Genomic DNA, 142,222 nt, shown 5'->3' with positions numbered 1-142,222 from the left:
ACTGCCTCTATGTCTCCAACACCCCTACTTGGGCTCCACCACCCCTATTTGGGCTCTAATACCCAAGGTTCTGAAATCCTTACACTGCTCAGGTTGATGCCCCCATGCTGGTCCATTCCACCACTTGGAATGCCCTCTAGGAGGCTTCCGCCCTGCACCAAGCCACCCCCTGCATAAACATCCACCTCATCCTGCTCAGGCTCCAAAACCCTGCTCTGAGCCAATTTAAGGCTTTGGGACTAAACTGTTCAGAAAGAGAAGAGGAAGAGCAATATGTGTTACAATTTGAAATAAAGCAAGTCATTCTCTGATGGACTATGCATGGTCTTCTTAAAATATATATATATTTTTTTATTGATTTTAGAGAGGAAGTGAGAGGGAGGGAGTGATAGAAACATCAATGATGAGAGAGTCATTGATTGGCTGCCTCCTGCACACCCCCTACTGGGGATCAAGCCTGCAACCCTGGCATGTGCCCTGACCGGAATCGAACCCATGACCTCTTAGTTCACAGATTGATGCTCAACCACTGAGCCACGCCGGCTGGGCTATGCATGGTCTTAAACAAGTTCTTTGCCTTTATGAGCCAAGGTTTTCTCTGCAAAAAGTAGGACTAATGAAGTCTGACCCACAATCCAGAATAACTGACCAATTGTAAGCTCACTGTTCTTTGGCACACTGCCTTTCCGAGCATAAAGTCGTTTCCTCAGTCCAAGACTTTCACATTTACCTGACAAAGACTCCTAATGGCACCGAAAGATTAATTTCATATTTTTAAAAAGATTATGGTTTGCATTTTTCTTTATGAAAAAAATTCAGTTGACTCTATATTTAAAAATTATTTGGCAGGTAAATTGCAAATCTTTGGTCCCAATCTTCAAATAAAGCTGATGCTGCAAGAAGATGCAACATATTCTTTATTCCACAGAACAGGCGTGGCATAAGATCATAAACATAGTCACGATTCCACTGGTACCCATCATGTCCCACATCTGCAGATACTCAGATTCACATATACCCATCTTCATACAGCCTGGCTTGCACCCAGACACCCCACAATCCCAGTCACACTCTGACCCACACATCCACACCATCCAACGCGTATTACGACAGGCACAGGCAGTCACAATCCCCCACCGAACCTGTCACCAAGCTGCTTACAGTCACCAATCAGGCTCCCAAGCGTTCTGTGACCAACAGCAGAGGGGCGAGGTTGGTCCCGCAACCCGCACGGTGACACACGTGCGCACGTTCACAAGGCCAGATACAAAGAGCCACACACACACATTCTTTAAAAATACACATATAGAGCTCATGCTGTGTACCAGAAGCTGGGACTACCTCTGGGGAAAAAACTGACAAACCCGCCTCCCAGCTCCCGCACGCATCGGCCTCAGAGCTGCACCCACAGACGCATTGGCGGCCCAGCACTGTGGCAGCCGGCGAATCTGCACAGCCCAGACAGCACCGGGTGCGACTGCCCCTCGGCTTACCCAGCGGCTCGCGGGACCCGCCCGCGGTAGCCTTCCAGTCCGCGCGCGTCTGGGCCTGCGCCAGCGCATTCAGCGCCCGAGCCCACCGGCTCCCGGCTGTGGACTACATTTCCCAGAATCCCCAAGGGCGGCGTTAGCTGCCACTGTGAGGGCCCTCTGTGGTGCGTTCTAGGTGATTCAGGCAGTACGGGTGAAATCTATCGCAGTCGGAGCGGGTGGACGGAGCGGGGGGAGGGTAGTGGGCCTAAGTGAGAGGGAGAGGGCCTCCTCGGAGTAGGAGTGGGGTTGGGGCTGCAGCTCAAAGGAGCCTGGGGTGCGGGCGGGGCGCCTCAGGCCTGCGCGTGAGGAGCACAGGAGGGGAACTGTACGATTGAGTGTGACAGGCGGTGTGTGCGCGTGCGCGCGCGGGGCCTGCGGTCAGGACCAGGCGGGGCTTCCGTGACAGCGACGGTGCGTGCGATTGTGAGGCTGCGGCGGGTGCTTACCCCTCCCTCTCCTCACAGCCCACAGAACAGTGTCCCCGAAGAGGAAAGTCAATACCGTGTTGAGCCCCAAGACGAGGGTTCCCAGCTACAAGGCCCACTCCTGGACTTGGGATGGGACTTTCGAAGCTAGAAGTGTCCCTACGACTGACTTCTGGGAAGAATGAGGGAGGGTCCCTACTTGGAGGCAACGTGATGCTACATTTTTCAGAACCACAGCGTTTCCATACCCCAACCTAGGATTCTCCTGTAACTTCAGACAGATTCCAGCCTCCCTCTCCACTCCTTACATGTGTGCGGTTAGAGCAGATGTGGCCGGAGGACAGTTTCTCGGTCTGTCTGTGTTCTCATGAGCCCCTTCTTCCCCGGTCCTGCCATTCTCCCAAACACGGCTCCTGCGGAAGAGGGAGCTGTTGCACATCTGAAAGTCCAGATCAGGTGAGTTGGCATTTCCTCTTGGTTCCTACCTGCATTTTTGTTTTTAGAAAATGGAAACATTGTGCCAGGCTGGTGTGGCTCAATGGTTGCTCATCAACCTATGAACCAGGAGGTCAGGGTTCAATTCCCAGATCCCTAGTGGGGGGCGTGCAGGAGGCAGCTGACCTATGGTTCTCTCTCATCATCGATGTCTGTCCCTCTCCCTCTCCCTTCATCTCTGAAATCAATAAAAACATATTTTAAAAAAGAAAATGGAAACATTGCTTTTATTTTCTTGAAATGTCCAGTGGCCTATCCTAAGCCTTTTCCCCCAGTGGCTGATGGCCATGTAGATCCTCTCCTCATTGGCCTTCACATGCTGCCTCCTCATTTTTCAACTCCTTCCTCTGCACTCACTTTTGTTGTTGTTGATATTGTTGTTGTGTTAATTTTCACCCTAGGATATTTTTCCATTGATTTTTAGAGAGAGGGGGAGAGACAGAGAGAAGCATTGATGTTCGAGAGACACATCAATTTGTTGCTTCCAGCATATGCCCCGACCAGGGCCAGGGAACCAGCCTGCAACCGAGGTACGTGCCCTTGACCAGATGCACTCACTTTTCATAACAGTAAGAAATGCTTATTCTGAAGTCTAAAGGTAAAGATTTGTTTTATTGAGATTAGTGTGGAATCACATCATTGACCCCCAAAAACTCAGTTTAAAAGTAAGGCAAGATCAGTCCTACTCGGTTTGGCTCAGTGGATAGAGCGTTGGCCTGCAGACCAAAGGGTCCCAGATTTGATTCCGGTCAAGGGCACATACCTTGGTTGCAGGCTCCTCCCTGACCCAAGTCCAAGGTCGTGCAGGAGGCAACTTATCGATGTGTTTCTCTCATGTCGATATTTCCCTTTCCCTCTCTCTTCCACTCTCTCTAAAAATCAATGGAAAAATGTCCTCGGGTGAGGACTAAAAAAAAAAAAAAGTAAGCAAGATCAGAGGTGGTTTAACTAGTGTCAGTAAGTGCTTTTTAAGGCTTTGGGGAGCAGGAATGCGATTGGAAGTCTGAGCATGGAAATCTGTGTCATCATGGGCAGGGGTTTTTTCTAAGGAATCAATGGGTTGAGATTTATTTCTCTTTATAAAGAGTTTGTCATTAAAAAAGTACACGTGCTCCAGAGACAGAGAAGCATCAATCAGATGCTCAAACCTCAGAGGGAAGGTAGGGGAGGGTGAGGGTAAGGGGGAGAGATCAACCAAAGGACTGGTAGGCATGCATATAAGCAATGGACACAGACACCAGGGGGGTGAGGGCATGAATGGGAGTGGGGGGGAGCGAGTAATGAGGGGATAAGGACACATATGTAATATCTTAATCAATAAAGAAAAAAAAAGTACACGTGCCCTGGCCACTGGCTCAGTTGATTGGAGCATGGTCCCATACACCAAAAAGTTTGTGGGTTCGATTTTTTTATATGTTTTTATTGATTTCAGAGAGAGAAAGAGGGAGAGAGAAATAGAAATATGAATGATGAGAGAAAATCATTAATGGGCTGCCTCCTGCATGCCCCCTACTGGGCATGGAGCCCAAAACACAGGCATGTGCCCTGACTGGGAATTGAACCCTGGTTCATAGGTTGACGCTCAACCACTGAGTCACACCGGCCAGGCATGGGCTCGATCCCTGGTCCAGGCATCTTTGGGAGGCAACCGATCAATGTTTCTTTCTCACATCGATATTTCTTTCTCTCAAATCAGTAAACATATCCTCGGTGAGAATATTTTTTTTTAATTAAATCTTTACTGTTCAGATTATTATAGTTGTTCCTCTTTTTTCCCCCCATAGCTCCCCTCCACCCAGTTCCTCCCCCACCCTCCGCCCTCACCCCCCCCCCCTACTGTCCTCATCCATAGGTGCACGATTTTTGTCCAGTCTCTTCCCGCATCCCCCACACCCCTTTCCTCCCCAAGAATAGTCAGTCCACTCCCTTTCTATGCCCCTGATTCTATTATAATCACCAGTTTATTCTGTTCATCAGATTATTTATTCACTTGATTTTAGATTCACTTGTTGATAGATGTGTATTTGTTGTTCATAATTTGTATCTTTACCTTTTTCTTCTTCTTCCTCTTCTTAAAGGATACCTTTCAGCATTTCATATAATACTGGTTTGGTGGTGATGAACTCCTTTAGCTTTTCCTTATCTGTGAAGCTCTTTATCTGACCTTCAATTCTGAATGATAGCTTTGCTGGATAAAGTAATCTTGGTTGTAGGTTCTTGCTATTCATCACTTTGAATATTTCTTGCCACTCCCTTCTGGCCTGCAAAGTTTCTGTTGAGAAATCAGCTGACAGTCATATAGGTACTCCCTTGTAGGTAACTGACTGTCTTTCTCTTGCTGCTTTTAAGATTCTCTCTTTGTCTTTTGCCCTTGGCATTTTAATTATGATGTGTCTTGGTGTGGTCCTCTTTGGATTCCTTTTGTTTGGGGTTCTCTGTGCTTCCTGGACTTGTAAGTCTATTTCTTTCACCAGGTAGGGGAAGTTTTCTGCCATTATTTCTTCAAATAGGTTTTCAATATCTTGCTCTCTCTCTTCTTCTGGCACCCCTATAATATGGATGTTGGTACGCTTGAAGCTGTCCCAGAGGCTCCTTACACTATCTTCGTATTTTTGGATTCTTTTTTCATTTTGCTTTTCCAGTTGGGTGTTTTTTGCTTCTTCGTATTTCAAATCTTTGACTTGATTCTTGCGATCCTCTAGTCTGCTGTTGGAACTCTGCATAATATCCTTTATTTCAGTCAGTGTATGCTTAATTTCTAGTTGGTCCTTTTTCATAACTTTGAGGGTCTCACTAGATTTCTTGAGGGTCTCACTATATTTATCAGCGGTCTCACCAGACTTTTTGAGGGTCTTACTAAATTTATCGGTGGTTTCTAGAAAGTTCTTTAAAAACCTTAAAAATGTGGTTTTGAACTCTATATCCAGTAGTTTGCTTTCCTCCATTTCTGTCATTTGTGTCCTGTTTCTTTGTCCCTGCATTTTTTATGCTTCCCTGTGTTGATAGAGTGGCTTTCTGTGCTAGGTGTCCTATAGGGCCCAGTGGCTCAGCCTCCCTAATTACCTGAGGTGGACACTCTTGGTGCACCCCCTTGTGGGCTGTGTGCACAGTCTTGTTGTAGTTAAGCCTTGATTGTTGTAGGTATCATTGGGAGAAATTGACCTCCAGGCCAATTGGCTGTGAGAATCAGCTGTGTCTGCAGTGGGAGAACTTCTGTGCTGGAGACACCCCTCCGGGGCAAGACTTGCTTCAGTGGGGCTTTGGTGCTCACTGAGTCTGCCCCCTGAGTGTGTCCTTTATGGATCCGAGGAGCTGCAATCTGGATGGTCCCACTCTGACCACCGGGCACACTGGCTCCTGGATCTCTAAGGAGATGCTAATCTAGCCTCTGCCTGAGGCTACCCAGCAGGAGCTCAGCTGTGAAGCAATGCAAGTTGTCCTGGGGCCTTGGGCCAGCTGCAGTTTGTGAGGTAATTTTCAGATTGCAAAGGGCCAGGCCTTTCATATGTAAAAGCAGGCACACAGCTTGGGCAGGGCAGGGGTCCCAGGGGATCAACAGGGCGGAGCAAGTAGCTATGGCTGCCCTCAGAGGCCCTGCTTCTCAGTGTCCCGGCTATCGCTGCGAGCACCTCCGAGAGAAAGCTGCCCTCGAGTTCCGACCAATGCCAGACAGTCCAGTTTCTCACGTATGAGTCTGGGTCCCCATAGACTCGCCGGGAACTGGAGCTCGGAGCTTGAGACTCCGTACCGATTGAAAAAGACAACCATGTCCTCAGCCGCCAGCCCTCTCCGCGTGCGCCACCGTACCTCTGTACTTTACTTCCACACCACACCTCCTCTGAGTCTCGGTATGCTTTTCTCTTTCCTTTTAGTTGTAGAATTTCCACTCAGCCCGCCTTCCTGTGGTTCTGGTGATGTCCGTTCCGTCTTTTAGTTGTATTCTTGAAGTGGTTGTGCTAAGCAGCAATCTCCGGTGTTTACCTATGCCGCCATCTTGGTTTTCCTCCAGGAAGTTTTTTATTTCTCTTAATCTCATTGGTAACTTGCTCATTGTTTAATAACATGCTATTTAGCCTCCATGATTTTTTTTTTTTTTGGTGTTTTTACTATAGTTGATTTCTAATTTCATTCCACTGTGATCTGAGAAGATGTTTGATATGATTTCAATCTACTTGAACTTGTAGAGACTTATTTTGTGTCCTAACATGTGGTCTATCTTTGTGAATGATCCATGTGCACTTGAGAAGAATTTATATTCGGTAGCTTTCTGGTGAAATGTTCTATAAATGTCAATTAAATCCATCTGATCCAGTGTGTCTTTTAGAGTCACTGTTTCCTTGTTAACATTTTATCTGGAAGATCTACCCAGTGACATCAGTGGGGTGTTAAAGTCCTCTACAATGACTGTATTTTTGTCAATCTCTCCCTTAAAGTCCTCTAGAAGTTTTGTTATATATTTAGGTGCTCCTATATTGGGTGCATATATGTTTAACAGAGTTATATCTTCTTGTTGGATTGATCCCTCTAATATTATGTTGTAACCTTTGTTGTCTCCTGTGATGACCTTCATTTTGAAGTCTATTTTGTCAGATATGAGTATTGCTACTCCAGCTTCTTTTTCTTTTCCCTTTGCATGAAAATTTTTTTCCATCCCTTCACTTTCATCCTGTGTGAGTCTTTTGTTCTGAGGTGGGTCTCTTGTAGACAGCATATAGTTGGGTCATGTTTTTGTATCCATTCAGCTACCCTATGTCTCTGGATTGGAGCATTTAATCTATTTACATTTAAGGTATTAATAGGTACTTATTTATTTCCATTTTAATTCTGTATGCCTAGTTTTCTCTTTCTATTTCTTCTTTTCATTACAGCAATCCCTTTAGCATTTCTTGTAATGCTGGTTTGGTGGTGATACACTCATTTAGCATTTTTTTTTTTTTTTGATCTGGGAAGCTCTTTATTTCACTATCTATTTTGAATGATAGCCTTACTTGATATAGTAATCTTGGTTTCAGATTCTTGCTTTCCATTACCTTAAGTACTTCATGCCATTCCCTTCTGCCCTGTAGAGTTTCTGATGAAAAATCAGGCGGCAGCCTTATGGGAGCTCCTTTGTAGGTAACAGTTTGCTTTTCTCTTGCTGCCTTTAAGATTTCCTCTTTGTCTTAGCCTGTTTGGCTCAGTGGATAGAGCAGTGATGGCGAACCTATGACACGCGTGTCAGAGGTGACACGCGAACTCATTTTTTGGTTGATTTTTCTTTGTTAAATGGCATTTAAATATATAAAATAAATATAAAAAATATAAGTCTTTGTTTTACTATGGTTGCAAATATAAAAAAATTTCTATATGTGACACGGCACCAGAGTTAAGTTAGGGTTTTTCAAAATGCTGACACGCCAAGCTCAAAAGGTTCGCCATCACTGGGATAGAGTGTTGGCCTGTGAACCAAAGGGATCCAGGTTTGATTCTGCTCAAGGGCTCATACCTTGGTTGCAGACTTCTCACTAGTCCAGGCCCTGGTCAGGACTCATGGAGGAGGCAATCAATCGATGTGTTTTTCTCACATCAATGTTTCTCTCTGTCTTTCTCCCTTTCTTCCACTCTCCCTAAAAATCAATGGAAAAATATCCTTGGGTGAGGATTAACAAAAAAACAAACAAAAAATTTCTCTCTTTGTCTTTATTTATTTTTGGCATTTTAAATATGATGTGTCTGTATGTGGGCCTGTTGGGGTTCTTCTTGCTTGGGATCCTCTGTTCCTCCTGAATTGTGTGACTTTTTCCTTTACCAGGTTAGGAAAGTTCACTGCCATTATTTCTTCAAGCACATTCTCTATCTCTTTCTCCCTTTCTGCCTCTTCTGGCACACCTACTATTTGAATATTGTTATGTTTCATGCTGTCCCACAGTTCCCTTAAGCTGTCCTCCTTTTTAAAATTATTTTTTCTTTTTGGTTCTCTCATTGAGTGATTTTTTTCAACCCTGTCTTCTATTTCACTGATTTGATTCGATCCTCGCCTTCCCCTAATATGCTGTGTATTCCTTCCAATGTGTTCTTTATTTGTGCTATGTCATTCTTTATTTCTGTTTTCATAGTTACTATATCTTTTCTCATGCTGTTGAGCATCTTTACCATCATTATTCTGAACTCTATATTAGATAAATTTCTTTTTAAAAAAATATATTTTATTGATTTTTTTACAGAGAGGAAGGGAGAGAGATAGAGAGTTAGAAACATCGATGAGAGAGAAATATCGATCAGCTGCCTCCTGCACATCTCCTACTGGGGATGTGCCCGCAACCCAGGTACATGCCCTTGACCGGAATCGAACCCGGGACCTTTCAGTCCGCAGGCCGACGCTCTGTCCACTGAGCCAAACCAGTTTCGGCTCAGATAAATTTCTTATCTCCATTTCATTTATCTCTGCTTATGGAGAATTCTCTTGTTCTTTCATTTGGGGTTGTTTCTTTGTCTCCTCATTTTGGCTGCTGTTGGGGCTGTTGACTATGTATTGGGTAGATCTGTTATGCCTCTCAATCTGTAGTGCAGGACAGTGTCAAATGCTGTTTCTGACTAATTAGATCAGGCAAAGACTCAAAGCCTCCAGAGACTACCTCTGCCTACAGAGTGTTAGGATTCCATCTTGAATAGCCCTCAGGCAATCATCCACAGGTGTGGCAAGAGTTTTTTTCAACAGGGTGGGGCAATTGCTTCTGCCTGGAGGCTAATCGTTATCCTCAATCTCTTAATGGGCCTCAGAAACTGCACTGTGGGGCAAGGTATTTTCCAATAGGATGGGTCAACTGTCTTCCCCCCTGGCAAAGCCCCCTCCATAGCAAATGTCTGTCTCTATGTGGTCTCCACACTCCATCCTCGGTTATCAGGATTCTCTCCAGCGAGTCTTCAGTTGGTTATTCAGGAAGTTTTTCTGTATTTTAATTGTAACTCCAGTTTGGTCCTGGGAGTGTGTCTGTTCAGCATCCACTTACACCACCGCCATTTGTAATCTCCTTGCCAATGTCTTCATTGTGGGGGCTTCCAACCAGAACCATCCAGAGAAGCCAACTCCCCCCCCCTCCCCCCCCCGCCAAAACCAGACTCACACAAAATATATGATAAATGTTTCTTGCTTTAAATTGCCCTTTTTAGAGAAAATATTGCTGTTGTGCATAGTGGCCACCAGATGGCGCCTGGATTTCAAGGATGGAAATGTAAAGGATGCCATTATGAGAGGTAAATTCAACAAATCATAGTCCTGAAGACAGCCGATCAATGATTCTCCTTCACCATTGAAGTTTCTATCTGTCTCTCCCTCCCCTTTCCTCTCTGAAATCAATAAAAATGTTTTTAAAAAATAAAATGTATCACAGTCCTAATAAAAATGTCATCAGACAACTTGATTTTTAGATTAATTTGGAAGGATAATGGGCCAAAAAGGAGGAGGGGGAGAAGTGAAGAGTTTTTAATACCAGATATTAAAAACAATACAATATTATTGGTGCAGGAATAAGCATAAAGATCAAGTGAAGGATTAGAAAACCCAGAAATAGAAACAATTGCTTATGGAAGTGTATTATCTGATTGTATAATAGTTTTTAATTTAGCAATGGACTTTTTAAAAATATATTTTTTATTTCAGAGATGAAGGGAGAGGGAGAGAGAGAGATATAAACATCAATGATGAGAGAGAATCATTTATTGGCTGCCTCCTGCACACAGCCCCTACTGGGGATCAAGTTCGCAACCCAGGCATGTGCCCTTGACTAGAATTGAACCCAGACCCTTCAGTTCACAGGTCAATGCTCTATCCACTGAGCCAAACCAGCTAGGGTGTGATGGACTTTAGAGAAGTTTTTAATATAGTAGGGTTGGAGCAACTAGATAACCAAAAGAATAGCTTGAATCCATTCCTCATACTGGTACCAGATTAAATCCCAAGTGTATCAAAGATCTAAGTGAAAAAATACAACCTCACAAACAATAAAAGAAAATTCTGGTGAGTCCTCTAATGACCTGGCAATAGGGTAGATTTTCCAACTATTCATCAAAATCCAGAAGCAATAAAAGAGAATTTTGTTAAATGGCCAAACAAAAATGAAAACTTTGTGCTGTTCCAAAACACAAACCCTCCAGACACAAGCTGAAAACTTCAGATAACAAAATAAGAAAAATATGTTCAACTTATATCACAAAGGACTAGTATTCCTAAAATGTGAAAAGCTTCTAAAAACTGAGTGGGAAAAGACCAAGAAATCTCTTAAAAATGGGAAAGATACGTGAACAGAGAGTTAACTTAAAAAGAAATGCAAATATTTCCATATATGATATACTTAACTTCATTCATAATAAAAAATTAAAACTGTACTGAAATCCTTTTTCTCACTTATCAACTAGCAAAAGTCCAAACGTTTGACAACACTCCATTGGCAATGCTGTGGGGAAAAAGGGATTCTCACACCTTGCTGGTGAAATGCAAAAAAGTAAAAAAATAAAAACAAAACAAAAACCCTCATCTAGGATTCTATTGCAAAGACCTGCAGATGGAAAAATAAAATGCCACATAAGTGTGCCTCTTCATTGCAGCACTATTTATGATAGCAAAAAACTGGTAACTATTAATGTGTCCATCTATATATATAAAAGGCTAATATGCAAAGTGTCCCCTCAGGAGTTTGACTGGGAGACTGAGTTCAATTGTGTGCTTACCACCAGGGGGCAACGCAGAACGAAGGAAGGCCCCGTGGACAGCTGGCAGCCAGAAGGCCCCCATCAGCCCTGATCGCCTGCCAAACCTAGGGACCCTACCCATGCATGAATTTCGTGCACTGGGCCTCTAGTGAATAATAAAGTACTGGTTAAATCAACTATGTACATCCACAGAAATAGAATACAATAGAGCTGTAAAAAGAAATATATTAGGATTATATATACACTAGAGGCCCAGTGCACGAATTTGTGCATGGGTGGGGTCCCTCGGCCTGGCCGGCAATCAGGGCCAATTGGGGCCAGCCAAGGGGAGGGACCGCTGCTGGCCAGGGGAGGGGCTGTGGGAGGTTGGCCGGCCATGGGATGTTGGCTGTGGAAGTGCACTGACCACCAGGGGGCAGCTCCTGCGTTGAGCATCTGCCTCCTGGTGGTCAGTGTGCATCATAGCTACCAACTGGTCATCTGGTCATAACGCTCGCTTAGGCTTTTATGTATATAGATGGGGGGGGGGTAGTGACCTCTAAGATTTAGTAATTCCTCACTTAATATTATCAATAGGTTCTGTGACTAAGCAAAACAACTTATAATAAAACCATTTTACCATGAGTTAATTGATATAAACAAGAGTTAAGTTCTGAACATTATATAAAAAACAACATTGATTGAAACGCTGTTATTCAAGGACCTGCTGTATAGTTAAGTGGGAAAAAAAGCAAGGTGCAGGAAGCAGCACCGGGGCTCCTGAGCTGGGGGAACAGACTGTGCGCCACCGCCTGGTGCTGACATTGCTGATGGAACTGGTTTTGCAAGTGTTAGAAAATGACAAACTGGATTCAGCTGTTGCTACAGGAAGGCGCTGCCAAGGCTGCTGCCAGTGAAGTGAAATGTCACTCACAGTAACAGATGGTAAGTCCCTTCTGGGGAAGGTGTGCAACCGCACAGGGAAGGGGTTCCCGGGAGGCAGGACTTTCAATGATAAAATTGGGAGAGTCCTGGGCAAACCGGGAGGAGTTGGTCACGCTGCTGCTGAAGTCTCCTGGCAAACGCTGTTTCCCGAGTACGACAGAGAGCCGCCCGGTTTCCCAGCTCAGCGTTGGAAAGTGGGGAGCAGGAGGGTGGGCTTGGAGCTCAGAGACAGAAACTTCATAACTGACACTGAGTCCAAACAATCTCCTGCTTCTCTGCTATCCACCCTGGGGCTGCCATCAGAGGCGCTTTCTACGTTGGTAAAACTGATCATTTCAGACTCTTGACAAAATAATTTCAATACTGCCTATGATTTTGTGATTTGTAATAAATATTTAGTCTCTATTCTCTTTCTCGGCACAAAGCTCTTAAAACCCTTGGAGTTTCCTTTCCTACGTGAGAAGAGGGTAAAGGTGAAAGGAGTGTCTTTGGTTAACAAGCCCCTTTCAACCACCCCTGACTTTTGGAAAGCCTGCAGGTAACCTAGGGACCGACTGGGGCTGGTTGCTTAGAGGGTTGTAATTTTCAGACCCACCCACCCAGGCTGGAGGTTGAGTTAATCACCAATGGCCATAGAGTTGGTCAATCAAGCCTACATAATGAAGGCTCCTGAAAAACTGCTGAGGGGTTCAGAGAGCTTCTGGGTTGGTGAACGGCAGGAAATTGCTCCCCTCCCTCCAGATCTTGCACTATGTGTCTCTTCCATTTGGCTGTTCTCCAGTTGTATCCTTTTATAACAAACCAGGAGGTGGATTGTTTTCCTGAGTTCTGTGAGCAGTTCTAGCGGGGAATCCCCACTTTGTAACCAAGCCGGACAGACTGTGGGTAACCTAAGGACCCACTACTACTTGCAGTTTGCATGGGGCAGGGGGTGTCTTGTGGGACTTGAGCCCTTCGCCTGTGGGATCTGATGCTAACTCCAGGTAGATAGTGTCACAATTTAATTGAATTATAGGACACCCAGCTGGTGTCAGCAGAGAAGTGGAGAACTTCTTGGTATGGGAAAGAAACCCACGCATTGGTGAGCAGAATTGAAGTACTGAGAGTAGAATGGTGAGGAGAGGGAGAAAGAGCGTTTTTCCTTTTCACTATCTACTAGCCAATCAGGGTGAAATTTCAACTTCAGCCTAAACGCCTCTTCAAAGTTATTTTCAGTTGCAGCCCAGACTCATCTTTGTTCCCGATCTCGATGCTCTGGAAATATATCAACCTATGGGTTCCTAAAGCAAACCACATTCTCAAGTTGCTAGACTTTGAATATGCTATTCCCTCATTTGGATGAAAAGCACATAGACCCCTTTTTGAGAAGAAAACGTAAGGTCAGAATATGTGCTTCCCCTTTAAGAATGAATGTTAGCGTTTTCAATCGATAAAGTGTAAGCTGGATTTAAAGGCCAATGAAAATCTTAAAGTAAATGTATTTTTCAATTCCACAGAATTTACTGTTCTTAAAAAAAGATAAGAACACTCCCCGTGCTAATGAAACTTGTTAGTTTTTATTTCCTGCTAACGCTATTTTTACTTGAATTCTCTTTAAGGCTTGAAACATTTTTAGATAAATTCCATAGATGAAAAGCGATAGTTGGTTTGAAAATTAGACATGGTAACATAAAATCATGTCAAATGATCTAAAAGATTTAACAATAGTTTTCTAAGCTGGTTCTTCAATTTGAAGGCCATAAACTTCTTGTGTGGTTAAGAGCATGATTTTGCTTTTCTCTCTCTCTCTCTCTACTGCAATACTTTTTAAAAAATAAATCATGTGGTTTCTGTCCAGTCTTGTTTTTTTCCCCAACATAAATTCCTTGTGAAGGCTTCCAGGGCAAACGGGGCTCTTTATCGGATCCCACTAGAACAGTGGTTCTCAACCTTCCTAATGCCGCGACCCTTTAATACAGTTCCTCATGTTGTGGTAACCCCCAATTTCATTGTTACAAATTGAACATAATTAAAGCATAGTGATTAATCACAAAAACAATATGTAATTATATATGTGTTTTCCGATGATCTTAGGCGACCCCTGTGAAAGTGTTGGGTCGCGACCCACAGGTTGAGAACCGCTGCACTAGAATCAATACCTGTTTTAGTTGAATCACAATGGTTTGCATGACTGTCTTCCCACTCTGCTGTTCTCCTTTTGGGCAGTAACTGTGGGTTTTGGTCTTTGGACTCCATGTTTTTAGCGCAGTATCGTTCCTATGATAGGCACTCATCAGACAGTTCTTTTTTTTTTTTTTAATATATTTTATTGATTTTTTACAGAGAGGAAGGGAGAGAGATAGAGAGTTAGAAACATCGATGAGAGAGAAACATCGATCAGCTGCCTCCTGCACATCTCCCACTGGGGATGTGCCCGCAACCCAGGTACATGCCCTTGACCGGAATCGAACCTGGGACCTTTCAGTCCGCAGGCCGACGCTCTATCCACTGAGCCAAACCGGTTTCGGCCATCAGACAGTTCTTGAGTGAATGCAACAGCGTTTTTGATAAAAGTGTGTTCCAAGCCAGCCCAGCCAGTTAATCTCTAACCTTAGGCAAGTGCACAAGGCTCCCGGAGCCTCAGCTGACTCCTGGGTGGAAGGCAGAGTGCAGTGGCTGCTGTGAGCGCTCGCCACACTGCTCCGCCCGGCAGTTGCCCGTGGTGTGGCCTTGCCCATGGGAATGACCAGCCGGGGCACCTTCCCTTCCCACAGAAAAGGGATGGAAATGTTCCCAAACCAAATGGAATGAGGCTCAGTGTGCCAGCCAATGCACAGCCAACACTGGAGTTTGCAATGGAGAAAGTAAAGCCATTTTATCTGCAGGGCACCAAGAAGGAGAACAGGAATCCATCTATCTATTGCTTGAAACCTCGACCCCCTGATGGCTTTTAAGCCAGGGTTTGAAATGCAAAGACTGAGAAGGAGGGGGCGGGGGAGCAGGCTGGCATGTGGATGCAATGGTGGTGCCGGTTTTGGTGGCAGAGCTTTGGAAGTTGGGCATTTATGGTAAATTCAGCACCGGATCTTCTGGACAATGGACCCTTCACTTCTGAAAGGGTTCTGGTGTTCAAGCTCCCGTCATGTCCTGGCCCAAGACTGTGGTTCCAGGTGCAGCTGAAGGTCGAAGTTCTCTCCTCTGCACACGCTTCGGCAGCACGCCTTGCGATGTGGTTCTCTCAAAGGCAACTTGTATCTTGTTAGAAACAGGATAGGACCATTCTGAGCTGGTTCTGTGGTTACAAGTTATAGCAATGACGGTTCCCACCTCATCTGTCGCCGTGAGGACTAAATGAGGTGATGCACCCTAACCGGTTTGGCTCAGTGGATAGAGTGTCGGCCTGCGGACTGAAGGGTCCCAGGTTCGATTCCGGTCAAGGGCATGTACCTTGGTTGTGGGCATATCCCCAGTAGGAGATGTGCAGGAGGCAGCTGATCAATGTTTCTCTCTCATCGATGTTTCTAACTCTCTATTCCTCTCCCTTCCTCTCTGTAAAAAATCAATAAAATGTATTTTTAAAAAATAAGTAAATAAATAAATGGGGTGATGCATGTAAGGTCTAGAGCACAGTGCCTGTGACTTTAGACAGAACTTCAGTATTCACTGTCGGTGATATTTTCTTTGAAGTGTGGCCAATGGTACTCACTTCGTAGTGTTGTCTGAGGACTGAGAGGAGTAATGTGTTCGTGACTAATGGGGACTAGCACACAGCAACAAGCACTCTGGCCTGTCTGCTCTGGGGCAACTCTGATCCCCATAATGTGCCCGCTGACCGGCTGGCTCAGCTGCTTCTTGTGTATGGCCCAGAAAAAAAGTGTTCTCCACACGAAGGACCACTGGCTGAGGCCAGGAGAGCAGCGCCCCTCAGCCACAACCCCCTCCATCTCTACTCTTACTGGGATGTCTTTTGAAAACACAGTAACTTTCCCAGGCCTTGTGGTCACACCACATTGGAAAGAGGGGCCAACTGCTGGCCTTGGGCTTGTTAGTAGCAAACACCACTCAAAGGAGCAGCAGAGCAGAGCTGCCCCGCTGGGTTTGCAGTTGACTGAACCAGGAGGGGAAGAGAGAGAGAGAGGTACATTGATTGATTGCCCCCCACTCACGCCCCAACCGGGGACAGGGGTCAAATCTGAGACCCTTTTGTCCAAGGGTCAATGCTCTAACTATTGAGCAAACTGGCCAGGGCAGACCTTCGCTCCTTTTTATGGCTGAATAATATTCCATTGCATGAATCTAACACCTTTTTTGGTTCATCCATTCATCAGTTGTTTAACATTTGGGTTGTTTCTGCTTTTTGGCTATTATGAACAATGCTACTATGAATGTTCTGTACACATTTGTGTGTGACCACATTCTCAAATCTCTTGGGAATATACCTAGAAATGAAATTGCTGGATTCAGTGGCAACTCTATGTTTAACTTATCGAAGGACAGGAATGTAGTTCAAGGGCAGCACTGAAGACAGGCAAAAAAGTGTGTATTATACACAGATAACCACAGACTGGGTGACTAAACAACAGAATTATTTCCTCTCTCAGCAAAGTGAAAATAGAAGGATCTTATCTCAACATAATAACGGCCATATATGACAAACCTATAGCCAACATCATACTCAGTGGGCAAAAACTAAAACCATTTCTCCTAAGAACAGGAACAAGACAGTGATGTCCACTTTCTCCACTCTTATTCAACATAGTACTGGAAGTGCTCACCACAGCAATCAGACAAGAAGAAATAGCCTGGCCTCGGTGACTCAGTGCTTGAGCTTCAACCTATGAACCAGGAGGTCACAGTTCGATTCCCAGTCAGGGCACATGCCTGGGTTGTGGGCTCCATCCCCGGGTGGCGTGTGCAGGAGGCAGCCAATCAATGATTCTCTTTCATCATTAATGTTTCTCTCTCCCTCTCTCTCTCTCTTCCTCTCTGAAATCAATAAAAGTATTTTTAAGAAGAAGAAATAAAAAGCATCCAAATTGGAAAGAAGGAAGTAAAATTCTCACATTATTTGTACATGACATGATAATGTACATAGAAAATACTAAAGACTCCACCAAAAAAAAAAAATGCTGGATTTAATAAAGGAATTTGACAAAATTCACACCCAGAAGTTGATGGCATTTTTATAAACCAATAATGAATTGTCAGAAAGAGAAATTAAACAAACAATCCCATTTACCACTGCAACAAAAATTAAGGTACTTAGGAATAAACTTAACCAAGGAGGTAAATCACTTATACTCAGAGAACTACGTGACGTTAAAAAATGAGCTAGAGGAAGATATAAACAAGTGGAAGAATAAACCGGGTTCATGTGTTGGTAGAATTAACATCATTAAAATTTCCATACTACCCAAGGCAATCTACAGATTCAATGCAATCCCTACTAAATACCAACAGCATATTTCACAGATCTAGAACAAATACTCCAAAAATTTATATGGAACCATAAAAGACCCCGAATAGCTGAAGCAATCTTGAGAAAGTAAAACAAAGTTGGAGGGATCACAATACCAGATGTCAAGTTACACTACAAAGCCACTGTAATCAAAACAGCCTGATACTGGCACAAGAACAATGGGACAGAACAGAGACCCCAGATTAATAGTTGACATTATGCTCAATTAATAGTTGACAAAGGAGGCAAAAACATACAGTGGACTAAAGACAATCTCTTCAATAAATGGTGTTGAAAAATAAAACTAGAGCACCAACTTACACCATACACAAGAATAAACTTAAAATGTATAAAAGACTTACATGTAAGTCAGGAAACCATAAAAATACTAGAAGAAACCTCAGACATCTCTCATAACAATATGTTTACGGATACATCTCCTGGGGCAAAGGAAACTAAGGAGAAAGTAAACAAATGGGACTACATCAAAATAAAAAGCTTCTGCACAGCAAAAGAAACCATCAACCAAACGAAAAGGAAGCCCACTGTATGGGAGAACATATTTGGCAGTGATACATCTGACAAAGGTTAATATCCAAAATATATAAGGAACTCATACAGCTTTAAAAAAGGAAGACAAACAATCCAATTTAAAAATGGGCAAAGGACCTAAATAGACACTTCTCCAAAGTGGACATACAGAAGGCCAAGAGACTATGAAAAAAGTCCAACGTCACTGATCATCAGAGAGATGCAAATTAAAATGACAATGAGGTATCACCTCACACCTGGCAGAATGGCTACCATCAACAAGTCAACAAATGACAAGTGCTGGTGAGGATGTGGAGAAAAGGAACCCTAGTACACTGCTGATGGGAATGCAGACTGTTACAGCCATTATGGAAAACAGTATGGAGTTTCCTCAAAAAATTCAATATGGAACTGCCATTTGACCCAGTGATCCCACTTTAGGAATATATCATGAGAAACCTGAAGCACCAATCAGGAAGAATGTATGCACCCCTCCTATGTTCATAGCAGCACAATTTATAATAGGTAAGATCTGGAGACAGCCCAAGTGCCCATCAGTAGATGAGTGGATAAAAAAGCTGTGATACATTTACACCATGGAATACTATGCAGCAGTAAAAAAGGATCTCTTACCCTTTGACTAGCATGGCCGGACCTGAAGAGTATTATGCTAAGCGAAATAAGCCAATCAGAGAAAGACAAGTGTCACATAATGTCACTCATATGTGGACTTTAATGAACAAAATAAACTGATGAACAAAATAAGATCCAGAGACATAAAAGCATAGATCAAACTGTGGAATTTCAGAGGGAAGCCATGGGTGGGTGGATGGGTGGATGGGAAGAGATCAACCAAAGTACTTGTATGTATATATGCATAACCCATGGACACAGACAATAGGGTGGTGAAGGCCTGGGGTGGAGGGGGGGGGAAGGCGGGGGACATATGAAATATTTCCAACAATAAAGATTTGATTTTTTAATATAAAATAGCTATTTTATTTATTTTTATTTTTTTATTGCTTAAAGTTTTACGTATGTCTCCTTTTTCCTCAGTTGACACCCCCCAGCCATTCCCACCCTGGGCAAGCCCCCACCACCCCAGTGTTTGTGTCCATTTTTAAAAGAATCATTTTGTTCCATATTTGTGTGCCCTCAGTGCATCCACTGTTGCTGGTTTTGTGTACCGTAAACTTTGCATTTTATGTATCCCCATGAAAAGTCTAGTGGCACTTCAGTATAAATTTTCTTAGTTCAAAGCTTAGTCTGGCTTCACCCATTATTTCAATCAGTTTAACCTGAAAAGGAGTGGAAATTCAGTAAGTTATCAGCTGTTGAGGTGTGTATACATTTTGGGAGACATCCATATATGGGACTTGCATCTCTGGTTCACACTCTATTTCTTTTGGACTGTGCTGTTCTAGAAGCTCCACCTGGAGACCATGTCTGATCAGGCTCACTCCAGTGCATGGAATCAGAGGACACCTTAACCTGGACCACCATTCCTACGGATTAGGGGTTTGGGAGCAAATGCCTCCAGCTAATGATATCTGTTTTAAATGAGTTGCAAGGACAGGAATAAATGGGAAACGGAGAAAAAGAGAGATGAGATCAGCACACAGTGCGGGAGACTGGAGAGGGGCACAGCATGTACTGATGCCTGAAAGCCCATTGCTAACTTGCCCCTGTGGAAAGCAGAATACTGGTCCTCAAAGATGTGCATGTTCTAATCTCAGCAACCTGTCAATACTGTATCTTACGAGGCAAAAGAGACTTTGCAGATGTGATTAAGTTAAAGATTTTTAGATGATGAGCTTATCCTGAATTATCCAAGTGGACCCAATGTAACTACCAAAAGTCCTCATCAGACGAGGGAGGTAGGAGAGTCAGAGGAGATGTGATGATGGAAGCAGAGGTTGGAGTGATGCAATTGCAGGCTTTGAAGGTGGACAGGGGGCCACGAGCCAAGAAACACAGGTTGCCTCTAGAAGCTGGAAAAGTCAAGGAAATTGATTTTTTCTTAGGGCCTCCAGAAGGAACCAGCCCCGCAGAACCTTGATTTTAGCCCAGTGAGATTCATTTCAGATTTTCGTCCTCTCAACCTATTAAAATAATCTACGTTGGGCGCCGTGCGCAAGCGCAGTGGGCGGGTTTCCCCGGGGCTACAGTCCGCGCCAGGGCGGGCTGCGCGGTGGGGCTCCGCGGGCTCCGAGGCGCAGCTCAGCCTGGCTGCCTTCCTGCTGGGCGCCCCGGTGCTGGCGCTGCCTCTGCTCGCGCGCACCGGCCTGCAGGGCCGCCCGCCGCTGGCGCTCTACGTGGCCGGGCTCAGCGCCGCGGGCTGCTGATGGTGTCTCCGGAGAACATCTGAGGAAAGCGGCGATGTTCAAGGCTGGTTCCACCTTCAACCACGTGGTGCAGAACGAACAATCAGAAACACACTCTGGTGCCGAAACCGGTTTGGCTCAGTGGATAGAGCGTCGGCCTGCGGACTGAAAGGTCCCAGGTTCGATTCCGGTCAAGGGCATGTGCCTGGGTTGCGGGCACATCCCCAGTAGGAGATGTGCAGGAGGCAGCTGATCGATGTTTCTAACTCTCTATCTCTCTCCCTTCCTCTCTGTAAAAAAAAATCAAAATATATTTAAAAAAACAAAACAAAACAAACAGAAACACACTCTGGTGAGGAGCGCGGTGATGCCTGGTTCCGGCACCCTTCTTACGTGGGGTGGTTTGACTGGGGTATCGGAACCAGGTGATGCTCTGCAACCCCATGTGCGCCGTGGGCTACGCCTGACGATGTGGCGGTTCTTCCGCGACCAGACGGAAGAGGAAATCTCACTGACCCACTTCTTTGGAGAGGAGTACCTGGAGGATAAGAAGCGGGTGCCCACGGGCCTGCCTTTCGTAAAAGGGGTCAAGGTGGAGCTATGCCCCCCGGGGGCCGCGGTGCCTCCCACGCCGTGCAGCCCGGGACAAACCGGCCTCCGCCGGCCGCTCTGCAGGGTGGATTTTCTTAATCATTTTATACTCACCATTTCCTCTTCGGGAATATCCCTCAAGACCAAATGGTCAGAAGCCCTGGACCAAAGCCCCCCCCACCCCACCCCCAACAACTTCCCGGAGCAATCTGTTCTTGGACGAGGAGCAGATAAGAGCAATATCCGCAGTGCGCTCCCGAGTGCGCTGGGCGAGCCAGGCCGCAGCAGCCTAGGTGTCAGGCGGACGCCGTCCGAGGCCCCGCTGTATTTAGGCTGTAACCAAGCCCCCGCCCCGGGGAGGTGGACTCATTACTCAGAATCAGGTTTCTTCCTCCGGAAGGGGCGTGGGCACCAGGGCTTCCCAGCGTTAGAGATACATTTTAACCGGAACCCACAAGCAGCACAGCCCTAACCTCCTCATTCCCGTCCTCGGTCGGCGCATGAGCATCTATCCAGTTTTCAAGACACTTCCTGATAAGGCTCTCCGTGTATTTATCCTATTTACGTACCTATTTACATGAATGGCAGTATAAGTTCAGGGGGCTCGGTGTTTACAGCCCCAGCTTTTATTTGGCAGAAAAGGAGCATCCACACCCAGACGATCCAGCGGCCGAGCGGCTTTGTGTTACCAGGGAGCCCCCGGGGCCTCCCGGCTCCTGCCCCTGCCCTTCTCCCCAGTGAGGGTGTCATCAATGGCAGGCATGTCGAACATGTGTCATCTGGCCTTCGTCCAAGAAACTTACTGGACCCCTGCTCTGTGCGAGGCCTTGTCAGACACTGGGAAGTACTGCTCTCCGTCGATTTGGGTTTTATTCTTACTCTACCATAGCGTGTAGTTTTGTGTTTTGATTCAAATCTATTAACTATTGATTTCTATGTTCCGTTCTCAAAATTTCATCGTCCCTGATGCCATTTCAAATTGTCTTCCAAAGGGGTTTGAGCGCTCGCACAGCTACAAAATGTAAGACGACTCGTGAAAGTCTTAAATGGAGCAAATAATCCCGACTGAGGTCTAGTCCTATTTTTGTCTTTCCAGTTCGGGGAGAGTGGTTGGATTTAGGAGTCAAACATGAGCTGTGAAGACCCTCGTTTAACTCTGCACTGGACGGGAGCGTGGCTGTGTGAGATCCTTCCGCGCAGAGCGGCGGCGGCGCTGGGACCGGGAAGTGGAGGCGGAGCCGCGGCGGAGCGCAGACCTGCGGCCTCGAGGAGCTACCGCCTTTCCGTGCCTAGACCTGCCCATCTGTGGAACGGAGTCAATACCGCCTACCTCCCAGGGATGCTGTGAAGACTTAGAAGAACGTCAGACGTTTTTAATGCTTAGATGAGAGGCATTGTGGAATCTATTCTGTGTGAGAGTTTCGTAAAAATGGACATTCGGTTAACTGTACCAGATGCCGGAAATGTGTGTGCAAAAGAGCACTTTACCAACTCAAAATAGTATTAATTTCTAGATTAAAAAAAAAATCTGTGTTATTGTAAGCACTAAGTTTGTGGTAACATGTTACAGCAGCAACAGTAAACTAATACACTCCCGTGCCTGCTGGATATTTCATTGAGTCATATTCCTCAGGAGCTGAGAGAGCCACATCCTTCTAAGGCAGCGGTTCTCAACCTGTGGGTCGCGACCCCTTTGGGGGTCGAATGATCCTTTCACAGGGGTCACCTAAGACCACTGGAAAACACATATATAATTACATATTGTTTTTGTGGTTAATCACTATGCTTTAATTATGTTCAATTTGTAACAATGAAAATACATCCTGCATATCAGATATTTACATTACGACTCATAACAGTAGCAAAATTACAGTTATGAAGTAGCAACGAAAATAATTTTATGGTTGGGGTACCACAACATGAGGAACCGTATTAAAGGGTCGCGGCATTAGGAAGGTTGAGAACCACTGCTTTAGGAGGATCCAGAGTTTCTAAACCTGTCACTTTTCTCAGTCCCTACAGAAGCTACCCTCTTCCAAGCACCATCATCTCTCGCCTGAACTGACACGTTAACGACTTTAAGGCTTTGTTAACATGATTCTCTTTGCCTGGAACTTATTCTCTCACCCTCCTCTTCATCTTGCAGGTCAACTTCCTCACTGATGCCTTCAGATCTGGTTGGTTCTTTCTGCAGTGCCTTCTACTGCCCCTTCTCCAACACACCACACTCCTGTCTGCCCAGACTTGGGGCTGCATGCAGGACTGTCCCCTTCACTGCTAAGCCCAATACAGTGATCGTGCTCAGGGAATATTTTTTCGATGAGAGAATGAATTGGTCATATATAAAGGTTGGGGGAAGAAATGAATAAAGGTTAACAGGTGTAACCATCTGTAACTGAATTCGCCTCCTGACTTAATCAAGAGGCAGAAGAGGGCTGGGGCACTTGTGCCACCTCCGAATCACTTGGTTCTAAACTCAGCAGACATCACTCTCTTTCGCCTTCTTCGCCCAGACCTTGGAGAGAAATCTGGTTTCATGAGAGGTGCTCCTTCCCTCCTCCTCCCCCTCCCTCCTGCTGCTCTCACCTCTCCTCCAGTTCTCAGCACATCCCACAGCCCCTCTACACTAAGTCATCTGGAAACGACTGTAGCATCACCAAGATGTCGCCTGTCCTCACATCGTTCTTGAGCAGAAGGACGTGCATGACACCCTGGAGAGAGAAGCATGATGATGCAGGATGAGACACCTCCTAGGCCTGGGCTGCTACGCCTGTCTGGCAGCCAGGCTGTGCTATGGGGGTGATGTGAACAGCTTAGGAAAGGCCCCCATGTGCAGAGTTCCTGCCTCCAGGCTGAGATGGTGTCTGGAATTATAGCCTTGGAGACGGTGTCAGTCTGTGCAGGCTACAGTAACAACGTACCACAGACGGAATGACTTAAGCGACAACAGAGCCGTATTTTCTCACAGTTCTGGAGACTAGGCATCCAAGATCAAGGTGTGGGCAGGTTTGGCTTCTGGGTCTCTCTCTTTGGCACACACATCCCTGGCGCCTCTGTGCTCAAATACCCTCTTCTTACAAGGACACCGTCCGATTGAATTGGGGCCCATCCTTACAGCCTCATTTTAACTTAATCCCATTGTTAAAGGCCCCGTCTCAAATGTGAGGGGCAGGAATAGGATAGTGGGGATAGCTGTAGTTTTAAGAAATATTAACCCTGCTCTGTTAACCATGATTGTTCTGTTCTGATTAGAGAAAGCACATTCTGACCTTAGCTGAGAGTTGTACGCCCTGGATATGGGAGTTCATCTCGAAATGCAGTCCGTTCTCCTTTTCTGAGAACTGCCTATCATCATGAAAAGATTAACATGCAACAACCTGGTTCTGGAGGTGCCCACCCTCTGCGACCCCAGGCCTGCATTGCCTGTAACCTGTACCATGACACCTGCCTGCTTCCTCGGGCCTGTAATTCCTACTGCTTTCCCATGTAATCTTTATCCTTCTACCCGATATAAGCAGCTGGTTATTGGGGTGGGGGTGGGGCTAAAGCAGATTTTCATGGATCACCTGCTGATCCCTCATACTGTAGACATTTTGGGAATAAACGCTCATACGTGATTCAACCCTGTCTCTGCTTAATTGGCTCAAGTAGTGACAGCACCCAGACCCACTGGTTGTCCCGTTTCACAAATACAGCCATTTTGAAGCACCGAGGGTTACAGCTTCCACGTATGATTTTGCGTGTGAGACTACGGGGAGACGATTCAACCGTAACAGACATTCCTTGGTTTTAGGATGTACCAGTCCTTTGGGGTTCTCTGAATAAGGGCAGTAACTATTGGATACGTAAATGGACTTGTCCATGAAAGCAGGGAACAGGATATAATTAATTTTAAAATGAATGGGTGCAATTAATTATATGTAAATTAGCTCTCTAGTTCAATGAAGGGCTGCAGAGGAGGCGTGGGGCTCAGATTCCCAGGTTCTTCCTCTCAGCTGTCTCACTCGAACTCCATCCTTACAGACTGAAAACAGGAAGCATGAACCCAGAGATGTAAAGAGAGCTATAGACTCATCACTCTTCCTGGGTATCTGCCTTAAACCCGGGTGCTAATAGGCCGTTTTCACAGAAGAAAAACCCTGGGACTCAAGCAGAGTGAGAAGAAAGGTCAGAGACCTACACATAATGTTCCAGAATCTGAGAGCCAATCCTCAGTTTGTACCTTTTTTAAAACCTCCTTGGAAAAGGATGGCGGTGAGCAGTTTATCTCTGCCTCTCTAATGAGTAAAGTGAGAAAGTTTCCCCTGAGAATTCCTAATGGTAAACCCACATTCCTGTGGGATTAGAACAGCGATGGCGAACCTTTTGAGCTCGGTGTGTCAGCATTTTGAAAAACCCTAACTTAACTCTGGTGCCGTGTCACATATAGAAATTTTTTGATCTTTGCAACCATAGTAAAACAAAGACTTATATTTTTGATATTTATTTTATATATTTAAATGCCATTTAACAAAGAAAAATCAACCAAAAAAATGAGTTCGCATGTCACCTCTGACACGCGTGTCTTGGTTCGCCATCACTGGATTAGAACCTAAATGTGTACTGTCTGTGTAGCCAGAAAGACCTCCAGGCAAAATTTTAGAATGTTTCCAAGTCAGCTATTCCCACAGGTCCATGGCATCAGCAAACACTAACTCTATCCAGAGAAATACATTTTAAACCCAGATTTTAAAGGATTTCCACAGATAAAACCCCAAGGAACATGAGTTCCACAAACCACAAAAGCAGAAGCAATAAATCTCAGCATCAGACCCACAAATGGTATAAATATTGGAATTATAAGGTACAGGATACAAAATAAACACATTACATTTTAATGTTTTATTTTAATGTTTTATTTTATTAATCTTCACCTGAGGACATTTTTCCATTGATTTTAGAGAGAGTGGGAGGTAAGGAGGGAGGGAGAGAGAAACATCGATGTAGGAAAGACACATTGACTGGTTGCTCCCATGTGCCTCACCTAGGGCAAGATCAAACCTGAAATCCAGGTACATCCTTGACCGGGAATCAAACCCATGACCCTTCCATGTGCTGGCTGACTATCTAACTGCTAACCTTCCCGGCCAGGTCAATATATATTAAATTTTTAAAGAAATTAAAGATGGAGTTTGAACACTATTGAAGGAAAAGAGACTATCAAGATTAATGAGGAAGATTTGAATAAGAAAAACTAGAAATTACTGAAGTGAGAAATTAAAAACCCAGTAGAGCCCAGCTGGTATGGCTCAGTGGTTGAGCATCGGCCTATGAACTAGAAGGTCACAGTTCAGTTCCTGGTCAGGGCACATGCCCAGGTTGCAGGCTTGATCCCCAGTGTGGGGTATGCAGGAGGCAGCTGATCAATGATTCTCTCTCATTATTGATGTTTCTATCTCTCTCTCCTTTTCCTTCCTCTCTGAAATCAATATATATATATATATATATATATATATATATATATATATATTTAAAATCAGTAGACAAATTAAATAGATTATATCACAGCAGAAAGGAGAATAAACTAGAAAACATTTATATTTTAAGAAGTTACACAGGTTGCAGCACAGGGAGACAGGAGAAGGGAAATTGCAAACAATGGGTTAAGAAATATAGAACAGAATGGGAAGGTCCAACATACATCTAATTTATGTGGGGGTTTTTAATGATAGAATGGGGAGAAGCACATTTGAAGAGATAATCTGAGAATTTTTTAGAATTGATGACTCTTCCTCAAATTTAGGAAATCCAATGAATCCTACACAGAATATTAAAAATAGATCCACACAAGACATAGAGTAAACCTTAGCACACTAACAGGAAAACCATCACCATAGCCAGAGTGTTACTTCTTTTTCTCAATGGCAATGAGATGATAGCAGCCAGAAGACAGTAGAATGAGATACCAGAAGTGCTGAAATAAAATAACTGTCACACAGAATTGTATGTGCAGCAAAACTACCTTTTGAGAGCAAAAATAAAATTATTGTGTAGCTACATCAAAAACTAGGGAACAATTCCTAAGATACCCTCTTCCAAAGAACTTCTAAAGGATAAACTTCAGAAAAAACGAAGAAAATCCTAGACTGAAGATATGAAACATAAAATGGCCTGTCCGGTTGCTCAGTGGTTAGAGCATTGGCCCGCAGACCGAAGGGTCCTAGGTTCTATTTCCAGTCAAGGGGACGTACCTCTGTTGCAGGTTTCCCAGCCCTGGTTGATCAGGGCGCGTGTGGGAGGCAAACAATTGATATGTCTCTCACATCAATGTTTCTCTCTCTCTCTCTCCCCCTCCTCCCTCCCTTCCACTCTCTCTAGAAATCAATGGGAAAAATATTCTCAGGTGAGGATTAAAAAAAACAACAAAAAAAAACATAAAAATGAATGGTGAAAAAAAATAGGAAACCAAAGTGAAAGGTAAACATATTTACTCTATCAAAAGTACAGCAATAACCCAGGGACACAGACAATAGGGCGGTGAAGGCCTGGGGTGGGGGGCGGAGCCAGGTAATAAGGGGTCAATGGGGCGAAAGGGGGGACATATGTAATACTTCCAACAATAAAGATTCTTTAAGTACAGCAATAATGTCAAATGTTAGTGTTAAAAAAAGAACCACAATCAAAGAACTTATAAATGGAGAGGATTTTGTTAAATACGCATAATGTTAGAGTAACCACCAAATGAAGAGAAACTAAGTATGAAACTTTCAATATAGTATAGAGGGGAGATGGATTTGTTGGGAGGAGACTCAGGCCAAACAAAGGCAAGAAGCAAAAAAATAATAATAATAGAGAAAATGAAACAGGGGTGGATAGAATGACTGGAGGATCGGGGAGCAGATGAAAGCTTCTTTGTTCAAGGTTAGGTGAAACATGACATTGTATGGTTGTTAAATGGAAGGAAGATCAACTATGTATAGAAAGGTATGTATGGATGCTGAGTAGTCAAAACGCTGGATGGACTGTGTGGGTACTAATTCTTTGTTTCTTAGCCCAACCTCACCCATTTATTCTGGACTTTGTGTTGCTGAGGCTGGGAATCTACAAATCACATTTCTCCTTTGCCAGCTGGCTCCCTACAGATTCTGCCAAAAGAGAGCACAGAAAGAGACAAGAGAAGTTCCTGCTGCTTCCTGTTTGCTCTCTGTTCCTGTCTGCATCATCCCATGGTTCTTCCCCCTCACAGTGGCAGTTGCCTCCTGTTTTCTCCATACTCTGTCTCATTTTCTGTCCCCGACATAACAGTACCAGCTGTCCGATGCCTCCTTGTCAGGGGTCTGGGTCTTGGCTCTACAGGAGCATCCCTTCAACCTTCTAGATTCAATATCCAAACCTCATTCCTTTGTTGCCCAGGCTTAGGGAGTGAAAACTGATTTCTGTATGTATTATCTTTGGTTAATACATATTCCCACTTTGTCATCTCAGCATCAACTTAACCAACTCCTTTCTTGACATCTGTCTGCTGCTAAATTGATTGGTTCAGTTTCATTTTTCTTTTTCTGACCTGACTGATACAGATATAAATATTTTTAAATAATAAAATAGCCCAGCTGGTATGGCTCAGCAGTTGAGCATCAACCTATGAACCAGTAGGTCATGGTCAGATTCCCTGTCAGGGCACATGCCCAGGGTTGCAGCTTGATCCCCAGTTGGAGGAGTGCAGGAGGCAGCTGATCAATGACTCTCACTCATCATTGATGTTTCTCTCTCTCTTTCCCTCTCCCTTCCTCTCTGAAATCAATAAAAATATATTAAAATAATAATAAAATAAAATTTTGAAATATATAAATGAATACATTTCAAAATCTTGACAAAATGGACAAATTTCTGCAAGCATAGAAAATGCCAGTACTGAAATAAGAGAAAACAGTAAATTATGGTTAGCTGATGACTATTAAAGACCCTGAAATTTTAATTAAAAGGAGCTCTAAAAGGTTTAACAAGGGAGTTCCACCAAACCTTCAAGAAACAAATAGCACCTGCAACATACAAATCATTACAGGAGAAAAGAAAAGACATTTATTTTATGAAGCTGGTATATCCTTGATTCCTAAACCAAATAGGGACAATTTGGGGAAAGAATATTAGAGGCCCATTTGACTATCTAATTGTACATACAATTCCTAAATAAAATATTAGGTAAGAAAATAAAATAATGTATTAAAAATAAAACATCATCAAGTGGGTTTTAGTAAGCAAATGTTAACAATACAATGAATGCACTCCATTATGGGATAAAAGAGGAAAGACACATAGATGCCTCCATAAATTGAAAAAAAAATTGGGGGGAAAAAAGAAAAAACATTTGATAAAATTCAATATCTACTTATGGTAAAAACTCTCGGGAAACTTGGAATGGAAAGGAACTTCCATAATTTGATAAGAACTCTCTACCAAAAATCTATCACAAACTTCACACTTCACATAGAACCCTAAACTCATTCCCTTCTTCAGGAAGAAGATACAGCTGGGCACCTTTCGCTCCTGGCTGTCATGGCCACTGCAGTAAGTCATTATAAATAAGTATATAAGAAATGGGAGGGAGGATGACAAAATTCTCATTATGTGGATGTCATTCGGTATTCTATATAGAAAGTCCAAACCATTAAAACTCATAAGATATTCATCAAATTGGCCAAATAAAAAATAAAATTGGGGAAATGAATAGCATTCCTCTATCTACACTAATAAAAGAGAAACATGGTAATTAGCGTACGACCGCTACCCTTCCCATTGGCTAATCAGCATATCCTTATGCAAATTAACTGTCAGCCAAGATGGCGGCCGGCAGCCATGCACTGAAGCAAACAGGGAGGCTTGCTTTCTCCAGTGACTGCAGACTCCAACGTTCCCCACCTCACTTGCCGGCCTCTCAGCTGCAACTCTAAGCAACTATGTACTATGTTGCAAATATAGAAGCTAAACAAAACCCCAGAAACTTGCGTTAGTCAGCCAGGCTTCAGCCAGCCTGACTGCAACATTGTATCAAATACAGAAGGTAAAGGCCAGAAACCTGCTTCCAGCAGCAAGGCCTCAGAGCTAAAGCTGGCCCAGAATAAAAAAAGAAAAAAGAAAAAAAGGAGCGGTTGGGAGCTTCAGTCAACCCACCAGCCTGAAAACAGCCCTCAGCCCCTCACCCAGACTGGCCAGGCACCCCAGTGGGGACCCCCACCCTGATCCAGGACACCCTTCAGGGCAAACCAGCCGGCCCCACCCATGCACCAGGCCTCTATCCTATATAGTAAAAGGGTAATATGCCTCCCGGCACCGGGATCAGCGTGACAGGGGGCAGCGCCCAAACCCCCTGATCGCCCTGCGGCTCTGTGTGTGACAGGGGGCAGGGCCACAACCTCCCTATCTGCCCTGCTCTGTTCGTGACAGGGGAAGGTGCCCCAACCCCCTGATCAGCCCTGCTCTGTGAGTGACAGGGGGCAGCGCCCCAACCCCCTGATTGGCCTGTGGCTCTGTGTTTGACGGTGCGGTGCACCAACCCCCTGATGGGCCCTGCTCTGTGCGTGTCAGGGGGTGGCGCTGCAACCTCCCCATCGACCCTGCCTTGAGTGTGACAGGGGGCGGCGCCTCAACTCCCCAATCGGCCCTGCTCTGAGCCTGACCAGGGGCTGCACCTAGGGATTGGGCGTGCCCTCTGCCACCCAGGAGCAGGCCTAAGCCAGCAGGTCATTATCTCCTGAGGGGTCCCAGACTGTGAGAGGGCACAGGCCGGGCTGGGGGACCCCCCTGCTCCCCCCCCCCAGTGCACAAATTTTTGTGCACCGGGCCTCTAGTATAATAATAAACAACTAGAAACTCTAACAAAATATAAGATTCTATTCAGAATAGTAACAAAAGTTTAAAAGTAATCTAGGGCCCTGGCAGGTGTTCCCAGTGGTTAGAGCAACAGCCTGTGCATCGAAGGACCACGGGTTCAATTCCTGATCAAGGGCATACCTGGATTGCAGGTTTGATCCCCTGCCCTGAGCGGGGCATATGCGGGAGGCAACCAATTGATGTCTCTCTCTCTCTTTCTCCCCGCCTCTCTCCCTTCTTCCCTCCTTTCCACTCCACTTAAAAGCTTCTGCACAGCCAAAGAAACCATCAACAAAACAAAAAAGGAGTCCACTGTATGGGAGAATATATTTGGCAATGATACATCTGATAAAGGGTTAATATCCAAAATATATAAGGAACTCATACAACTTAACAAAAGGAAGACAAACAGTCCAATTTAAAAATGGGCAAAGGACCTAAATAGACACTTCTCCAAAGTGGACATACAGATGGCCAAGAGACTATGAAAAAATGCCCAATGTCACTGGTCATCAGAGAGATACAAATTAAAATGACAATGAGGTAACACCTCACACCTGTCAGAATGGCTACCATCAACAAATCAACAAATGACAAGTGCTGGAGAGGATGTGGAGAAAAGGGAACACTAGTACACTGCTGGTGGGAATGCAGATGGGTGCAGCCATTATGGAAAACAGTATGGAATTTCCTCAAAAAATTAGATATGGAACTGCCATTTGACCCAGTGATCCCACTTCTAGGAATATATCCTGAGAAACCTGAAGCACCAATCAGGAAGAATGTATGCACCCCTATGTTCATAGCAGCACAATTTACAAGAGCTAAGGTCTGGAAACAGCCCAAGTGCCCATCAGTAGACCAGTGGATAGAAAAGCTGTGGTACATTTACACAATGGAATACTATGCAACTATAAAAAAGAAGGATCTCTTACTCTTTGAGACAGCATGGAGGGACCTGGAGAGTATTATGCTAAGTGAAATAAGCCAGTCAGAGAAGGACAAGTATCACATGCTCTCACTCATATAGGGGATCTAATGAACAATATAAACTGATGAACGGAGTGGATCCAGAGACATGGAAGAGTGCAGATTCTCAGAAAGAAGGTGGGAGGTAATCAACCAAAGACCTTATATGCATAACCCATGGACACAGACAATAGGGTGGTGAAAGCCTGGGGTGGGGAGTGAGAGTGGGCTGGAGGAGGTCAATGGGAGGTAAAGGGGGACATGTGTAATACTTTCAACAATAAAGATTAATATATAAATAAATAATAAAATAAAACCTAAATAAAAGTAATGAAAAATATTGTCAGGTGAGGATTAACAAAAAAAAGTAATCTAGGAATTCACCTATCAATCTACAAAATGTTTATGAAAAAAATTTAATGTTATTAAAATGACATAAAAGAAATCTAACAAATGAGATAAACCATGTTCACGAGTGCAGCAATTAAATAATAGACGTGTCTTCTACCTAAATCAATCTATAAATTTAATGCAAGCCCAAATTCCAGATATATATTTTTAGAAACACAAAAATGAATTCAAAAATGCATGTGGAAGAATTAAGACCCACAAATAGGAAAGAATGGCAAAAGAGAGATTTCCTGTATCAGATAAGATATACTAAAAAGCCACAGTTAAAAAGAGAAAGCAAAGGTGTATGACACATGAACAGACAAACTGATCAAGGGAACAGACTCAAGAGGCCAGAAACAGACACCAGTACATCAAAGAACTTAAGGTATTTCAGAATAAGCATCCTAATCAGAAGGAACAAGATGAATTGTTAAAGGATATAGCATTGGGGCCCTAGCCAGTTTGGCTCAGTGGATAGAGCATCGGCCTGTGGACTGAAGGATCCCGGGTTCAATTCCGGTCAAGGGCACGTACCTCGGTTGTAGGCTCCTGGCCCTGGTCCGAGTGCATGCGGGAGGCAATCAATTGATGTGTCTCTCTCACATTGATATTTCTCTCTATGTGTGTCTCTCCCTCTTCCTTCCACTCTCTCTAAAAATCAATGGAAAAATATCCTCAGGTGAGGATTAAATGTGAGGTTAATGTGCAATTTTCTCCAAGAAGTTAATGTCTTGAAGCAATCAAGGGCCAGTTTTTTCACAGTTAAAGGGGCAGCTTTAGTAATAAAAGACAATCTTAAGGGGGAAAGTTGCCTAACTATGGAAAATATCTTCCTTCATATCCACAGTGGCTTCAAATACCACAATGCTTACTATAAATAATGCTTTGCCATTATGGTATGTGGCAAAGCTGTGAATGCAGGTGAAGAAACTGCAACACATTTTCCTATATTAAAATAACAGACTAATGGAGACTATACCTAGGATCAGATTTTTAATTTTGATGAAAATGGTCTTCATTAGAAGTTAGTATCTCCAGACCAACATCTCCAAGTTAATATCTCCAGACAAGTCCCAGCCTTTAAGATCACAAAGAGACAGCAGGTGTTGCTATGAGCAAATGCCCATGGAAATTTAACTGTGCTAGTATTCTTATTAGAATCATTCATATTTTTATAGTGTTCTGATTACAAAGTTGCATACATTTTGAGCAACCCATCCCTAACTTTATTTTTCCCATTGTGGATGAAAAGGTGCGGGCTATAATAAATCTAACCAATAACCTCACAGGGTGATCTTATTATACATTCCTAACAAGGCAGATGATGGAGGGTAGTCACACTCAGACATATAACTTCTTTAGTGAAAGCTTCATCTTTGCCTTAGCAAGCCCGGTCCATTGTTTCTGTGCATCTAGATTTACACGCCTTTGAAATGCCTCTTTTTCTAGGCCGCTCTTTTCAGACCCCGCAGAAGGTAACCACCCTCAAGAGAGCACATTGTTAACCATCCCATCTCTGCCTGGCTTTCTCCCACCTTCATGTAATCTTCCTTGAGTTACCTCTTTAATTTCAAATGCAAAAAAGAAACTGCAAATTCATTCTAGGAAGCATTTTTCATTCTGTTGAAATCTTGCTTCCAGGTGTATCCTCTGCCTGGCTCAAATGAATGCTAATAAGCTCTTTTAAAAATGTCACAGGCTTGGAAGTTCTTGCACTATAAAGCCTTCTTATTTTGTGTTGCAGAACTTCAGCTGTGGGGCTTTTTTTTGTTTTGTTTTGTTTGTTTTTTCAAGAACTGCCTGTACTCAGAATGCAGCAGGTCCTCTCTCTTCCAACAGCATTCTCATGGGGCCTGGGTTCCCCTGACAGGTAGCCAGTTGCCAGGTGCGGCTTCCCTCGGAGAGCGGAACAACCTCCCAGGGGGCCTGCGAGGCGGTGCTCTGGAGTCGGGGCACCCGAGCCCATGGGCTTCCCCTGTTCTATTCTCCCTCCAGACCCCCAAGACCTCTCAGGAGAAGCAGAGTGAAAAGACCCAAAACTTTGACATGTACAAGCTTGAAGGTCTAGAGCCAGTCGCTAACGCTGAAGAGCTGTTTCCTCATTCTTTCAAGGGAATGGCATTTTAGAGGGGAGGGGTGTTGGAAAAGCAGTTTTTAAAAAAAGGTTGCCGAAACCGGTTTGGCTCAGTGGATAGAGTGTTGGCCTGTGGACTGAAGGGTCCCAGGTTCGATTCCAGTTGAGGGCATGTACCTGGGTTGTGGGCACATCCCCATTAGGGGGTGTGCAGGAGGCAGATGATCGATGTTTCTCTCTCATCGATGTTTCTAACTCTCTATCTCTCTCCCTTCCTCTCTGTAAAAAATCAATAAAATCTATTTTTTTAAAAAAAGGTGATGGGATTAAGAAGTCCTAATTGGCAGTTACAAAATAGGCATGAGACATAAGGTAGAGCATAGGGAATATAGTGCACATAGTTGTGAGAATAAACAAGTGATCTTTTCTGTCAAAGAAGGGAGTTTAGGCAGATATCATTTTAGCTTGTGTGACTTGCAGCTCCCCTGGTGGCCGCCATTTTGAAATGGCAAAGGTCAGCCCCTCCCTTTTTCCTTTAAATTAGCCAATCGCACCAGAATGTGAGCCTAAGCTCTGACCAATCAAGAGTGAGGGACAGGTGAGGTGGGTCAGCAATAAAGCCCGGACCCCAGGCCTTGGTTTGCTCAGTGTGGGCGTTGCCAGACCCTGTGCTGCTCACCCTCCTGCAGGAGTGAAGGTGTTTGCCTTGCTGTTTGGGTCCTCAGTATCCTTTGTGTCCGACCAGGACCCCTGGCTCGGGGGCTCACCTTATTTCTAACATAGTTAATAATACTGTAATAACTGCCCTAACCGGTTTGGCTCAGTGGATAGAGCCTCGGCCTGAGGACTGAAGGGTCCCAGGTTTGATTCCGGTCAAGGGCATGTACCTTGGTTTCGGGTGCATCCCCGGTGGGGGGGGCATGCAAGAGGCAGCTGATGGATGTTTCTCTCATCCATGTTTCTAACTATCCCTCTCCCTTCCTCTCTGTAAAAAATCAATAAAATATATATTTTTTAAAACAAAACAAATAATACTGTAATAACTATTTATGGTGCCAGATGGGCACTTGAATTATCAGAGGGGACACTTTGCAACCTATTTGAATGTCTATCGCTGTGCTGTACACCTGAAATTATTATTTTTAAAGTGTTGAATGTAGACTATAATCGAAAAATAAAATTAAACATAAATAAAATAAAACAAATGTGATGGCATTTTTATTTATTGATTTCAGAGAGGAAGGGAGAGGGAGAGATAGAAACATCAATAATGAGAGAGAATCATTGATCAGCTGTGGAATGGCATTTTTAAATCATGTTTTTGTTTTCTAATTTAAAAATCTGCCTTTGATTCTTGCCTTGTCGTTCTGGACCTGGACTTCATTCCTCTCTGCGTCATCTGTAAAACGGGGCCTTTGCAAAGATTTAATGACACCAAGCATGCAAAGCACAAGTTGTACATTAAGCCCTCTCCACCCCCAAACCCCCGGTCCAAGTTCCTATGATGGGGACGGGGACTGTCCAGGGGATGAGTACTGACCGCGGAGGTAGAGGACACCATGGCTGGAGGGGAAGGCAGAGGCGGCTGTGCCAGCCCCAGGGACAGTAAACACGGCCCCCCAGCCCCGTCTTCCCCTCTGAAGCCTCACCATTGATTGGCCTGACGCCGAAACCGAGGTTTGTAGGCTGCCTCGCGCCGTGCGGTCCGAGCGCGGACTACATTTCCCCGCGTGCACTTCGGTACCCTCCTCCCCCCGCCCCCGGCCCCCGCAGGGTCTGTGAGGCCCCCGTCCTTTTGCTCTCCTTCAGACGTCCGGCTACCGGGTCCCAGGGAGGATCCGAAGCCAAATTTATCTCCCCCGGAGGGTTCCTTCAGCCCCACGAAACTCCCATAGCGGCCCGCGGCTGGCAGCGGGGCTCTGGGGGCCGAGGGACTGGGGCGGGCCCCGAAGCCGCGCAGCGGGAGACTACAACTCCCAGGCGGCACCGCGGCGGCGACAACACGTCACTCAGGCACCGCCCGGCCCGGGGAAGCGGCGCGGGCGGGGCGGGACGGGGGCGGAGGCGGAGGCGGGGGCGGGGGCGGGGGCCAGGGCCGACCCCGAGGCTGGTGCAAAAGATGGGGGCCGCCCGGCCACCCCGCGCGTGAGGAAGCCGAGGGGCGCGCCACCCCGTCCCGGGCGGGGCGGGCGCCCCACGGGCCCCGCCACTCCCGCCCCGCCCGGCAGCTGTGGCCCGGGATGCGGAGCCGGGGGCCGCCGGTGGTGCTGCGCGGGGTGAGAGGCGCCGGGAAGGGGCTGCCTGCTGCCCTCGCCCTCGTCCCCCACCGGCGGGCCCTGAAGGAATTCGGGAGCCGGGCGGCTAGGCCTTCTTAGCGCCTGACGCTTGAGGGGACCGGTGAGCCCGCCGCCTCGCCCCCGCCCCGCCCGGACAGCGGAATCGGAGCGGCTTCTCCCAGCTCCTGCGGAGGGCCCCCGCCATGGCCCCCAGGAGCCCCCCGGCGCCCGCAGGGACGGCCCCCCACCCCGGCCGCCGGGGCCCGCCCTCTGCGTCCCGCGGGCAGCCCGTGTGAGCGGCCTCCGCCGCGCCCGCCCCTGCCCCATGGAGGAAGCGGAGGGGGGCGCGGCGGCCGAGGAGTGGGGCGCCACCCCCGCGGGGCCCATCTGGACCGCGGTGTTCGACTACGAGGCGACGGGCGACGAGGAGCTGACCCTGCGGAGGGGCGACCGCGTCCAGGTGCTGTCCCAGGACTGTGCGGTGTCGGGCGACGAGGGCTGGTGGACCGGGCGGCTCCCCGGCGGCCGCGTGGGCGTCTTCCCCAGCGACTACGTGGCCCCCGCCGCGCCCGCCGCGCCCGCCGGCCTCAGGCTGCCCCGGGAGATCCCCTTCCACGAGCTGCAGCTGGAGGAGATCATCGGCGTCGGGGGCTTCGGCAAGGTCTACCGGGCCCTGTGGCGCGGCGAGGAGGTGGCCGTCAAGGCCGCCAGGCTGGACCCTGAGCGGGACCCGGCAGTGACCGCAGAGCAGGTGCGCCAAGAGGCCCGGCTCTTCGGAGCTCTCCGGCACCCCAACATCATTGCCCTCCGGGGCGCCTGCCTCAGCCCCCCGCACCTCTGCCTGGTGATGGAGTATGCCCGGGGGGGCGCGCTGAGCAGGGTGCTGGCGGGTCGCCAGGTGCCCCCGCATGTACTGGTCAACTGGGCGGTGCAGGTGGCCCGGGGCATGAACTACCTACACAATGAGGCCCCCGTGCCCATCATCCACCGGGACCTCAAGTCCATCAACAGTAAGTGGTGTCATCCCCCAGAACTTGCTTCCATAGGACTTTAGGAGGCCAGGCCGAGGTGGTGGGAAGTGGGAAAACCAGAAAACACTGCCGGGGACAGGCAGGGGCAGCAGTAACCTTCAGGGCCGGCGAGGCAGGCCTTGCCCATTAAGGGAGGACAGGGTGGCTCAGAAAGGCTGAAGGACTGCCTGCCTCCCAGGCTAAGGTCGCCGTCGCTCAATAAATATGTGTCTGTAAACACTGTGACAGACCCTGCATTCCCGGTGTGAACAGGGCAGATGCACCCCTGCCCTCAAGGCACCCCTGCCCACCAGGACACCAGAGCCCCCCAGAGACAGAGAACCTGGCCTAGTGAGGGTCTCTCGGCATTGGCACTACTGACCTTTGGGGAGGGTGATCACAGGGTCGGTCTTGTGTGTGGGAAGTTGTTGAGCAGCATCCTTGGTCTCTACCCACTAGATGCCACTAGGCATTCCTCACCCAACCCCCCCTCCAGTTACGATGAGCAGAAATGTCTCCAGACATTGCCAATTGCCCCCTGAGGGGCAAACTTGCCCCTGTTGGAGAACCACCTCCTGGCGTCCTGCTCTGCCTCTGTCTGGTCCAGCTCGCTGAGGCAAACGAAAAGATGAGGAAGGAGGAAAAGGAATGTGCCTTATGTAAAAGTCCAGGCTGCCAGGCCTGTCACAGGCCCTCAAACGTTGATTGGTTGTTCAATGAGGACGGAGACCTGGTAGAAGGGAAGGTTCCCGGGGACCCACATCTAGATCAAGGAGCTTCTCGTGATGTCAGCAAATATTAACTGAGCACCTCTTATGTAGGAGCAAAGCAGGGACGAAGATGGCCACGATTTCTGCTCTAATAATACCTACAAACTAGAGATTTCATTCATTCCCAGATATTTCAGGAGCACCTGTTGTATGCCAGACCCTGTTGTGGGTCTTAAGGATACAGCAGGGGCAAAATCCTACTCTCCTATCTTCCTCTGCCCCTTCTCACTTCCTTTCATTTCTGCATTTATTTATTCATTCTTTAGTTTGGTATTTACTGGGCTGGATCTTGTGCTAAGCTAGAGGGATCGATGAGAAATGAGACCAGCATGTTCCCTGCACTCACATGAACTGTGAAGGGTTCCCCTTGGCCCTCACATCTCATCTATTTCTGATCCCTGTCAATTCTACATCTTGAAATTTGTTTGAATCCATCCCATTATTTTTTATAAGTTTGTTGCTATGCTCCCACCACCACCTAGAACAGAGGGGTGGGCCTTACCTACCAGGCCTGGCATTCGTACACTCAACAGAGAGCTACCAAGTGTTCAAGGTGTGCCAAGCCCTGTACCAGGACTGGGGGATGAAGGAAGACAGACATAGATGGTCCCTGCCTTTATAGATGCTCATGCTCTACTCCTCTGGAATGCTGGGTAAATGGAGGCAGGACTAGGGCATGCTGCTCTTGAAGGCTAGGGCACCTTCCAGGTTCTTCCTCACCCCTGCTGATTTCACAGCCTGCAGCTGGGTATAAAGACACTGCTCCCACCCCCAAGTTGTGTAGCCAGTGCCACCTGAACAGAGGGTTGGTAAGACTCTAGGCCAGGACTTCCTGCTCTGGCAATGGGCCTGCTCCAAGCCTGAGACAGAGGATACAGGCCTCCACAGCACAGCTTCCCCCAGTCATCCTCCCTTAAGGAGTCCTCATCTGATGTATCACACTCACTGGTTCTTTCAACCAATAATTCTTTTTTTTTTTTTTTTAATACATTTTATTGATTTTTTACAGAGAGGAAGAGAGAGAGATAGAGAGTTAGAAACATCGATCAGCTGCCTCCTGCACATTTCCCACTGGAGATGTGCCCGCAACCCAGGCACATGCCCTTGACCGGAATCGAACCTGGGACCTTTCAGTCCGCAGGCCGACGCTCTATCCACTGAGCCAAACCGGTTTCGGCCAACCAATAATTCTTAAGCAGAATTAAGCATACTAGGCACTGTCCTAAATTTATAAAAATTTGTAAATTTTAAAAAATATTTTCAATTTATTTCAGAGAGGAAGGGAGAGGGAGAAAGAGAAACATCAATGATGAGAGAGAATGATTGATTGACTGCCTCCTGCATGACCCCTACTGGGGATCGAGCCCGCAACCTGTGCATGTGCCCTGACCGTGTTCTCCTGGTTCATAGGTGAATGTTCAACCAGTGATTGATATTTAGATAAAATTTCCAGAGAGTACCGAGCTCCGAAGGAAATAAAGCAGATTAAGGATGGGGCAGAGAGAGCTCTTTAGATCAGCCGGTCAGGGAAGGCGACATTTGAACAGAGACCCGAACCAAAAGGATCCAGCCTTACAAAGATGTGGGCAGAGCAGAGGTCATGAGGAGGGAAAGAGTGTGCCTTGTTAGAGAGACTGCAAGACCCCAGGAGTTGCAAGAGTAGGAGTGAGGCAAAGGTGGAAAGGTAGGCAGAGGCCAGATCCTGCTGACCTTGGGGGCTACAGTGAAGACCTTGGGCATTTTATTCAATGTAGTGGAAGCCATTAGAAGGTTTTAAGCAGGAGAATGACATGATCAGATATATATTTTTTTAAATATATTTTATTGATTTTCCACAGAGAGGAAGGGAGAGAGTTAGAAACATCAATGAGAGAGAAACATCAACCAGCTGCCTCCTGCACACCCCCTACTGGGGATGTGCCCGCAATCCAGGTACATGCTCTTGACCGGAATCGAACCTGGGACCCTTCAGTCCACAGGCCGACGCTCCATCCACTGAGCCAAACCGGTTAGGGCCAGATATATTTTTTAAAGGGAACCGATTTAGGCCCTGCCTGGAAGATGCAAAAATAAAGTGTATGACCATGGGGTTGTTCCCTCTGTCACAGGATCACTCCATAAACAGGAGCAGTGGGGACCCCAGAAGAGAGTATTTCTAGTAGTTGGAGTCACAGGCTAGAGAGTCACGGGAGGCTGCCAGGAGGAGGCGGCATTTGAGTCAGGCTTGTAAAAATTGACAAGATTACCAACTGTGTGACCTTGGGAAATGTACTGATCTCTCTAACCCCTGGTTTCTTCATCTGCCAAATGGACATGAGAGTAGAATTACCTCATTGTTATTTTGACTGGAGAAGTAACTGGGAAGGGTCAAAGATAAAGAAACAATTATGGTGGCATCACACACTAATAGTAATAGCTAACATTCTTAAAGGACCTACTGTTGCTTCAGGCAATAAATCTTTGCTACAACCCTATAAGGTAAACATTATTATTATCATCTCCATATAACAGAGGAGAAATCTTGGTGTTAATAAAAATAAAATTATACAAGGTTATGCAACTAATAAGTGGCAGGCTTTAATTCCAGCCCAGGCTGTACCCTGTACACTTTGGGGCCTCTGTTTGATAGGAGGTAGTAGAATGTCATAAGAGTTAAAAGATTGGGCTTTGATGACACATCTGGGCTTTACCTCACCATTTTTAAGCTGTGTGATCTTGGCCAAGTGACCTCATTGCTCTGAGCCTTGGTTTGCTAGTCAGCACAATGGGTTGCTTGCTAGTTAATTTATGTAAATGAATATAATGAAATGAATACTAATATAAGTGAAATACTTCATGTAATTCTTGGGGTGCTTAGCACTGTGCCTGCCGCATAATAATATTCTGATAAACACCAGCCATGATTATTATTAGTATTGACGGTAGGCAGCAAGTAAGTTGGAACCATTCGGTATGCTTCGGGGATGTATCAGTCAGATTTTGTCACAATACTGTTGTGTAACAAGCCACCCCCAAAACTCAGTGTCTTCAAACTCCTTGTCATTTATTACTGCTCATGCATTAGCAGGCCAGCTGGAGGGCAAATGATTTAGGCTGGGTCAGCTGGAAAGGCTGTGCTTCGAGGATCTCGCATCTGCCTTGGACCAGCAAGGCATGTTCTGCTGATGGCAGAAGTGCAAGAGGGCAGGCCAGCACACGAGGCCTCTTAAGGCCTAGGCTTGGTACCCTCACTTCTGCCTCACTCTACTGGCCAAAGCAAGTCATCTGGCCAACCCAGAGGAAAGCATGGGGACATGCACTCTGCGTCTTTAGTGGAAAGATTTGCGAAGTCATGTGGCAAAGAGTATGACACAGAAAGGAGTAGAATTGGGGCCACGACATGAATGCAGTGACCACAGGGATGACAAAGACAAAGGAAACCTTGTTCATCCCTTTGGCTCATGGTTTGTAGCTTCTACTTCTGGGGAGGTTGGGAATTCAAGGCGAACCAAGGCCTTGGCCATCGACCTTTCACTGAGCTCCCCAGCGTCCAGGTTGGGGCCAAGAAGTACTCCTGGAAGTTGTAGGGATTAGACCGGCCACTTGAGGTGGGGGACAGAAAACAAGTAAAAAAGTCCAGCTGAGGCAAGGCCAGGACATGCAGTCTACAGCCCACCAGGTCTGGGGTGACCCCTTTCTTCCTACCCCACAGTCCTCATTCTGGAGGCCATCGAGAACCACAACCTCGCGGACACGGTGCTCAAGATCACGGACTTCGGCCTTGCCCGAGAGTGGCACAAGACCACCAAAATGAGCGCTGCAGGGACTTACGCCTGGATGGCCCCGGAGGTTATTCGTCTCTCCCTCTTCTCCAAAAGCAGTGACGTCTGGAGGTGCTGATGGGGCTTGGGAGGCCTCTTGGAAATGGGGGGGTGAGCAGGGGTGAGGGCAGAGTGGGAGGGACAGTCTCCCACTGAAGCCAGGTTCTGGGCCTGGGAAAGTGCTGGCCACGTCAGACCAATAGGCGGGTACCAAAGCAGGTCTCTGCTCTGATAGCAAAAGTGGCAGCTGAGGAGGACTTGGAGTGCAGTAAAACAAACACACACAAAACAAAAGCAAAGATGTAGAGATTGGATGTTGTCAGCACGAAAGGCCCTTCAGACACCATCCATTACACAGCCCCAACTTGTCCAACAGGAAGTTGAGACCTTTGGGGACAACCATTCATACATCCATCCATCCAACCAATAGTGCTGGGTGCTAGGGATACAGCAGAAATAAAAACAGACACATTCCCTGCTTGCAGGGATAGTAAACAAGCACACAAGAAGCTGGAAAAAAAGCCGTTTTTAAGAAATTTGTAAAGTAATATAAGTTTATTCACTAGAAAAAGTATTAGATAGCATTATGAGCCAGGAGGTTGATGGAAAAGAACTCTGAGGCTGGAGGACTTCTTGCAGAAGGCTTTTATGAGACGAGATCATTGAGTTGCATCCTGGATGACAAGACAGAGCCAACTATGCAGAGTTTGGGGGAAGAAGCTTCCCAGTCAGAGGGAACAGCTCACACAGAGGAGGTACTGAGATGAAAATAAGATTAGTGGGACCAGAAACAGCTATGAGGGCCTGTGTGGTTGGCTAGAGCAGACAAGGAGGAAAGTGGTAGGAAATGAAGGAAAGAGAGCTGGAGGGCCTCTTGGATGAGGCACCAGCCTCTGTTTTATTCTAAGCATAATGGAACGCCATTAGAGGCATTTATGAATGATGCGATCTGACTCAGCATTGGAAAGGCTGCCTCCAGTTGTAGGGTGGAGAATGGTTTGTAGGGGAGGAGTGGGAGGGGGAGGCCAGTGAGGAGGCTGCTGCCATCACCAACAAGACTTTGTGGTGGCAGCAAAACTCTTTAACTCAGGGCCTGCTGCTGGGAGAGAGCCCCCACTGAGGCTCCAGGTGGAACAAGCAGCAAAGTCATGGCTTTTGGGCAGACAGGATCTCAACTAGAGAGCACAGCCTTCGGGTGACGTCCTGAGACTGTCTTCACATGAGGCATCATTTGTGGTCCCAGGCATTTAGCAGAGCCATGTTTCAGTGGCAAGGAACAGAAACCCCAAATAAAAACAAGGCTGAAGTTTTTGCTGTCATGTAAAGCCAGGACTGATAGTGTTAGAGATCCAAGGTCCTATGTCAGGGTCCCTTAATGGGGGTGTCATTGACATTGGGCAGGATAATTCTTGCTTGTGCGATACTGTCCTGGACTTTTCAGGACAAAGGTATCCATGGTTCGAAGCAGCCAAACATCAGTAGCACTCCCCGGTCGTTGTGACAATCAAACATCCCCACAGGTTTCCAGGGACATAGGAAAGGTGGAGGATCATGCCGCCTTTAATTATAAGCCCCTCTCATGTTCCTCCACCTTGCATGGCCTCCATTCCCAAGTTCACCTCATGGTCCAAAATGGCTGCCTGCGCTCCAGCTTTTATGTCCACATTCCAATCAGTAGAAAGGAGAAATGATTCGCGGGGCACCTCTTCCCTTTAAGGATACTTCCTGGAAGTTAGTTGCACACTACACACCCTGCTACATCCCTCTGGCCAGAACCAATGTCATGTGGGCACAATGAGCTGCAAAGGAAGATGGAAAGATTATTTCAGGCAGCATATGCCCAGCGCAAATTCACCAGTACTGTCACTGAGAAAGAGGGGAGGCTGTCAGCTGCATGAGGGCAGGGGTCGCATCTATCTTGTTCCAGTGCCTGGAACAGTGTCTGGCACACTGGATACTTAGGTACATGTTGAATGGATGCACGTGGGGATATGGGGGACATGTTAGGCACTGCATAAAGCAGCGGTCAAGATCCAGAGGAGCACAGCTGACTGGAGAAGATGGGCACGCAGGCGGTTGTAGCACAGAGGTGCACGCTCTGGTGCTAAGGAGCCATTAGGGACATTGTCGTGAGCATCAGGCAAACCTGAGTCTGAGTGTGGCTCTACTGCTTACTAGCTGTGTGACTGTAGGCAAACAGCTTAACCTTCTGAGCCTACAACTCTGCTCATCAGATAAAATGGGGATCGTACCAAGACTGCCTTCCGAGGCTGTTGTGAGGATTACTGAGTGCCTAGGACAGTGCTAGCCATAAGAAAGTACTTTGTAAATGTTAGATAGTGTCAACTTGTTTTTATGGGTAAGTGCCACAGGTTCTATGGGAGCATAGAGGAGGGACCTCTAACCCAGCTTTGGAGGCTGTGAAATCAAGGAAGGCTTCCTGGGAGAGGGAGCACCTGAGTTGAGACTGAAGGGACAGTTACAAAGGGAAAAGTGTTCTTGACAAAGGGAACAGCCTGTGCAAAGGCCAGAAGTTAGGAAGAACAGGGCTTGTTCAACTCAAGTGTGGCTGCAAGATGAAGCTGAGGTTGATATGGAGGCTGAGAGTGCTTAACAGGTGAGCTGCAGGGGTCACCGAAGGTCACGGCTAAGAAGGGTGGGCACAGGGGACCCACTGAAGGTTTCCAGGCAGGGGCAAGGGAGGAGAGAGCAAAAGCCAGACATCAGAGAGCAATCTCAGCACATCCATTTGCGATCAGGGCAGAGGAGGTCAAATTAGGTGGTCGTGGCCTCTGGCCAGGCTGAATGTCGGGGTGAGGGGGGCGCACCAGGGAACTGGAGGCAGGACTAGGGTATAAGTGAGAATTGGGGTGGATTGTGGCATCACCCCTCCCTCTCCCCCACCTGCAGCTTCGGGGTGCTGCTCTGGGAGCTGCTGACGGGTGAGGTCCCCTACCGTGAAATCGACGCCTTGGCTGTGGCATATGGCGTGGCTATGAACAAGCTGACACTGCCCATCCCCTCCACATGCCCCGAGCCCTTTGCCCGCCTACTGGAGGGTGAGCCAGGGCCCCGTGGAGAGGGAAGGCTCAGCTTGGGTGGCAGGGGCCCGTGGGTCCAGACCTCGCCCATTCACACCCATCCATACCAGTGGGCCCAGGGGTGAGAGAGAAGGGGCTGGACCCATCAGACAGTGACTCCCCCACAGTTGGCTCCATGGCCCCCAGACCCTTACTCTGGCCGGGCCCACAGTTCTTGAGGGCAATCTGTTAGGATTCATTGGCCCTAGGATCCCTCCTGATCCCTGATTCTATCAGCAGTCAGAGATCAGGTCCCTGGGTTTCTCTCCCAGAGTTTCAGAGTGAAAGATTGCCAGGAGTTTGGGTTTGAATTCCTTTCCCTCAGCTCCATGGAAGCTGTCTGTGTACAGCCCCTTAAAGTCCTGCCTTTCACTGAGCAGGCTGATGCCCCAGAGCATGACCACTGACATCTCTACTCCCACCCCAGAGTGCTGGGACCCAGACCCCCACGGGCGGCCAGATTTCAGCAGCATCTTGAAGCAGCTTGAAGTCATAGAACAGTCAGCCCTATTCCAGATGCCACTGGAGTCCTTCCACTCACTGCAGGAAGACTGGAAGCTGGAGATTCAGCACATGTTCAATGATCTCCGAACCAAGGAGAAGGTGAAGGCAAGGGGCAAGGTGGGAGGGATGGACAAGACCCCTGAGTTCTGATGCCTTGGGTGGGGTAGAGTCCCTTCCCGAGCCGGGGCCCAGGGACCCTTTTTTGTCTAAGAAAAGACAGTCTTCTGTTAGTGGATTAAAAAGAAAAAGGCACCCTGCCCTGAAGTGCTTACAAGTGATACTACCTGAAATCGGGGGTTAGTTTTAAATACTACAGCAAAACGAGAGGGAGAGAGAGGAGAGAAGGAAGGGGAAGATTTGCAAAGTACGGACAATTGTTGGGTGATGGGAGCATGGGGACAGACTGTTCTCTCTGCTTTCATGGATGTTTGAAGTTTTCCTAATTGAAGAGTTAAAAAATTAAAGAGGAAAAAAAAGACATTCTTTCTTTGGGCTAACAAAGTCCCCGGCCCTGGCACCCAACTTTTGTGCCCCCAGTTTGCTCACACAGCAGGACACTCCTAGGCAGGGCCCCAGCCAGACCCCTCAGCCCTGGGTTCATCCCAGGGGCAGAGTAGCCAAGCCCTTTCCCCAGCCCCGTCTCCTCTCCAGGAGCTCCGCAGCCGTGAGGAGGAGCTACTGAGGGCGGCCCAGGAGCAGCGCTGCCAAGAGGAGCAGCTGCGACGGCGAGAGCAGGAGCTGGCGCAGCGTGAGATGGACATCGTGGAGCGGGAGCTGCACCTGCTGATGTGCCAGCTGAGCCAGGAAAAGCCCCGTGTCCGCAGACGCAAGGGCAACTTCAGGCGCACCCGCCTTCTCAAGCTGCGGGAAGGTGGCAGCCACATCAGCCTGCCCTCTGGTACTCATCTCTGTCAGCTTGGAGCGTCCCTAGCCCAGAGTTTATTGCTTCCTTTTTTCTTTTCTTTTTAAAATATTTTTTAAATATTTTTTTTATTGATTTCAGAGAGGAAGGGAGAGTGAGAGATAGGAAACATCAATGATGAGAGAGAATCATTGATCGGCTGCCTCCTGCACACCCACTACTGGGGATTGAGCCCACAACCTGGGCATGTGGCCTTGACCAGAATCGAACCCAGGACCCTTCAGTCCACAGGTGCTCTATCCATTGAGCCAAACCAGCTAGGGCTTTTAAAATATATATATTTTTAATGCTAAATACCATACACACACACACACACACACACACACACACACACACAAAACCACCAAAAACTGTACAGCTTAAAGCATTAGTATAATCACCCTACAGCCACCCAGATGCCCTCCATGTGCCCCCTCCAATGCCCTGCAGCCCCCTGAGAGTAACCCGTCTTGACTTTCAGGGCAGTCACTTCCTTACTTTATAGTTTTGTCTCCCAACTATTTGCTTAATATCTTTTACTCTGCCTCGTTTTCCTCCTTGCCAATAATTTGTTGAGGACACATCATTTATCCTGTTCCCACGGTCTAGATTTTGCTGCTTGAATTGCCCAGTTTTCACTTCACAGGTCCCTATGTCTCCTGGATTTCCTATAAATTGGTATTAGGTTAAACCATATGGAATTGCTGATGTTCAGCCATTTTTGACCTACAAACATAGGTTTCACATGGATCTCAAGGCTTAATTAGTTTCAAGTTTAGGTTTGATTTTATTTTTTTTCAAAGACTGCTTCCTGGGTGATGTCAGAAGGCTCATTATGCTGGTTGTCTCTCTGTGATGTTACAGCCACAGCACAGTGCCTGGAACAGCACCCAGCTCACAGAAATGCAAGCCACATGTGTGATTTTAAATTTTCTAATGACTACATTAAGAAAGGGAAAGAGCCTGGCCAGTGTGGCTCAGTGGTTGAGCATCAACCTATGAACCAAGAGGTCACAGTTGGATTCCTGGTCAGGGCACATGCCAGGGTTGCAGGCTCAATCCCCAGTTGGGGCATGCAGGAGGCAGCCAGTCAATGATTCTCTTTCATCATTGATGTTTCTATCTCTCCCTCTCCCTTCCTCTCTGAAATAAAGAAAATTACATGTATAAATATGTGTGTGTGTGTGTATATACATATATATATATATATATATGTATATACACACATACACACACACACATATATGTCTGTATATATGTGTGTGTGTATATATATATATATAAAAGGGAAAGAGAAACAAGTGAAATTTTAATAATATACTTTATTTAGCCCAATATATCTAAAATGTTATGGTTTCACATATAATAAATACAAGAAAGACTTGTTAAAGGAATATACCTTTTTTCCCCATACTAAATCTATGAACTCCAGTATGTATTTTATATTTACAGCACATATCAATCCAAGGGCTGAATTTTCATCAAAAATACTTCACCTGTCGTTAGACTTCATAAAATATTGAAAAAGCAGATTTATACACCCAGGTTGTTCCATACATGCTTCATTGTTTCTAATGACCAAATCTGCATATTTGCCTTTAAAAGTAAATTTAAATTGCAGTTAAATAAATAAAGGTAAAACACTCCAGTTCCTTGGTTGTACAAGCCACATTTCAAGTGCTCAATTGCCACATGTGGCTGATGGCCACCAGAGTGGACACTCAGGCCTAGGTTCTTAGTGAGGGCAGCTGCTCTCAAACCTGAATGTGTATCAGGGGTACCTGGAGCACTTGTCCCTCCACAGTTAGATGTGCCTTACCCTCAAAGCTGCTAATTCAGGGAGGGCCCAGGAACATGCATTTCAAGATGCTTCCACTCAGTGTTGATGCTGCTAGTCTGGGAGCCACACTTGGAGAACCACTGTGATACAAATACAAAACGGTGGCACTGCTTCTCTGCTTCTCGAGGGAACTGCCCTTCTGTGAAGGGAACTGCTCAGGTGACCCGTGGAACCGTTTGCTTAGGGAAGTTTCTGTTTTGCAGGCTTTGAGCACAAGATCACAGTCCAGGCCTCTCCAACCTTGGACAAGCGGAAAGGATCCGATGGGACCAGCCCCCCCGCCAGCCCCAGCATCATCCCCCGGCTGAGGGCCATTCGCTGTGAGTATCTCCCAAGGCCCTGACCAACCCATCAGTCAGCAGACTTCTCTGAACACATTTTTTGCACCAAGCGGGGGATCAGCGGGGAACAAGACAGGCAGGGTCCCCTCCCTCATTCTCATGGGGGAGAAACACAATGAACACATCATCAGCAAGCAGACGGGATCACTGTTTTAGGGATAAGCACTATAAAGGAAACCAGGGAAGGGAATAAAAGAGAAGAGTTGCTGTTTTGTATCAGGAGGGCCTGTTTGAGGCTCTGGGTTTGAGCAGGGACCTAAGTGGTAAGAGCAAGAGAGACGTGCAGAGATCTGAGGAAGAGTGTCCCTGGCAGAGGGAACGGCAAAGGCAGAGTTCCAGAGGTGGGAACAAGCATGGCATGTGTGTTGGCCCAAAAGGCCAACTTGGCTGGAGTAGAACGATCGGGGTGCAGAGCAATAGGTCAAGGGTTCAACAGGGGCCAGATCACGCTGGGCCTTGAGAGCTGGATAAAGAACCTAGATTCCATTTTAAAGGTGACAGGGAGCTCTGGAGGGCTGTGAGCAGGCAGCAATGTGAAAAGACATACCTTTCCCTCTGGCTGCCGTGGGGATGTGGATGGTAAGAGGGCAGGAGTAAGGGCAGGAGACAAGTGAGGTGATGGGGGCTGACCCAGGGTAGGGCCTTGGAGGGAGAGATGGTCACAGTAGGGGCTGCCTGGCAGAGGTGCAGCTGCATGGGTTTGCTGATAAATTGGAGGATATAGGGCTGACTCGACTCTTGTTCTGCCCCATCATTCACCCCCAGCCTTGCCCCACACACTGCCTCCTGCACCCCTCTGTTTGGGCACCAGCTTTGTACCAGGCCTGGAGGTCATTCTCATGGGAGACCAAAGACAAATAACAGCCATGCAGTGGAGTCAGTACTGGTATCAGGGTGCCTTCAAAGTGTGGTAGGAACAGAGAAGACACAGCCTTCTGACTCTCCAGGGAACAAATTACTCCAGAGCTGGAGGCTTGAAGGGCATGCAGTCACCCACGTCAGGGAAGGGACTGAAAAGGCACAGAATTCCAGGTGAAGGAACAGCCTGTGCAAAGGCATGGAGGTGTGGAAGCACCCACCTGGGAACCTGTGGACATGGGGTCCCAACCACAGCACTCACACCCTCTGCCTGCATATCCCGACTCTAGCTCTCCTTCCCTCCCTCCCTCCGCACCAACCACACTGGCCTCCTGCTGTTCTGTGCACATCCCGCGCTGTCCAGGCTCAGGGCCTTGGCATTTGCCGTTCCCTCTGCCTGAAGTGCTCCTCTCCCTTGTATCTTCTTGACTCACTCACCACCTGGTCTTTGCCCAGTTCTCTCCTCCCACGGGAAGCCTTCCCCAGCCACCAGGCCCTGTCCTGCCTCATGTTTCCTGCAGCACTTGCCTCCTGCACAGATGACTTCCCTGTGAGAGTCGTGTTGATCCTCTGAGGCTGGGGTTCGTCTGCGCTGTCCACTTCTGTCTTTTCAGCACCTGCCACAGGTCTTGGCACAGAACAGGTGCTCAGTAAACATTTGAGAATGAGTGGATGGTTGAAGGGTTAGGCTGTGAGGAGTGATGGAAATGAGGCTGAGGAAGTCAGCTGGGAATGACATGAAGGGCCTTGAATGCCGACTGAGGAGTTGGGCTGTCGTCCTGGGCAGTGAGGAGCTGTGGAAGGATTTCGAGCAGAGAAGGGTCATGATTGGAGTTAGAATCCAAGATCCTTTGAGCTTCCAGGTGGAGGATGAATCCCAGGTGGGGACAGTGAAGCTGGGAACCCAGCAGGTCAGACTTTCTAAGATCCAGTAACCAAGTGGCTTTTCTTGGCCCAGTGACTCCTATGGATGGTGGTGGCAGCGGCAGCAGTGGCAGCGGTAGTAGCGGCAGTAGTACCTGGGGCCGCAGCGGGCCCCCAAAGAAGGAAGAACTGGTTGGGGGCAAGAAGAAAGGCCGGACCTGGGGGCCCAGCTCCACCCTGCAGAAGGAGCAGGCTGAAGGAGAAGAGAGGTATTGGTGGCTGGAGCCCACCCCGTGCCCTCCCCCCAGGCCCATGGCCACCAGAAGGCCCACCACCCGCCCCCAACTGTTTCCCCTGCAGGCTGAAGGCCCTGGGGGAAGGAAGCAAACAGTGGTCATCCAGCGCCCCCAACCTGGGCAAGTCCCCCAAACACACCCCCATTGCCCCAGGCTTCGCCAGCCTCAACGAGATGGGTAAGAGGATGAGGGTGCCTTCAAAGGGAAGGGAGAGGACATTCCCTGGGTGAAGGGGACACTGCCAAGACAAAGGGGTTACCATTCCCCAGGGTTTCGGGCAGGGCGGGGATTTCACTGGGCCAGAGGGTAGAAAGCATTCCCAGAAAGGGGACAGAGGCCCCTGGGCTGTGGGCATCACTCCCAGGGGCAGGGGCTTTAGGGGAAACAGAGTAGAAAGCCATGCTTAGAGGACTTGGGGGCTTGCTGTGTGAGGGATCGTGGGGGCAGCCCCTTGCCTCCAAGTCCCCAGGGACGCCTGGAGTCCAGTGCCCGCCCTCTCTGGTTGCAGAGGAGCTCGCGGAGGCAGAGGGAAACAGCAGCGGGCCCCACTCCCCCCACAGCACCCTGGCCTACCTCGAGGTGCCGCTGCCCACCCAGCCCTCCCCTGGGGTGCCGCTGCCCCCCACACCCACCCGACCCGCGCTTGGCGCCCGGCGGAGGCGCTGCGAATTTGCGCTGCTGGGCTGTGCCACGCTGCTGGGCGCGGTGGGCTTGGGCGCTGACGTGGCGGAAGCGCGCGCAGCGGATGGTGAGGAGCAGCGGAGATGGCTCGACAGCCTCTTCTTCCACCGCGCTGGCCGCTTCCCACGGGGCCTCAGCCCACCTGCACGCTCCCCTGGACGCCCCAACGCAGCCTCTGCCGGCCCTGGCCTGGCGCCTTCGGCCACCCTGGTATCGCTGTCTTCCGTGTCCGACTGCAACTCCACGCGCTCACTTCTGCGCTCCGACAGCGACGAGGCTGCGCCAGCCGCACCCTCCCCGACGCCCTCTCCTCTTGCGCCCTCGCCCAACACCAACCCCCTGGTGGATCTGGAGCTGGAGAGTTTCAAGAAGGACCCCCGCCAGTCACTGACGCCCACCCACGTCACAGTCACTGCCACACGCGCTGTGAACCGCGGGCACCGGAGGACCCCCTCGGATGGGGCGCTAGGGCAGCGGGGGGCGCCAGAGCCCACAGGCCCCGGCCCTGGTGAGTGAGGCACCCTGTGCCCCGTGTGCAGAAAACGGCCCTTCTTCCCTGCCCTTCCAAGGTCCGATGTCCCAGCCCAGCTGCCACCCTGAGATGCCGAGGTGGCCGTCTCCTGCCCAGCAGGGGGGGAAGGGCTGTGTCCCCCTGGCCCTCACTGCTAGAGGCATTGTGGGGCCCCAGGTGATTGTGACACAGGATGAAGCAGAGGTGACAAACTCTAATGCCCACAGGGGCCAAGCAGGTGACATTAATGATGGCAATACCTAGAGCTAACACAGAATTATAGCGAACAGTCATGCTGTGCCTTTGTTGAACCTACAAAGAGACCGAAACATAAAGGAGTTGGGTACCTCCTATCAGGCACTGAGCTAGTCTCACCATTGTTATTGGGCCTACTCCTCACCCATGTGGGGAGGCACTGTTAGCCCATCTAGAGATGCTATCCTGCCTCAGGCCTCCGTAGCTCTGAGCTCTCTTTCTGACCTTAGCCCAGTGTAAGAGATCTGGGAAGGATGAGGGCTTTTTCTCCAGCAGGTTTTTTGAAAAAAGTCAGAAATTCCAATTTTCATGTCAATGCTCCTGGCTTTTCAGTACCACCCACGGCTCCACCTCACTCACCTCCTCTGATCCTCTCTTACCAGGCCCTCGAGATCCCCTGGACTTCCCCCACCTGCCTACACCCCAGGCTCTGTTTCCCACCCACCTCCAGCCCCCCGAGTTTCCTGGCCGCCCCACCACCCTGACCTTCACCCCGAGACCCCGGCCTGCTGCCAGCCGCCCCTGCCTGGACCCCCGGAAACTGGTCTCCTTCGGCCGGACACTCAGCATCTCACCTCCCAATAGGCTGGACACTCCAGAGAGCCCCGGGCCCCCCAGCATGCAGCCCACGCTGCTTGACATGGACATGGAGGGGCAGAGCCAGGACGGTACAGTGCCCCTGTGTGGGGCCCGTGGCTCCCGCTGAGGCCTGCCCACTGCCACCCGCTTGGGCAGCCATGAATGTAGCACCCCAGGCCCTGCCCCAGCCCACCAGGCCACAAGGCAGGGGGGAGGCCCTGGGCAGGACACTCTATTTATTGGGGAAGGGGAGTGGGAAGAACACTTAATTTATTCCTTTGTACCCTGTGCTTGCCCTGCAGCATGGGGGGGAAGGTGGGCAGGGATACTCAGGGACAGGGCAATGTGGGGGATTTGGCACAAAATGCAGCATTAAAGGTAACCCCTGCCCCCTGCCATGCTTGCTGTGTATCTTTCCCTAATCCTGGCTCATCCCCTAGGGTTGCCCCCACCCTTGCTTCCTCCTGGGCCCCTCTGGATTTCTGAGGTCCAGAGGGTGAAGCCCAGGCCTGTCCCCTCCCTGGTTCCCACAAGAACATCACACAAAGAGGTTATGATAAGTGCTTTACTAGCCAACACACGAGTCAGGGAAGTTACACAGTGAGATGGGAGAGAGTGGGGGTAGGGACAGTCCCCATCGGCTGGCCTCAGCCAATGACATCCCGAGGCTGGGCCCCACTGTCTTCCCTCTGCAGGCTGCACCGGCTCATCTTCAGCTGGGTCAACTGGATGTAGCGCAGGACATTGGTGTCTGCAGGGAGGGTGGGCAGGGCATTATCTGGGTGTCCTGGGTGACGTCTGCAGCCCCTCAGTTCACACCTCACTGTCCCCAGCCTTCCGTGGCTCCCCAGCTGGTATCGCCAGACCCCTTCTTCAAAAGCCCGAGACCCAACAAGGGAGGGGGCATGTCACAGCTCCAGAGTAGCACTTGCTATTCCCCTGCCAGGACTGCTCTGCTCAGGCTCCTGTTACACTCTACTTACCTCCAGTGACATCTGCAAAGCCCGTTCTCCAACCACTTACCAGCTCCACTCCCACAGCCCGTATCATGCAGGCTGTGCTCCTCTTCATTGGCTCTTAATACAGAATCTCCTGTGTCTGTCTACACACCAACACACCCCAGAGGGCAAGGAACCAGTCTCCAGCTCTGCCATCCCCCGTCCCACCCCCAGCAAATGTCCTGCCATTTCCCACCCGGGGGTCTAACTCCCAGCAAGTGCTTCACACGTGGTGGCTGGGAGAACAGGTGGATGTGGGAGTGGGTGAGTGAGGGAGTGGGTGAATGAATGTGTGTTGCTGGGGGGGGGGGGGGCATGGAGTGAGTGCATAGGGAATGGGCTAAATGGGAAGCATCAAAATGAGTCAATAAATAGATGAGAGGTGGTTGGGTGAATATCCAGGAAGCATGGGTGGGTGGATGAGTGGGGGAGTAGGAGGAGGTGGAGGTGGGGTGTGTGGTCCAGCACTCCCTGAAGTAGCTGTGCCCTGGCCTTCCTGCCCTTGTTTGCTCTGTTCCAGCCCCTCCCCCTGCTCCGCCCAGCCCCCACCCCCCTCACCTGTGGGCTCCCGGTTTCGGGCCTCCTGCAGGTAGCGCAATGCGTGCGCGTAGTCACCCAGATGGTAGAAGGCAATGCCAGCGCGGTAGGTGGCCTTGAAGTTGCCCTGCTGCTTCTCCAGCACCTTGAGACAGTACTCGCGCACCCGCTCATAATTCACCAGCTCCGACTGCAGCAGGCAGGCTGCGGGGCACCGGGACCCGCGCTCTCAGAGCCTGCCGGCAACCCCAGACTTCACATGACCGCGAGGAGCATGGATTTCAGGCTGCGAGGGAATCCCCACCCTTTCCCACGGCTGAGCCGGGCCTAAGGGCTTTTTCAGGCCACCAGGGGCTGCCGAGCCTCTGACCAATCAGAATGGGATCAATCTGCACTGCCGCTAGAGGGTGTGAAAACAGACTAGCGCTCGGGCTATTTTCGTAGTGGGGAGGTGGGGGATAGTACTGAGGGCGACCTCAGGCGGGGGACGAGGCTTTCAATGGCGCACCCAGGGCAAGGCTTTCTCACCTGAGGTTCGCGGTGGCAGCCCAAAGCCCATTTCCTGCATCCCAGCGCCTCCCGCCCCCGTGGTCCCTCCTTCCCCAAGCCCTCTCTTTGGTAAGTTCTGATGTCTCCCCCACAGACCCCAGCGCTGGTCCCTTCAAGCCTCCGCTCGCCCCTCCCCGCCCAAGGCCTCAGGATTGCCCCTCACTCCCACCCCGTCGCCTCAGCACCCTCTGCGCTCCCGACGGACGGCCGCATACCCGTGAGAGAGTCATAACATTCCACCTCCGTGTTCTCCACCAGGCGCCGCTGCTCCTCGCTGAGGCGGGCCGGCCCGGGGCCGGTGGCGGGCCCGGGGGCGGGGGTGGGCAGGCCTCCAGCGCGGGACCCCTGCGCCGCCTTCAGCTGCAGCAGCGCCCGATGATACTTGCCAATGGCTTCCCGGAACTTCTTCTCTCGGTAACAGCGCTGACCCTCCGTCTTGAACGCCACAGCGGCCCGAAGGCTGCTATCGAGCGCCGCGCCCAGGCCCCCCGACGATTCCGGGGCAGGACCAGGCCGAGCGGAGCCATGGCGGGGACCCGGGCCCGGCGGGGAGAGTGCGGGAGGCGGGCGCGGTGGAGGCTCCGGGGCTGCGCTGAGCATCAGCACCGGGGACAGCGCGCCGCGCTGCATTGTGGGAAACTCCTGCAGGCCGCTGCTGCAGCTATCTCGCTGCGCCCCGCGCCTGTCCCCACCCTTTCTCCGCCCCTTCACCTCCGGTAGCCGACTCCGGCTGCCCCCTATGGGTCTAGAGAAACCCCTCAAGACTTCCCCACTCTTTTCTTCAAATCAGCCCCAGCCCTCATTCTCCAGCCCACCTTTTCCTCTTTTCCACTCCCCCCACTCCCCCACCCTTCTCCTGCTCTCCTTCCTCGTACCCAAAGCTTTCTAGAAGGAAAGGAAAAGTCTGGGGAAAAGAACAGGAAGATTTCAACCTCGTAAAAAGCTGGTTTTCAGCCCACTGGGCATTCGGCATGTTGGATAAGGATACAGGCTTTGGAATCAAGCTGCCCAGATCAATTCCCTGGGTTTTTCCTCAGTAGTTACATATGACTTGGACAAATCACCTAAATTACCTGGAATTCTATATCCTCTTCAGTAACATGGAAGGGACAATGGTTGCAACTTTGAAACTCATTGGTTTATCTATGCAACAAACAAATATTCACTGATACCTTTTCTGTGCCAAGCTTTGGGCTGGGTGATGCTGGGATATAGCAGCGAAGGAGGGAGTTTTGGGCCCTATCCTCATGGAGCCCCTAGTCCCGTGAGGAGACAAACCAGTAGCCAGCGACAGCCCAGAGTGGGCTAGCCTTGGAAGCTCAGGCAAAGTGGTCAGGGCAGGATGGGGGAGGTACAGGCAGAGGGTCCAAGCCCCGGATGGAGGACACACAACAGGCTCTGAGGGCCCAGAGAAGGTGTCTGCCCTAGACTGTAGTGGTGAGTGAAGAAAATGTTTGTTATGAATCAATGGATCTCCTAGAGGAGGGGATAACTATGAACAAGAGAGATCTGCTTCTTGACCTCATTGAGCTCACTGAGTAGAAAAACTAGTGGGAATGCAGGTGACAGCCCAGAGTGAGTGGTGCAATCGTAAGAGTGAACAGAAAATAAAACATGTGAGAGCCTTTGGAAGAAAAACTGAGACTGAAAGAGAGGGTTGTCCTTCCACTCTCCTTAGCCACTGACTTAGCAGTGGGACCTTGGGCAGGCTCCTCACTCTGCCTCCAGCTTGCCTTCCATCTGTGCAGCATGGGAATTACAAGTGAGCTTGCTTCAGAGGAGTTGCCGGGACTGGATTATGTTATGCAGACAAAGCACTTAGCACAGGGCCTGGTACATACTGGGCAATTAACACCCTGTGTTTCATATCATCGGTGAGACTAGGAGACAGGTGAGCATAAGTGTCTGGCTCTGAGTCAGCATCCATATATGGTTGTTGAATGAGTGAAAACTTTATGTACTACCCCCCCACCCCCACAAGACCCTAGCTGGGGTCTCAACCCCAAGAACCAAGCTTGTGTTTCCATTGTCCCTTTCCCCTCCTACCCCACATCTCCCCCAGGAGGTGCCATGGCAGGCCCCACACCACATTCCCGAACCTAACAAGGCACCTTCCATTCCAACAGCAGCACCTGCTTTTATCTCTTATTGTGCTTTGCTGAGTGAGGCTCTCCCCCATCCTGTCCAACCTTGAACATCTTAGGTCAGAAAGTTCCTCTTACCTGCACCTTCAAAACCTGGCTTGGTTAAGAATCTAATATTCCTGCGGTTGAATTCCAGAGCAGTGAGGTCATCTTTCTGTGCCTCCGGTGTGTTTTGTTTTAATTAAAAACATGGAGACCCATTGATTCATAACAAATATTTTCTGAGCACCTACGAAATGGCTAGGTGCCAGGGGTTTGGTAGAAACAGGACCACTGCCACTAACTCACAGTCCAGCAAGGATGCAATGCTGGCACTTTCACAGCACCTACTAGGTGCCAAGCAATGTCCTAAGACTTTGTGAATATATTACTTACAATCTAAATACACCACAATGAAGTTAAGTAAATCAGATCCCATTTATCAAACATTTGCTATCAAAGACCCATAAAGCCACAAACAGATGGCCCTCGCAGGCGATGTGTTGGGCTTGTGCAACCATTTAAAAATATTGAATTCGTTGCCAACATAGGAAAGCAGAGATGTTTAAGGAATTGCAGGTTTTCCGCTTCACTTGAACAAAATCTGAAAACCTGGTAACATCTAGGTAGAATTCATGACTGGGGCAGACATTCTCCGTTTCCCATGGCCCATCCCTCCTAGATTCTTCCCAACTCTGAGTCTGAGGGCCATTCAGGTTGCACTGGAATTTTCCTCTTAGCCTCTCTATCTACCTCCCGCAAACGTTTCCGCTTGGGATCCCAGTTTGATCCTGCTGAGCGGTCCGGGCGGAAGCCCGCCAGTGCCCCCTCGCGGAGGAAGTTAGTGAGAACATCCCACCCCAGGGATGAGGCCCGGAAAGTAACCAATCAAAAGCAAGAGATGGACCAGAATTTGACCAGTAAGGACAGAGAGCGCTCGGAATAAAAGAAACTCTTTTATTGAAGTGGGAAACGGACACACACTGAGACTTTTTTGATGGGGTGTCGGGGCTCAGGGGGGCCCCGGCTGGGGACAGCGGAGCAGGCGGGCGGCGAAGAGGCTGGTGCCCCGACGCTGGGGCCTCGCATACTTGAGGAAGATGGCAGCACGGCCGGGTGCGGGGCCTCGTAGCACCGCGCGGGCCATGCACGGCTCCAGGGGGCCCAACTCCGCCGGGCTGCGAGGAAAGGGAGAAACTAAGGTGGATGCAAGGGGTGGCGGTGGAGATGACCTGTCCTCGGAGCTGGGGCTCGAGGCCGAGAAGACACGTTGACTTGGGTCCCGGAACCTTCCAGGGCACGTGGCCCATCATCTAGACTAGAAAGTGACTGGAGGGGCCGGCAGACCCTCGATTCTCCCCACAGGGCGCCAGGCAGGGCGCTCGAAGAGGGAAGGACTGGGGCTGAAGATGGACTGGCATCCGGCTCTACCCCGTGGGCACGGCTGGGAACAAAGACAATTCGCCCAGCCCCTTGGTGGCATGGTTAACAGGGATAGGGGCTCTAGCAGCTAAAGGGACACCCCGTTTATGATTAGAGGCTAGCAGACCTCTCATTCTCAGCAGTCCCATCTTCCGGGCTTGGGAGAGCCTATATTCCACCCTGGACAAGATTAAGGGTCCCCAAATCTGGACAATACCCCACTCTCTCAGACCCGCCCAGAGAAAAGCCAATGGGATACCCCAAGGCCAGGCAAATACCCCATTCTCTCTTATGCCCAGAAAAATCAAGTCTAGGTGTCATCGTGCCCTCCCCCCCCCCCCCCCCCCCCAACAATTGTTTCTCACTCTCTGAGACAGTAAAGACAAGGACCAGGAAGGCAGATCCTGAAGCCGCCCCCCGGGGGGTGGGGGTCCCTCTGTGGCCATACCTGTAAAGTGCCGGCTCCAACCCAGAGCCCGCCACGTGGAGCACACGGCGCGCCAGGCTCAGCGCCGCCGCTGCGCAGCGACTGGGCTCCCACCCAGCGGCCTCGACCTCCAGTAGAGACAGTTCCAGGAAGTAGGCGGCGAGGAGCATCACCTGCCAAAGCATCACCGGCCAGACCATCAGGCCACGCGTCTGTACCGCACAGGCCACGCCCCTCGCCGCGCCGGCCAAGCCACTGCCCCTCCCCTCGCACCTGGGGGTTGCTCCCTGCCAGAGCAGCCAGTAGCTCCAGGCAGAGGAGTGGACCCGGGTGGTGCAGTCGGAAATCCAAGCGGCTCAGGATGCGGCGCTCGGCTCGCAGAAGCTCGGCCTGGGAGAAGGAGCCAGCGCCCAGGAGGCAGAGGGAGGCGGGCTGCAGATTGGGGAGAAAGACCTTGGCTGTTACTCCCTGCCCTGGCTTCGGGTCTGTCCACGTCCTGGACCTCAGTTTTCTGGTCTGTAAAATGGGACCATTGATTTGTTGTGTGGAAGTCTTGGGGAATATAGGCTTCAGAGTCAGAGAAACCTGGATTCGAGTTCAAACCCTACCACTCCGCACTGTGTGACATGGACATCCAGGGCGCGGAGACGCCAAATCTGTAAAACGGAGATATTGCTCCTACTTCACCAGGCAGTTCTGATAATGCACTGAGTTTACACATGTTAACTGTAACCACTCGGTAAGGATTACAACTCCTGTAACTAAGTCCAAGCCCCAACTAGACTTTGGGCAAATGTCTTCCTCTCTCTGGGCCTTAGTCTCCTCCAATGTTAAAAGGACACATCGGCAGCCCCACCTCATCAGATCTGCTGGGATTCCAAGACGATATGAAGTGTTTGCGGGGCATGGTGCTTGGCACACAGTAGGGCGTTTAACCTGTGACTACTGCCAGGACAAAGAGCTGCACTCTCCTGGCCCCGCCCCGGAAGTACCTCGGGAAGCACGCACTCTTCCATTTTGCACGCCACGAACAGGCAGGCCATGCCCAGCAGCTGCAGGCGGTGTAGGCGCACCCGGCTGCAGCGCAGGTAGGAATCGAGCAGGTGCACAGCCAGGTAGAGCGTGTCCCCCGCCAGCCCCAGGTACTCCTGGGGAGGGGCGCAGGTTACAATCAGGCTGCCACGCAGGCCCAACCCCACCCCCTTCTTGATACCTACTTACGTGCACCTGGACCAGCCAGTCCACCACTAGTGCTCGCATCTCTGGGGTCACGGTGCGGGGCAGGGCCATCTGGGGCAGCGCAGGGCACACCTGGGGTTAGGTAGGGAGGGCCTAACTCTCCACACCTGTGCCTCAGCCTCTCCCCTAAACACCGGCCCTGGGTGCGGCAGCCTCCTCGCCCGTTGGGGGCAGCATGAGTGCCGCACGAAACTGGCCTCCAGCGTCTCCCGATGTGCTCCTCTTCCGGAACCATCTAGAACCCGGACTCCCTCCTGATGTTTCCCTACCCACCCTCCCAGTCGTCAGCCCCCATGCCACAGGACCTCCTGAGCATCTCCCCCTGCGTCCCCAGGCAAATCCATCCTCCTCACAACACCGGTTTTCTAAAGTAGAAATCTGACCAAGGAACTCCCAGCTTAAAACACTTCCTCGGCTTCCAGGACCCCCCAGAGAAAATCTAATTCCTCTCAGACTCTCCCAGGCCCTGTTCTTGCTCCAACATCACCTCTTCCCTCTCTCCTCACACCCCAGCTGCCCCAGCCTTCTTTTGGCCCTAGGCTGTGCCAACCGTATCCCTACCTCAGTACCTATGCATATATGTACTATTCCCTCCACCTGAAGTGGTCCATCCCCAGCTCCTTGCATTGCTGACTTCTAGTCATTCATGTCTCAGCTAAACCGTCCCTGACTCTCCATACTCCTCCCTATCACATCACTTTATTTCCCCCATATTATTTCCACTCTGGAGATGGCTGTTTCATTGTGTATTTTGTTTGTCCAACGAGGCTGCGGGCACCACAAGGACAGGGATTTCTGTCCAAATCCCAGCTGTATCTCAGCTCCTAACAGAGATCCTGGCCCAGAAGAGATGTTCACAAGATATGTGTTAAATTAATTCATCCCTTGAGTGTTTCTTCTGACAGCGTCTGTCACAGCCTGTGTTGGGTCTTTATGGCCCTTCTGACGTTATCACCTACACTTGCTTGCTTGCCTTCCACAATGCAGACAGACTGTGCGCTGTTCGTCCTCAGTGCCTAGAGCATGCTCCACAACATGTGTTAAACTTACTTTGAAACTCTGTAATTTTTGTAAGGCACAGGGGGGATAGAAAAAAACATTTGTTGATAAATTGCTAAATATTTGTTAAACGAATAAGTGTGAGGGATGAGTAAGAGGGGTCTGAAGTACCAAAGGAGGAACTGCAAACGGCCGGGGAGGGTGGGAACAGTCATTCAAAGATAATTGTGCAGGAAAAACCAGCCAGGAACTGGGGTGGGGTTGGGAAGGGGCAGACAGGCTGGCGGGGGGTGGGGGTGGGGTCAGAAATGCCCATCACACGAGCTCTAGGCGAGTCCGGCAGCTCTGGCCTGGGCCAACCCACCCCCTGGGCTGTCCTCGGGGATGGGGGGCTCCCAGGGAGTCTCCCCGTCCGCCTCACCATGACCTCGGCGAAGATGTCCCTCGCGTACTCGCGTTCTCCCTGCAGCCCCAGCGCGCTCAGCGCCTCCTCCAGCCCCGGCGGCGCGCACCGTCCCGGGGGCCTTTCCGGGGGCCTTTCCGGGGGTCCTGGGGAGGCGCTCGTGCCCGCGGGGACGTTGTCCGGGACCGGGGCGCTCGCAGGCTCTGGGCCAAGGGCGGCTGCCGGACTCTGCAGGGGAGGATTGGGTCAGCGCCTGGAGCGTCCCGCTGGGAGGGGACCCAGGCTCCTGTAGCTCACCAGCATCTTTTAGGCTGGCGTCGAGGGCGAAACCAAGAGCCCACCTCTTCCTACTGGAGCGAGGATCCGAGGCCGCCGGCGCTTAAACAAGGCTGGGCGCATGCGCGCTGAGTAAGCTTCACCTGGGCAGGTGCGTGGTCAAGGGCGAATACCACTACTGCTCTAAGGTCAGGCAGCTGGAGCCAAGCTCTCATCCTCCACTTACCACGTGGCGAGGAGCAGTCCCTTGGAGCCTCACGATCTTCAGCTATGAAGTAGAGATTGTTTCAATTGAGAGTTGTCCCGAGGATTTTATAAGATTGTGTGTTAAGTGGCCAGCTCGGGGCTTAACAGAATCAAAGCTTAGTACATAGGAGCTACAAGTCGCTTCACAACCATTTAGAGAAGGCCTCTGTGCTCTGGGCAGTGGGAACTCAGGGGTGAGCAAATCCCCTTGCGGCCGCCTTAGGCCCAGAGCGCGGGTGATGGGGAGAAGTCGCCAGCGATGGGTGGGCCTGTAGTGCGGCAGCTCCTCGCTGCCCTCCCTGTGCCCGGACATGCACAGGGGTCCTGTGCACACCTAGTCAGTCAGGTCTCACTTGGCCTCTGCTCAGAACTCCATTGCAGCTCCCATCCCCCTCAAAGTGAAAGTCCATGCGGTTCTACATTATCTTCCCACAGGTGAGCGTACACCTGTGAGCTCATCTCCTAACCCAACCTCCCTCATTCCTCCCTCTCCGGCCACACTGGCCTCCTGGCTCATCCTCAGCCTCACCTCAGCCTTTGCGCTGGCTGTTCCTCTGCCTGAAGTCCTCTTTCCTCACATGCCCCTCACTCCCTTTAAGGCAGCAGTTCTCAACCTCCTGGCCCTTTAAATACAGTTCCTCATGTTGTGACCCAACCATAAAATTATTTTCGTTGCTACTTCATAACTGTAATGTTGCTACTGTTATGAATCGTAAGGTAAATATCTGATATGCAGGATGGTCTTAGGCGACCCCTGTGAAAGGGTCGTTCGACCGCCAAAGGGGTCGCGACCCACAGGTTGAGAACCGCTGCTTTAAGGTGTTTACTCAAATGTCACCATCTCCATGAAAAGCATCGTCCTGAACACTTCTTTCCCCATCTCTATACTTATTCTCTCCTCAGCACGAACTGCCTCACTAGAACGTGAACCCATGAGCGCAGGGCGGGTCTGTTTTCATCGCTATACCCAGTGCCTAGAACACAGCTGGGCACAGAGTACTCAGTAAATATCTGTTATGAGTGAGTGGAAAGGCTGGGTTTGTAATTTAGCGATAGCTGTCTGGAAGGACCTCTTTGAGGTGACGCTGGAGCTGAAACCTGGGAGGAGGAGCCAGGAAAGCAAAGACAGGGGAGCTACCGCACGTGGAGGGAACGGCCTGAGCAGAGGCCCTGCGGTAGGAAAGAGCTTGCTACTTGGAGGCATTGAGAAGTCAGAGAGGCTGGCAACGCAAGCAGAGAGAAGCGTGAGATGCTGGACCAATGGCTTCCTGTCAACATGCAGTAAACCCAGCGCCTTCACCACAAGATCCCGCTGTTACCTCTCTAACCTCATTTCCTTCTGCCCTCCATCTCCTTCACTCCACCTGAGACACCTTGTCCTCGTGGTTCTGAAACACATCAGGCACCTGCCTGGCTCAGGGCGTCTGAGCTTGTGGTGAAAACCTGCATATTTACATTCCCCGTGTGTCTCTATACAAGACACCAACTACACAGAGGACGTTGTAACATGATAGTGGAGACACCTGACAAACGCCACCTTAACCGCGGGATTCGTCACCACCGCTAATGGGATGTTCAGATTCCTCCTGGTAAGTTGCACTGAGAAGGGCACATCATTTCTGGGAATTCCTGTCAAAAATAGCTTGAATACAGCCACAAGGAGACAGGCAGTGATCCCTCACTGCGGGACATTCTGCAGAATAACTGCCCGTAAGCTTCAAACCTGACAACTGGATTCAGCAGCGAGCCTGGACTGAGTCACCAGCCAGGAAACTGTTTCCTTTTTGGTGCACAAGGACATTAGTGTGACCACCACAAAATCTGATTAAGGTCTGAGGAGAACATTGTTTCACTGTTAACTTCCTGACCTTGATCACCGGATTGGGGTGAAGACAAAGTTCTCATTATAGGATAGGTATGTAAACGTGGGGGGGGGGGGGGGGCAGAGTAAATGTAAAACACTGTGGGGAATCGCGTGAAGGGGAGACGAGAATTGTACTTTTTAAAATAAAAAAAAATAGATTTATGAAAAGTAGCAGACACAGTAGAGTTCCCAAGTACCCCGCACCCAATTTCCCCTATTAACGCCTTATACATCATTGGTGTGGTAATTTGTCACAATTCAATGAGCCATAGAAATGTTATTCAGATTTCCCATTTACTTAATGTCCTTTCTCTGTTCCGGGACCTCATTCAGGATACGTTACACTTAGTCTCCTTGTCTCCTAAAGCTTTTCTTGGCTGTTCTCAGGCTTTTCTTGTTTTGAACCTCGACAGCGTTGAGAACTAGTGGCCAGGTCTTTTGTAAAACATCCCTCAGCTGGGATTTGCCCGGTGTTTTCTATTAGACTGGGGCATCTGTTCCACAGAGGAAGGCCACAGAGACAGGGTACCATTCTCACTGCATATCAGACTCACTGCCACCATGACTCATCACCGGCTGCTGTGGTCGTCAGTCTGCCCCTCCTCTACTGTCCTCTTTGGAAGGAAGCCACTTGGCAGCCACACCGAAGGAGGGGCTATGCTTCCCTGAAGGCAGAGCATCTACGGAAACTATTGGACTTCTGTACAGGCATGTCTGTTCTCACCATTTTGGGTATAACCAATACTGCACTGTTTTATTGCTCAAATTGGTGCTCAAATTGCGTTCAGCTTTGGCCACTAGAGGCTCTTCCCATTGGCTCCTGTGTCCCTTTACATGCCATTAGTGAGGTTTCTTTTCTTCTAGGTCCTTAATTCTGGACACGACTGGATGCTGCAGGTTCATCTTGTGTATTTCCTGCTCTAATCCTAGAATCACTTTAGCACTATTTTTTAAAGTTTCAAAGTTTTCTACGGGTCTGAAATTATTTCTAATCAACGTCAAAAATACGCGAATCACACTTTTTTGGAAAGCTATCTGACACATATCAAAATGCAGCGACCCTGGAATGTAGGCCACAGAAATACAAGCACAAGCACAGTGAGAGGGGACTGTTATGGTTACTTCAGTGCTGCGGGTAGCAGCAAAAAGCAAACAGAAAACCTGGAAACAAGTAAATCCTTGTCCACAGAGGTGGCAGCATCAGCTGAGGTGTGTCCACCCTGAAGAACCTTGTGAAGCAACTGGGAAGCATCACAGCAATGTCCACAGGAGTTCCTCCAAATGAAGGGACTAAAAAAGACCTCATTTTCACCGGTGACCCCACCCAGCCTCTGAACGCACACACGGTGGTGGGAGTGCGGGTTCCCTGTGGCAGCACACAGCCCAGGGGCGTGGCCTGGTTACCTGGGAGGAGAGGTGTACAGAAAAGGAGGAGCCAGCCCTTCGCGATGCCACGCCCATCTGTGCAGGAGGTAATGAGACCCACGGTCAGGGCCCCAGGTCTGGGATCCGGTGACTCACTTCCTTCTGCACACTTTGGTTTTGTTGCATTTTTCTTTATATACACACACAAAACTTGTGACATGCACATGACAAAAAACAGATGACTCAAAATTTAATTTTTCTAATTGTTAAAATTTTATTAAAATTCTTTCACCTAAAATTCCCAGTTTGGGAGAAGTCCTACAGGAATAAGAACATCTAAGGACATTAAGTTCAACGGAGGAAGCAGCTGGTTAACCTACAGGAGTCTGTCCAAGGACTGTGACAGGTCCCCAGGGACAGACCACAGAGCTGAGTGAGTTCTTGAAAGGACTCTCTAGCACCGGCCCCTCAGACTGTGACTAGAGGGGAGAAGAAAAGTCTTTTCTTCATAAGCCTGTTTATCTGATTACCACCAAGGCATACTTTTATGATTTAAAAAATGTCCATAAGAAATAAAGAAAAAATCCAAAAAATTCCTCGAGTCTTGGTCGCAGGTAACAGACTTCCTGGACTCAACTTTTCTGCTACCCTCACTTAAGATCTCAAAAACTCCCTGTGTGGGAAGCCCTGATAGCTTCTGGCAAAATCGGATTGAAGTTCGCCTGTGCCCAGCATGGCAGCCCTGGCCCCAAGGTCTGGGAAGAGTGACTCAAGCATGGGAACCAGCTGTCAGAGGACTCCCAGACGGAGGGGCTGTGACCCAATCTGAGGTGCCCCCAGCTGACAGCCACCACAAATCCCATTATACCAAGGAATCTGTGGGGGAACTAGGGGCCTCGAGGCTCCCCAGCTTAGCATCAATGGAGGCTGGGGGGATGCAGATGCACGGGCAATGCCTGCTCTAGGGCTCAAGCACTTCGGGAAGTGAACATGCTCCCTCTCACACTCCTGACAGGGCTCAGTGACCCCTCACGCATCCTCCTTGTTCAGAGCCACCTGGCCCTCCCGCCCCTGGCCCTCCCCCACTTTCTGCCTAAGCAGTTTCCAAGCGCCTGGGATGACCTCTGTCCACCACCCCCCACCACAGGCCCCGTTTCCTAAACTCAACAGCTTCCCTCCCAGCAGTCCCCTCCCTCTCCAGCCTGAGCTTGACACCACCTCCCCCCAGGACGCCTTCTCTGCCTGCACAACTTAAAAGGGCCCTACCTAACAGCAATGGGAGCAGGAGGCAGCTGGCACTTGGGGCCACTCCATAAGCAAGGAAAGGCCCAGGGTGGTGGGCCCGGTCTGGAAGAGTCTTTATTGCTTGTACCGTACAAATATGAGGAACAGGGAAAGGCCAGTGGGGAAGAGGGAGAACTGTCAGATAAGTGACATACACACACAAAAAGAAGAGACCTCCCACCCCCCAAACCAGCCCCACCCACCCCAGATGTCTCTCGGTGAACTACCTAGTACAGGAGGTGGGAAGATCAAAACCACAAAAGTTACATTCCAAATACCCGGAGATGTTGGTGGGGAAGGGGGAGAGACAGGGCAGCAAGTGGACCTCGCGTGTGGCTCTCACACTAGGCCAGCCACCCTCCCCCTGGGAAGAAATGCTGGGGTCAGGGCCAGGGGCCCGAGTCCACACACATACGCACACACACCACACACTTGAGGCCGGGACACGCTTGCTCTCACACATACATACCCAGCACACATGCACACACACACCCCATGTGCACTGTCTCAGATGCACAAGGACACCAACAGCACACAATCCAAGGCACGCACGCACACGAGTGCCCATAGCACTGACACGTTCACCTTAAGGCTGCAGAACGTGGGGCTGGGGGAGGGGGGTGGCCTGGAGCCTCCTTCTGAGAAGCCCCCACCCCAGTACGTACCAGAGACACCCATCCCTGCCCCCTCCTCAACCAAGTTCATGGGGCCCAATACTGTCTCGGTGCGAGATGTGTAACAGCCGAGGCTGGCACCCCTCCACCCCAGGCAGAGAGAAGGGGCAATCCTGGCCCCCATTCTGGGAGGGGCCAGGCCCAGGTCCAGCAGGAGGTAAGGCTGGCTGGAAGGAAGCCCTGGTAAGGCACGGGGCTTGGGGTGGGAAGGCTAGGCCCCACATGTTCCTCCTACTTCATCCACAGGGTCAGGAGAGCAGCGTGGGGCGCAGGGAGGCAGCGTCCATCCCCTTGGCCGCTCTGGGTTCCCCTCCAGATAATCGACCCCAGCCCGAGGGAGCCCTGGACCTCTGCTCCTGCAGCTCCCAAAGGCCCCCGCCTGGGCCTGGACATTACTGCTTTTCTGCTGCTGGGTGGGGAGGGGGCTGGGCTGTCCCCTCGCCAGGCCACTCGGAGCCTAATGACAGGCACGGAAGGCAGCCCAGAGCGCTGTCCGCACCTCTGAGGGCGGCAAGCACAGAGCAGGCAGCCGTGGGCGCCCAGCCGATATTCAGGCAGTCCCCCCGGCTTTCGCTCCTCACTGGGGCTTGTGTTGATCAAAACCCAAGATCTTCCCAACTGCCCAAAGGCCAGGTCCTGGGGCAGCGGCAGGGTCTCCCCAGTCCTGATCTGGGCGCAAAAGTGAGGGCAGGACAGGATCCTGGAGGCAGGGCCACTGGGTCCACTGAGAGGAGGCTGGCAGAGGGCTGAAAACTAGAAATGGGGGTAAGGGGTGAGGGATGGAGAGGCAAACAAAAAAGACCAAAAAAACAAAAAGACAAACCCCCCCCTGCCCCAGCGGCAACGGCAGCCATGCATGTCCGTGGTGGTGGGGGCGGCGGCGGCGGCGGGCAGGCGGGCGGCACTGCTCACTCGCGGATGCTGGCCGAGTAGGAGAACTGGGGGAAGTGAGTCCGCTGGTCCATGTCCAGAGAGCCCAGGCTGTCATCTGCAGGGGTCAGTGGAGGTGGATTGGGAAGACGGGCTTTCAGAGGGCCCAGCACCCCGGCCAGACTCCCGGGGAGGGGGACAGAGGGGAATCAACCTCAGAAAGGACTACAGGCAGAAACTCCAGCTGGTGAGGTGTCCACCAGACTTCTTCCCTGACAGACACCCTTTGGTCATAGCCCTGGTCTCGGAGCTGCTCACTCAGCCACCTCAGCATCCCACCAGCTCCCTGCTCTCCTCCTCCTCCTCCCCTTCCGCACCTCAGTCTACCTCGAGGTCTGCCCACACTTCTTTTAGCAGCTCCTGCCCTGGCCACCACTCCCACCCACAACAAACCCTCCACATGCAGCCAAAGGTCTTTCTAAATCCCTGATGCAACCCTGTTCCTCTTCCTAAAAAAGCCCTTCCGTAGGCCCTGTACAATCCCCACTCCTCCCAGGGGCCAAGGCCCTCCGGCTCACCCACCCCCTCGCCTCTCCCCTCCCCATCTACTCTGACCTCTGCAACGCGCTCATTTCTAGACGTCCCACAGCCATTCCTTCTGTCAGGACTGAGTCTCAGCTGCCATGTCTCCCCCTCCAGGAAGCCCTCCCTGACCCGCAGCCAAGCATTTCCTCTGGGCTTCCCCAGTCCCTGTGCTCCTACACACTGTCCTGACCACCCTGGGCTGTCACCCCACCTGGACTGAGCACTCCCCGAAAGCAAGGCCCAGGGCTGACTCCATCACTGCCTTGTCTCCAGCAGAGCCTAGCACTGGGCGGGTGAGAGTAAGAACTCAAACAGCTACAGAGTCAATGAATAATCCGGCTCCAAAGACCTGGGTGGTCTGGGAATACAACTATGGACCTGCCATCTCAGTACTGACGACTCCCCAAGCATCTCCTACCCAGACCTCTGCCTGGACAACTGGAACGGGGGGGACCCAGTGGCTGTGGTGAGCCTCACTGGGCCCACAGACGACTAACAGCAAAAACCCTGCGAGCTTCCTCCCTCCCGGAGAAGTGGGTCAGCAGCAGACGCCCTCCACCGCCCGGCCAGCCCACGGGATGCGGGGCCTCAGACACTCACAGCGGTCCGGGGGTGTGATTGTGATGGACTGGGCAGTGAACTCATCATCGAAGTACCTGGTGTCGACCTCGGATGTGACCTGAGGTTTGAAGGGCGGTGGGAGCTGCGGAGGAGAGGAGCCCAGGCTCAGGACCCTGAGGCCAGGCGGCTTCGGCCAAGGTCACCCACAGGGGCCGAGCTCCTGCTGGCAGCAGCGGGTGGTGGCACTCACCTTCTTCTGTACCACATCCTGCCAGTTGATGCTGAGGAAGAACCTGTGCTCCATGACCTCCTTGGCATCGCTGGGCCCCCCGCCGAGCCTGAGCAGAGATGGCCATGAGCACCCGCCTCCCGGGGCAGCCAGGTTCTGGGAGAGGCTTTCGGTGCAGGCCTGGGCCTGTGACATGCAGGCCCTGAACAACCTTAATAAGCCTGTCCCGGCCACAGACCTCCCCCTCACAGAGGAGGAAAGTGAGGCCAGGCGGGAACTCGTGCCTAGGGCCAGAGCCAGGAGACTGCAACTTGGGCCAAGACCAAAATGTGAACTGAGAGGGCATTTGGCCACCTCACATCCCGGCTTTGCCACGTATGACTGGGCCACCCAAGGCCAGATCAGGGTTGCCCTGCTCCTCAGCATCCCCATAAAACAAGGTAGTGCGGGCAGAGAACTAGAGAGAGGCCTGCCCCCAGGGAGTGCTCCGAGTGCCAGCTATGGGGACTATCAGAGGCTGTGGGGACCACACACAGCACACCCACCAGTGCGTGTGCCTGTGGACACTGCCCCTTTGGGCCGGGGGGACAGTGGCAGCAGGTGGTGCTGGGCAGCGCAGGGCAGTCACCAGCCCTCACCTCTGCTTGGGGTCCTTCTTAAGCAGCCCAGCCAGCAGGGACTTGGCCTCAGGGCTGAGCGTGCGCGGGAAGCGGATCTCCTCCATGAGGATGAGCTCGAAGAGGCGCTCGTGGTCCTGGTTGTAGAAGGGCAGGCGGCCGCACATCATCTCGTACATGACCACGCCCAGCCCCCACCAGTCCACAGCCCGGCCGTAGTCGTTGTCCTCCAGGACCTGATGGGGAGGGGCAATGAGGGGCCAGGACCATACTCTGGGGCCTAGGAGCTGACTGGTCCAGTGGGGACAAGGCCCTGCCTGGGGCTGGGGAGGGCAATCTAAGGAATTGGAGCCCGGCCCTCAGAGCGTCTAGGTGGGGGAAGCATCCGGTCCCGGGGCCCCGCCTCCCTCGGCATCACAGCCCCAGACACCTCGGGTGCTAGATATTCGGGGGTCCCGCAGAAGGTTTTCATGGTGGCCCCATCACTGATGCCCTCTTTGCACAGGCCAAAGTCAGTGATCTTGATGTGGCCGTCTTTGTCCAGCATGAGGTTTTCCAGCTGTAGGAAAAGTCCGTGTATCAGGAACATGTCTTCCCAGGCTTCCTGCCACCTCCCTGAAACCCCAGGTGTCCAGCCCTGCCCTGGAGGGGGCTGTCACACCATGGGCTCCAGGCCGAGCTATGGGATACACCCCAGCACAGGGTTAAGCCCTCACCCTCTGAGGCTCACACCTCCCCAGTCCCTGGCCAACCCCCAGGGGAGCTGGAAAAAAAACAGGGCTGGGTCCTGCCCCACCCTGCCTCCCCTCCCCCACTTTGGATGTGAGGGACAGTATCTCTCTCCTTTTTCTTAAGCTTCACACAATGGGCCATTGTGCAAAACCCCCAAGTCAAGACAGATCACTTCCAGTCTCTGACACCCCATGTGCCCCTTCCCTATTACTAACCATCCCCTGCTCCAGACAGAGAAGTAATTTTACTTCCTTGCTCTCTTTTGCAGTTTCTCCTGCCTATACATACGCCTGTCATCAACACAGATTCGCCTGTCTGTCCTGGCTTTCCCAACGTCAGTCTGTGAGACGCGTCCACACTGCTGTGTGTGGCTGAAGTGTGGTCTCTTTAACTGCTTTGGAGCCCCAGTATGCGAACACACCACCTGGACTTTATCCATTTTCCAACAGGGACACCAGGTATGACTAGTGCTGCTAGGAGTGTGTCCACATTTTGAGGTGCACGCAGGTACCTGTTCCTGTGTGCATATGCCTAGGGCACAATGGCTGGCTCACAGGGTGTGCACATGTCCACTGCTGGTGGATTCTGCAAACTGCCTTCTAAAGTGCCTGTACCAATTTACACCCTCCACTGCTCAGCAGCCTGTGCTCACAAGAGGCTCAGAAGAGACTTCACGCAGGGCTGCCTGCTGTGGAATCAGTACTAGGGGCCACAGCGGAAGGGTTTGAGCCCCAGAGGGAGCTAGACACAGGCACATGGACAGCCTCCCTGGCTCCCTGGCGTGGGTCCTACATGTGTGCCCTGGGCCAGCCTGGGCCCTCCACAGGAGGCGACCACACACTCACCTTGATGTCACGGTACACCACATCCCTCGAGTGCAGGTACTCCAGGGCCGAGACGATCTCTGCACCATAAAAGCGGGCCCGCTCCTCCGTGAAGACGCGCTCCCGGGACAGGTGAAAGAACAGCTGCCGGAGGAGGGAAAGGGGGGCAGGACATCAGGCCCCTGGCCCAGAGGAGGGAAGGATGGAACCCTGCCTGGAGGGCCAGTGAAAAGGTCACATCTACTCCATGAACCAGCAAGTGACAACCAAAAAGGACCAACTGAGAGAAGAGTTCACGTGAAGGATGACACCACAGGGAGAGCAGGGGACAGTGCTGGGCCATCCTGCATGAAGGGGACAGTGAATGACGGAGTGACAGCGAGGAAGCAGAGGACACGAGTCATGAGCAAGTGGCCACAGCTGTGAGACCACAAGGGACAGATGAAGCCCAGGATCAGGAGCCAGGGAGTCACACCGCGTGAGAGAGGAGTAAGGGTCATGGAGTGGGGGCCAGCAAGGGGCTGAATGCTCTGCAACAGAATCGGGAAAGCAGAAGGCCTGCATACGCTTTCTTTGCAGGTCATCCTCCAAGAACATCCTCTACACTGTCATCCAACCTCCCTCACAGCCCTGGCCACAGCGCGGGACTCGGTTTGTATCCTACCCACTAGCTGTGTGAATTTGATGAAGCTGTTTCCCCACCTGTAAAATGAAGACGACGATGCCTTCCTCAAGGAGCGGAGGATGGGACCAGCTGACCCAGTAAGTCTCCCTCTACCCTCCATCTCCCTCCCCCCACACTTGGGAACGAGATACCCAGAAATCCAGGCGGGGCAGCACGGCTCACCTCCCCACCGTTGGCGTACTCCATCACGAAGCACAGGCGGTCATGGGTCTGGAAGGCGTACTTCAGCGCCTGCGGGGAAGGAAAGTGGCTGGGGCACTGCGGATTCAGCCTAGACACTCCCCCCTGGCCTGGCCACGGGAGTTGGGCAGTCGGGGGTTCAACCCTCAGCTTCGCCTTTTGGGCTGTGTGAGTGGGCTCATGGCTCTGAGGGCCGGGAGAGGTTACTATGCTGAACAATCTGTCCTCTACCTGCCACTGAGCTTCCAAGAGGCAAGGTCAGGAGAGAGACTATTTTGAGCAAGCAGAGCCATTTCACATCTCTCGTCCTCCTCCATTTTACAGTCAAATGCATTAAGCGCTCTCTCTCTCTCTCTCTCTCACACACACACACACACACACACACACGAGGTCTGCTGGCTGGGAGTTGGAGCTGATCCTGAGCTGGAGCCAACCCCAAAGACAGCTTGGACAGGAGATCTGCCAACAAAGAGTAGTTCTCACACTGCTCTCAGGAGCTCTAAAGAGGGTGGCTCAGAACCCTTGGTTGAACTCCACTGTTTTCTGTCTTCTGCCTGGAAGTACCTCGTAAGATCTTATTTGAAAAAGTATTGTGGCTTAACAGAACACCTAGACAGCAACCGAGGTACAGAAACAACCCATAAGCCATCCTCAACTTGGTCCATTTAACTAATAGCTGTAGCCCAAAGAGGCGTCTGCTCAGCGTAAGTTGATAGGCAGCACAATGATGCATCTGTATTACATTGTAAATAAAAACAAAAAATAACGTTCCCACTGTGACCAGCTGGGCTAAGTGCCTCAGACTCATAAGAGACGCAGCCACGCTCTCCTGGGCTTCTGCAATGTCACTTCACCTGTCGTCTGAGGTGCTGACAGGACGCCATTGTCTAGGAAGAAGCTGCCACCTCTGGGGTTTTGGTTCAGGCCACCTGGGGAGCCCAGCAACACCTGGCCCAGTCACCTGCCGACACTAAGTCTGTGCTTCCCAGCAGCAGGGCTGGGCTTGTTCCCTGAGTCTGTCCAAAGGGGCTGGCCTGGAGGCTCCCATGTGCACAGGTCTGAGGGAGTCCCACTCACAGTGAGGAACGGGTGCCTGGTGTTCTGGAGGACCCGGCTCTCGGTGACTGTGTGGGCGACTTCATCCTGCAGACAGACAGAGGCCAGGTGAGGGGCTGGTGGGCCACAGCATGCATGCCCCCAACCTAAGGGATGGGTGAACGACAATCCCATTCCTAGCCATTATGCAGAGCGAGAAGGGCAGGAGTGGCACATTACCATCCACAAGCCCTAAGGAACAAGGGACCAAGGCAAGGACATTCAGTGGTTTGCTCTCCAAACCACAAGGGGAGAGGGTGGTGGGGACTTTACAATGAAGGGATCAGGCTGTCACCTCCCGAGCCCACAGAACAACTCTAACATCCCCAAGAGGGAACAAGCAGACATTATGAGACCCCTGAGGTGATGTCACAGGCCGTGGGAATCACCACCTATAAATGTTCTTGCCAGAAGAAAAACTGGGTCTAGAATTAGGACTCCAGGCTGTGGAGTAACGGTTCTGTGTGGCCCCCACAGGGGCAGCATCAGTGCTGCCTTGGAACTTGGAGAAAAGCAGACTCTTGGGCCCCTCCTCGGACCCACCAGAACAGAGTGGGCCCGGCTGTGGTTGGACAAGCCCTCCCGCTGACTCTAACACAGGCCCCGCAGTCACCAAGAGCTGCTGACAGGCCTGAACCACCTCTGGGAAAGTCTACGCCCAGGGCGCAATTGATAACAATGTCTGAAGGCATCTCTGATTGTTACAACTCGGGGGGAAGGGCGGAAGGGAGCTACCGCTTTCCTGGGTGGAGACGGTCACTGCTCCACACCCGTATACAAAGCATGGCCCCACAGCAGAGAAGTCAGCCCACATGCCTGAGGCTGAGGAACCCTGCCTTGGACCAATGACATTGGGTTTGTTCATCTTGTTGAATATGGTCAGCACCACAATTGTAGTGTTTAACATCTTCACCTGTTGAAGATACATCTCTAAGTACGTATGGGTAAATTCTATGCTGTCTAAACATGCCTTAAAATACTCCAGGAGAAAGAAGGGGGAGGGCAGAGCTAACAAAACAAGATTGGCCAAATGTTGATAATTGTTGATGCTGAATGAAGGCTACATGGGAGTCCAATATATTTATTTTTCTTTTAAAAATTTTTTGTGTATGTTAGGAATTTTCCATTTAAAGAAAAAAAAAAAGGAATAGAATTCCATTCCTGGCCCAGCCTCCTACTGAGACACCCTGAGCCAAGCCCCCACCCTCACAGCCTATGGGGACACCTCCTTTCAGGCCCTGACAGTGCCGACTGGATGAGACCAGTCAGACTCTCCACGTCCCTTCCCAGGCGCCCAGATGGGGTGGGGGCTTGGCAGGCAGGCCAGCCTGGAGATTTACAGGCCTGAACCCAGAGGAATAGGTTGGCGGAGAAATGAGACGTTGGCAGCAGAAGGCACAAGTAAGTGTTGTGTGCGGTGTGTGTGTGTGTGTGGTGTGTGAGTGTGTGCGGTGTGTGGTGTGTGTGTGTGTGGTGTGTGTGTGTGTGTGGTGTGTGTGTGTGTGTGTGTGCGGTGTGTGTGTGTGGTGTGTGTGTGTGTGTGTGTGTGTGGTGTGTGTGTGTGTGTGCGGTGTGTGTGTGTGTGTGGTGTGTGTGTGTGTGTGTGTGTCCCAGGCCAGCCAAGGGCAGCCTGGGGAGCACCCACCTTGGCGATGATAACCTCCTTCCGTAGGATCTTCATGGCGTAGTAGCGGCCGGTGGCCTTCTCCCGCACCAGGATGACTTTGCCGAAGGTGCCCTTGCCGAGGAGCTTGAGATAGTCAAAGTCATTCATGGTCTGCCAGGGGTGGGGAGAGAGCAGGCCCATCAGTGCAACTTGACACACGGCCGTGGGAGAAAATTTTCACAAAAGAAAAGGAAAATCGAAGGACACTGCTGCCAAAATGCTCCAGCGTGAGCAGGAAGGGAGGCTCTGGGCAGCAACTGCTGGTTCTGAAGTGGCTTCAGACCAGGGCTCTCTCTCCCCCAGACATGAGGCCCTGGGAGGGCTCTGATGTGGGGTGGGTGGGTCTTTTCTTGTTGTTGTTAATCCTCATCTGAGGATATGGATATATATATTTTTTTAGAGAGAGTGGAAGGGAGGGGGAGAGACAAAGAGAGAGAAACATCTCTGTGAGAGAGACACATCAATTGGTTACTTCCCACACAGCCTTAACCAGGGCCAGGGATAGAGCCTGCAACCGAGATCCGTGCTCTTGACCAGAATCGAACCCAGGACCTTTCAGTCCAAGGGCCAATGCTCTATCCACTAAATTAAACTGGCTAGGGCGAGGGGTGGACAAGTCGTAATGACTTCTCAGGAGGAGGTGGGCACAGAGCAGCCCTGGGGCATCTCCACCGTGAGATCACCCATGCTACAGGGCAGTCATGGCAGGGCCGGGGCCCCTCACACTCTGCATGGTGACAGGGCCAACACTGTGGGGGAGGCGTGCTCACTTACTGGCAGCTCTGTCCCCCAAGCACTTACCACCTTGGCCCGTGCCTTGCTAACTGCCACTTCCATCTCTTCAGCCGCAGAAGAATCACTAGGGGAGCCACACTTGTATTCCATGGGGTCCTCGCCTGGGCCCCGCTGCTTGAGGCTATTGGCGACCATCTGGATGGCCCGCATCCACTCTTCCCTGTGTGGGGACAGATCAGGGGAGCCATGAGTCCTGGGCAGGAAGGCCTGAGTCCCACCCTCTCCAAACACCTTTGGGCATTTGGGCACAATCCGTCTGAGCTGGGGAGAGCTGACAGGACCTCTGGGTGGGAGAGAGCAAGAGCGCAGTAAGGACAGAGGCCATCTATTTCCCAGGAATGACCACCTGAAGTCAGGCAGCAATTAATTGATCAAAGAGGGGCAGCTGCCTTTTTTCTCAGCCCCCTGAGCCTTGAATGAGGAAGAGACGGCGCTAAATTTCTCCGGAACAAATGACAAGCTCAAGTGTACAAGTGACCAATGTTTTGTTAAAGAAAACCAAGAGTAAAAGGAAGCATTCATTAGCCAGAGAAGCTGAAGATCTTAAAAGGCAAGAGCCACCGACTAACTCCCTGGAGGGGGCTCTGCCGGGACTGGTCAGGGACAGAGGTTCCCACGGGGGCAGGGCGTGGAAGTAAGCAGCCCAGCAAGAGGGAGCCCGGCTTCAGAGCCATTAGCCAGTCTGTTGTTCATGATTTGGGATTCACTGGGGGAGCGTGTGCTTCAGATCTCTGCACACTGTTCTGTCTGGAGAGAGGGAAACGTAAGTAAAAGTGACCAGAGACCAAGAAGAAAAAAAAAAAGGAGGCTGAATGAAATTGTCCACACACCCCATTTTTTACCGTCCCCACAAAAGTGGCAGTATCTGTTGAAACCCCTATGGATCTTGCTTATGTCTAAAAAACAGCCACATGAACAGTTGGAAAAACAAAACATTTGCTAGGAATACAAGAATTCAGAGAGCAGGCAACCTCCACAATCACAGCGATGTAAATAAGCCCGAGAATTGCCTCCCCTCCCCCCCCCTTCCCCACTACCAGGCAGCATGTGTTCCAGTTCTGCACTCCCGAGGCCCCTGCCCAAGGTCATGCAAGGCCAAGCCTGGGCCACCCTGCTGTGCTGCTCGCCTGGGAGTCTCCATTTCCACACACCAAGCAGCACTGCCACTGATCTTTGACTAACCCCCTGCGCAGGTGAAAAATCCACTTACTTTTTTTTAATCCTCACCCAAGAGTATGTTTTTACTGATTTTTAGAGAGAGAGAAATGGAGAGGGGGAGAGAGAAAGAGAGAAAAACATCCATCAGTTGCCTCTAGTATGAGCCCTAACCAGGGATTGAACTGCAACCTAGATATGTGCCCTGAGGGGAACTGATCTGCAAAGCGAACCGCAAACCTTCAGTGTCTCGGATGACACACCAACCAACTGAGCCTCCTGGAGAGGGCCATGTATTAACTACTAACTCCCCCCAAAATTTAACTACTAATATGAGCCTATTGTTGACTGGAAGCTTTACCGACAACATGGTTAATTAAAACCTATTCTGTATACTCTATGTATTATATACTATATACAATACAATACTTTACAATAAAGTAAACTAGAGAGAAGAAAATGCTACAAAAATCATAAGGAATATTGGCAACAGCATTGAGCTCACAGGGCTCTGTAAGGAGGAGAGGGAACATCCTGCAGCTGAGAGAATGAGGCAGATCTATTTGTGGACTTGGAATGACTTAAGATATCTTAAGTGAAAACGGGAAGGTGCAGACAGAGCACAGTATCATGCTAGTGGAGTTAGAAACAAAAGAAAAGGAATTAATGCACACACCTCATAAGCACAAACACCTCTGAAAAGGATGGTCTTGATACAGGGCCCTGGTTGCCTCTGGGGAGAGCACTCACCCTTCCTCCTGCATTACACATGGGGAGCACACCGAGGCCCAACGCACAATCAGAGGGAGCACCCCAAGGACAAGTGCACACCCCTATGGAGCACACCGAGGCCCGTGCACACCCCTATGGAGCACATTGAGGCCCGTGCACATCCCAATGGAGCACACTGAGGCCCGTGCACACCCTGATGGAGCACACTGAGGCCCGTGCACACCCTGATAGAGCACACTGAGGCCCATGCACATCCCAATGGAGCACACCAAGGCCCGTGCACACCCCAATGGAGCACACTGAGGCCTGTGCACACCCTGATGGAGCACACCAAGGCCTGTACACACCCAGGTGGAGCACACCATCACCGTGCACATCCCGATAGAGCACACTGAGGCCCGTGCACACCCTGATGGAGCACACTGAGGCCCGTGCACATCCCAATGGAGCACACTGAGGCCCGTGCACACCCTGATGGAGCACACTGAGGCCCGTGCACATCCCAATGGAGCACACTGAGGCCCGTGCACACCCCTATGGAGCACACTGAGGCCCGTGCACACCCTGAGGCCCACGCACACCCTGATGGAGCACACTGAGGCCCAGTGCAGAATTAGAGAGAGCAGTACTAACTTTTTTCCTGACCCAATGCCTCAGGCAGGCATTTCTCAACTTGTTTTACCCTGTGCCCTCTTTGGAACCAATTACAACATAATTCCTGTGCCTACATTAATATTCCTGTATTTTGAAAAATAATTTACTTTATCAGATCATAACTGTTTTCTTAGAAAATTAACAATGGATTTTAAAAAATCACCAATCTCCTAAGAAATATGTTGATATATATTTTTAAAAATGTATAAATCTCATACACAGAGACTGTCACATGAAAAGCAGCAAGTTGCAGACTAAGATACATAGTGCACTCTTATCTTTGTTTATAAGGGAGAACAGACAGCCCATCAACAGTAGCCTAAATAGCCCTGACCGGTTTGGCTCAGTGGATAGAGCGTCAGCCTTCGGACTGAAGGGTCTCAGGTTCGATTCCGGTCAAGGGCATGTACCTTGGTTGCGGGCACATCCCCAGTGGGGGGTGTGCAGGAGGCAGCTGATCAATGTTTCTCTCTCATCAATGTTTCTAACTCTTTATCCCTCTCCCTTCCTCTCTGTAAAAAATCAATAAAATATATTTTTTAAAAATCAATAAAGTATATTAAAAAAAAAGAATCCCTTGCCTAGTTTAAAAAAAACAAACAAGAACAAAAACAAACAGTAGCTTGAATAAATAAACACGCATCCACACCACAGGAGCTCTGGAAGCAGCTCCAAGGGACTCCTCTGGAGCTACCTCTTGGGGCTGCAGAGTTGCTGATCAGGAGCATGGGACCCAGAGCCACACAGGCTGGGGCTCAAACGGTAACTCTGCCACCAGGCAAGCTCACCTTCCCAGTCCGCCCCCCTCTGCGGTAGGCTGGGGACACTGAGATACTGGTGAGCTGCATGTGCAAAGCACCGCATACATAGAAAGTGCTCAACTCAAGAAATGTTAACTATACTGAGTGGGACCTGGACCTATCCCATCCACCTTGACTCAGCTGCCCAGCCCCACAGGGATCCTAGGAACCCTCAGGGATACAGAAGGTTGGATGGGGGTAACTGGAGCTCTCCCAACGCCTGACAAGCTCCCCATCCTGTTCCAACTGGACTGAGGTTGCAAGGTTGCAGCACTCAGAATTCAGAGAAAAAGCAAGGGCCTTGGTCCAGGATATTCCTCAAGGGTTTGCAACATGGTGTCTGGGGCAGAGGGGAGCTCCCACCCAGAGTTGGAGCTGATGTGCCTTCCAAGCCTCAAAAGGAAGCTCCCAGGGGAACCAACCTCCTTCCCGCCAAGAGACATGAGAACTATAACAGCTCCACAGAAACCACCTCATTCCATCTCTCTTAAGAGCAGTGGAGGAATGGGCATGTTTCTGATGTGGAAAGTGAGGTACACAGTCACCCTGGAGGTCACACAGCCAGGCTGTGGTGAAGCCACCTGGCTCCTGGCACCACACCACTGCTCCCCGATGAAAGCTACAGCTTCCCAGGTGAGGCCCAGGGGAATGGAGCAGGGCACGCTCCCAAGCGCTCAGGGAATAAGGAACACCAAGAGACAGAACTCAGGAGCCAAGGGAAGGAAAGCCACGCCTTGGGAGTTGATCTTTTTGAGAGGGACTCCCCCACAAAGGCCTTCCACTCACACAGGTGCACGCTATTTCTTTAATCCACACCCCAAGGTATATGGGTTTGCTTTTTTCTGGCCTGAAATTCACCAAGCCATGTTTTTTGTTTGTTGTTTTTTTTAGAGAGAGAGGAACGGAGAGGGAGAGAAACATCAATGTGAGAGCACTGCATTTAATGGCTGCCTCCTGCACACCCCTCACGGGGATCAAACCAGCACAGTATGATGCTCAACCAACTGAGCCACACCGGCCAGGGAAAGATGTTTTTATTTTTATTTTTTCCAGAGACAGAAAGGGAGAGGGAGAGAGAGAAAGAGGGAGAGATGGTGGGAGGGAGGGAGGGAGGGAGAGAAACATCATTGGCTGCCTCCCTTACACACCTAAACCAGGGGTCAAACCCACAACCTGAGTGTGTGCCCTAATCGGGAATTGAACCTGCCAACTTTCAATGTACAGGACAATGCCCAATCAGCTGTGCCACCTGGCCAGGGCTTCACTGTTTCTTTAATCCATGGTTGTACACACATAGTGAGCGTTTTACAATTTGTAAAAGGACACTTTACCTTACATAAAGTGACTGGACACGTTACCTGAGGTAACCCCATGGCCCTCCTGACAACCTTATGAAGCAGGTATGATGAACATCCTCCTATGAACGAGGAGGCTGAGACACAGAGAGGCTGACAGGCCCAGTTACACAGCCAGCAAGCAGAGGCCCAGGGACCCAGCGGGCCCTACCACTCCCAAAGCACTTCTCCCCTCAGGGGAACTTTCAGGAGCCTTCCTATCCCTCACTGGGGCTCTGAGGCCAGGAAGACACATTTGGTGGATCCAAGCTCCCCCGGGCAGCACCAGTTGTGTGCAGCACAGGCTCAGGAGCCGGGAGCCAGAGCCTGGAGCTCAGCTCTGCTGCAAACCAGCTGTGAGGGGGCCCTGAGTGGCCTCACTTCTCCAGCCTCTGTCTGCCTCCCACAAATACTGCGCACCACACAGTGGCTGAGCACACAAACTCTGGAGCCAGGTGGCCTGGCATGATCTTAGCTCTGACCCTCCCGGAGGCAACACTGGGGAAACGATTGAACTTTCCTGTGCCTCAGCCGCTGCCATGCAGAGCAGGGACCAGAGGGTTGTGTAAAGGTGAAATGCCACTAGACAGAAAGCATTAAGGCAGTGCCTAGCACAGCAAGTACCTCATGGAGTGGTTGTAGGAACTGGCCCAGCCAGCCAGCCAGCAATACTTCCTGCCTTCTGGGCGCCAGCCTGGTTCTGGGCACTGAGGCTGCAGCAGAAAACAAGCCCCACGGAGCTCCTAGCCTGATGGAGAAGATAAGTGTATCATGGTTCCAAGACAGGGACTAGAACAGGAAGCTCCTTCTCAGAGGGTGGTCTGGGAAGGCCTCTCCAAGGAGGTGGTATCTAAGCCAGGGCTTGAAAGATGTTCCTGGAACATGGGCAATCCTAGCACCGAGAACAGGCACCTGGTACCTGGCTATGAAATGAAATGGAGGGAAGGAGGCAGCCATGCAAAGTGCCAGGACGGAAAGGAATCCGTGTGGCCCCGAGCAGGAGGGAGCCTGGGTGTCTAAAGAAGGCCCAGCAGGTGTACTGGAGCTGAAACTGACAGAGAGGGGGATAGAGCAGATGAGGGTAGGAGGGAGGACAGGCGCAGATCCCACTGGGCTACATGTACTGCTGTATTAAGATTTACATCTTAACATCAGGGGAAGTCACTGAAGGTTTACTTAGGGATGACAGGACCCAATTTGTTTTAAATTAGCAGCTGCTGTGTAGGACACAGATTGGGGGCAGTGACAGGGCATGAGTAGAATACAGCAGTGCTCCGGGCAGAGGAGATAGAGAAGAGAAAAGGTGCCAATAAGCAGGATTCCATGGGGCAGCCCCAGGCCAGCTTTCACATTTACTTCCTCCTTTGTTCTTCATGACAGGAACTAGCCCCACTGAGAAAGTGGCACAGTGCTGGTCTGACTCCAGAGCCTGGGCCCCAACCCCGAGATCCCCAGCTGAGCAGGATTAAGTGCACCCCAGAGGGAAGCCCAGTAAACTGGAAGTGGAAGGTCTACCCTCAGCACACAGGTCTGTCCTCTTCACAGCGTCAGGAGTAACAACTCAACTCACTGCTGGTCTGATGACGAATGGAGGGCCTCTCTCCTACCAGGGCCGTCCTCTGACCCAGACTGGTGTTTACAGCTGGAGGATATCTGAAGTCCCCGCTGTTCACAGATACCCTGAGATGGACCCCCTGATCTTTCTCTTATTCTAATTCCCTGTGCCTCCATTTCACTATCATTATCCCTATTTAACAGGTGAGGAACTGCATCCTAGAAATGTTTTTGTTTTTAAATATATTTTATTGATTTTTTACAGAGAAGAAGGGAGAAGGATAGAGAGTTAGAAACATCGATCAGCTGCCTCCTGCACATCTCCTACTGGGGAAGTGCCCGCAACCAAGTTACATGCCCTTGACCGGAATCGAACCTGGGACCTTTCAGTCCGCAGGCCAACGCTCTATCCACTGAGCCAAACCGGTTAGGGCTCCTAAAAATGTTTTGAGGATGAGTTAATATATATAAAGATCTTAGAACAGGATGTGGCCAACAGAGAATTAGTTTTAGTATCCTTTTACTTATTCAACAAGCATTTACTGAATGCTCCCAGCACATATAAATATACAGGTGCTATGGGGGAAAAATGGCAGGGTAAGGGTAAGAGATATGGGGCCAAGGCAGAACACTCTGAGAAGGTGACATCTGAGCAGAGACCCCATGGAGTCAAGGAGAGAATCGTAATGATATCTGGGAGAAGAAGATTCTAAGCAAAGGGAACAACAAGTGCAAAGGTCCTCAAGTAGAAAGTGTGTTTGGCCTATTTAAGGAACAGTGAGGAGACCAGTGTGGCTAAAGTGAGGACACTAGTGGTAGGAAATGATTCTGGAGAGGGGGCCAGATCATGTAGGACTTTGTAGAATATAGCATTGACTTTGTGGTTTATTCCAAGTGGGACTAAAAGCCACTCACTTTTAAGAAGAGAAATTACATTATAAGATTTACATCTAAAAGATCACACTAATGTAATACACTATTAAGCATACCTGCCAAGACCAGGGTCTACAAACTTCTGTATATCGCCAAACAGTAAATATTTTAGGCTTTGCAGGCCACATGGTCTCTATCACAACGACTCAACTATACCACAGTAGGGAAAAAGCAGCCATGGGTATGGTTGTGTTCCAATAAAACTTTATTTACAAAACAGGAGGCTGAGCTATAGTTTGCCAATCCTGCTCCAGACTTAATTCCTGGTTTACAGGAAATATGGGTACAGAAGACCAAAGTAAACAGTGCCAAAAGTAAGATAACATGTCCATAGTGTGGCATTCTACAAGACAACTAGCCTGGTTTACCTAAAAAAAAAAATCAATGTCGTGTGGGGGGAAAAGGGAAAGGTCTGAACTACATTAAAATAAGCCAAAAAGACAACATGTACCTTGAATAAATCCTGCTTTACAAAACAGCATTTTGAGGACAACTGGGGAAATTCAAGTATGGCATGGCTATGGGGAGGAAGTTACTAGATATCCTATATAATAAAAGGCTAATATGCAAATTAACCACAGTGGACTGACCAGTTGCTATGACACGCACTGACCACCAGGGGGCAGATGCTCAACACAGGAACTGCCCCCTGGTGGTCAGTGCGCTCCCATAGGGGGAGCACTGCTCAGCCAGAAGCTGGGCTCCCACCTCTAGGGCAGTGCTAAGGATGTCCCGCTAATGGCTTAAGCCGTCAGTCGGACATCCCCCGAAGGCTCCCAGACTGCTAGAGGGCGCAGGCCAGGCTGAGAGACCCCAAGCCCCCCGTGCACAAATTTTGTGTACTGGGCTTCTAGTATATTATAAAGAATCACCTCAGATGTGATAATGATACCATGATTCTGTAGGAGAATGTCCTTATTCTTAGGAGATGCCTGCTGAGGTATTAAGGAGGTAAGTGTCATATATGAACAGAAGTTCAAGATTCAGCATGAGGCAAACATGACAAATGCTGAATTGCTGACTCAGGGCACAGGAATCTGAACCTTTTAAAAAATATCTTTATTGTTGAAAGTATTACATATGTCCCCCTTTACCACCCTGGACCTTCATTTATTACACTAAAAGTGCACTGGAAATAAGTTGGCAGGGCGGGGCTCAGGGAATCCCTCTAGCTGCCCAGGAGAGTCAACCGGGGAGGAGAGGCTACCAGGAGCAGTGAGCAGGCCACTGCAGCATCTAGGCAAGGACCAGCCACCAGTGTGGCCCCTGTCAGCTCTCTGCCGCCACCCCCACCTCTCTCCAGGCTTGGGCCTATGTGGCTGGGGCAGTGAGGACAGCCCACAGCAGACTCCCTTTCACTGGGTTTCTGGCTCACGCCTCACTGGGATAAAGGTCAGGAAGCTGGGGTTTGCTCTCAGAGTAGCCCCAGCCCCACGGCCCTATCCCCCAGTCTTCAGAAAGGGACTTCCCCACACTGAAGGGCATGGTATCTTATTAAAATGAAAACCAGAGCAGGTCTCTTGCCTACAAAAACACTTCGCCAGCTCCCCGCTGCTCCTTTTCCCGGCTGGCACACTGTGTGCCAGGTACCGCTGAGTCAAGGGCTTCCTGTTTGTCAGCCCATTGAACCTTTTAGCAACCTGTGACAAACCCCAACTGAGTCACCACCTGCCAAGCCCCTGGGGATCTCCACCGGGAGTCCAGGCCCTGGCTGAACTCACCAGCTTTAAGGTTCTCTACTCCTCCCCTCCCAAAACCTCTGGTGCTTGATTCTTTGGTGACACAAAACCCTCGATGTTCCTGGAATGACAAGCTATCTCACCTCCAGGCCTCTACATATGCTGGTCCCTCTTCCTGGAGTCACCTTCTCCTTCCTATCTCTGTGGCCAACTCCTTCCTACCTATACTTCCAAAACTCAGCCAACACTCAGGTCCTATGCATTTACTGGTCTTAATCGGCTTTTACTGACAGTCTATGTTTTGGTTCCCAGTTTTCAGCTGAGTAACGTCAGCTGGCTTGAGATAGTAATTCTGTTCCCCTTGAAGGGGCAAATATATTTTTGATCTTGGGAAGGTATGCAACAATAATTACAGTATAGATTGTGGTAATATGTCTTATGATACTGTTTTGTTATGCTCTAGAAATGCACTGTCTATGAGTATAGCCACTAGTCATATGTGGCTATTTAAATTTAAATTAATTAAATAAAAGAATTTTAGTCCTCAGTTGCACCAACCACATTTCAAATGCACACGGGCACCTGCTTGGGCACTGCAAGTATAGAACATTTCTATCATAGCAGAAAATTCTCTTGGATGGCACTGTTTTGGGTTCTCCAGAGGGTCAGCTGAATCCTTATCCAGAGACAAGTTAAAGGAGTATTTCTCAAAGAGAGGCTCAAAGGGATAAAGTAGGGGCAGGGGGGAATATTTGCCACTCATTACAAAGGGTTAAGCTTCCTAAAGCATAAAGAGCTTTCAGAAATAAATAAGAAAAAAGACTACCTAATAGTAAAATAGGCAAAGGATATGAACAGGCAGTTCAGAAAGAGAAATTCACATGGCCCTTGAATATATGAAAGGAACTCTAACCCAGAGGAAAGGCCAATGAAAACCACCCTGTGCCCTCCAAGTGTCCCTTGACCCCTTCTATTTGTTCTAACTGTGAATATCCATTTCTCACTGATCAGATTGGTAAAAATCCAAACATCTGAAAACACAAAGCTGTGTGAACTCTTAGACATAGCCTAATAGAAACATTTCTCAACATTACAAACACATATCCCCTATAACCCAGCAAGCCTCCATCTAAGAATTCATCTTACAAATTTAGCAGCACATATGCCAACAAGACAACACAGGTACCGCACTGTGGCATTGCTTGTAATGAGCCAACGGCTGCAAACAAGCCCAGTAACCATCCATAAAGAATTGCTCTATGAACTAGGGAGCATACAAGTGCAGCTGTTTAAAAAAAACAAAAATGCAGCAGCAGCTCACTATAGACTGAAGCAAGAGCATTCCCCAAGACAAATTAAGTAAAAGAGCTCGAGTGCATGTACAATGCTACCTTTTGTGTAACAAGGAAAAACCAGGGGAGTCGGGCGTGAAAGGCCCTACCGGAGTGAGCGGGCCCGTCCCCTCCGGAAGAAGCTCTTGGAGGGCACATAAGGAGAGCAGTTAACTTGGAGGTGGGACAGAAGGGAGAGGGAAGCTAGACATCTTCCTTATACTGTATGATTTTTAAACTAGGTAAACCTGTATCATCTCTTCTGATTAAGTCTCTGACCGCCTGCCTCAAAAGCAATGGAGATGCGCATTAACAATGCAGCTCCCTGACCCTCCACCCATCTCCAGATAATCAGAGGCCCTGATGTGGCCTGAGCTCCACCTGTTAAAAAACTGGGGTACAGGGGAGTCTGCCCATCTGTACCCCTTCCCCTCATCAGGCCTGCCACTCTCAAAGGGCAGCCACACAGAGGCTCAGACTCGCCTCTCATCTGGAGAGTCTACATGGAAGGTCCTCTCGATGACTGTGGTCCACTGCAAGCAGCGTATGACAAACGTGTTGGGCCGCGGTCTCTCGGTCTTCATCAGCTGGCATTCTGTAGGCAGAGGAAGGACAGAGACAGGAGGGTAAGGGGACAGCCCTGCTGGCCTACAGCCCACATCCCCTAAGTCACATCCTGTGTGCCAACCGCATGCCAGATGGTGTTAAGGACACCTTAGTGACAGATAGCTCTGGACTTGCCCCCGTGGGGCACAAGATCGTGTGTGTGTGTGTGTGTGTGTGTGTGTGTGTGTGAGAAAGAGAGAGAGAGAAAGAGAAAGAGAGAGAGAGAGAGAGAGAGAGAGACACTACTAGACTATGACAGCTCAGTGGTCAGAACTGTGATGGGGGGAACCTAGGGCCATCTTCTGGCGGAAGGGGCATCTCTACACTGAACCCTGAAGGAAGAGGGAACATGGGTCAGTCAGACAGAAGGGTGCGTCGTGTACACAGCCCGGAGGTGCCAGAGGGCCCAGCACACTTAGGGAATGGCAAATTCTGCTCATGGTGTGAGGAGCAGGGAAGTGAGACTGGCTGGAGAGGTGGGTAGGAGCCCGCCTGCGGGACTCAGGAGAATGGTGAGGAATCTGGACTTTGTCCTGAGAGCAACAGGGAGCTATGGGAGGCTTAAATAGGGAATGGGCATGGACAGATTTAAACAGATCCCTCTAGCTGCCATGTAGAGGATGAGAGAGAATGGAGGCTGGGAGCCCAGGGAGAAGGCTGGGGCTACACAGAGTGGAGCCATGGAGAGGGGAGGAAAAGGCAGATATACAGGCCAGAGGGAGGCAGAGAGAGGCACCTAGGATGAGGCTGAGGCCTGTGGCCTGAGGACTAGAAGACAATAGGGCCCTCCATGAATGGAGATAGGGAGTGGGAGGTTGGGGGAGGAAAGGGGAGACTAGATGGCCAGTTTGGGACATGGTGGATATGAGGGACCCAGGGAACACCCAGGAAGAAATGAGGAGGAAGCTGCTCAAGACAGGCTGGCAGTTCAGGTGAGAAGCCAGGACTGGCAGCAGCCATGTCAGAGTCACCAGCATACGGGAAAGCAACCAGGACAAGGCGTAAGCAGGACAGAGGGGACCAGGACTGGGTTCCAGAGACAGTGGGTAGGGGGAGACTTGGCAAGAGGCTGGAGCAGGGAACTAGGTGGGGAGAACGGTGGTCTGTGCTAAGGACTACCAGGGGCGATGGGGGTGTCTTTGAAATGTGCTAAGGATGTGGTAACCGATCAGGTCAGCAAGGAAGGAAGGAAGCAGAATCGGGGGGGGGGGGGGGGGGGGGGCCGGGAGCGGGAGCGGGGGCAGGGGGCAGAGAGATGGAGGCAGGACTGTGGTTATGCAAGATCCAGGCAAGGGCTTTGGGCCTGCCAAGCTTTCACCAGCCAGGGTCCAGCTGGTAGGCATCATTTCGGATACCACAGAGGGGATGGAGGATCCAGGTTAGCCCTGTGATCAGCTGAAAGGGAGGCCATGGATGCCTCTAGTTTAGAGGGACAGAGAAACAGGCTGCTACCAGAATGCAGAGGCACATGACACCAGCCGGACCCCAGGGCCTGGCCAGCAGCAGCTGGAACCACAGAGGCAGTGCTGCCTGGGGGAGAGGCTGGGAAAAATGTCTGGCTTCTTCCCTCTTCCCACTTTACCTCACCCAACTGACACGTAGGTGGAGCAGGGGAAGGGTAAGAAACAGGGCAGACAGGCCCTGGTCAGGCCCACAGGCCAAGAACAGCCGATCCCCATGTGCCCACAAGACCAGCCAGTCGTCCTTGGAGCACCCAAACTTTGGCCCAGCCACTTGCCCTAAGACGTACCCGCAACGGAGAAGTTGTTTAAAGGGGGCAGCGTCTGGTCAGGGGCCTCGGGCCGCTCCTTATAGCCAATGAAGGAACCATCACTCTTCAGCAGGAAGTACCGGGGCCTCCACGTCTTGATGTATTCACCTGAACGAAGGCAGAGGAGAGGGAGAGAGGTCAGGGCAGACAGCCCGGTGTAACCGTGCCTCACAAGAGGCACCGGGGTGGGAGGAGGGTGGATGAGGGTAGGCAGGAGAGTGTCTCTCCAAGAGAAACCCTTGAGGTCGCCCCTGCTGATGAAGGCTGGTGCCGGGCTGGGCCCAGTGATTCAGAGGTCATGCCTGGCAGGAAGGTGCCTGCTGCAGTGGCCCAGGGCACCAGCTGCCTCAGCGTGTGGCCAACAGCAAGCCATCCTTGCCAGCACGTGGCCCAGTCCCAGGAGAGGCCCAAGCTTCCAAACACACATGCCCTGTGGCCCTGTAAGGCCAAATCCCATGGGCTGGTATTCACCAGTACAGCCGTGCAGTTGGATCAAATGTCAAAACATTGTGCCAGTCCGGGTATAACGGTTGCTGTGCCCTCCAAGTGTCCCTTGACCCCTTCTATTTGTTCTCACTGTGAATATCCAAGCACCCTGTGTATATTCACACACATGCGCGCGCGCGCACACACGCACACGCACAAGAACCCACTCCTCACAAGTCTGCTGAAGAAAATGAGATGGGCTGTGAAATAGGTGAAGGAAATTAAGAGGCACAAACTTCCAGTTATAAAATAAATAAATCATGGGGATATAAAGTACAGCATAGGCGATACAGTCAATAAATATTGTAATTACTTTGTAAGGTGAGAAATGATAACTAGACTTATCATGGGGATCATTTCATAATGTATATACTAGGTGTACTGGTTAATAATGGAGGATTTTGTAATCAAAGAAAACACTATAATTTCAAGAGAAACATCAAAAGTGCTTAATTCAAAGCAATGTCCATCGCTAGCTACACATTTCTCCCATCTTTCAGGTATTTGTGGATACCGTCCCAATAGAACTTTTCTTGTTCTGAGGCAAACCATTCAGAGACCCAATTTTCCACTTTATGTTTTGAAGTGCTGCTCAGAAAGTGTGTGTGCTATCGATCAGAACAAGTGGTAATCTGAAGGAGCAAGGTCTGGTTAGCAGGTGGGTTAATACTTCCCAGGCAAGATCTTTTAACGTGTCTTTAACTGGTTTTGAAGTGTGTGATGGTGCGTCGTTATGAAGCAAAATTACTTTGCCGTGTCTTCTGGCACATTCTGGTCATTTCATGATCAAAGTGTGGTTCAAATTGATTATTCGTTGTCAGTGGTGATCAGTATTAATGGTTTCACCTGGTTTTAGAAGCTCATAATACACCACACCTTCCCGATCCCACCAAACGCAGAGCATTGTCTTCTTTCCGAAGCGATGTGGCCTTGCAGTGGATGTTGATGGCTGACCTGGATCAACCCATGATTTTGTGCATTTGGGATTCTCAAAATAAATCCACTTTTCATCGCCAGTCACAATTCGATGCAAAAAAGACTTTCTTTCGTGCCATTGGAGCAACATTTTACTGAGGACTTTTCGGTTTTCTATTTGTCTTTCGTTCAGTTGATGTGGCACCCATTTTCCTTCCTTTAAAATCTTTCCCATTGCTTGTAAACGATTAGAAATTGTTTGCTGAGCAACGTTTAATCTTTCTGCAAGTTGTTTTTGAGTTTGACACGCATCTTCATCCAATAATGCTTGTAACTGTTGGTCTTCAAACTTTTTCAGTTGACCTGGACATTCTTTGTCTTTCACATAGAAATAATCTCTTTTAAAGTGTTTAAACCAACGTTCACAAGTATCTTGAAATGGAGCATGTTCACCATAAGCTTCCCGAAGTATTCAGCAGCACTTTTCTTCAAAATAATGAATTAAAACTTCCCACAAATGCTCTTTTTTTGGCATGAAAATCTACAATTTTAAGTGTAAAAATATCTATGATGTTAACACCTTCTGAAAATTTGACATATGAAGTTTTGAAGCTTGTTGTCAATACAACAAAACAGCATACATATCAAATTGCATATATATCAACATATGTGTAACTCCATCTAGTGAAAAAAATCCGCATTATTAACCAGTACACCTGGTAAATATCAAATTCCTGAGGTACAACTGAAACAAATAGGATAGTGTACATCAATTATATTTCAATAAAATAAAAGTTTTCAATAAAATAAAATGCTATTTAAGTCCTCAAAAGATAAAAAAAAGATGGTGAAACAAAACTCGTATATAAATGCCCATAGCAACATTATTCATAATAGTAAAAAGTGAAAATGACCCCAAAGTCCATCAACTAATGAATGGATAAACAAAGTATGGCATATCCACATAATATAATACTATTCAATCATAAAAAGAAACAAAATATGAACACACGCTACAACACAGATGAACCGTAACTAAAAGAACCACAAATTAGATGAGCATATTTATATAAAATGTCCAGATTAGGCAAATCCGTAGACATGAACAGCAGTGTGTGAGACTGTGCACCACAAGAGGCACCTAAGTGGGAGGAGGGAGGACAGGAAAGCAGGCAGGAGCACGGTAATAAAATGTGTTAATATTAATTGTGGAGATAGTTGCACACTCTGGGTACTAAAAGCCACTGAACTGTACAGTTTAAAAGGCTGAACTGCACCCGGCTGGCATGGCTCAGTGGTTGAACATCAACCTATGAACCAAGAGGTCACGGTTCAATTCCCAGGCAGAGCACATTCCCAGGTTGTGGGCTCAATCCCCAGTGTGGGGTGTGCAGGAGGCAGCAGAGCGATGATTCTCTCTCATCATTGATGTTTCTACCTCTCTCTCCCTCTCTCTTACTTTCTGAAATCAGTACAAATATATTTTTAAATAAGTAAATAAAAGGCTGAATTGTATAGTATGTAAATTATATCTTAAACTGTTAAAAACTATGCAATCACAAGCATACAGCCTCCAGCTTAGGGCCCAGCACACACTGCAGGCACTCAATAAATGCTCTTATCATCAGCTTACTTTGGCACATGTGAAATAGGATGGCAAGGTGAGCTCTGGGCTATATTTGCTGTGCGGCCGCCAGTAAGTCATTTCACTTCTGAATCCCTGTTTCCTCTTAAGGGGCTATCCATTAAATCAGCGGTTCTCAACCTGTGGGTCGCGACCCCTTTGGGGGTCGAACGACCCTTTCACAGGGGTCACCTAAGACCATCGGAAAACACATATATAATTACATATTGTTTTTGTGATTAATCACTATGCTTTAATTATGTTCAATTTGTAACAATGAAAATACATCCTGCATATCAGATATTTACGTTACGATTCATAACAGTAGCAAAATTACAGTTATGAAGTAGCAACGAAAATAATTTTATGGTTGGGAACTGTATTAAAGGGTCGCGGCATCAGGAAGGTTGAGAACCACTGCATTAAATGATACTGATGATGATGATGATGATGATATAACATTATAGTGGTACTTTGTGCCACATACTGTCCTAAGTATATCTTATAGGTTTTAACTTACTAAATTCTTTCAATTTTAGATACTAAGTAATTTCATGTATATAAAGTTCAAAAACTAGCAAAACCCCAAGTTTAACAACAGATTAAAAGGATTACATACCATGACCAAGTGGGTTTTATCCCAGAAATGCAAGGGTGGTTCAATATATGAAAATCATTCAATTTTATACACATTATTAAATGAAGGAAAAAAGACACATGATCATTTCGATTGAGGCAGAAATAGCATTTGACAAAATCCTACATCCTTTCATGATAAAAATACTCAGCAAACTAGGAATAGAAGGGAAGTTCCTCCACATGATAGAGAGCATCTATGAAAAACCCACAGCTAACATCATACTCAGTGATGAAAGACCAAAAGGTTCCCCTAAGATCAGGAACAAGATAACAATGTCCACTTTCACCACTGCTATTAAACATGTTATTGGACATTTTAGTCAGAGAAAACTAAAACGATAAAAGGCATCCGATGTGAAAGAATAACTATCTATATTTGAAGACTAGAGGCCTGGTGCACAAATTCATACACCAGTGGGGTTCCTCGGCCTGGCATATGGGATCGGGCCGAAACCAGCTCTCTGATATCCCTTGAGGGGTCCTGGATTGTGAGAGGGCACAGGCCAGCCCTAGTGATCCCACCGGTGCACGATTGGGGCCGGGGAGGGATGCAGGAGGTTGGCCCACAGGGGAGGGACCGCAGGAGAGCTCCAGGGCATGTCCAGCCCATCTCAGTCGCGATTGGCCAGACCCCAGCAGCAAGCTAACATACCGACTGGAGCATCTGTCCCCTGGTGGTCAGTGCACGTCAGAGCTAGCGGTTGAGCAGCCTCAGCATATCATCAGCATATTACGCTTTTATTGGTTGAACGGCCAACTGGTTGACCGAACACTTAGCATATTAGGCTTTTATTATATAGGATGACATGATCCTATATATTTAGAAAATCACAAAGAATTCACGAAACAATAACTAGAACTAATAAACAAATTCAGCAAAAGAACAGGCTAATCAGTTGTGTTTCTATACACCAGCAGTAAACAATCCAAAAAAGATTAAGAAAACAATTCCACTTACAATAGCATAAGGAGGTAAAAGATTTATGCACTAAAAACTATAAAACATTGCTGAAAGAAATGAAATACCTAAAGAATTCAAAGACATCTTGTGTTCACAAATTGAAAGATTTGATATATTTAAGATGAAAACACTACCAAAGCGATCTAGAGTCAGCACATCCCCTAACAATATTCCAACATCCTCTTCTGCAGAAATGAAAAAGCCAATCCTCAAATTTACATGGAATTCAAATTCACATGGCCAGGGACCCCAAACAGCCAAACAATATTGGAAAAGAACAACAAAGTAAAAGTACTCACACTTTCTGATTTCACTACAAAGCTAAAATAATTGAATCAGTGTGGCATAAGGATTGACATATAGGCCAATGGAATAGAATTGTCAAAAACAAGCAAACAAACAAAAAACCCATGGTCAACTGATTTTCAACAGGAGTGTCAAGACCATTCAACAAATGGTACTGGGACAACTGAGTATTCACATGCAAAAAACAAAAAACAAAACCAGAGTTGGATGCTTACCTCACACCGTATCACACATACAAAAATTAACTCAAAAGGATCTACTTAAATATAAGAAAACTATAAAACTCTTAGAGAATACATAGGGGTAGATCTTCCTGACCTTGGATCTGGCAGGGTAGCTAAGTGGGTAAGACTGTTGTCCTGATACGCCAAGGTTGAGGGTTTGTTTTCCAGTCAGGGCACATACAAGAATCAACCAATGAACGCATGAGTAAGTGGAACAACAAATCAATGTTTCTCTCTCCCTCAATCTCTCTCTCCCTTGGTCTCTCTCTTAAAAAAAAAAAATCAATAATTTTTGTTTTTTAATTCTCATCTGAGGATATGTTCTTCATTGATTCTATAGAGAGGTAGGGAAAGTGGGAGGGGGTGGGGGAAGGAGAAACATCAATGTGAAAAAGCATCCATCAGTTGTCTAGTTGCCTCCCATACCAGGGATGGAACCCACCCGCAACTTGGGTATTGAACTTGTGACCCTTTGCTTCATGGGACGACACTCTAACCAACTGAGCCACACTTGCAGGGCTATAAAAAAATTTTCTTGACCTTGGATTTGACAATGGATTTTTAGATATGACACCCAAAATACAAGCAACATAAGAAAAAATAAAGTAGATCCACTGAAATTAAAAACTTTTATGCAAAGAACATCATCAAGAAACTGAAAAGACAAACAAAAAATGGGCAAAAATATTTGCAAATCATATATCTGATAAGAGTTTAGTATCTAGAACACATAAAGAATTCTTACAACTCAACAACAAAAAGACAAATAGCCTGATTATACAATGGGCAAAGAACCTGACTAGACAGTTCTCCAAAGAGATAAAAATGGGCAACAAGCATATGAAAAGATGCTCAACATCATTAGTCATTAGGGAAATGCAAATCAAAACCATGAGATAACACTTCACACCCACTAGGATGGCTGCAATTAAAAAAAAGAAAAGAACAATGTTGGTGAGGATGTGGAGAAACTCAAACCTGGTGGAAATGTGAAATGGTGCAGCCATATGGAAAAGTTTGGCACTTCTTCTAAAAGTTAAATATAGAATACACTGAAGATTACAAATATAGGATATATAACCCAGATTATTTACATCTACGTGTTATCTAATTATATAGACTTTTAGCATATAAATATGATATTTGATCTAATTTGTGTAATTCACACAAATATAGATTATAAATACAGAAGTACTCAAATACTTGTATACAAATATTCACTGCAGTACTATTCACAATAGCCAAAAGGAAGAAATAACTCAAATGTCCATCAACAGACATACGGATAAACGAAACGTGGTATAGTCGCACAATGGAATAGTGTTTGGACATAAAAAGGAATGAAGTGCTGATCCATGCTACAGCATGGATGAACCTCAAGAACATTATGCTAAGTGAAAAACGCCAGACACAAAAGACCACAAATAGTATGATTCATTTATATGAAATATCCAGAATAAGTCAATCCATAAAGACAGAAAACAAACTGGTGGCTGCAGGGGTAGGAGGGGGAAAGGGAACTGAGTGCTTAATGAGTACAGGGCCTTCTTTTAGGGTGAGGAAAATGTTTTGGAACTAGACAGAGGTAGTGGTTACACAACACTGTGAATGTACACAACAGCCACTGAACTGTACACTTGAAAATACAGTAGGTCCTCGGGTTACGTCGGAGATCCGTTCCTACGGTGCAATGTAACGAGATTTTCGCCGTAAGTCGGAACCCACCTACATAAGCACCTATATCACTCACATGGAGCACATACACAGCAGTAATGAAGTGAAAGAAGTAAAAAAAAATTTTAAAGAAAAATAACAATTCCTGACCTTTACTTGTGATAAATAAACAACACAAAGCACATATATACATACGTCGAAATGACGGAATTTTTTTTTTAATAAATACTGTAAATGGGAGATGGCAACGTAACCACGAAACTACGTAGTAGTCGAGTCCGATGTAACCTGAGGACTGACTGCCTGTAGTTAATTTTGTGTTATGTAAATTTCACCTCAATTTTTAAAAAAATAAAACAAAACTCAAAAAACTCACTTATGCTATTGGAAATTAGGAGAGTTACTGCTTGGGAGTGGCACGGGGCTTCTGGAGACTGTCTTGTTCTATTTCTTGATCTGAAACTAGTTTGGGGATGAGCTTATGATCCAGGCACTTAACCTATAGTGTTTTATACTAAGAACAAGCTAAGAAGACAAAAGAAACCTAGAAGGAAAGAAAAAACATCCCCACAACAATCCCAGTTTACAAATGAGGAAACTGAGGCACAGAGAGGTCCCATTACTTGCCCAAGGCTCACAACTGTTGACCAGAATAGCTAGGATGGAGCTGGGTTTGCTTTGTCCACGCTCTTGACCACGACACTGTCTGCCTCTAAACTGGCAGATAAGACCAGGCCTGGGGGGGCCTGGCAGAGGCTGTTCTGGAAAGGGAACCAGCACATAGCATGAGCCACTCCAATAACGGTGCTCTCACTTCAGCCATTCCTTGAACAGACCTTACCAGGCAAGAAGCAGCCTGTGGGCCAGGCCTTGGAAGCACTGGTTCAAAGTCAGAGGACGCAGTGCTGCCACCTTCTCAATGGAACCTCCAGAGTCAGTTTTCCTGCTTAGCCTCAGCATCCTGGTCTGTAAGATGCCCGCCTCACAAGACAGCTAAGAAAATGCAACAAAATCAAGCTTGCCTACAGCACAGCCCATGCCTGGCACAGAATGGGCACAAAGTAAACTGGGACTGCTATTATTGTAAACACCAGGGGTGGGATGGTGCAGGTGCCAAAACAGTCGCAGTCAGCAGAAGCCACCTTGCCTTGCCCATCTCTGCCAGCTGCTGCTCAGAACAATAGGCACTGAGAGGCCCAGGAGTGAAACAAATATGTGTGTGTGGTGCAAACCCAAGGCAAGTGTGTCCCAGGTAGGCCATCTCAACAGCTCATCTGGTCTCCCTGTAGCACAAATGAAGGCAGTGAAGGCCTGAGAGGGGCTGAGATTCACTTAATGCTATCAGCAGACCTGGACTAGAGACAAACCCCCATCCCTGCCACAGTCCTCCAGCCACCTCCAGGGCACCGACACCCCAGCCCACACCCATGGGCCTTGAGAAAATCAGGAGCTTGAGACTCTGGCCCACAGACCACACTGGTCTCCGCCCACCCTCCCCACCCCCCAACCCCCCACACACAACCTCAACCATTCATTCAACAATTGGTTACTGAGCACCTACTGCATGCCATGTCTTTTCTAGGCACTGGGGCTACCGCAGCAAACAAGCTGGATCAAAGCCCTGCCCTCAAGGAGCTCACAGCGTCAGAGGCCTGCGCTGTTAACCCATTTTACAAATGTGCAACCAAGGCTCAGAGAGGTGACAGCTTACTCACAGTCACACCAAGAGGAAGTGGCAGAGCCAGGGTTAGAACCTTGACATCTGCCCAGGTTCAGAACGTTCCATCGATGGCCCCAAACACAAGGCCCAATCTGAGAGGTAGACTGACATGTCCTGAATGACACCCCTGTCTTTTGAGGGCAACAGGAATAGATCTCCCTGCCCAGTCTGATGGGGGAGGCCTGGCCCGGGGGAACTGCCTCTGCCCCTCATCACTGCAGTCTGCAGCCTAGGGCAGGGCAGGATGGGTGGGCATTTCTCCCTGTTCCCTAAAGGCCAGCCCCATCAGCCTCCCTGCCCTCTTCAAACATGCCTGTCCACTCCCCTCTCCAGACTTGTGGGCTGTCCCCTTCACCCTCATGCTCTTGCCTCAGTTAGCCATGGGACTCACTCCCTTGCCTCCCTCAGGTCTTTATTCAAATGGGCCCCTCTCAGCAAGGCTCTCCCTGACCACCCTGTCTATGACAGTGCCCCCTGCCTGTTTCACAGCCCCTCCTGTACACGATGCTTGGTTTTTCTCCATGGCACTTACCACCAGTGCCACTGCCCTCCCCATTAAATGTAAGACATGAACATGAAGACGGGGATTTTGCCTGTTTGGTTCACTGCTATATTCCCAGTGCCCAGATAAGTGCCTGGAACACAGCAGCTGCTCAATAAATGCCTGCTGAATGAATGAAAGTACACAAAGAGCAGCGATCACAGGCCTGAAACCCTCCCTCCCTAGAGGAAGGTCCAGGAGGCCAGGACAGCCTGCCTCCTTCCTCCTCAGCCTGGACAAGCCAGCTCTCAGCTTGTGCTTCTTCCCAGCTGCACGCAGCAGCAGAGCTGGCAAGTGCCACAATTTTATGGACAGGCAGCCTGGGACCTAGAAGTCTGTCTCTTAGTCTTTACCCTGTAAATACCTTCAGTCACTGGCTGCTCACCAGTACAACCAGATCGGTCACACCACGATTCACAACCTCCTCGGCTTCCAATCACCTAGAGACTTCCATTGTGCCACTTCCTCCTGCTCTCCCTCCCTCACTCTCTGCTCCAGCCGCACTTCCACTTTTGTCCTTGTGTCACCTTTACCCCGCTCCCTTACCTGCTCCAGCCTCTGTTTATCTCCTCAGAACGACTTCCCCTGACCACCCATCTCTCTCCAGCCCCCTCCCTCTCAGAGTTCCTATTTTCACAACAGTACTTACCACCACTACCATCACATGTCTGCATATTTGTTTGTTTGTCCCCACCTCCCAATGGAATGGAAATTCCATAAGGGCATCACGCTGTCTCCAGAGCCTGGGACACCCTGGCATAAACCACACATTCGATGAGTATTTGCTGAATGAGTGTGTTACTTCAATTAAGTGACTTCCCTTCTCTGAGCCTCAGTTTCTTTACCTATAAAATGGGGCTATGAATGAAATCACTAGTGCAGAAGCAGAGCTCAAGGCTTGGCCTGCGGGCTCATGCAAAGTATCTAGGTAGACCTGGAGACTTGGCACCAGGCAGAGCCACAGCTCCTCTGCCCAGACTACTGCTGAAGGATTTCATGAAATGAGTGGTAAAGAGCTACTGGCTGGGATGCTGTGAAGACCCTGCACCTCTGCTTCTCACAACATCAGCTGCCAGGAGGAGAGGGGAGGGGAGGGGAAAGGGGGGGAGAGGGAGGGGGAGGGGAAGAAAGGAAGAGAGAGAGATGCACAATCCCACAGGCATAAGTGGCCCCTTACCACGCTTGTGGAGCCAGCCTTCTTTGATGACAGACACCTCGTTCATGGTGGCAGCGTGACACGCTGTCACCTAGCTCAGGACAGTTCAGGGCAGCAGGACATGCAGGAACAGAGCACAATCTGCAAGACAAGAGAGGAGCTCATTAGAGTTGGAGGGAGACTGGGCCCCAGCCCCTTCCCAGGGGACCTCCAGGCTCTGTGGCCCCTGTGGATGCTGTTTGTTCTGTACATGGTGGAGCCAGTGAGAGTGGGAGAACTAGTGGGAGGGAGTGGGGGGGCGGGATGTGGCTGTGTCTCCGGGGACCCCAACCTAGGGGTGGGGGAGCAGGAAGGACACAACCCTGGCCACAGAGCCCTACTCTGCAGGGATCAGAGCTCCCTGGCCTATGTGCAGGCCAGACCCTGTGCTCAACACCCACAACACCCACACTGAGCAGAGGCAGCCCATCCACCCACCCTCACCCCAGGCTGGGTGGGTGGTAAGGGAGCTATGGCCCCACCCCCAGCGTCACTCCCATGCCCCAACACTGAGGTAACCTAGATGAATCAGACAGCCCTGGGCACCTGAGGGATTGCTCAAAGCCAACAACATCTGCCTGCCACCCCCCAGCAAACACACACCCTCACTCACTCTCTCCTTTCCAAACCAGGCCAACAACCTGCCATCTTTAGCAAGCCAAGTACTCCCCCTCCCTGCCTCAGGCCACCCCATGTCAGCGGCAGCCTCAGGTCCCTCCTTGCCCCATTAAAAAAAAAAAAAAAAAAGAGGGCCTCAGGTGCTCCAGGAAAGCAACCTACTGTGCAGACACTTGTCTGGGGCCCAGGAGCCAGTCCTGGGGGCTTGATCAAGGCCCTGGTTCCTTCCCCAAGACCTCCCTTCCTGTCCTCAGGGACCAGCAGCTGATAGACTGACAGACGCCGAGGCTGCTGATTCTGTCTCAGGTTCCCAGGCGGGAGGGTGGAGGGGAGAAGGACAGGAGGCAGCCACCAGCCCGGCCCCTACCTGGAGCTGCAGGCCTGGGCAGGAGCCACGAGCCACAGAGCCCAAGGCGCCTTTCGCCTTTCCTAGCCTAGGGTTATTTGCGGACAGCAGGTCAGGAGCTACGGTGGCCCCCAGAGAAGTGGCAGCTGCCTCTAGGGACACTGTGGGCATCAGCTTTCTCCCGTGCCCCAGGGGAGCTGGTGGGCTGGACACACTACTGCCTGGCATGTGACCGTGGCAAGCTGCCGGGCTGGGCAGAGGGAAGAAGGTAAGTGGGAGGAAGCAGGGGAGAGACAAGATGAACAGTGACAGGGAAGTAAACAGCGGGCTGAGAAATCATGTTCTGAACTCCAACCTGCAAAGACAGCGCCAGAAGCAGCAACAGGGGCTCCCCTCACCAGCAGGCATGACAGGCCCCCCAAAGGACTCACACCCCACGAACCCAATACCCAGGACTGCCAGACCTTCCATCCTCAATATCCCACCAGTCTGTTTTAATCACTAATGTGACCAGTTTCTCCATCCAGCCCTCCCCGAGTCTGGCTCAGGGCCAGCGCTATCCTTTCCCAGCAGGGTCCCGCTATACCTGCTCCCTGGACTCCTCCCCTTCTATCGTTCCCAGACTCCACAGCTAGAAGGACCCTCAAACCTAACCCTGTCCTTCCCCTACTCAAAACCCTCCCATGGCTTCCCACTGGCCTCGGGAAAGTGACAAGCTCCTAGGCTTGGGATTCAAGGCCGTTCAGGACCCGGCCTCCGCCCGCCTGTACTCCACTGTCTCCTACCCTGCTGACCAGGGTGGTCCCAGCCACCCAGCTTCCTAACCACTTCTCCCACCGGGCCCCACCTTCCCTCACCTCCCATCATCTCCTCTCCTCTCCTCTCCCCTAACCAGTCTTCTCCCTGGGTTCTCAACCTCTGCACTCAGCTCCTACATTCCATCTAAATCTGGCCTTCTCTCCCTGTGAGCCAAGAGGCACCTAGAAAGCCCTCAATAAAGGCTAATGACCATGACAATGATTACAGCTGGCACCACCTCCCCAATCCCTCTTCCCCCATCCTACTCTCTGCCTGCTTATCACTTAGGCCCTTCCCTCTGGCCTCCATCCCCCACACCTTCGTGAGTTCTCCCTCCTCGAGGTCTCAGCTGAACCGATTCCTCCTCCAAGAAGCATTCCTGACCTCAGAGGCTTCACTGGGTGCCCTCTGTGCACTTCCTCAACCAATTCTCCCCACACCTGCTAGTGCTCACAGTGAGCCAGCACCACGTCTGGGTATCGGCTGAGTACACAATGAATGAATCCAAGTCTCCCCAGTAGACACCCCCCACTCCCCAGCCCAGGAACAGACACAGCCACAGAAACACTTCCAGAGTCTAATCATGCCACCAATTTGTTTGAGGGTGTCCTAAGCTCTAGAGACTATCCTGGGTGCCAGACACAGAGCATCACTAAGACACATTTCAGTGGGGGAAGCAGACACATAACAACGGCAGGTGGTGGCGACCCCGCTGAGAATAAAAATAAAGCAAGAGAAAAGGATGGCTGGGAAAGGAGCTATGTTAGCCACATGCTGTGGGGGACATGTGAGCAGGGTGAGTCCTGAAATGTAGGCAAAAGAATTCCAGGCAGGGCAACAGCAAGTGCAAAGCCCCTGAAGCAGAAAGGAGCTTGTGAGCAGGGAGAACTGCCAAGGGCCCACGTGGCTGCAGGTCAGAAGCCAGGAGAGGCGCCTGGGAGCACACTTAGGGCCGGGCAGCTGCGGTGAGAGCTTAGGGAATTCCTCCCCAACACAGGGGCCAATATTGCACTTTCCCAGGAGGGAGTTCAGTTTGGAATAATTCCCAAAGGGCTGGGATGGACCCAGAGTCCAAAGGAAGGGTGCTGTGGAAGGAAAGGACAGGCCTGGTGTCCAATCTCAGCGCTCCTCTCCCCTCCCCTCCCCAACCCAGCAACTTCATTTCACCTCAAGGAGCCTCTGTGATTCAGCACTGACGCGCCCAGTGTGTACAAAGGTTCAGCCCACAGCCTAGCCCCTAAGAACCCGCAAACACATGGCTGCCGTGATGGGAAAGAGAGAAGTGAAGGCGGCCACGTGTGACCTGGAGTGGTCAGGGTTGCAGAGTCCGGGAGTCACTGCCAGCTGGTGGCTGTGAGCAGGGTGACAGCGTTCCCACGGAGTCTCTCTTAACACGTTAAGCGCCCAGCCCGTTTTGTCTTCCGGACGGAAAGATAGTGTCAGTCACTGGTGACTGATAGGGCGCTTAATGTGTTAAATGCTCCCAACCACCCACCAGAGAGGCAGTGACCACACCTGGGGTCGGCAGAGCACAGGGAGGGAAAGCGGTTACCTTGGGTCGCCCAGCTAAGCAGTGGTGGAGGCCCCGGCCCATGCTCGGCACACTAGTCACTTTTTACATTCTCATTTCAGCGACTAAGAAGCCAGCAGTAGCTTGGGCTAAGGCAGGGGGAGGAACTGGAAGATCCCTAGTTTTCCCGCCTGGATCCTGCCCTGTCCTCCCACTGAGGGTGGCGCCTCTGCTGAGGTGTTTGTGACGCAGTCCTGCGGTGATGAAACACCAGGCACCTCAGCCAAGAGGATGGCCTGCTCTCTGGGGAGCTGCGATGGAGGTCAGAGACCAGCCTCTAGAGGCCAAGTGTCCGCACACAGGGGGCCTGCCCTGGCCAATGGCCTGAAAACAGCATGCCCACAGTGGAGAGCACCTGCATGGCCCCACCCCCACTCCCTGCTGCTCCCTAGGCTGTCCGGATCTGAGTCTGCTGAAGGCCTGGGCCAGAGCTGTAGCTGTCAGCCAGAGGAGAGCCACCAGGGTGAAAAGAACAAGGGCACCTCACAGGAAAAGACACCACACAACCAAGGAACACTCAATCTCATTAGTTACAGGGAAATGCAAGTTAAACCCACTCACCAGGATGGCTGACAGCCAAGTGTTGACAATGATGTTAAGGAATAGCTGCTAGTCGGAGTATCAAATGGTCAACCATTATGGAAAACTGCTTTGCAGTAAGAACTAAAACTCAACATGTGCCTACACCATAACCCAGCAATTCCACAACCCCCAACAGAGATGAGTGTATTTGTTTACCAAAAAAACATGCACTAGACTAGTGGTCGGCAAACCGCGGCTCGAGAGCCACATGCGGCTCTTTGGCCCCTTGAGTGTGGCTCTTCCACAAAATACCAAGTGCGTACAGTGCGACTGAAACTTCGTGGCCCATGCGCAGAAGTCGGTTTTCGGCCTGGGCGAGTCTATTTTGAAGAAGTGGCGTTAGAAGAAGTGGGGGGTGTCGGTGGGTCGGGCAACGGGAGACGGGGCGGGTGATTTATGCACGAGTTGAGTGAGCCAGTCAGTCAGCAGTCTCATTGTGCATGGTTAGTGCTAGTCGCGTCCGCAAATTGCGAGCGGGTGACAAAAGTACCTACTCGAAAAAATTATTAAACTGTATATGCCATAATATGGTTATAACCATACCTACACTAATTTAAAAAAAAGTACCTACTCGAAGCATAAAGTTACCTGTATTTTTCCAACCAGCTGCAAATCCTACAGGTATTTTTGTCATCAATTTAAGAATTGTAATTATTTTGTGATGGTAGCTTTATTATTATAAAATGAAACATTTTTTTAGGTATGTTGAGATGGTTTGGACATATAGAGAGGATGAACGAAAGGAGCAGACGAAACAAGTATACAAGACGAGTGTGGATGGGAGAGTTGGAAGGGGTCGACCTCAGCGGATGTACCTCAATCAGACTGAGGACGTTTTTAGCAAAGGCCAGCTTAGGAGTACCCTAATTACCTTAATAACAATGTACCCACCTATATAGTTTAAGTTTAAAAAATTTGGCTCTCAAAAGAAATTTCAATCGTTGTACTGTTGATATTTGGCTGTTGACTAATGAGTTTGCCGACCACTGCCCTAGACTGTTCATAGCAGCATACAGTAACCCCAAAACTGGAAACAGATTGGGTGTCCACCCACAAAAGAATGGATAAACAAAATGAGGTTAATTCATACAACAATAAAAAGGACCAAATTACTGACACATACAACGGGGATGAAGTGTAAGAATGTGACGCTGAATGACAGAAGCCAGACACAAAATAACACATCGAGTAAGGGTCCATTCATATAAGTGCAGAACAGGCAACATGACACTATTTGTTTAGGGATGCCGTTCTAGCTTGTACACTAGGCATAAAGAAAATCAAGACAACAACTATCCAAAAGTCTGGAGAGTGGTTAGATTTGGGAGTAACTGAGAGGGGGCGCTATTTCTGGGAGCTGACGGTGTTCTATGGTGACCACACCAGGCTCTGCTTTGCAGTTGTTATATCATACTGCATAAAATGGATTTAACATATTTTTCTGTATTTCCTTGCGGATCCAGAAGATACAGGGGAGCCAAAATTGGGCCTCCTGGCTTCCAGGACTCCCCTGACTCCAAGGCAGGTCTGCCTGGATTTTCGCCTCAAGAAGGCTGGATTACCAATGAGTAAAGAGGAGGAATCTGGAGTCAAGGGTCCAAATTTCAACCCCGGGCTCTGCAGCTTTTTTGCTATGTGGTTGCAGGCAACTGCACCACAGTGCACCCATCTATACAATGACCCAGACCCTGCTGGAGGAGGGACAGGCACCCCAGGAGGGAACAGGGAAGCCCGGAAAATTAAAGGGGGGGGGGGGGGAGTGCTGGAGTTTTAGGGAGTACATTTTGCACAGAAGAAAGTTGAATGGGAATGGACTCACCGTACTCTATGATCAGCTCTGAGCAGGGAGGAGGAAGTGACTGAATAGGGGGTTCTGACTGCACTGGCAGGTTTTATTTTTATTTTTTAAATTGATTTCAGAGAGGAAGGTAAAGAGAGAGACAGAAACATCAATGATGAAAGAGAATCACTGATCGGCTGCCCCCTGCACACCCCACTGGGGACTGAGCCCGAAAGCCGGGCACGTGCCCCGACCTAGAACCAAACCGAGACATCCTGGTTCATAGGCTGACGCTCAACCACTGAGCCACACTGGCTGGCCAGGTTTTATTTTTTAAAACAGTCACTGAGTACATGGGTATCATTCACTTACTCTATCATTATGTCTCAAACACTGTATAATTATTTTAAAATTTCTTTAAGATATTTTTACTTTCATCTGTCTTATTTCTCATGGTTTCCAAACCGTAGCTCCTGCAGAAACTGCATCTCAGTGCTGGGGGTCAGATTCACGAGAGGCGTTCTACAGGGTGGTGCAGGGCCAAGCGGAGAGAGGCCCTGGATGACGGCCTCGTCCTGGCTGGCAGTCTTGGGAAAGGTCCGTCCAAACCTATTTCCTCATCTGCAAAACTAGCTGGGTGGTTCCTGCCACTCAGTAAGGTTGTGAGGCCTAGATGAACTCTAGTGCTTCTGTCCTCACTCCTCTAATCTGGGACCCTGGGACCACCTGAGTCAGAGCCCATCCCTCCTCTGCTCAAACCCTCTGGTGTGCCCAGGTAACCCAGCGTAAAAGCCGGTCCTTAACAGGAGCCCCAGGACCCTATGAGGTCTGCACTGTCACCCCCTTACTTCTCCAAACACACTCCATTTCAGTGGTATCTGCTCACACCCCTACTTCTGGGCCCTGACACATGCTGTCTCTGTCAGGAGGCTCCTCTCCAGGTGTCCACATAGCCCCAGCCACTTTCTTCAAGAAGCCTTCCTAACATCCTTAGACAAAAGTACATCCATCCTACCTCCCCATAACCTTTATTTTTCTCCATAAGCACTTATCATCACTCACGTGATTGTACATATTTACCAGCTTATCAGTTTATTGTCAACCTCTCCCCACTGTGATGTCAGCATGGTAAGGGCAGGAGCTTTGGCCTATCTGGGGCAGCACTGGATCTCAAAGCCTTGCACAGTACAATTCAGGGTACACAGTGACCACTTAATATATATTTGTGGAATGAATATGTACCAAGTAAAGCTCTGTGCCCAGAACAGGCTCAAAATAAATTAAATTTTCATTTCTTTGCCATTTGTCAGATCCTTTTTCTCCCGCCTCCTCTTCCTGACCTGGTTTCTACACCAGGCAAGACAGATGGGATGAGGGAGGCAGAAGAGGAGGCTGAGGCTCTGTGTCTTGAGGCACTTGCGAGAGTAGGGTGAGGGCTCCTTCCTGGCGCTGGGATACCCTCTGGGAGCTCTTTCACCTGCCTCTAATCTGCGCCTCACCTGCAGCTCCCAGAGGACTTGCTCAGGAAATAACTTCAAGGATCAGCATCTGCTTGCGGGAATGGGGACGAAAGGCACGCGGTGGGCAGAGGGAAACGACTCCCTCACTCTCCATCCGCAGCTCTGCAAACTGCTACCGTGTTTATAAGAGCACTTTAGCAAAACTGATCATGTGGAAAACACACATGTCCTTGGAGGAACTTCTGCAGAAAATGCTTATGACAGAGCACAGAGGTGTTTCTCAACCCCAGCAATAGTACTGTTGGGAACTGAGTAACTCTGGCTGTGGGGATTGCTCTGTGTACGGTATGAGCCTTAGCAGCATCCCGGGTCTCTACTTGCTAAAGCCAATAGCACACCCTCCCCCGAACTGGGACCATCAAAAATGTCTTCAGACATTACCAAACACTCCCTGGGACAAGCCGCACCTTTGGAGAACTGCTCCTCTGAGTATTCTCGCTGGACTCGTAAAACCCTGGAAGCGACCTAATGTCCACAACAGGGATCTAGTATTGTCATAATGGTCCATGTGATGTTAATACTAAAAAGAGGGAATGCCTATATAGCATTTACCACATGCCAGGCACACCTAAGTACTTTGTACATGCAAATTCGACCCTCACAGCAACCCTGTGTCCACCCCCGGCAGACACTCATACTATTACCTCCATTTTAATGAAAAAACTAAGTCACAGATGTGAAATGATTTGCTCCCATCACTGGATCAAAATGTATGGAGCTGGAATGGACCCCAGGCAGCCTGGCTTCCCCACCACAATGCACCACATCATGGCCTTTGGAGTTAGGCAGACTCAGACTCAAGTCCCTGCTCCCTGACTTTACAGCCTTCCCAAGTCTGTTTCCTCCTCTGTGCAATGGGGCTGCGAGCAGTGGCTCCTTCAAAGGCTCATTCATGGAAAGCGCTCAGCACAGCACCCAGCCCTCAAAGAGGGTCCAAGTGACAGAACACACCATAGCATCTCATGCACAAGAACCACTTGATGGGCCGACATTGACCATTAGCATTCAATGTGCTTATGAAGCAACAGAATATCCAACCTGATCTCTTTTCTGAAACAAATGTCGCCTCAACTCTGACACACTTATTTTTTCACCTGCTGACATTACTGAGATTGACATGCATCTGACAATTCATGTATAAATTTCATCTAAAGCATCCTTTTCAGAAAAGCAGTTATACGATCAACAATGGAACTTATGGGAAAAAGTATCACAGACTGGGGGGCAAGAGGAGGTCTATGTTTAACCGTCACATGCGTAGAAGGAATTGTGCCCAAGAGCCAATAGAGGAAGAATAATAGGTACAGCAGTCAGGGTGGCCTCGGAAACCAAATGCATTTCAACCTCAGTTGTGAGGTTGGGCTGTGTGACTTTGGGCAAATCACTTCCCTTTTCTTTGCCTCAGTTTCCTCATCTGTATATTAGATATAATAATAGTACACACTGCCAAGGCTGTTGTGAGGATTAAATGAGTTAATTCACATTAAGTTCTTCAAACAGAGGCCAATACAGCAACTGCTCAACACCTTTCCAGTATCACTATTTCCTCTGATGGGTGGAGACATGGGGACCTTCACTTCCTATATTACACATTTCTATAATATGTGTATTTTTTACCTATTCCACATCTTTGGTAAGAAGGCAGCATTAAAGATACTTTTTTTCCCTCTTAAACACCACACACTTTCCCCAGCTGCCCCATCTGTTTACTTGGAGCAGGTAGGACTGGAGGCAGACTGAAGATGTGGGTGGGCTGCAAATGATACCGGGACAAGAATAAGTACCACAGCAGATTTCTTCTCTTCCCTGCCACCTGCCCCGACACCTACCCCCTCGCCCTGCCACCCAGGGCCTTACAGCACCCACAGAAATCATGTCAATTATTTGAGTCTGCCTAGCCGTGGGCTCTAAACATGCTGAGAGCACCATACCAGAGCCAGAGGGGCCCTACAAACACAGCTCAGACCCTGCCCCTCCCCTGCTCAGGGATCACATCCAAGGCCTTTATGGGGGCTACAAGAGCCCATCTGAAAGTGGCCCCTGCCTGTTCTCCAGCCTCATGGATCATTGTGCTCCCCCCACACACACACTTTACCCTCTCAGTCCCTTGAACACTCCTTGCTCTTGCTCACTGAGGGCCTTTGCACGTACTATCCATCCTCCCCCTGGCACACTGCTCACTCATCTTTACCTGCCAAATCCTCATTTCCTCAGGGAAGCCTCCCAACAGCCCGCTGGCCCACAACAGTTCAGACTCTCAGAGCTCAGCCTTCCTGTCCCCTCAGAGCACTTACCTCTACTGTGCTCAGTCACATGCATGATCATCTGAGTATCAGTGCCCGCCCTCACCCCCCCCCCCCCCCCCCCCGCACTGGAATGAGAGCTCCACAAAGTAGGAACAGGGTCTGTCCTGGTCCCCACTGTGTCCCTAGCCACACCCAGCAGAGGGCCAGGCCCAGAGCATTCGTTAATGCAAGGGAAGGGTGGCAAACAGAACCACAGCTTTTGAGCTCAAAATTCTGCCAAGTGAAGGTGAAGCAAAAAATCCTGCATTCATTTATTTCACAAATAGGGCACCCATGCTGTGTCAGTACTGCTTGGGTCACCGGGAAGGCAGCAGTGACCAAAACAGAACTCTCTTCCCTGGGGGAGCTTACAGGGATGGGGACGGGGATGGGGATGGAGGGTGGACAGGCATTAAAATAAGTAAGTAGGCAAATTATACAGTACTAGAGGCACGGTGCATGGATTCGTGCACCAGTGGAGTCCCTCAGCCTGGCCTGCGCCCTCTCACAATCTGGGACCCCTCGGGAGATGTTGGACTGCCAGTTTCGGCGCTATCCACGCAGGCCAGCCCAAGAGATGTAGCAGCACTGCTGTGGAGGCGCTTGCCAGCCATGAGCCCAGTGTCTGGCACCCTTTGGTCAGCTGAGTGGCACTCCCACTGTGGGAGCACACTGACCACCAGGAGGCAGCTCCTGCACTGAGCGTCTGCCCCCTGGTGGTCAGTGCGTGTCATAGCGGTCGTTTGGTTGCTTATAGGCTTTTATGTATAGAGATATCAGAAGTTGACAAATGCTATGGAGAAAAGCAGCACATAGAGGACTAGGCGTTGGGAAGGGGGTGAGGGTTTCTTATTTTGTATACAGTTATAAGGAAAGTCTCACTGAGATGGTGAAATCTACGCAGAAACCTGAAAGAGACTGGGAAGCCATGTGGAGACCTGGGAAAGAGTGTGCCAGGCCCAGGAGGAGCAGTGCCAAGGTGTGGTCTGCGTGAGACACAGTCAGGAGGTGGTGGAGCGGAGTGAGGCACATATGGCTACAGAGGAAGCTCGGGGCCTGGCTGGGCAGGAACTGGGAAGCCACTGTAAGGGCTGTGGCTATTTCTGGTAGAGAGATGGGGAACTGTTGGCTTGAGGAGGAGCCGCATATGGAATCCCCTGACCCCAGGGAGGCAGGGGCTGTATCACAGCCTTCTTCTTAGGAGTTGACCCCAGAAGAAGCCCTGTGCACTGGCCTGACACTCTCACCACCTGGCTCACTTGGCAACCATGAGGACATACACTCTACAGATAGGGAAACTGAGGCTGGGAAGGATTCAGTGAGTACCCAAGGCCAGGCAGCCAGGACACAACCAAGAAGACTGGATCATACTGTGCTAGCTGAGACTCTTCTACCTCCCTCTGCTCTCGCACCCAAGACACCAAGCCCTCCCACCTCCTAGCCAGCCCACCCTTACCATCCCTGACACCCTGAAGACCTGGGCTGTCCCTGACAAACACATGTACATATGTACTTATGCACGTACGCACACACAGACCTTGTTCCAAACACATGCACACGCGCGCACACACACACACACAGCCCCCAGCCTGGCTGAGGGGGTTCCTCCCTCACAGGAATTGCACCACAGCATCACCGGCTGCCTCCCTGGCCAGGAGCTCCGAGGCAGGGTCTGGTGGCCTGCGTCCCATCCCATCAACAGGACACCTGGGAGCAAACAAGCAGGGTTCCATCCACGGCTAGCATTTCCTGAGTACTCGCAACATGCCTGGTCTGGATTAATACCAACCCTCACAGCAACCCTGAGAGGTAGATGCTGTTACTATCCCCATCCTTTAGAAGAGGAAACTGAGACCCAGAGAGAACAAATCGCATGCCCAAGATCACGGGCGAGTGCAGGAGATGGCTGATTTAGCCAACAGAACTTTTTGTAATATGGCTGCTACGGAGCAGATGTGGCTGCTACGGAGCAGATGTTTGTGGGTGACCTGCTGCTCTCCCGTACTGCCAGCAGTATTGGAATAAACACTCATATATGATTTTTTTTAAATGTGGCTAGTACAACCAAAGAACTGAATTTTCACTTTTATTTAATTTTAATTATTTAAACTTTAAGTGGCCACACATGGCTAGTGGCTAACAGATTAGAGATGCAACTCTACAGAACCTCTGCTAATGAAGCAGCAGAGCCTGAAGGCAGGAGTGAGGGTGAGGTGAGGACCATGACGCTCACAGGCTGGAGGGGCCGAGGAGATGGACCCACGAAACGGCATCCCTCTTGAGTCCTGACACACTCAGCCCAGAGAGGGGAACAGGGCGCGGATGCCCAAACCCACACCTGGGTCCGGCTGATTCGCATCCTGACCACTACTTCCAGGCTGCATGAGTCACTCTGAATCTTAGCATCCTCATCTATGAAATGGGATCTTAATACAACCTGACTGAGGAGATGCATATGTTATTTCAAAAGATGTTTTTTCTTGCCTGGCCGGTATGGCTCAGTGATTGAGCGTCAACCTATGAACCAGGAGGTCATGGTTTGATTGCTGGTCAGGGCACATACCTGGATTTGTCTCGATCCCCAACAGAGGGCGTGCAGGAAGCAGCCAATCAATGATTCTCTTTCATCATTGATGTTTCTCCCTTCCTTTCTCTGAAATCGATAAGAACTTTTTTTTTAAGATGGTTTTTCTTAACAACCTAGGGTCATCATGGGGACCCAATGAGTCATGCTTCACCCACAGCTGGGGATGAGGCCAGCATTTTGGAAGACAGGCAGCAATTACACAAAGGCGAACTCCAAAATCAAGGGACTGTCTGAACCTCAGTTAGTCAGAGCTATGGAAGTGGCAGCTAGTGAATACTGTCACTAGTTGACTAGAAGAAATCATCCAGATGATTCACAACATGCCTATATTAACCCACTGAAAATACCATCTAAATCAGTGGTTCTCAACCTTGGCTGCACATTAGAATCACCTGGGAATCTTTTTAAAATCCTGATTTCTGGGCCTCATCCTCCGGAAAGTCTGTTTCTTTGTTACTAATGTTGTGGCCCCACCCCATACCAAAGAAACAGAATTTCCGGAGGATGAGGCCCAGAAATCAGGATTTTAAAAAGACTCCCAGGTGATTCTAATGTGCAGCCAAGGTTGAGAACCACTGATCTAAATGAAAACACAGTTTAAAAAGTAGACAACCTGCAAACACTATCCCAAATCACATGCTGAACACCTGCCGCAGCCACCCCCAGGTCTTTAGAAACCAGTTTGAGAAGCATGGCCCTAGGGGGCCCCAGACTGCACGCAGGACCTGTGCCCTGCCACCCTCCTCTCTTCTGCTCCAGCCACAGGAGCCTATGCTAAGTTTTACCACCACATCGAGATACCTTTCCCGTGCTGTCCCCTTGCCTGGCCCACTCCTTTGGGCTTTTATGTTCATGTCCTGATGCCTCCCCTCAGGAGCTTTCTCCAAGCTCCCCTCCTGCCAACCAAGGCCAGCTAGATCTCTGTTTCCTTCTGCAGCCATACCCACCGTGAGCACTCGAAAGGCAAATGCTACTTCTCTGCCCCCTCCACTAGACTGTGTGCCACTCCCTGGCATCCAAAAGTATACAGGGCACATAACAGGGACTCATAAACTACATGGTGAGAGAATGGAATATACAAATGACCAAAAACAGCCAAGGGCTGACACCAGAGGCCATTCAGGAATCAGACGCCAAGGCAGGGGGTGGGGAGTGCCTCCCACCCTCACCCCTCCCCCCTCGCTCTGGGGAAGGAAGGGACTGGCCGAGGCCAGGGCTCCATGAGCATAGGGGGTGGAGAGAGGCAGCCGCATCCATCTCCTAAGCAAGCATCAAATGGAGCAAATTCAGTCATTTCTGGGACAACTGAGGCCTACTTTGTGCCAGCTCTACCTAGGAGAAAAGAAAGCAAGATCACTAAAATGACAGAAACAACCCCAGAAACGGTGATCATGACATTGGTAGGAGGCAGAAGAGTCAGTCTTACTAAGGCAGACTTGACCCCAGCCAGATAGAGTTGGGTTCAAATTTTATGTCTGTCACCTATGAACACGTTGGGCAAATTCAATCACCTCCCTGGGCCTTCGTGTCCTCACCGGTGAAATGGGGAGAACACTGTGCTGAGCTCCCTGTTGTGGTGAGTACTGGTGAGGGCACAACATAAACCCTGGAGCAGTGCCTGGCTTAGAGGGGCCGCTCTGCTGGCTCTCAAAACGCAGGCTCCTGTGTAGTTTTCTGTGTCACAGATTCCTACCTACAAAATGGAGGTGACTACTGCCCACCTCACAGGTTACTATGTGTCTGAGCTAACATGCACAAAGTGCTCGGAGCCATGTCCGGCTGAGCAGGGGCTCAGCAATGGGTGTGATTAATTTTTCTGTATGGAGTCCTCCCTAGCAGGGAACCTCAGCTAACTGGCCTGCCATCCCCTCCCAAGGCTCCAAGCACAAACCACTCTCCCCACCAGCAAGCCCAGGCTGGTGCATCCAGAGCCCCCCCTCACAATCTCCACCAGCAGAGGCAGCAGCAGCAGCAGCAGCAGCTCGGATCCATCACGCACCTTCCCAGGAGGCCCGTGACGAGCACTCTAACACATTACAGCCCTGGCAGGAAGGGTCGCATTTCAGCGGAGCAAAATACACCTTAGAGCAGTGGTCCCCAACCTTTTTTTTGGCCACGCCCCACCTAAGCATCTCTAAAATCCTGATGCCCCCCTGTGACACACAATTCTTATTCAAAAAGTGAACTCCTATTCACATGGAGGAAGCCTAAAAGGCCATTAACTTTGTCTAAACAAACTTCGAAAGAACATGGCATCCATGAAAGAGAAAAATAAAAAAAGAAAGGATAGTTGAAGTACTGAGGAAGAAATCACTAAGAAATTGTTAAAAAAAGAATATAAAGTGATATGAAAAATAGCAAAGTTTCAAAACATATAATAGAGAACTGAAATGCATAAGTATGTCACAATATATATTTATATACTGTATATGAGGCCCCTAGAACCATAAGAAATGCAAAAAGTTCACTGTTAATAACTTGTTCTTGAATTGCCCCCCTTAAAAATCAAATTGCCCCCCCGGGGGGTCCCCCACGTTGGGAACCACTGCCTTAGCGAGATGAAGTAATGTCTCCAGGGATCCCCATCAGCCAAGGGGGGAGCCAGGAGGAGAGCGCACACCCAGGCTGGCTGCCCCCAGCCCAGACCACTTCACAATGAGCCACCAGATGAAGGCGACCTGAAACCAGGCTGGGAGAGGTTGGGGAGGGGGGCAAGGGAGTGGCAGCCACCCCAGTCCATTCGGAAAGGGCCCATGAGGTGACAGACCAAGACAGGCTTAGATTTCTGGCCTCACCCTTAGAGCATCTGTGGACGAGCTTCCTGGGCAGGACAGCTTCCTGCAGGGACCTCTGACATGCCGTCTCCCCTCAGGCCTGACTCGCTGTTCCCTGCTCCACGAGCCCAGCACAGCTGGGCCTTGCTGTGGGTGCCGAGTTGGCAGTGGGTCCTGCCCCCAAGGGGGCCAGGCTGAGGTCCCACCCCACCGCCCCTCCCACACCCGTTCCCTCTCTCCCTCCCTCCTGGTCCTGCTCCGAGGGCTGTCTCCCCAAGCTGGGCCTCTCACTGCTTGGCTGGTTGTCCAGAAGAGCCTGCCACGGAACCACCCCACCGTGCAGCCCAGAGGCCTGGTGGTTGGGAAGTCAAAGAGAGGCCCAGGAAGGGGTGTCCCTGGGTCCCCCAGAGGCTTGGAGACCAACTGCAGAGGACATACTTTCTCCATCCTCCCAATCCAAGGACATTCTGAGACCCCAAGCATGTGCTCTGAGGGGCTCTACTCCTTCCGGGAAGACACTGCAGAACGAGCCTGGGGAAAACAACAGCAAGGCTCCTGCTCACTGCGCTAAACCTTAGGTTTGAGGCTCAGGTGCAGAATTAGAAGCTCTCCTCACCCACCGTTACCAAGAGCCTTCCTGGGCTGGGAGCGCACGGTCCAAATTCAGAGGTTGGCCCCAATATTGCCAGCTTGGGGGACCCAGCACAAGTTACCGAGACTTTCCAGGCCTCAGTTCTCACCACTCTGAAGTAAGAATCATAGCTAATTCTTTTTTGGTCTGAGGGGTCCTCATTTAAGTCCTCCCATGGCTCCTTCACCACACACCAGTCCCTACCTACACGTCACCTCCTCCGGGAGGCCTTCCTTGATCATCCCAGCTAAAACATTCTATCAAAGAATAATAAAGAAAAAATTAAAAATGAAATCAATAAGTAAAACATACCAATATCCCCACACTCTCCTTCCCCTGACCCCCATTCTCTTTGCTTTCCTAACACTGATCGCCACTTAGTGTCCTATCACAGATTTGTTTGCTGGGCACCTGTCTCCACTAGAAGATAGGCCCACAAGGCCTGGTCTTCCAAGTTCGAGAGCAGCACCAGGAAGGGTGCAGGCCTCAAGCACAAGCTGAGTGGAGGCAGAATCAGCAGGTGTGGTTTTATCTGGTATTGCTATAGTTCTGCATCGTTACTTGATATTAGCCCAACTATCTGGGTTGGGGAGGGGTGGGCAGCTAATCAGCCTGTTGAGCCTCCCCGCATCTGTCCCTAAAGGGAACAGCCATGGGCCCTGGGGAACACAGTGTGAAAACCACAGAGGAGGGAGGCGACCGTCAGGCCTTCAGCATTTCTAAGACAATGATTCTACTCAAGGGGGAAGTAGGAGGCATGTGAAACTCCCTGACTGGCTCTAAAATCTATCCCTACCTCAGCCAGAAGCCCGAGAACCTCTCTTGTGACAAAAGGCACCTGGTAACACCCTAAATCTGACCAAGTTGCTCCTCAGGGCGGGCTGCAAGGCTCTGAATGACCTAGCCCCTGGCCTCCCCTCCCAAACCCTCCCTCACTCACCCTGCCCTGCACCTCACCAAGCTTGACCATCCTGGGACTGTTGCACTGTTGTCCCCCCCATAACAGCCTTGAGTTATGTCTGTTAATATGTCTGTCTCCTGTCAATCTCAGAGGTCTTCCTGACAGCCCATCTAAAGCACCAGTCACACCTGATTTTAATTCACTGCCTAGCCCCACTCTTTACCCTGCCCCTTGTTTAATTCACCAAGGGTTTGTCTCCCCTGACTCCATGGGGTAGGGCCTTTGTCAAGTACACCCTATATTTCCAACACCTGAAGCAATGCCTTTCCTCAGCTCCGCAATGCCTTCAGGATCAAATCCACGCTTCTCAACTAGACCTACCAGGCTCTACGAAGCCTGGCCCAAATCCATGAACACTTCTCCAACTCTCCCTACCCAACCTTCCACCTTACAGCCTTCAAAAAGCCTATTCCTCATCTGGGCCAAGGCCATTCCCACCACTCCTGATGGCTGTGGTGAAGATTCAATAAAAAACACATGTAAGAAAGAAGAGGACTTAGCAGAGGCCGACATCTGAAGAGAAGCTGGAATTTTTACTTCGAAGGGGCTCTGGGCAGCAACTATGTGGAAGACAGATGGGCCCAGGGCACTGCATTTGCCAGTTTTTAATGATTATTTGTCCCTCCCACTCCCAACCCTCATCTTGAAACCGAAGATGCTCATTTTGGCCAAGTCCTCCTCCTGATGTTATCTGACAAGGCTCTGTAACCTGAAAAGGGCCTTCAAAATTCCAGCAGAAATAATAAGACTTACAATTGCTAAGATATTCTAGGGCTCACCATGTGTCATATACTCTTCTTCGATGTTATTTGTAGGCTTACTGTAATGCCTTCCCAATTATCAATGCTTTCCACAAATTAACCCATTAAACCTTCACAACAACCGATCAGGGGAGAGTTTTCATCATCTTATGACACAGATGATGAAAAGGGTCAAAAGGGTTGAGAACCCGCTCAAGATCACACAACCAGCAAGTGAAAGGGCTGGATTTGAACCCTGTGCTCTGATTCACTTCAATGCAGCTCTTTATAGAGGTTACAGATCAAGACACCAGATTCCTGGATCCTAGCTGGGCCAAGCTGAAAGGCTGGCTAGCAGGGTGCCAGAAAGAACTGGGGGGCGGGGGCGGGGGGGGGGGGGAATGTTTGATGCCCTCAGTACTCCTGCCTAAGCATTTACACAGTACCAGGCACTCTTGGAGGAGCTTCTCATGAATTAACTTATTTAACCCTCACAATAGCCTGAGGTGGTTGCTGTTTTGAGCCCACTGCATAGAGATGAACACTGTGGCCCAAAGTCACACAGCCAGAACATGAAAGTGCCAGAACTTGCATACATGGCCACTACACCATCCTGTGTAGAGACCTCTAACAAGGTGCCCTGGTAGCTGGGTCACCCCCTGCATATCACTCTGTCTTTCCCCAGTTCCCAGCACATACTCTGCCCTGGGTTAATAAATGCTCTGGCTCAAATCTGAAGATGGACCAACTTCTACCAGCAAGCCAGGACTGCTGGACTGGCTGCCAACCGAGGTATTCACAGTAGCCCTAGGCTCTGCAGATGAGAGGAAGGAAATACCCACAGGTGCAGCTGGCAGGGTCCAGGGCAGGAGCTTGAGGTGACAGAGACCCACTCCAGCTTGGACCCAGTGAGCTAGGAGTACATGACACCAAGGACAAGCCGACAGGCATTCAAACCCCGGCTTGACCCCCTAGGTCTGATAGACCTAGGGCAAGGTAATTCCTCCTCTGAGCCCCAATTTCTGACTCTGCAAAATGGACAGAAACACCATATTCACCCCTGGGTGCAAATAAACCAATGTCCCAGTTACTTGTTGACAAGAGGTTCACTCTGAGGCCAAACAGGGCCAGGGATTCACATCCCAACGCTACCACTTCTGGCTGTGAGACCTGGGGCAACTCATTTCACTTCAGACCAAGTGTCTCAGTTTCCTCACCTGTAAAACAGGTATCACACTTCTCCTTACCTATAAGGATCTATAAAATGAGCACAGCCAATACCCAGCCATAGAAGTATTTTGAGATTTAAATTACATCATGTGTGTAAAAGTCCTGTCATATGCCAGACATACGGTGAATGTTCAATAAACATGGCTATTCACTAGCTCTGGAAATTATCTGCCTCTCTGTGCCTCAGTTTCCCCTTCTAAAATAGATCATAACAACAGTACCTATAGTTCTAAGATGTGAATATTCAGCCAGTTGATCCATGTGAAACATTTTGAACAGCATGTGGCACACAGAATGCTCTCAATAAATGTCAGCCGTCAATCTCATGGTTATTGTTTTTATTGCTGCTGTTATCCCCATCAGGCAAACCCTCTAAAACAGTGGTTCTCAACCTTCTGGCCCTTTAAATACAGTTCCTCATGTTGTGACCCAACCATAAAATTATTTTCGTTGCTACTTCATAACTGTAATGTTGCTACTGTTATGAATTGTAATGTAAATATCTGATATGCAGGATGGTCTTAGGCGACCCCTGTGAAAGGGTCGTTTGACCGCCAAAGGGGTCGCGACCCACAGGTTGAGAACCGCTGCTCTAAACTTAGCAGAAGGAAACCAGAGAAACTAACTCCTAGAGAAGAAAATTCTAGAGCCCCCAGGGCCTTGAGGCCTTGAACAGACTCAGCAACCATTCTCTCCCCTGAAACCACAATCCAGGAAAGCCCACCAGTTTGGAAGCTGATGCTGTGGACCTTCTGACCAGCTCATATTTGTTGGGTCGGTCAGGGACTGCAGCCTGCCTTCGGGAACTCCAGACCCAAGTGCAAAGATTACCAGGCAAGCCAAGGTCACAAGCTGGCCTGGAGAGAAGGGGCAGTGGCCTCCCATCTGCAGTTGGCTGCTCCAAGCACCCACCCAGCGGCCACAGTGAGAAAGCAGAGCTGTGGGGCGTTTAGCTGTCCCAAGTCCTTCAAAAGAGCAGTCTTCCTCCCTGGCTCGGGCTGGGCCAGGGGCACCCCAACACAAGTCCCCTTCGCTATGCAAAGAGGAACAGCTGGGAAAACAGCGCTCAGCCTCACTGCCACCTAATGGTGAGGCCAACTGTTATCACCTGGTGGGGAGCGTAAACATGATGGGCGCCTGGAATGCTAACCAGGGAGACACAGCCTCACTGAGGACAGAGGGGCTGCTGTCTGGGTGGTGCCTGGTTCCTTCACATCCACCATCAACCAAGGTCAGGCCCTAACTAAACTCCCCATGCTTGTGTGAGGCAGGAAAAGGGGACAAGGTTGAATGGCAGCCCATGGAGGACCCAAGTACTCCAGTCCCCGCCTCTTGCTGAGCCCAAGCGGCCTCCAGATCAGAGGAAGGGGGTCCTCAGAATCCCAAGGAGCAAGATGTCCCCAGCCACCTTGCCCTGGGAGAGAGGTGTCCCACCAAACTCCTTCCTCCAAAGTCTTAAGCGAGTCCAGGAGTACAGCTCCTGAAATCCAAGCTCAGTACCCCTTCTGCTCCCTAAATGGAGCCAAAAGCTCAGAAAACTTCCAACAGTGGCTTCTAAGCCATCTCCCACAACCATAGAAAGATCCAACTTGCCACAGAGGTGTCTGTCCCACACACCTTACCAGTAAAATAGCGTAATAATATGAAAGGGTTCTGGGGTAGACAGCAGTTGTGTCCATCCAGTTCCCCACAAAAACGTAAGTTCAATAAAGGCGGATCCTCCTCCAGCTCAGGGTAAACCCCAAGCCCCACCCACCAAACACAGGAGTAGAAGCCCCTCCTGATCACTAGCGTTACTATCCTCCCAAAACTCTCCCCTAACACCCACTGAGCCTGCCCCGTCCCTCACTCAAAGCCTCCACACATCACAGTCCTCCCACTTTCATGGACGTCTGTGTTCTCAGGATGGCTCCCCCGCAGCACCCAGTGGTATAACCCAGGCGGCACTACCAGGACCACACTTGGTACAGCTCCCTCCCCAAAAGCCCCCACCTCTCCCAACGCGTAACTGGAACTGTTCCCACGTCCCCGAGTAGGTACAGCCTCCTACGCTGGGTAAGGCGCGCCCCTTCAATGGCTTAGCGCTCGCCCACCAGGCACGCTCTCACTTCACACCCCACGAGTTCTACCCCAAGCCCACACATGCTAGGGCGCGCGTCCCTAGCCCTTCAGTGGTTCGGGCCTCGCACTTGGGTAGGCGGCCCCCCCCCCCCGCCGCTCCAATGGTACGACCCGCCGCCCCCGCCTCTGGCCCCTCAGGGCTAGAACTACCGCCCCCGCGCAGCTGCCCCACTCGGTCCCGGAAGGGGGGGCTCTAGGACCAAGATCCCCGCCCGGCAGGCACTGGTGGTACGGCCCAACGCGGCACTGAGGGGTGGGGGGGAACGGACGAGACCACCGCGGGGGGGGGGGGGCGTTGGGGACACGCACTGGCGCACTCACCTGTCACCGGCAGCCGCCCAGCCTCTCCGGCGGGGCTCTACTCCCGCCCATCGCCGCGCTGCGCTAGGTCCGCTCCTGCGTTTCCTGCCGACGGTGGCGGCTGTGGCAGCAGCAATGCCTTCTCCGAGCCAGACCCAACGACTCGCGCGGCGCGGCCCCCCCCGCCCCCTCCCCCGAGCCCCCGCTTACCGCCCCGTCCCACCCTCTGGCCGGAAATACCGCCTTCTCCCGCCACAACAGGAACTGACGTAAAAGCGAGAACTAGACTCGGAGAGCGCTAGAGCGCAAGCGCAAGGATAGGGAAGAGGCGGACTCAGAGCCGAGCGCCTTCGTACAATAGGCGAGTTTGGGCCGGTGTGCGTTAGGGATGTGCCTCGCGCAGGCGCCAGACGGAAAGAACGGGTAGGAATGAGCAGGCGCTGTAGCTCCGACTGACGCCCGCTTTCCCCAGAGGCTAGCCGCAGTGATGTTTCCCGGCAGCCCCTGCTCCTTATTTGCATAGGCTTTGATCTCGTTTTACGCGGCTCTCGCTTTTCTTCCTGGGTCCAAGGCTCTTAAAGAGCCCTCGACTTGGGGCCAGGAGAGGTTGCCTTTTCAGTATGTCCCTCGTGGTTGAGCTCAGGCTCTGAAACCACACAAACCCAGCTTTGCATTTTCTTGCTGGGCAGAAGGCTGCACTGTTTTTTCTGTGCCTCAGTATCCTCATCTGCAAAATGGAGACAATCATATCTGCATAACTGGGCTATTGGACTATTTTATGTTAACAATAGTTTATATCAATTAGACATTCTAGGACTCCAAAATATTCTTATCTGCTCATCACATATGCAATTAAATATGGGATATAACTTTTTTATGGGGGAACTTGAACCTACAAAGGCCTTAATCACCCTGCAAGAGAAGCGTTTTTTACAAAATTCTGACCCATTTATTAGCTGATGTACCAGACACCTGTCTAAGACATCTGACTCAGTCCCTTCTCTCGTATAGGCTGAATGGAGCATGTTAGATCGTGAATTTGTGTTCTAGTATACCACACTGCTTGGCAAGTATACATTGGTTAGGCATACTTCTCCTAGGAGGCCTGGTTGGGATTGAAGAATCCTGGGTTCACCTAAGTGTGAGAGTGTCTTGCACAAATCCTGCTCAGGGGTGAGCCTTAGATAAACCTAATGCTGGAACTAGGCCTTAACTATGGGTTTTCAGCTTGGAACTCACTGCTCTGTATTCCTAATTCATGGTGTTGCCCCATCACAGTGTCGATAACGCTGACCAATGCTTACACCACCACAGCCCTAACCATTTCAGTCTTACTGTCTGGTGACAGGTTTCTCTCCTTCACTGCACAGAGTCCCAAGACTGAAAAGACCAGGACAGTTTCAGTCATCACTGTGTACTTAGCAAAGGACCTGACACAGAGTGGGCCCTTGGGGAATAATTGTTTCAAGAATTAGCCCTTCTGCTCCAATCTGGACTCAAGGTTACTGTGGCCTACCCTCTTTGCTTCTCTGCTCACAGCCCATCCCCCTACCTCTCAGTCTTCTTGGGCAACTCAAATCCCAGCCCCTCCTAGGGCACAGGATGGATTATCTCACTGAAACCTCCAGTGCACTTGTGTCTAAACTGTTGGAGTCCTAGTAGTCAAAGGTAATGACTTTCAAACTATTTTAAGGCCTACTACAGACATATGTGTACTTACAGTATAATGAAACAAAAATCACCAAATACTACTTACCCTTATGAATGATGCTCTCTGATATTTCTTCCAGTGCTGTTTGAGACCCTGCTGAACTGATTTTCTGATCCACTATTGGCTCATGCCTTGCAGTTTGTAAAACCACTCGTCTAAAGGTGAATAGTTCACTGGCTTTGGAGATGGACAGGCCCTAGTTCTAATCATGCCTTTCCTATGTCCTTGTCAAAGTAACTTCACTTCTCTGGCCTTGCCAGTGTATCTCAGTGGATAGGGCACCGGCCTTCAATTCCTGGTTGGGGCATATGCCCTGGTTGCAGGCTTGATCCCCACTTAGGAGCATGCAGGAGGCAGCCGATCAAAGATTCTCTCTCATCATTGATGTTTCTATCTCTTTCTCTCTTCCTCCCTTCCTCTCTGAAATCAATAAAAAGTATATATTTAAAAATATATTTTTAAAAAATAACTTCACTTCTCTGAGCCTACCTTTCCTCATTGCAAAATATCAACAGAATTTATTTAGTAGTTGTTATGGGCCAGGTTCTCTTCTTAACATAGTCCTGCTGGTGCTATTCTGTTCCTATCAACATGATCTTGGAGGTTAGTGCAGCAGTACCCGTCCCAGGAGAAGTTAGGGATAGAGGTGGAATTTGAACCTGACAGTCTGATACAAGAACCTGTGATTTGCACTTATATCATGCAGAACGCTGGGAAGTATTGGCCCTACTCTTGTCCCCTGCGTGCTTTGGGAAACCACTTAATTATCATGCTCAGCCTCACTCTCTCAATTTCCACATCAAGGGTGATTGAGGAGAAAATTCCCTAAAACCACAAATTGTTCTCTACCCTCTAATCTGTTCTGTGAACTTCCCTCCCATAGCTATAAATATGGGCTGCCTGTGCATTTTTCTGGGGAGAAGGGTCGGTAACTTCTCATCTGAAGTCTACTTAAAGGCCTCTTGATTCAGAAAAAAATGACTTAAGGATCCTGCCTTGAGGAATGAAGAAGGCATCTCCTCAAAGCCCCCTTATGTCCAGGGAGCAGACATTTCAACCCTTCTCACAAGAGACTGGGCTCCCAGTGGTGACTGGACAAGCTGCACGGACCAGCTCTTAGGACCCCCAAGTAGGGAGGCTTCGACTCCATTCCCAGGAGGTCTGGGGGTCTGACCCTGGCAGTGGTGGAGGTGGCTATGAGGCAGGGAACCCTCCCTGACACGTGGACATACAGGAGATGAAAGCAAGAGGAATGAGAATGCCCCCTTCATCCTACACAGAGCTTTTTCAGGGGAGAAATCCCATAGCATTGATCAAATTCTCAAAGTCTGGCACTGTTAAGAAAACGTTTTTATTTAAAAGCATTTCCTGCATTATACAGAAATGTTGAAATATCTTTGACTCCCCAGCCAGAAGTTACTAAGCTCCACCCTAGATGCTACTGTTTTGGGAAGATCCTTTAAAGTCATTTTAAGTGTTTGGCACAAGTACAGATAAGGCTCAGGGATTCTGTAAATGTTGGTTCCAATTTTCTTTTTATGAAATATGGTTCTCTTTCAAAAATTGTAATAGAAGACACTATGCACATTCAATTTTTTAACACACGGGAGATTCCCAGGACATTTTGGTGGTTGTGCTATGCTAATGCACTTTGGGGCAGACCTTAGAATAAAACTTTTTCGGAGAGAAGCAAGATGGCGGCGATATAGGCAGACGCGTCCCAGGTCTTGTCCCGGAGCAAACGGAGTAAGCAGCTGAAACTAATAACACCCACCCCGAATTGGCAAATTTACTCAGCTGGTGAGACGGTTTGCAGCCGGGAAGGGCAGACCTCCCCTGGAAAGGTTAAAAACCAGGGATCTGGGCAGGAAAGTTTGCCAGACCTGAGCCCAGAGGGCCGGAGGGAGACCGCATGGCAGACAGCCGCGTCTCTTGGGACAGACACAGACCCTGACCGGGGTAAGGAGTTCCTCGGGTTTGCTGGCGCCAGGAGATTTGAGATTTGGATTTTGTGATTGCGGAGAACTGAGACTAAAGGGGGCATCCTGAGGAACTGATCAGACCATGCAGTGCCCATAAGAGAGGAGCGTTTCCCAGACCATGCAGTGCTGGTAAGAGAGGAGCGTTTCCGCGGCCGGCCGGCGTTTGTCTGTTTCTTTGTTTTCACTGAACCCTGCTCATAGGACAGTTCGGATACAGACACTCACCTGTGCTGAAGAGAGGGTGAAGGTGCAGACGAGGGGAATCTGGGGAGAGGCTGAGGAAAGAGGGGGAGCCGGAGGAGGTGGCAGCGAATTGAGTGCTGAGACCCCCCTGGGCCCAGGACTGGGGCAGCCATTCCTCCAGAGGGTGGAATTCCTCCCCCCAGCCCCCCAGGCAAGGAGCACAGCCACACCCAGATTCCACCCTGTATGAGATAAAGGATTAAAACAAGCTGATTAGTCCCTGGGAGTTACCAGGGTCTGGCCTATAGAGGGATTTTTAGTCCCACCAACAACACAGAGCAGGGTAAGGATTAAAAAAGGATAGAGAAGCTGTATAGCCTCAGAGGCCAACCCAAAAACACTGCCACCCAGAGGCTGAGCCACAAACTGACTCTTAGGGGAATACAAATTAAGGCAGACTGGATCACAAATACGGCCTGCTTTAAAATCAGGACTGTGATTTACAACACGGAGGAACAGTGTAATGCAGGCAAATTCAACACTCTCCTAAATACCTGGCAGGACTAAGGCGAACCAGGCTGAAGAGTAGAAGAACTGAAAGACCATCACTACTGCCAATTTTTTCTTTTTCTTTTTAATTTTTTCACCTTTTTACTAAGAAACCAATTTTTTTTTCTCTTTTTCTTCTTTTTCCATCACCTGATTTTACCCTTTCAATTACCACATTTTTATTTTTAACCAGTATTATTACTGCTACCATTTTACCATTTTTTAAAGTGCCATTTTATTTTCTCTTTATTTTCTTTTGGGATTAGTGTTCTCCATTCTATTTTCATCGTTCCTTTAGCATTAATTTTCCCTATCTCAATTTCACCTCTTTGCTAAAACCCTCTTCCTTACTTTTCCCCTTTTGGTGTCCTGTTTCTCTTACCCTATTCCTGCTCCAGACTTTCCCAATTCCCTCTTTTTACCCCCTGTCTAATTCCACCCTACTTATATATCCTATTTCCAATCTACTGCTCTAAATCCTTATACACCTATTCTTTATCCTTCTTCACTTTCCAAACATTTTTTTCTCTCTTATCTTTCTATTGTTTTCTTGATTGTTGAATATATTGGGCTTTTTTTTTTTTATTTGTTTGTTTGTTTTGTTTTGTGTTTTTTCTTCTTTTTTAGGACTGGTTGTGAGGTTGTTTTTCTTTTTCTTTTTCTTTTATTTTTTTTTTTTCTGCTGGTTTTTCCCTTCCCTCCCCCACCCCACCCCGGTTATTTTTGTGCTTCTGTTTTCCCTTACCCCTCTGGATATTATTGGTGGTTTGTAGTTTGCATTCATCTCCAGGGATCTGTTGCTGGAATTTGTTGAGATTAGTGGCAGTTCTATTGGAGTTTGCTCCTCATACCAATAGTCTCTTCCCCGCTTCTACTTCATTCTCTTTTTTCGCTCTCTTTTTTTCCCCCCTCTTTTTTCCCAATTCTATTTTTGCACTCCTTTTTTGTTTGTTTTTTTCTTATTTTTCTTTTCTGTTCTCTCTTTTATCTTCTTCTCTTCTTTCTCCCTTATCCCCTAATTCTCTTAATTCGGGTGGTCACCTTTATTTGGGGTTATTAATATTGTGAATATACTTGTGTTCAGTGCCTGGTACGTTGTGCCTTGCTCTGTTGTATTTTGTGCCTTTAAATCATCGCAGCAGATCCAAGCAACAGCAGCCCCCTGATCACCGCAGCCTCCTGATCACCACAGCCTCCTGATCACCACACCCTCTGTCTGTGGAACAGCAGCTGTACGTGAAGCCTCCCCCCACCAGCCAGAAGAGCCAACACAGCTGTGAACAACACCCACCAGAGGAGCTGCTGCCAAATGGAAAGCAGCTGCTACCGCAACCGTCTGAGCAGCAACCACAACCCAAGGAGCCCCTGCCACCCAGGGAGCAGCCACTGAACATCTCAACATCTACATATGTCAGCGAGATCAAACATGGGTAGGCAAAGAAACCCCCAAAGGAAAGAAAAGGAGGACTCGCCAGAAAAGCAGCTAAGTGAGACAGAGATATGCAACATGACGGAAAAAGAATTCAGAATAAGGTTCCTAGAGTACATGCACCAGATGTTCAAGAAGCAAGAAGAAACAGATGAAAAACTCAACTACTTATGCAAGAAGCTAGAAGAAACAGATGAAAAAATCAACAACTTAAGTAAGTCCCAAGAAGAAATGAAGAGTGACATAGCTTCAATAAAAAACTCCATTGAAAGTATCAACAGTAGACTGGGAGAAGCGGAGGACCGAATTAGTGAATTAGAAGACAAGGAAGCAAAACACACTCAAACTGTACGGCAAATGGAGAAAAAAATTAAAAGACAGGAGGAGAGCCTAAGGGAGCTTTGGGACAACATGAAACGAAACAACATACGAATAATAGGGGTGCCAGAACAACAGAAAGATGAACATGGATTAGAAAACCTATTCGAAGAAATAATATCAGAAAACTTCCCTGAGGTGGGGAAGAAAAAAGTCACACAAGCCCAGAGAGTCCCAAACAAGGTGAACCCGAAAAGACCCACACCAAGACACATCATAATTACCATGGCAAATGTTCAGGATAAAGAGAGAATCTTACAGGCTGCAAGAGAGAGACGGAAAGTAACATACAAGGGATCTCCCATTAGATTATCAAATGATTTCTCAACAGAAACACATCAGGCCAGAAAAGAATGGACGGAAATCTACAAAGTGATGCAAAGCAAAGGACTGAATCCAAGAATACTCTATCCAGCAAGGCTATCATTCAAAATTGAAGGGGAAATAAGAAGCTTCACAGACAAAAAAGGGCTAAGGGAGTTTATCACCACCAAGCCAGCCATGCAAGAAATGCTAAAGGGACTGGTGTAAAAAGAAGAAATATCAAGCTCAGAAAGAAAACAGCCACACACACACACACAAAAAGAAATGGCTACAAACAAGTACCTTTCAATAATAACTTTAAATGTAAATGGACTAAATGCTCCAACCAAAAGACATCGAGTGGCTGAATGGATAAAAAAAACATGACCCATACATCTGCTGTCTACAAGAGACTCACCTCATTAGAAGGGACTCACACAGACTGAAAGTGAAGGGATGGAAAAATATCTTTCACGCAAATGGAAAGGAAAAGAAAGCTGGGGTAGCAATACTTATATCTGACAAAATACATCTCAAAGTGAAGGCCATAACCAGAGATAAGGAAGGCCACTTCATAATACTAAAGGGATCAATACAACAAGAAGATATAACCCTGGTAAACATATATGCACCCAATGCAGGAGCACCCACATACATAAGAAAACTTCTGGAAGATATCAGGGGAGAGATCGACAACAATACAATCATAGTAGGGGACTTTAATACACCACTGACATCACTGGATAAATCCGCTAGACAAAAACTCAGCAAAGAAACAGCAATCCTAAATGACTCACTAGATCAGATGGACTTAATTGACATCTTCAGAACACTTCACCCCACAGCTGCGGAATATACATTCCTCTCAGGTGCTCATGGGACATATTCAAAAATAGACCACATATTGGGTCACAAGCAAAGTCTCCACAAATTCAAGAAGATTGAAATCATAAAAAGCTTCTTCGCAGACCACGATGGCATAATGTTAGAAATAAACTACAATAAAAACAACCCAAAATACTCAAACACTTGGAAGCTGAATAGCATGTTATTAAATATTGATTGGGTTACCGATGACATCAAAGAAGAAATTAAAAACATCCTGGACACTAATGACAATGAAAACACAACAATCCAAAACCTCTGGGACACAATGAAAGCAGTCCTGAGAGGAAAGTTTATAGCTCTACAGGCCTATCTCAAAAAACAAGAAAAAATGGTAGTCAATCATCTAACTCTACAACTCAAAGAATTAGAAAGAGAGCAACAAGAAAACCCCAGAGTGAGCAGAAGGAAGGAGATAATAAAGATTAGAGCAGAAATCAATGAAATAGAGACCAAAAAAACAATACAGAAAATCAATGAAACCAAGAGCTGGTTCTTTGAAAGGATAAACAAGATTGACAAACCCCTAGCCAGGCTCACCAAGAAGCAAAGAGAGAGGTCCCAAATAAACCAAATCAGAAATGATAGAGGCGAAATAACAACAGACCCCACAGAAATACAAATGATTGTTAAACAATACTACGGGCAACTCTACTCCAACAAACTAGACAACCTGGAGGAAATGGACAAATTCCTAGAAAAATACAACATTCCAAAACTCAATCAGGAAGAATCTAAAAACCTCAATAGGCCAATAACTATGGAAGAAATTGAAGCAGTCATCAGAAAGCTTCCAGCAAACAAAAGCCCAGGGCCAGACGGCTTCACAGGGGAGTTCTACCAAACATTCAAGGAAGAACTAAAACCTACCCTCCTCAGACTACTACAAAAAATTCAAGAGGAAGGAACGCTTCCAAGCTCATTCTATGAAGCCAGCATCACCCTAATACCAAAACCAGGTAAAGACATCACAATGAAAGAGAATTACAGGCCAATATCCCTCATGAACATAGATGCCAAAATCCTCAACAAAATCTTAGCAAATCGGATCCAGCAGTACATCAGAAGGATCATACACCATGACCAAGTAGGATTTATCCCAGAGATGCAAGGATGGTACAACATCCGTAAATCAATAAATGTGATACATCACATAAACAAATTGAAAGAACAAAACCACATGGTCATATCAATTGATGCAGAAAAAGCATTCGACAAAATCCAACACCCATTTTTGATAAAAACTCTCAGAAAGGTGGGAATAGAAGGATCATACCTCAACATAATAAACGCCATATATGACAGGCCCACAGCCAACATCATACTCAATGGACAAAAACTAACACCATTTCCCCTAAGAACAGGAACAAGACAGGGATGCCCACTCTCACCACTCCTGTTCAACATAGTACTGGAAGTATTAGCCATTGCAATTAGGCAAGAAGAAGAAATAAAAGGCATCCAAATTGGAAAAGAGGAAGTAAAACTGTCCTTATTTGCAGATGACATGATATTATACATACAAAACCCTAGAGACTCCATCAAAAAGCTACTAGACTTAATACATGAATTTGGCAATGTAGCAGGATACAAAATTAACCCCAAGAAATCTGAGGCATTTCTATACACCAATAGTGAACTTTCAGAAAGGGAGATCAGAAAAACAATCCCATTTACCATCGCACCAAAAAAATTAAGATACCTAGGAATAAACTTAACTAAAGAGGTAAAAGACCTCTACTCAGAAAACTACAGGACGTTGAAAAAAGAGATAGAGGAAGACATAAACAGATGGAAGAACATACCATGTTCTTGGATTGGTAGAATCAACATCATTAAAATGTCCATACTACCCAAAGCAATCTATACATTCAACGCACTTCCCATTAAAATACCAATGGCCTTCTTCAAAGATCTAGAACGAACTCTCCAAAAATTCATCTGGAATAAAAAAAGACCCCGAATAGCTGCAACGATCCTGAGAAAGAACAAAGTAGGTGGGATCTCAATGCCAGATATCAAGCTGTATTACAAAGCCACTGTTCTCAAAACTGCCTGGTACTGGCACAAGAACAGACATATAGATCAGTGGAATAGAATAGAGAGTCCAGAAATTAGCCCGAACCAATATGCTCAATTAATTTTTGACAAAGGAGGCATGAACATACAATGGAGCCAAGATAGTCTCTTCAATAAATGGTGTTGGGAAAATTGGACAGACATATGCAAGAAAATGAAACTAGACCACCAACTTACACCATACACAAGAATAAACTCAAAATGGATAAAGGACTTAAATGTACGACAGGAAACCATAAAAATTCTAGAAGAATACAAAGGCAACAAAATCTCAGACATATGCCAAAACAATTTCTTCACTGATACAGCTCCTAGGGCAGTTGAAACTAAAGAGAAACTGAACAAATGGGACTACATCAAAATAAAAAGCTTCTGCACAGCAAAAGAAACCATCAACAAAACAACAAGAAAACCCACCTCGTGGGAAAACATATTTGCCAACGTCATATCTGATAAGGGCTTAATCTCCAAAATTTATAGGGAACTCATACAACTTAACAAAAAGAAGATAAACAATCCAATCAAAAAATGGGCCAAGGATCTAAATAGACACCTTTCAAAAGAGGACATTCAGAAAGCCAAGAGACATATGAAAACATGCTCAAAGTCACTAATCATCCGAGAAATGCAAATCAAAACAACAATGAGGTACCATCTCACACCTGTCAGAATGGCCATCATCAACAAATCAACAAACGACAAGTGCTGGAGAGGATGTGGAGAAAAAGGAACACTTGTGCACTGCTGGTGGGAATGCAGACTGGTGCAGCCACTATGGAAGGCAGTATGGAGGTTCCTCAAAAAATTGGAAATGGAACTCCCATTTGACCCTGTGATCCCACTTCTAGGAATATATCCCAAGAAACCAGAAACACCAATCAGAAAGGATATATGCACCCAGATGTTCATAGCAGCACAATTCACCATAGCTAAGATCTGGAAACAGCCTAAGTGCCCATCAGTAGATGAATGGATTAGAAAACTGTGGTACATCTACACGATGGAATACTATGCTGCTGTTAAAAAGAAGGAACTCCTACCATTTGCAACATCATGGATGGAACTGGAGAGCATTATGCTAAGTGAAACAAGCCAGTCAATGAAGGAAAAATACCACATGATCTCACTCATTCATGGATAATAAAGACCATTACAAACTTTTGAACAATAATAGATACAGAGGCAGAGCTGCCTCAAACTGATTGTCAAACTGCAGTGGGAAGGCCAGAGAGAGTTGGCGGGCAGGAGGGAGGGGAGTAAGAGATCAACCGAAGGACTTGTATGCATGCATATAAGCATAACTAATGGACATAAGACACTGGGGGGTAAGGGAGGGTAGGGGTTTGTCAAGGGCGGGGGGGAAAAAGGACACTTATGTAATACCCTTTGTAATACTTTAAGCGAAAAATTAAAAAAAAAGAAATTAAAAAAAAAAACAAAAAAACTTTTTCTACCCTCAAGACTGAACACCTTATGGATCGCTCAAACATAGATGGCTTCCCATCCCAGGTGGAATAAGAACTAAAGGCTTCATCAGGGCCTTCGGGCCCTATGTGATCTGTGCCTGCCTATCCTTCTAACTTCATCCTAAGCTACTCTTGCCCTTGACCACTATGTTCTAGGCACACTAGCCTCTCCTGTGCCCCTCTAAGAAGACAAGCTTATTCTCACCTCAGGGCCTTTGCACTTGCTGTTCCTTTTGCATGACTGGCTTCTCCTTGTTTTTCAGAACTCAGTTCAAATCTCACCTCTTTGACTTTCCCTGGCCATCCCAAATCCAAAGCCAGGCTGTCACTATCTCTTTAGATTTTCTGAATTCCCTACCTAGCATTTAACACTGAATAATTTTTTTGTCTATTTTGTAATTGTCTTCCCCCAAACCAGAATATAAATTTTCCCAGGAGAACAAAGACCTTGTCTTGGGCACCACTGTCTTCCCAGCTCCTAGAACAATGCCCAGCACATAGTTAGGAATTGGGGATCCAGAAATATCTGTTGACTGACTGTGGTTTTTATTAGGAAGGTTAAAGTTCTGAACTGGGGTGATTTTTACTTCAGGTCTGAACTTGTCTACTCACAAAAAGTTGAACACATACTAATAATCTCTTAACCTTCACTGAAGAACTCCTACATATTAGGCACAACGCTGAGAACTATACATGACCTTGTTAAATGTTCCTGCAGGTGGGAGTCTCTGTAAAGCCTATTTTGCAGAAGTAAATTTAGGCCCATGGAGGCCAAGTATCACACAGCCGGAATACTGCGGTGCCTAAATCCACTCCCAGAGATGTCTCAGGCCAAGCCCACACTTTAACCCACAGCACTGGACTTAGCCTGCCTGGGTCCAGAGTGAGATACAGTAAAGTCTCATTTTATACTAAGATAAAGTATATGGATTTGAAACAGCAAAGTACTTAAAACACAGTTTCCCAATTTATTAAGAAAAATTGAGACGATATGAATATCATCTCTTTTTTAGGCCACCAGGAAGGGCATCATCATCATTTTGTTGGAGCATCGTCCTCATACCCCAAGATTGCCAGCTTGATCCCTGGCCCGGGTACATACAAGAGTCAACCAGTGAATGCACACATAAGTGAAACAATAAAACAATGTCTCTCACTCCCCCCGCTTCCCCTCTCTCTCTCTCTCTCTAAAATCAATTAATAAAAATAATGCCCAGCCGGCGTGGCTCAGTGGTTGAGCATCGACCTATGAATCAGGCAGGTCACAGTTCAATTCTGGTCAGGGCTGTCAGGGTACATGCCTGGGTTGCAGGCTTGATCCCCAGGAGGCAGCCGATCAATGATTCTCTTATCATTAATGTTTCTCTCTCCCCTCTTCCTTCCTCTCCACAATCAATAAAAATATATTTTAACAAACAAATAAATAAGATTATTTCATAACTGCTCTACAAGGTGACTTATAAACTCTATTTGAGCTGTTGCCACAAGATGGCACCACATGCGCTAGTCATCCTGGCTGGAACTCCCGCTGAGTTGTAGGTTGGAGTCAGCCGCAAGATGGGAGGCCTTTGTACTGTTATTTAAACATTCACTCTTTAAAAGTAAACTGAAACCACTCTGACAAGCAACACCACCACGCTTTGTTGGCGGTTTCTTTTGCTGTGCAGAAGCTTTTAGTAGTCCCATTCATTTATTTTTGCCTTTATTTCCCTTGACTTTGGGGTCAAGTTCATAAAATCTCTAAGACCAAGGTCCATAAGTTTAGTTCCTATGTTTTCTTCCATGTAATTTATTGTTTCAGATCTTATATTTACGTCTTTGATCCATTTTGAATTAATTTTCGTACATGGAGACAAACTATAGTCTAGTTTCATCCTCTTACATGTGGCTTTCCAATTTTCCCAGAACCATTTATTGAAGAGGCTTTCCTTTTTCCATTGTATGCTTTTGGATCCTTTATCAAAAATTATCTACCCGTATTCATGTGTTTTGGAGGTTTTTGTTGTTGTTGTTGTTAATCCTCACCTGAGGATATTTTTCCATTGATTTTTTAAAAATTAAATTAATTTTTTTCCATTGATATTTTTAAAGAGAATGGGAGACAGGGGAGAGACACAAGAAAGAAAAACATTGATTGATTGCCTCCCACATGTGCCTGACTGGGCCCGAGGAGACTGAGCCTGCAACTGAGGTACGTTTCCTAGACCAGAATCGAACCTGTGCCCTTGACCGGAATCGAACCCAGGACTCTTCAGTCTGCAGGCTGACACTCTATCCACTGAGACAAACCGTTGGTCTGTGTTTTCTGCCAATATCATGCTTTTTTATTACTGTTGCTCTGTAGTATAATTTTTAAAAAAAATATATTTTATTGATTTTTTTACAGAGAGGAAGGGAGAGAGATAGAGAGTTAGAAACATCGATGAGAGAGAAACATCAATCAGCTGCCTCTTGCACATCTCCCACTGGGGATGTGCCCACAACCCAGGTACATGCCCTTGACCGGAATCGAACCTGGGACCTTTCAGTCCGCAGGCCGAGGCTCTATCCACTGAGCCAAACCGGTTTCGGCTGTAGTATAATTTGAAGCCAGGTAGTGTGGTACCTTCAGCTTTGTTCTTTTTTCTCAGGATTGCTTTGGCTATTTGGGGTCTTTTGTGGTTTCATACAAATCTGATGATTTTTTAATTCTATTTCTTTAAAAAATGTCATTGGGATTTTGATGGCATTGAATTAAATCTGTATATTGCTTTGGGTAATATGAACATTTTAACTATGTTGATTCTTCCAACCCATAAACACTGAAACAAAAAGGCAACCAACCAAACAGGAGAAGTATTTGCAAACAACAGCTCCAACAAGGGATTAATATCCAAAACATATAAAGAACTCATATCACTCAGCATCAATGGGCAGAGAAAAAAATTGGGCAGAGGACCTGAACAGACACTTCTCCCAAGAAGACATACAAATGGCCAATAGATACATGCTCAACTTCACTAGCTATTAGGGAAATGCAAGTCAAAATCAAAATGAGATACCACGTCACACTGTCAGAATGGCTATCATCAACAAGGCAAGTACTAACAAGTGCTGGGGAGATCATGGAGAAAAAAGAACCTTCATTCCCTGCTGATGGGAATGTAAACTGTATAACCACTATGGAAAACAGTATGTAGGCTCCTCAAAAAACTAAGAATAGAGTTACCATCTGACCCAGCAATCCCTCTTCTGGGTATCTGCCTGAAAATTTTGAAAACATTTATTCACAAAGATATATGCACCCTATGTTCATTGCAGCATTATTCACAGTGGCTAAGACATGGAAACAACCCAAGTGTCCTTCAATAGAAGATTGGATAAAGAAGATGTGGTACATATATACAATGGAATACTACTCAGCCATAAGAAAAGATGAAATATTGCCATTTGTGACAACATGGGTGAACTCTGGAAATAGTATGCTAAGTGAAATCAGTCAGAAAAAGCTAAGACCCATATGATTTCAGTCACATGTGGGATATAAAACTGAAACTCATAGAAACAGACAGCAGTATGGGGTTACCAGAGGGAAGGCGGTGAAGGGGTAGTACAGGGTAAAGGGGGCTAAATATATGGTGACAGAAGATGATTTGACTTTGGCTGGTGAGCACACAATGCAATATACAGGTCATGTATCACAGAAATGTACACTTGAAACCTATATAATTTTTTAAACCAATATCACCCCAATAAATTTAATTTAAAAATTAAAATTAAAATTAACCAAAAAGAGCAACATGTGATCGCAAGCAGACTCTGAGCCAGAGGGAAAAATGGCAATAAGGGACATTATTGGGACAATTAATGAAACTGGGGTTTAGATAAAAATATTTTATCCATGTTAAATTTCTTGGTTTTGATAGTTGTACTGTTTATCAAAGAGAATGTTTTTGTTCTTAGGAAATATGCACTGAAGTATTCTGAGGTAAAAGGGCAGGATACTCTCCAACCTAACTCTCAAATGGCTCAAAAATACAACATATGTATATGTACCTATGTATGTATGCATGCTTATAGAGAGGAGGAGGGGAGAGGAGGGAATAAGGCAAATGAGCAAATGGGTGAATCTGAATAGAAAGTAGACAGAAAACACTTGTACTATTCTTGCTACTTTTCTATAAGTTCACAATTATAAATATGCAAATCTACCAAACAGCGGAATGACCCAGTGCTAAATATGAGGAGCAGAAAGGCAAGTGCCAGCAGGCAGAGGGAGGGGACAGCGATGGGGGGTGGGGCCGGCCACTTGCTGGCCAGCGCCTTCCCCCACATCAGCCTGTTGGTTGCCTAAGCCATCAGCCAGACATCCCCTGAGGGCTCCCAGACTGCGAGAGGGCACAGGCCGGGCTGAAGGACCCCCTTGAGTGCATGAATTTTCGTGCACCAGGCCTCTAGTATAAAAATAGTTACCCAGCCCTGGCCGGGTAGCTCAGTTGATTAGAGCTGAGGTTATGGGTTCGATCCCAGGTCAGGGTACACACAAAAAGCAAACAATGAATGCATAAATGGGTGGATCAACAGGTTGATGTTTCTCTCTCTCTCTCTCAAATCAATCAATCAATAAAATAAAATAAAAGTTACCCAAAATGCTCTTTTTTTTGTAGCCCATGAGAATGTCCTAAAAGGGTTTCTTAGATGGTGGTGCTAATTATTACTGGTCCTGAATATCTTCCCTGAAAATCATCAATTTCAGAGATAAAATTAGATAACACTGTACTAGGCACTGTTTTAAGCCCTTCACGTGAACTGACTCATGTAATCTTCACAATCACCCTGGGATGCAGGCGCTACTATTCCTCCATCTTAGTGAAGCGGAAACTGAAGCAAAGATCACACAGCTGCAGAGGTCAAGCTCTTAATCCTAACAGATCATCAGGAAGGCCACACAATCTCCAGGACATGCTATGCTGATTACTTAGGAGCAAGCCCTGTGCTAAATATGAGGAGCAGAAAGGCAGCTTTAGGGGGTAATTTTGGAACAATGAATTAGGTTTATGTGCTCTGAACTCCAGCCTCAACCTGACATCAAGTCTATGCAAAAGTAACCAAAACAGCCTTAGCTGGTTTGGCTCAGTGGATAGAGCGTCGGCCTGCGGACTGAGGGGTCCCAGATTCGATTCTGTTTGGGGGCACATGCCTGGGTTGCAGCTCGATCCCAGATCGGTGATTCTCTCACATCATTGATGTTTCTATCTCTTTCTCCCTCTCCCTTCCTCTCTGAAATCAATAAAAATATATTTAAAAACAAACAAACAAAAAACCACAAAAACAGTAACCAAAACAAAATAGAGAAATAAAGTGGCCACTGATTCTGATGTGACTGAACCTGCTAGATGTTAACACTGGAGGGAAAATTAGAATATTCTTCAAACAACTCTGATTATTCTCAATATTTACTTTTAAATACACAAATGGCATAAATACAAACTTATAAAACATAGGCACATTCCCTTTTACCCTGTAATTTTTTAACTCCTAGGTATTTACCCTATGGATACGTTCACACATGAGTAAAATGTGGTATACACGAGAAACACTGTTTGTTTTAGAAAAAAACTTGGAAACTACGTGTCCATAAAAAGGGACTGGTTTGATATATCAAGGTGCATACACACAAGGGAACACTACGCAATTTCTTTAAAAGTCAGCTCTTTCCAAAAAGCACAGTAAAAGAAGTTTAACACGGCCTAACCTGTGTGGCTCAGTGGTTGAGCACTGACCTATGAACCAAGAGGTCACTGGTTTGATTCCCAGTCAGGGCACATGCCCGGGTTTCTGGCTCAATTCCCAGTAGAGGGCATGCAGAAGGCAGCCAGTTGATGATGTTTCTCTCTCACTGATGTTTTTATCTCTCTTCCCTTCTCCCTTCCTCTCTCTCTAAAAATCAATTTTAAAAACATATTTAAGAGATGTTTAACGTCATTAGCCATCAGGGAAATGCAAATCAAAACCAGAATGATGCAATATCATTTCACACCAATAGGATGGCAGTAATAAAAAAGACAAGTGGCAGGATGTGGAGAAATCAGAACCCTCATGCACTGCTGGTGGGAATGTAAAATGGTGCAAACACTTTGGAAAAAAGTCCGGCAGTTCCTCAAATGATTAAAAACAGAATTAACATATGACCCAACAACTAGACTTCTAGGTCTATACCCAAAAGAATTGAAAATATGTCCACACAGAAGTTCACAAGAGGCATTATTCATAATAGCCCCAAAGTGGAACCAACCCAAATGTCCACCAACAAAATAAAAAACTATAATCTACCCACACAATGCAATATCATTCATCAATAAAATTAAATGAAGTACTGACACATGCTACAACATGAATCTTGAAAACATGCCAAGAGAGAGGAGCCAGACACAAAAAGCCACATATTATGTCACTCAATTGATAGGAAACATCTAGAAAAGACAAATCTATAGAGACAGCAGATTCATGGTTGCCAAGGGCTTGAAGTGGGGGGCAGAGTATGGGAAGACTTGGGGAATGATGGTTAAGGGATGTGGAGTTTCTTTTTGGGGTAATAAACATGTTCTAAAATGTAGTGGTGAATGCACAATTCTGTGAATTGTGTACTTTAAGTGGGTGAATTGTCTGGTATGTGAACTATATCTCCAGAAAGTGGGCTTTTTTTTGTTTGTTTTTATGTGTTTTTTTGTTTATCCTCACCTGAGAATATATTTCCATTGATTCTGAGAGAGTGGGAGGGGAGACAGGGAGAAACATCAATGTGAGAGACATCGATCGGTTGCGTCCCACATGAACCCCAACCAGGGCCCAGGATCGATTCTGCAACTGAGGTACGTGCCCTTGACTGGAATCCCTTCAGGCTGCAGGCCAATGCTCTAACCACTGAGTACCCGGCCAGGGCTTAATAAAGTGGTGTGTATTGCTTTATTTTTTAAAAAAGCTCTTTATGCCCTAATCGGTTTGGCTCAGTGGATAGAGTGTCAGCCTGCGGACTGAAGGATCCGGGGTTCGAGTCTGGTGAAGGGCATGTACCTTGGTTGTGGGCACATCCCCAGAAGGGAGTGTGCAGGAGGCAGATGATCGATGTTTCTCTCTCATCAGTGTTTCTAACTATCTATCCCTCTCCCCTCCTCTCTGTAAAAAATCAATAAAATATATTTTAAAAATAAATAAATACATAAATAAAAAGTTCTTTATGCCCTAGCTGGTTTGGCTCAGTGGGTAGAGCATTGGCCTGTAGACTGAAGGATCCTGGGTTCAATTCCGGTCAAGGGCACATGCCCAGTTTGCAGGCTTGATCCCCAGTAGGGGCGGGCAGGAGGCAGCCAGCCAATGATTCTCTCTCATCATTGATGTTTCTATCTCTCTCTCCCTCTCCCTTCCTCTCTGAAATCAATAAAAATATATTAAAATTTTAAAAAAGCTCTTTATGTGCTTGATACCAACTGACATTCCTTCAGCAGTGTACATACTCCCATTACTCCACGTCTTCCCCAACACTGAGACTTGGAATATCTTGCCAGTCTACTGGGCACAGAACAGTTTTATTGTATATATCCTTTTGTGCCTTTGAATTTTGTACTGTTTGCATAAATTAATTTTAAAAAGCATTTAAATGTATGCTAACAATTTATTGCTTTTCTGTTTTGTTTGCTTGTTTTTGCTTTTCTGTTTTAAACATGCTTTCTATACTGGGTTTCTATATTAAATCTCATCCCTAGATCTTGGTTTCTAATACCATCTAATATAATAATAGAGGAATGTGCAAATTAGTCGGGACACCGTAACATCACGACCGATCTACAAGCGGCAGAGAGCTACAGGAGGGCAGGCAGTGAGCTACACGCAGGGCTACTAGTTCTACAATAAAAGGCACTAAGGCTCCTTGTAGAAATGGCTCACTCTAGGACAGGGGTGGGCAAACTTTTTGACTCGAGGGCCACAATGGGTTCTTAAACTGGACCGGAGGGCCGGAACAAAAGCATGGATGGAGTGTTTGTGTGAACTAATATAAATTCAAAGTAAACATCATTACATAAAAGGGTACGGTCTTTTTTTCTTTTAGTTTTATTCATTTCAAACGGGCCGGATCCGGCCCGCGGGCCGTAGTTTGCCCACGGCTGCTCTAGGACCAGGCCAGGAAATATACAAGATGAACCTGGAGTATCTATAGTGCCAGAAAGTAAGGAAGTGCCAACAAACAACCTCCCCCCAAAAAATAAATACCCACTACACAATGATGGAGGTATGTCAAAGGGACACAGGAGCTAACTGAAAGAACTCCCAGTGGCCCAAGCTGAAATAATGTAAACAATGAAATAAATAATGTAGCACTGGGTTACAACCCAAAGTCTAAAATAAACATCCACAAGTCCATACTGATGAAAAAAAAAAAAAAAAAAAGACTGAATAAGAAGAAGAGACAAGTCTCCCTGGCAGAAGAATTCCAAATAACTCATGTGGGTTTTTCCTTAAAGGAGGTACAGCATGAGCCCCTCAACTCCTACGTGTGGGCTGTGCGGACTGACTTCCCTTCACAGAGTCCACATGGAAAGAGAGAAAGAACAACCTTATAGGGTACAAACATGACAAAGAAATGGTCGGTAATCAAGCCAGGTGATCAAGGTTAATGGAAACAGTGATAAATCATGTTGACAGTATGCACCCTAGACATAAGGTGACAGAATGGCACTTTACCTCTGAGCTCTTCCTCTGAACAACATGTAACCTCACTATAATCAGGAGGAAAAAAATCCCGATTGAGAGCCATCCTATAATATACCTGACCAGTATTCTTCAAAATGTCAAGGTCATAAAAAAAAATAATAATAAAGCAAGAAAAGATTTAAAAACAAAAAAACTAAATGTCAAGATTATAAAAAAGAAGTCTGAGAAACTTCCACAACCAGGAGGAGACTGAGACATAACAACACCTTGTTTGTCAACATAAATGTAACACGGTATCCCAGGACAGAAAGAGATGTTAAACTAAGGAAATCTGAATAACCATGGATTTCAGTTAATATTAAGGTATCTATGTTGGTTCATTAATTATAACAAATACATTATACTAATGTAAGGTATTACTAATAGGGGAAACGGGATATGGGGTACATGGGAACTTTGTACTAACTGTACTCTATTTTTCTGTAATTCTACTAAAACTGTTCTAAAAAATCAAGTCTGTTCCTGTTTGATGAAGTTTGCAAAGGCCTGGTTTGGAGTTCACAACTAGATCAAGTTTAGGGTAGGTAATGGTCAGGCCTTCAAAGTCAGGTCTATAGGAGCAGAGCTCACCAAACTAAGTCAGCTCAGATCCCAAAGGTCACTGTGACCCAACTCCTTGCACATCTCACCGAACCAGGCTGACACTGGAGGAAGGGTGTTGGATCTGGCCAGGACCTTGCAGCTGCCGCAGCACTGCACATTCCCATCTTGCTTTGCATCTACTGGCGGGACTGCCAGAAGAGGTAATGTGTCCAGAGGTAACCTCATCCAAAGACCACATTCAAAGACAACCATCCTCCTGTGCTGGCTCAGCTCTGGCTTTGTGACTGAGCCAGAGCCGTGGGCTAGCTGCCCCTCCACTCCCACGTCTGTTTACAGCATGAGAATATGAAGCCCCTGACTTTCACGGTGATCCCCTGGCCCTGAGGAGTCAACAAGTCCATCAACTTAGCAAAGCATTTTAGTACTTCCTGGAGAAGTCAATGTTGGCTCTTAGCATCTCCTGCCCCGCTTCCTCCAGCACTCTCCAATTAAATGAATCCAACTGCTCTTAATTCCTTTGGGGAGTGGGGTGATAAATGTATAAATAAATCACTTGAAGAATGCCAATAGTCTTGGGGGAGAGCCTAGTTCAGATATGCTATTGACCCAATAGAGTATTTGCACTGAATTGCTATCATTAGAACTCTGCAAGTTCACCACTGAAGGGACTCCACACGAGAACAAGTTATTCCCTGCAGCATTTCACATAACAGCAAGAGACTGGACGCAACTTTAATTCCCTTCCAGAAAGAACTGGTTAAGTAGAGTAGGCCATTAAGATGTGAGCGCTTAGCCCGGCTGGTGTGGCTCAGCGCTTGAACATTGACCTATGAACCAGGAGGTCACGGTTCAATTCCCAGTCAGAGTACATGCCTGGGTTGCAGGCTTGATCCCTGGTTGGGGGCATGCAGGAGGCAGCCAATCATTGATTCTCTCTCCCTCTCTGAAATCAATAAAAATATATATTTTAAAAAGATGTGTACATGTTCCTCTGCGCGCGCATGTGTGTGTGTGTGTGTGTGTGTGTGTTGGCACACACATACACACATCTCTGAATGGAAGAATTACCAATACATTGGTGACAGTGGTGGCCTCTGAGGGGAGGACTTGAGGGCCAGAAGACTCAAGAAGAAACTTTTCACTGTAAAGCCTTTTGTATCTTTTGCATTTTGAACCATGTGTATTATTTATACTCAAAAATATTTAAGAGAACCAGAGGAAAAAATGATGCATCCCTGTGGGTCACAGCTGTGGGTTGGTTTGGGAGTAATCACCAAATGAAATGAGTGGGACATTGGGGGTCTAGAGAGGCTGGCAGCAGAGGAGGCATCCAGCTTGGGTCCCTCTGGCCAAGGGTGGCAGGATGGGATGACTCTCATGGCCCATGGCATACCAGAGCTGCAAATGCTTGAGGGCAAGTTGATCAGTCAGGGAACATAGATAACTCTAGAAAATCCAAAACCATTCTCCTAGGACCACCCTTACCCTATTTCAAATCTGTACTTGAGGCAGCATAGGGGCCAGGATCCCGGTCAGCTCCCTGACGTCTAGCCCAGGCCTGTCACTCTGGCTGGGTGAGGCCTTCCATAGTCTACTTCCCTCTGAGCCTCTGTACAGAGCACAGTGACATGACTTACCCACGCAGGCAAACTTTTCATGGTCAATGAGCTATACATTTGTTTACATCATTGTAGTTCCTATTACACATCTAGAAATTATCCTGTGCTCTTAAATTTAGTAACTGAAATACTTCCAATTAACCTTGGCAGTTGCTAAAATTATCCATGAAGTGGGGCGGGGGGTAGGGGGGATGAAGAGCAAGCCAGGCAAGTGCGTGCGTGTGTGTGTGTGTGTGTGTGTGTGAGCTCCTCCTTATGGCTCAGGCATAAGAGGGAGAACTCTGCAACCCTGGCATCACCACTACTTGCTGTCCTTCTGAGGTCCAACCTCAGTCCCATGAGGGCCAAGCCTGGGCCCTCACCGGGAGAGAGATCTATGGCTGCTCTCTCTACCACTGTCCCTCATACTGATCCAGCCCTTCACACCCCAGGCCCAGTGCTTGGGACACTGCCTGACACACAGTAGCCTCCCAATATGACATTACCCCCCAAAAAACTAAAAATAAATGGATGATTGGTTTGGGCAAACAAAAATAGATCTGGAGATGGATGGTGGTGATGGTGGTTACACAACAATGTGAATGTACTTAACACCATTGAACAGTATATTTAAAAATGGGCCGTGGCGGG

At 48.7% G+C, this 142,222-nt stretch overlaps 4 protein-coding genes and 1 long non-coding RNA gene across 8 annotated transcripts; 2 read left to right on the top strand and 3 right to left on the bottom strand.

Annotated features, from left to right (window-relative positions):
* The first annotated feature begins 1,958 nt into the window (after positions 1-1,958).
* LOC138996941 (uncharacterized) lies at positions 1,959-9,843 on the top strand. The gene is made up of 3 exons (XR_011468875.1): positions 1,959-2,413; positions 2,877-2,982; positions 9,602-9,843. It is a non-coding gene; the product is annotated as an uncharacterized lncRNA (long non-coding RNA).
* A 26,445-nt stretch (positions 9,844-36,288) lies between these two features.
* Positions 36,289-53,191, top strand: MAP3K10 (mitogen-activated protein kinase kinase kinase 10). 2 transcript variants are annotated; one of them, XM_070398479.1, is made up of 10 exons: positions 36,291-37,515; positions 41,977-42,157; positions 44,996-45,144; positions 45,593-45,768; positions 46,321-46,567; positions 48,614-48,730; positions 50,568-50,742; positions 50,834-50,946; positions 51,278-51,958; positions 52,600-53,191. In XM_070398479.1, exons 1-10 carry the CDS (start codon positions 36,831-36,833, stop codon positions 52,920-52,922), a joined length of 2,847 nt encoding a protein of 948 aa, XP_070254580.1. In that variant the 5' UTR covers positions 36,291-36,830; the 3' UTR covers positions 52,923-53,191. The 2 variants fall into 2 exon arrangements, with proteins under 2 accessions (XP_070254581.1, XP_070254580.1); XM_070398480.1 differs by lacking the exon at positions 52,600-53,191 and having other exon boundaries at positions 36,289-37,515; positions 51,330-51,931.
* Positions 53,192-53,346: 155 nt separating this feature from the next.
* On the bottom strand, positions 53,347-55,522 carry TTC9B (tetratricopeptide repeat domain 9B). Its single transcript, XM_070398053.1, has 3 exons — positions 55,095-55,522; positions 54,352-54,534; positions 53,347-53,546 (listed from the first exon to the last, which is right to left on the bottom strand). The coding sequence occupies exons 1-3, from the start codon at positions 55,507-55,509 to the stop codon at positions 53,443-53,445; spliced, it is 702 nt and encodes a 233-aa protein (XP_070254154.1). The 5' UTR covers positions 55,510-55,522; the 3' UTR covers positions 53,347-53,442.
* A 2,454-nt stretch (positions 55,523-57,976) lies between these two features.
* Positions 57,977-63,741, bottom strand: CCNP (cyclin P). Its single transcript, XM_070398485.1, has 7 exons — positions 61,790-63,741; positions 61,511-61,720; positions 60,073-60,162; positions 59,844-59,999; positions 59,125-59,283; positions 58,873-59,024; positions 57,977-58,180 (listed from the first exon to the last, which is right to left on the bottom strand). The coding sequence occupies exons 1-7, from the start codon at positions 61,793-61,795 to the stop codon at positions 58,015-58,017; spliced, it is 939 nt and encodes a 312-aa protein (XP_070254586.1). The 5' UTR covers positions 61,796-63,741; the 3' UTR covers positions 57,977-58,014.
* A 2,836-nt stretch (positions 63,742-66,577) lies between these two features.
* Positions 66,578-119,900, bottom strand: AKT2 (AKT serine/threonine kinase 2). 3 transcript variants are annotated; one of them, XM_070398481.1, is made up of 14 exons: positions 119,739-119,900; positions 98,857-98,976; positions 88,569-88,697; positions 86,696-86,807; positions 76,047-76,200; positions 75,225-75,356; positions 73,562-73,627; positions 72,467-72,535; positions 71,641-71,763; positions 70,494-70,622; positions 70,085-70,299; positions 69,468-69,555; positions 69,257-69,359; positions 66,578-68,189 (listed from the first exon to the last, which is right to left on the bottom strand). In XM_070398481.1, the coding sequence occupies exons 2-14, from the start codon at positions 98,900-98,902 to the stop codon at positions 68,110-68,112; spliced, it is 1,446 nt and encodes a 481-aa protein (XP_070254582.1). In that variant the 5' UTR covers positions 98,903-98,976; positions 119,739-119,900; the 3' UTR covers positions 66,578-68,109. The 3 variants fall into 3 exon arrangements, with proteins under 3 accessions (XP_070254582.1, XP_070254584.1, XP_070254585.1); XM_070398483.1 differs by lacking the exon at positions 119,739-119,900 and adding an exon at positions 102,189-102,274; XM_070398484.1 differs by lacking the exon at positions 119,739-119,900 and adding an exon at positions 99,655-99,716.
* Positions 119,901-142,222: the final 22,322 nt, after the last annotated feature.

Source organism: Myotis yumanensis, unplaced genomic scaffold (assembly GCF_028538775.1).
Source record: "Myotis yumanensis isolate MYYU_CA2020_CCGP unplaced genomic scaffold, mMyoYum1.0.hap1 SCAF_18, whole genome shotgun sequence".
In the NCBI taxonomy this organism is placed as follows: Eukaryota; Metazoa; Chordata; class Mammalia; order Chiroptera; family Vespertilionidae; genus Myotis; species Myotis yumanensis.
The sequence above is the reverse complement of the archived record's forward strand: the minus strand, read 5'-3'. Positions and strand labels throughout refer to the sequence as shown.

What these genes read in the sequence shown, in the direction of transcription:
- MAP3K10 (XM_070398479.1), top strand. Translation starts at nt 36,831, where the DNA reads ATGGAGGAAGCGGAGGGGGGCGCGGCGGCCGAGGAGTGGGGCGCCACC. An exon ending in AAAAGCAGTGACGTCTGGAG is followed by an intron (nt 42,158 to 44,995) that starts GTGCTGATGGGG and finishes CCCCACCTGCAG; the next exon opens with CTTCGGGGTGCTGCTCTGGG. An exon ending in GCCCACAGGCCCCGGCCCTG is followed by an intron (nt 51,959 to 52,599) that starts GTGAGTGAGGCA and finishes CTCTCTTACCAG; the next exon opens with GCCCTCGAGATCCCCTGGAC.
- TTC9B (XM_070398053.1), bottom strand. Translation starts at nt 55,509, where the DNA reads ATGCAGCGCGGCGCGCTGTCCCCGGTGCTGATGCTCAGCGCAGCCCCG. An exon ending in ATGTTATGACTCTCTCACGG is followed by an intron (nt 54,535 to 55,094) that starts GTATGCGGCCGT and finishes GGTGCCCCGCAG; the next exon opens with CCTGCCTGCTGCAGTCGGAG. An exon ending in CCGAAACCGGGAGCCCACAG is followed by an intron (nt 53,547 to 54,351) that starts GTGAGGGGGGTG and finishes CCCTCCCTGCAG; the next exon opens with ACACCAATGTCCTGCGCTAC.
- CCNP (XM_070398485.1), bottom strand. An exon ending in ACATCTTCGCCGAGGTCATG is followed by an intron (nt 60,163 to 61,510) that starts GTGAGGCGGACG and finishes ACCTAACCCCAG; the next exon opens with GTGTGCCCTGCGCTGCCCCA. An exon ending in AAGAGTGCGTGCTTCCCGAG is followed by an intron (nt 59,284 to 59,843) that starts GTACTTCCGGGG and finishes CCCAATCTGCAG; the next exon opens with CCCGCCTCCCTCTGCCTCCT.
- AKT2 (XM_070398481.1), bottom strand. Translation starts at nt 98,902, where the DNA reads ATGAACGAGGTGTCTGTCATCAAAGAAGGCTGGCTCCACAAGCGTG. An exon ending in CCAGGCACCCGTTCCTCACT is followed by an intron (nt 72,536 to 73,561) that starts GTGAGTGGGACT and finishes CCTTCCCCGCAG; the next exon opens with GCGCTGAAGTACGCCTTCCA. An exon ending in AGTACGCCAACGGTGGGGAG is followed by an intron (nt 71,764 to 72,466) that starts GTGAGCCGTGCT and finishes CTCCTCCGGCAG; the next exon opens with CTGTTCTTTCACCTGTCCCG.